The following is a 144,179-nucleotide window of genomic DNA, read 5'->3' as shown; positions in this document are numbered from 1 at the left end:
CAGATTTCCATAACAGTGCCATCCACAGATCCCACATAACAGTGCCATCCACAGATACTTCATAACAGTGCCATCCATAGATCCTACATAACAGTGCCATCCACAGATCCCCTCCATTACAGTGCCATCCACAGATCCCCATTACAGTACCATCCACAGATCCTCCATAACAGTGCCATCCACAGATCCCCCATAACAGTGCCATCCACAGATCCCCTCCATAACAGTGTCATCCACAGATCCTCCATAACAGTGCCATCCACAGAAGATCCCCTAAATAACAGTGTCATCCACAGATCCCCTCCAAACCAGTGCCATCCACAGATCCCCCATAACAGTGCCATCCACAGAACCTTCATAACAGTGCTATCCACAGATCCTTCATAACAGTGCCATCCACAGATCCCACATAACAGTGCCATCCACAGATCCTTCATAACAGTGCCATCCACAGATCCCCCATAACAGTGCCATCCACAGATCCCCATAACAGTGCTATCCACAGATCCCCCATAACAGTGCTATCCACAGATCCCCCATAACAGTGCTATCCACAGATCCCCCATAACAGTGCTATCCACAGATCCCCCATAACAGTGCTATCCACAGATCCCCCATAACAGTGCTATCCACAGATCCCCCATAACAGTGCTATCCACAGATCCCACATAACAGTGCTATCCACAGATCCCCATAACAGTGCTATCCACAGATCCCCCATAACAGTGCTATCCACAGATCCCCCATAACAGTGCTATCCACAGATCCCCCATAACAGTGCTATCCACAGATCCCCCATAACAGTGCTATCCACAGATCCCCCCATAACAGTGCCATCCACAGATCCTTCATAACAGTGCCATCCACAGATACTTCATAACAGTGCCATCCACAGATCTCCATAACAGTGCCATCCACAGATCCCCCATAACAGTGCCATCCACAGATCCCCCATAACAGTGCCATCCACAGATCCCCATAACAGTGCTATCCACAGATCCCCCATAACAGTGCCATCCACAGATCCCCCATAACAGTGCCATCCACAGATCCCCCATAACAGTGCCATCCACAGATCCCCATAACAGTGCTATCCACAGATCCCCCATAACAGTGCTATCCACAGATCCTCCATAAAAGTGCTATCCACAGATCCCCACATAACAGTGCCATCCACAGATCCCCACATAACAGTGCCATCCACAGATTTCCATAACAGTGCCATCCACAGATCCCACATAACAGTGCCATCCACAGATACTTCATAACAGTGCCATCCACAGATCCTTCATAACAGTGCCATCCATAGATCCTACATAACAGTGCCATCCACAGATCCCCTCCATTACAGTGCCATCCACAGATCCCCATTACAGTACCATCCACAGATCCTCCATAACAGTGCCATCCACAGATCCCCCATAACAGTGCCATCCACAGATCCCCTCCATTACAGTGCCATCCACAGATCCCCATTATAGTGCCATCCACAGATCCTCCATAACAGTGCCATCCACAGATCCCCCATAACAGTGCCATCCACAGAACCCCATAACAGTGCCATCCACAGAACCCCATAACAGTGCCATCCACAGATCCCCCATAACAGTGCCATCCACAGATCCCCCATAACAGTGCCATCCACAGATCCCCATAACAGTGCTATCCACAGATCCCCATAACAGTGCTATCCACAGATCCCCCATAACAGTGCCATCCACAGATCCCCCATAACAGTGCTATCCACAGATCCCCCATAACAGTGCCATCCACAGATCCCCATAACAGTGCTATCCACAGATCCCCCATAACAGTGCCATCCACAGATCCCCCATAACAGTGCTATCCACAGATCCCCCATAACAGTGCCATCCACAGATCCCCCATAACAGTGCATCCACATATCCCCCATAACAGTGCCATCCACAGATCCCCCATAACAGTGCCATCCACAGATCCCCCATAACAGTGCCATCCACAGATCCCACATAACAGTGCCATCCACAGATCCCACATAATAGTGCCATCCACAGATCCTTCATAACAGTGCCATCCACAGATCCTTCATAACAGTGCCATCCACAGATCCTTCATAACAGTGCCATCCACAGATCCTTCATAACAGTGCCATCCACAGATCTCCATAACAGTGCTATCCACAGATCCCCCATAACAGTGCCATCCACAGATCCTTCATAACAGTGCCATCCACAGATCCTTCATAACAGTGCCATCCACAGATCTCCATAACAGTGCCATCCACAGATCCCACATAACAGTGCCATCCACAGATCCCCCATAACAGTGTCATCTACAGATCTCCATAACAGTGCCATCCACAGATCCCCCATAACAGTGCCATCCACAGATCCCCATAACAGTGCCATCCACAGATCCCACATAACAGTGCCATCCACAGATCCTTCATAACAGTGCCATCCACAGATCCTTCATAACAGTGCCATCCACAGATCCTTCATAACAGTGCCATCCACAGATCCTTCATAACAGTGCCATCCACAGATCCCCATAACAGTGCCATCCACAGATCCTTCATAACAGTGCCATCCACAGATTCTTCATAACAGTGCCATCCACAGATCCCACATAACAGTGCCATCCACAGACACTTCATAACAGTGCCATCCACAGATCCTCCATAACAGTGCCATCCACAGATCTCCATAACAGTGTCATCCACATATCCTCCATAACAGTGCCATCCACAGATCCCCATAACAGTGCCATCCACAGATCTCCTCCATAACAGTGTCATCCACAGATCCCCTCAATAACGGTGTCATCCACAGATCCCCTCCATACCAGTGCCATCCACAGAACCTTCATAACAGTGCTATCCACAGATCCTTCATAACAGTGCCATCCACAGATCCCACATAACAGTGCCATCCACAGATCCTTCATAACAGTGCCATCCACAGATCCTACATAACAGTGCCATCCACAGATCCCCTCCATAACAGTGCCATCCACAAATCCCCATTACAGTACCATCCACAGATCCTCCATAACAGTGCCATCCACAGATCTCCATAACAGTGTCATCCACATATCCTCCATAACAGTGCCATCCACAGATCCCCCATAACAGTGCCATCCACAGATCCCCTCCATAACAGTGCCATCCACAGATCCCCTCAATAACAGTGCCATCCACAGATCCCCTCAATAACAGTGTCATCCACAGATCCCCTCAATAACAGTGTCATCCACAGATCCCCTCCATACCAGTGCCATCCACAGATCCTTCATAACAGTGCCATCCACAGATCCCCCATAACAGTGCCATCCACAGATCCCCTCCATAACAGTGCCATCCACAGATCCCCATTACAGTACCATCCACAGATCCTCCATAACAGTGCCATCCACAGATCTCCATAACAGTGTCATCCACATATCCTCCATAACAGTGCCATCCACAGATCCCCCATAACAGTGCCATCCACAGATCCCCTCCATAACAGTGTCATCCACAGATCCCCTCCATAACAGTGCCATCCACAGATCCCCTGAATAACAGTGTCATCCACAGATCCCCTCCATACCAGTGCCATCCACAGATCCCCCATAACAGTGCCATCCACAGAACCTTCATAACAGTGTCATCCACAGGTCCCCTCCATAACAGTGCCATTTATATATAAACAAGTAAATAAGGACACAATGCTGTGGGGCTGGTGTGCAACTTTTTCCAGGGCTGATTTTTATCCCCAGTCCGGCCCTGCACTGATACAAGTCTTGAGAGGCATATTACACATATACAGCTTGGTTGTATACACATACAGCTCAACTACACAGACATTACACACATACAGCTTATCTACATAAACGTTACAGGTTTACAGCTCTGCTACATACAGACTGGAGATACAAGCAGTACAGCAGAGACCTGTGTACAGGGAGCAGATAATCCTGGTCATGTGATCTTCATGACTCCTCCCAAACACGATCACATGGTCATGACATCACAGGTCCTGTACCTTCTCCTGCAGCACAGCCTGGAGCCTGACTCCTCCCACACATGATCACATGCGTATGACATCGCCACAGGTCCTTTACTTCCTCCCGCAGCGCAGCCTTAAGCCTGACTCCTCCCACACATGATCACATGGTTATGACATCATCACAGGTCCTGTACCTTCTCCTGCAGCACAGCCTGACTCCTCCCACACACGATCACATGGTCATTACATCATCACAGGTCCTGTACCTTCTCCTGCAGCACAGCCTGACTCCTCCCACACACGATCACATGGTTATGACATCATCACAGGTCCTGTACCTTCTCCTGCAGCACAGCCTGACTCCTCCCACACATAATCACATGGTTATCTCCTGTACCTTCTCCAGCAGCACAGCCTGGAGCCCGACTCCTGCACGTGGTGGTAGAAATTACAGCCCAGGAGGCTCCATAGTGAAGGGTTGTCAGAGGAGGACACGCCTGCCCCCAGGTAAGTGGAACACTCATCACATCCACACATATAAGGCTCCACAGCCAGAAGGATCCATAGATCTGTCTGCTGGTAATCAACAGATTCCTGAGAACATAAATGAGGAAGTAAGCGCGCAGGCTTCTGGGGCAGGACACCAGCTTAAAGATATTAAAATAAGAAACAAATGACAAGAGTTCACTTCTAACGTATAACGCGTTTCGCGGACCGGCCTTCCCCTCCTTCAGGTACAACATAAGCCTGGAGGAGGGGGCGTTATATAGAAGACATATCCAGGAGATCTCAGAGACGTGGACTGGAGCAGGGGGCGTTATATAGAAGACATATCCAGGAGATCTTAGAGACGTGGACTGGAGCAGGGGGCGTTATATAGAAGACATATCCAGTAGATCTCAGAGACGTGGACTGGAGGAGGGGGCGTTATATAGAAGACATATCCAGGAGATCTTAGAGACGTGGACTGGAGCAGGGGGCGTTATATAGAAGACATATCCAGTAGATCTCAGAGACGTGGACTGGAGGAGGGGGCGTTATATAGAAGACATATCCAGGAGATCTCAGAGAGGTGGGCTGGAGCAGGGGGTGTTATATAGAAGACATATCCAGGAGATCTCAGAGATGTGGACTGGAGGAGGGGGCGTTATATAGAAGACATATCCAGGAGATCTCAGAGACGTGGACTGGAGCAGGGGGGCGTTATATAGAAGACATATCCAGGAGATCTCAGAAATGTGGACTGGAGCAGGGGCGTTATATAGAAGACATATCCAGGAGATCTCAGAGACGTGGACTGGAGCAGGGGGTGTTATATAGAAGACATAACCAGGAGATCTCAGAGACGTGGACTGGAGGAGGGGGCGTTATATAGAAGACATATCCAGGAGATCTCAGAGATGTGGACTGGAGGAGGGGGCGTTATATAGAAGACATATCCAGGAGATCTCAGAGAGGTGGGCTGGAGCAGGGGGTGTTATATAGAAGACATATCCAGGAGATCTCAGAGATGTGGACTGGAGGAGGGGGCGTTATATAGAAGACATATCCAGGAGATCTCAGAGACGTGGACTGGAGCAGGGGGGCGTTATATAGAAGACATATCCAGGAGATCTCAGAAATGTGGACTGGAGCAGGGGCGTTATATAGAAGACATATCCAGGAGATCTCAGAGACGTGGACTGGAGCAGGGGGTGTTATATAGAAGACATAACCAGGAGATCTCAGAGACGTGGACTGGAGGAGGGGGCGTTATATAGAAGACATATCCAGGAGATCTCTGAGACGTGGAATGGAGGAGGGGGTGTTATATAGAAGACATATCCCGGAGATCTCAGAGATGTGGACTGGAGCAGGGGGCGTTATATAGAAGACATATCCAGGAGATCTCAGAGATGTGGACTGGAGGAGGGGGCGTTATATAGAAGACATATCCAGGAGATCTCAGAGACGTGGACTGGAGTAGGGGGTGTTATATAGAAGACATATCCAGGAGATCTCCGAGACGTGGACTGGAGGAGAGGGCGTTATATAGAAGACGTGTCCAGAAGACCTCATTGGTCCCGGGTCGGTTAGCTGACATCGCTGGCTTTGTGTAACAGCCATGATCTCAGCACTGTCACCATGTACATAGACAAGGTGACAGTTTGCAGCCATGATTAATCTGTACATCACGGAGGCTTAAAGGATTCATATTCCATCTCTGTCTGCGGAGTCTTTTTTCCATCGGCTGTGCAGTGCGGCGGAGGTACTGCAGAGTGCAGGGCAGGGCATCGGGTAAGGCCACGTTCACACCAGAGAATGCCAGGAATCGGCCGGACAGAATATTCTGCGTGCAGCGGTATTAGTTGTGTAGAGGCCGGATCTCTGCCGGACCCCATTATACTGAGCGGGTGCAGGCGGCAGTATCCAGCAGGGTGCACCATGTGACGGTAGGTGCACTGCCCATCATGTTATAGATACATTTCTTTAGATACGTGGCTTTATACGGATATAACACGTATTTTTATTGGAGCGCTGATAACGTGGTGGGATTTTATTGTTGTGCAGTTTCTGTTCCAACGAGGCGTTCGTTTAAAAACTTTAAACATTAAAAATGTTTTGGCTTCATGTAGGAAAAAGTAGTTTCGGCAGAAGTTGCGCAAGACTTTGGTGAATTACTGTGTCTTTAAAAACATTTTCAAATAGGAATCAGAAGTCTGTTTCGATACCGAGGTACCAGCCAGTACCAAACCCGACTTCGGATTCTTTTTTTTTAATGTTTAAAACCCCTTAGTGACCAAGCACATTTTTTTTAAAATTGCATTCCAAGATCTAGAACTTTTTTGTTTTTTCATCAATGTACTTGTATGAGGTCTTATTTTTTGCAGGACAAGTTATAGTTTTTAATGCACCATTTTAAGTACATGTAATGATTGATTAAAGCCAGCCGTTTAGCTAAAAAAAACTTTTTTTACGGCAGTAAAAACACTTATGGGTGGTCACTAAGGGGTTAAAGATGCAGATAGGAATACCGAAGTAATTCATCAAAGTTTCGTGCGACTTCGGCTGATAATAATTTTGCCAATACATTTTAATGCTGTACATAAACAGCTAGTGATGGACGAACATCGGCCGGGACGTTTTGCGAACGCGCATTCGCAATCAAATGTTCGTGAACCGCGCATTCGCGGCGGGCCTCATTCACTTTAATGGCAGGCGAACCTGAAAAACATTCAGGTCATATTTGCAGCCACTAAATACTTACTAGAAGTGCACAAATAGTCCCACAACATGGACAGTGACATACCAGAGGGGGATCGACGGGAAAAATTCCCACAAGAAATATGTATTTTAATCCGGGGCCCTTTTTTTGCGTCTTAAAGGGAAACTCAATAATGTGCCCTACTGGAGCCTAGACATTTTTCTATTTTATTTAGGCCACGGGAGTAGAGGCCCCAAAAATTAGGCATTCACTTAACAGAAAAGAACTTGCGATTATGTTGCTAGAGGTACATTCGGCGGTCACTGGATAAAATATTTACTCTAGGCCACTGGAGCAGAGGCACCAAACATTAGGCATTCTTCTGACAGGGCCTTTTATGCCACTATATATACATTAGAGTTGTTGCGATACCAAATTTTTGATTCGGTTTCGATACCATGAAAAAGTATTGCGATGCTCGATACCATGCGAAAAAAATAAACCAAAAAAGCCACGTGCATTCCGCATTTTTTAAAATGCCGAATCGCGCAGTTTTTATTTATTTTTTTCTGTTCCGGGATTCACCACCTAGATTGTTTGTTTGTTTTTTTATATTTTAATAGTTTGGACTTTTCTGACGTGGCGATATGTAATATGTTTATTATTTATATATTTTATATGTGAAATTGGGAAAAGGGGTGATTTATACTTCATATTTTGTTTTTTTGTTTGTTTTTTTTTTACACTTTTTATTTAATAACTATTCCCCCCCCTTAGGGGCTAGAACCTGGGATCTTTCATCCCTTGTCCTATTCAGCCTGATAGATCTCTATCAGGGTGAATAGGACTTCACACTGTCCCTGCTGCTCTGTGCTTTGTGCACACAGCATCAGGGATGTTACCATGGCAGCCAGGGCTTCTGTAGCGTCCTGGCTGCCATGGTAACCGATCGGAGCCCCAGGCTTACACTGCTGGGGCTTCGATCAGAAGCTGCCACTGCACCACCAATGAGGGGGGGGGGGAGAGGACCCTGTGGCCACTGCCACCAATGATTTTAATACTGGGGGGTTGAGAGGGGCCGGCGCACTGTGCCACCAATGATTTTAATGATAATTACCCCTTTATACAGGAGGCGGGTACTGGCAGATCAGCGTCAGTTAACCCCTTAGGTGCCGCACCTGAGGGGTTAACTGCCGATGATCGCAGCTCCCTGTCAGGGGCAGGGTGCCGGCAATGTGATTCTGCTGCCGGCACCCACCTCCTGTATTGTGCTAAAGACTGACTATATGGGACTCCAGACTTCGACTATTAGGTTACACAGAGCGGCGCCTAGCGATGTCCCAGCACTCACCATTAGTCCTGGGCGCCGCTCTGTTCGCCCGCAGTGGCCCATTACTGTCTCCTCTCCTGCTCCACATGCTGCTGATTACTATCGGAGCGATGGGAGGAGACATCAGCTTCACTAGTGGGCATTCCTTCTCCCTGGCTGTAGCGCTGTCCAATCGCAGCGCAGGGAGAAGGAACGCCCACTAGTGAAGCTGATGTCTCCTCCCATCGCTCCGATAGTAATCAGCAGCATGTGGAGCAGGAGAGGAGACAGTAATGGGGCACTGCGGGCGAACGGAGCGGCGCCCAGGAATAATGGTGAGTGCTGGGACATCGCTGGACGCCACTCTGTGTGGGAATAGTCCCATCATTGGTGGCGCAGTGCGCCCGCCCCTCCTCCGCCCCTCTCTTCTCATTGGTGGCAGCGGCAGCACAATGGGGAGGGAGAGACAGCTTCCTTCTCCCCGTGCTGCTGAGAGAACATTCCTCTTGCTATACACCCAAGCATTCTGCTAGCATTTCCTGCTGCTCTATGGCATTGTCTGCCTACCTTTAAGTCTTCTGAAATAATGACCCATGAATCCCTTTCCTCAGATACTGAGGTTAGGACTGTATCACTGATTTTATATTCTGCTCTTGGGTTTTTACGTCCCAGGTGCATTATCTTGCACTTATCAACATTAAATTTTAGTTGCCAGATTTTTGACCATTCCTCTAGTTTTCCTAAGTCCTTTTCCATTTGGTGTATCCCTCCAGGAACATCAACCCTGTTACAAATCTTTGTATCATCAGCAAAAAGACACACCTTACCATTGAGGCCTTCTGCAATTTCACTGATAAAGATTTTAAACAATATGGGTCCCAGAACAGATCCCTGAGGTACCCCACTGGTAACAAGACCTTGGTCTGAATATACTCCATTGACTACAACCCTCTGTTGCCTGTCCCTCAGCCACTGCCTAATCCATTCAACAATATGGGAGTCCAAGCCCAAAGACTGCACTTTATTGATAAGCCTTCTATGTGGGACAGTATCAAAAGCCTTACTAAAGTCTGGATAAGCTATGTCTACTGCACCTCCGCCATCTATTATTTTAGTCACCCAATCAAAAAAATCAATAAGATTAGTTTGACATGATCTCCCTGAAGTAAACCCATGCTGTTTTTCATCTTTCAATCCATGGGATTTAAGATGTTCCACAATCCTCTCCTTAAGTATGGTTTCCATTAATTTCCCCACTATTGATGTCAGGCTTACTGGCCTATAGTTGCCCGATTCCTCCCTATTACCTTTCTTGTGAATGGGCACAACATTTGCTAATTTCCCATCTTCTGGGATGACTCCTGTTGCCAGTGATTGGTTAAATAAATCTGTTAATGGTTTTGCTAGTTCACCGCTAAGCTCTTTTAATAGCTTTGGGTGTATCCCATCAGGCCCCTGTGACTTATTTGTATTAATTTTAGACAGCTGACTTAGAACCTCTTCCTCTGTAAAGACACATGCGTCAAAAGATTCATTAGTCTTCTTTCCTAACTGAGGTCCTTCTCCTTCATTTTCCTTTGTAAAAACTGAACAGAAGTATTCATTGAGGCAGGCAGCTAGTTCATTATCTTCTTCCATATACCTTCCTTCTTTTGTTTTTAATTTGGTAATTCCTTGTTTTAGTTTCCTTTTTTCATTCATGTATCTGAAGAATGTCTTATCGCCTTTTTTCACTGAGCTAATTTCTCTTCTGCCTTTGCTTTAGAAGCTCCTATAACTTGTTTGGCCTCTCTCTGCCTAATCTTATAAATTTGTCTGTCATCCTCATTTTGTTTTGTTTTTATAATTCCTAAATGCTATCTTTTTGTTTTTAATGATTTTGGCCACTTCTGCTGAGTACCACAGTTGTCTCTTCCTTTTTTTGCTTTTACTGACAAGCCTAATGCAATTTTCTGTTGCCTTCAATAGTGCCACTTTTAAGTAGTCCCATTTCTCCTGGACTCCAATGAAACTGTTCCAGTCTGATAGGGACTCGTGTACCACTAATCTAATTTTCGAAAAGTCAGTTTTTCTAAAATCTAAAACTTTTGTTTTTGTGTGGTGTGACTCAGTCACTGTACTTATAGTAAACCACACTGACTGGTGATCACTAGATCTCAAGCTTTCCCCTACAGTAATATCCGATACCAAATTCCCATTTGTGAATACTAAATCTAAAATGGCCTCCTTCCGGGTTGGCTCCTCAACTACTTGCTGTAGAGATAATCCCAGTAGGGAATTTAGAATATCTGTACTCCTGACAGAACTAGCTATTTTGGTTTTCCAGTTTACATCAGGAAGATTGAAGTCTCCCATAATGATAACTTCCCCCTTCAATGTCATTTTAGCTATTTCCTCAACTAGTAGATCATCTAATTCTTTGACTTGGCTAGGTGGTCTATATATCACACCTACACGAGTTACCTTATGATTATCAAGCTGCAAGGTAACCCAAACTGACTCCAAATTGTTCTCGCTAACTTGTATCAAATTTGATTTTATGCTATCTTTCACATACAGGCCACCCCTCCCCCCCTTCTTGCCTACTCTGTCTTTCCTGTATAGAGAGAACCCTGGTATTGATGTATCCCAGTCATTACTCCCCTTGAACCACGTCTAAGTAACAGCCACTACATCTATATTCTCAGATGCCATTATAGCCTCAAGTTCATTGATCTTATTCCCTAGACTGCGAGCATTTGTAGACAAGACTCTGAGCTTGTCATTTCTTAACCTTTGTGCTACTGGCCTCTTCTGGCATTGTTCTGGGGGGCAGTCGGACTGCTGGATTATCACTCTTTTGCCCCCCTTTCCTAGTTTAAATGCTTCTTAGCAAATACTTGGAACTGTTCACCGAGGACATTCGTTCCCTTGAGAGAAAGATGCAAACCATCTTTCTTGTACAGTTCTTTTCTTTTCCATTCCAACAAGAGCTAACATGAGACACAAAGCCAAACCCTTGGTTCAGACACTATTCACCAAGCCATACATTGAATTCCTTAATGCGCATCTTCCTGTCATGCTGAAGGTTCTGCACAGGCAAAACTGCAGAGAATGAAACAGTTAATGCAACCTCCCGTATATCCTTTCCAAGTGTGTGAAAAGCTTCCTTCACCTTTGAAACCTCATTGCATGCCAGATCGTTTGTCCCAAGATGGAGAATAACATCAACTTCCCTTTCCTGCTTTGCTTGCCTAACAATATTTAGGATCCGTCGTCTATCCCTGCTAGCGGTAGCACCAGGGAGACATCTCACAACACCATTCTCCTCAAACTTCACACCTCTTATGATGGAATCGCCCACCAACAGCTGCTTACTATCAATCCTCACCTTCTCCTTTTTGTCTTTGGTTGCAGTCTTACATACTTTAGGCATGGGAGATGATTGTTTCTCACCCACTTGAGCCATCCTCCATGTTGCTCTTGCACTCTGAAAGTGCTGCAAATGAATTATGGAGAGCCACAGACTGTGGGACATGCCTTCTATCCACAACTCTCAGTCTACCAGAACCTACAGTAACCCATCTTCCATTTCTAGGGGGTCTCTGTGGCAGTGGCATTGCAATGTTCTCAGCCTGAGTTTGTTTAGTGGTTAATTTAAAAATCTCATATTTCAAAAAGGTAATTTCCTGCTGCATTATGGAGAGCTGTCTACAGATCAGACAGTATCCAAACCTCTGAAGAGTGGAACCTGAAATAAAAGCATAACAATTCCTGCACAGAACCAGGTCTGCCATTGTAAAGAGGGGAAAGATTTTAAATAGGTTCTGTGGAGCTTGGGGGGTGCAGCGGAAGAGGCGGTAGCAGTGGAAAAGGAGGAGTCAGCCAATGAGGAGATAGAGGATGGAGAAGGAGAAGAAAAGGAGGCCTGCATGCAATCTGTGACGGTAACACCAAATCCACACGGGAGCCACGGGTTACATGCTTGACGGCCGTCAGAAGGTCCACCCAGTGGGGAGTAAAAGTTTTATGTACCTTCCCTGCTCGTGTTTGCTAGACCACGTGTCTGTTGTCAGATGTATCTTGGCACTGACACTGTGTGCCAGAGATATATTCACTTGCCGCTGAATGTGGGCATATAGCTCTGGGAGAAATATTTCCTTCCGGGGACCTTTCATTGCGGTGTCCAAATGGCCACAAATTTTCTAAAGGCCTCTGAGTCCACCCGTTTATATGGCAGTAGTCGGTGGGCTAGCAGTTCAGAGAAGCTAGCGGTCAGCCGTTGGGCAAGAGGGTTACCAGGCATCATTATCTTTTTACGCTCGAACATTTTGGGCAATGGAAGCCTGCCTTCTGCCAGATAAATGAGACAACGGCACAGTGAAAGGTGGAGTGGAGGACAAATGGGCGGAGAGAGGAGAATGAGAAGAGGCAGGACGTGGAGCGTCAGGAGTGTGGCTTTGTGGGTTCTGACGGCGTTGGTCCCACTGGGCTCGGTGATGGGAGGCCAGGTGCCTTAAGGCGGTCGTCCCTAGGTGAGTGTTGGGCTTACCGCGACTTATGTGTTGACAGCACAGGTTGCAGATGGCAACACTATTGTCAGCAGCTGACACGTAAAAAAAAAAAAGCCCACACTGTGCAGTCATGTGCCGGCGTCCTGCGAGCACAAGATGTGACCGTGCATGGTGAATGGCTCGCTCCAGATACATTTGCAGTCTGCTTTTTGCCTCCTGTGCACTGCAAGTTCTGCCTGCTTCTCTTCCTTCTCCTCTCTATCTGCTGCTCCGTCTCTCCCTCTGAACTCCCTGTGGCAGGCGCAGCACTATGAAGTGCCTTTTGCGCTGTGGCATTAGAAGAATTTTGATATCTCTGACTTTTTAGTCTAACCAGACTATTACTCTGTAATTTTTCTAGTGCCGTTTTATGGAAACAGTAGGTTTAAAGAGCACACCAAATGCTTGAAATAACTTCTTTATTAACTTCAACTTTTCTTCATACTTATAACACTGCCGCTTCCGCAGCAGATAGTCCATGTGCAAAACACGTGTTGAATAAAGTATCACTTTTTTAGATTGGTTATTAACTTTCTCTGTATGTGCTTCTTCACTGATGCCTTTCATGAATTTCAAATAATCATTCTTGAGTTTGGGATCTCTTCCCATCCTTTTCTTCAAACGTTTCAATCTTGCTAGGGCAAGATTTCTGTTATTTGGCAGACGAGGTCGCTCTCTAAAAGGTGAGAGCATTTCAAGATGACCTTGTTGATTCTGCTGAATACTTTCTTCTAGAGTGTGTACGAACTGTATGTCTTCTTGGGATACACTCTTTTCTTTAGAACTTATGTCTGCAAAGTCGGAATCTAGAATCTTGAGTACTTTTGCTGGACTTACAGTTGGTAACTCTTGGACAGATATTCGATGACACAATCCTGTCACCTGTCTTGAGTTTGCTATCTGCTGTTTTCCTCCAACAACTCCCCATCCAAGATCAGTTTGAACAGCGTTGGGTTCACCCTTTCCTCCTGTGATTTTACCTTTCGTGGTACCAAGGCTTATGGACAATCATAGCCTAACACCAAACTCCTTCAGCAGGGACATTTCATGAGATATGACAAGTGCTCCCATTCTTTGGCTGTTTCACAGGTAGGTATACGATCTACGGGTATATTGTCTTTTGTATAAGCTGGAGGTAGATCTAATGTTAAGTTTGAATGAAGTCCTCTAACTTTGTCCTTTGACTGTTCACTAATGTGTCTCTTCCCGTCATTGTGGTGAGTTTGAGATTCACAGATTCTGTCGCCACTTGTAATTTCTTGCAGGTTCCTTGATCAATGAAGGTGACGTCACTCTGGGCATCTAGTAGCTCATAGGCGTATACCTTCTTGTTCCTCCTTTTAGGATTTGAAATGCAAACTGGTACAACCATTGATGTGCCGTTGCTTTCTCCTTCCCTCAATCTTCAAGAGAATGCCAATACTTTCTTTTCTTCCTAAGTATCTAGGTATTGAGGATTTATCTTTCTTTGGAAGTTCTTCATGTAGTGGTGTAGGATGGCATCCTTTGCAAAAGCTGCATGTGGCCTTTTTCTTACACTCCTTAGTAACATGGCCTTTTCTTAGACATCCAAAATAGTTTTCAAGTACAATTTTTTTTTTCTTTTTATCTGGGGCCTTCACCTTCAATTGTTGGCACTTGAAGGTAGTCTGAAGATTTGTTGGTTCTGTCTCTCTACTGATCCCAGTAGTAACTTTGAACTTGCTCTCGTAGGTATCTGGACCTTTAGCTGCTGTGTTGGTAGCAAAACTAGTTGCTCTTGCACGTCTTATCTCTCTTGCAGGCCTTTCTTCTAAGGATTTTAAGATGTAAGATGATGTTACTGGATTACATGCTATCCGTGCTTCCTTATTGACGAACTCAGAGAATAGTAGTGGGTTCTAGTGGCTCACTCCTTAGTAGTTACAGGGTGGTGCTGCAAGCTCATATAGAGGGAATCACTCCACCCTCTGTTAAAAAGTGAATGTAACCATGGAAAAATGAGCGAGCACTCATACACTTGGCAACCAAATTGACATATGCAGAAAATATTTATTATTAAATCCCCATAAAATTCAAGTAATAAAAACAGTGTATTATAGCAATGACATACAAAAACTACAATCACATAAACTATGGTAGATATAATAGTATAGTTGATATTGTATTGAATGATAAAATATGATAATAAAATATTCGATACTAATCTATAGTCGATAAATTCACTGATATAAATCACACACCAAAACTTCAAGTATTTTCCAGGTCTTATATATGCTGTTATCGTGAAGGGGGAGGTATTTCCTCAGTGAATCTATCTCAGATTGGGAAAATGAGTGTCACTTTAAATATTGTAGGTGTATTTCCCCTGGGAACGTAATGTATTCATAAAATGTCCACAGGAATCCTGATAATGTTGGAATAAAAAGTCTCTTATGGTATTTCCTTTTAAAGTCGAGGTAAACTTTAAATCGGTATTTGGCTTACCGTCTGGTGTCTGCTGTCTCTCTGTTGCTTAAGTGGAGCTTTAAATGTCTGCCGGCTTATATGATCGCTCCTTCCAGCAAGCTGGTTCAAATTTCGCGGGAGTTCCAAAGATCGCGGGAGTTGACACTCTGTTCCGCAATTTCCTTCGGTACAGCTTTTCGACGATAAAAGTAGTTGTTCCTTTACTGTAAAAATTTTTTCTTTCTCTGTATGGCCATACAGTTTTATCGGAGGCTTCTCAATACAGGTACATCACTTGTTTCACCATACGCGTTTCGGGTAGATTCGCTGTCCCTTCCTCAGTAGTCAGAAGGGAGAGCGAATCTACCCGAAACGCGTATGGTGAAACAAGTGATGTACCTGTATTGAGAAGCCTCCGATAAAACTGTATGGCCATACAGAGAAAGAAAACATTTTTACAGTAAAGGAACAGCTACTTTTATCGTCGAAAAGCTGTACCGAAGGAAATTGCGGAACAGAGTGTCAACTCCCGCGATCTTTGGAACTCCCGCGAAATTTGAACCAGCTTGCTGGAAGGAGCGATCATATAAGCCGGCAGACATTTAAAGCTCCACTTAAGCAACAGGGAGACAGCAGAAACCAGACGGTAAGCCAAATACCGATTTAAAGTTTACTTAGACTTTAAAAGGAAATACCATAAGAGACTTTTTATTCCAACATTATCAGGATTCCTGTGGACATTTTATGAATACATTACGTTCCCAGGGGAAATACACCTACAATATTTAAAGTGACACTCATTTTCCCAATCTGAGATAGATTCACAGAGGAAATACCTCCCCCTTCACAATAACAGCATATATAAGACCTGGACAATACTTGAAGTTTTTGGTGTGTGATTTATATCAGTGAATTTATCGACTATTTTATTATCATATATTTTATCATTCAATACAATATCGACTATACTATTATATCTGCCATAGTTTATGTGATTGTAGTTTTTGTATGTCATTGCTATAATACACAGTTTTTAGTACTTGAATTTTATTGCGATTTAATAATAAATATTTTCTGCATATGTCAATTTGGTTGCCAAGTGTATGAGTGCTGGCTCATTTTTCCATTGTTACTTGAACTCAGAGAACGCTTTAAAACTTGGGAAGTTCTTGCCTAGATATAGAGATTCCATCTAGAAGCCACTTCTTCAGGTAGCTTGGCTATCATCATGTGGTTTTCTAGATAGTCTTTCAGTACTTCTAGTCCTTGAACATGTAGGATGGCATTGCTGCATGCTTGCAGGAAGTCACCATACTCTTGGAGTCTGAAGTGTTCTTTAGGACCTATTTTAGGCCAGTTATTTAATTTCTCTACTAAGAAAGGATGACCATAACTTGCATAAACATTTTCCCAAGCTTGCTTGTAGGCTTTTTTTGTCTTTTCTATAGAAGTTACCTTCAAGAGCTCTCTTTGCTTCCCCACCAACATATCTCTGAAGGTAGAATAGCTTGTCGACTGGACTGAAGCAATGATGCTCAATGATATTTTCAAAACTTGCCTTCGACTCTATGAACTTTAGTACGTCTGCTGAAAATACAGTGGGTTCCGGAACGGGAAGTCTAGCTAGGACTGTTCTCTTTTGTCTTGCTGGTACAAAGGTTGTAACACTCTCCTCATCATTGCCATGGCATCTAGGAATAGAATCATCCGGTTCTATTTCCTTACTTGGTTCTGAATTAGGTGAGTCCCTTTCTTTATCTTTTCTGGTAGAGATAGAGGGTAAATTCACACACCTTTTTCCTAACCCTGGACTAGGCCTCTTTTTCTCTTCCATTCTCCTGGGCATATGAAGAAAAGTAGGAGTCTGTTTCTTCGCTTAGTACAGAACTTTTTCTCTTTTAATGCTGCTTCTTGCTCCATATTTTCCAGCATCTTTGGGGTCTGTTTTCTGGCACGTGATGAACAACGTCTTAGTTCATTTGTTTGGACTCTATTTGTTTGAGGCAAAACTAATGCTGCATTAGACTCTGCTTACTCAGACAGGTTCTTTTGCTGTTCGCCTTCTATCCTATCTATCTTTTTAACCTCTTTAACAATGGCATGGTAATACTGGGCTCAGACATTTTTACTTTAAATGCTATAGCAATCAATATGAATATTAAAGGACCTTTCACTTTAAGTGCTATTTTGACAAAAGCAGAAATCAATTACTTTCACTCTAAATGTAACAGTGATAAATGCAGGCAATAAATGACTTTCACGTTAAATACTTTAGAGTCCGTGTAATACAAACTGTCCTTTTGTCTTACTTTAAAGTCTCTTATTTCTGAACACGAAAATGTCTCTTTATGCCAAAACCTATATGCAATGATAAGTAATAAAAGGAAAGCTCGGACCTTATTATGAAGACCAGGAACAAATGTCAATCTTATAGTAGACGTGTCTTTTCTTGCTGTAATGCGATGCTCTGCGCAGACGTAGGATGCTCTGCGCAGACGTGGGATGCGCTGGCTTGGATAAGCTGCTGCAGGCTTTGGGCCTAGTGGCGGGAAACTAGCTGGCTGCAGTACGTGATCTCTCTGTGAATAGCGACGTGGGGACTTTGCCTCCCACCATGCGTCTCTTTCTCTCTCTAGGGATCGCAGGAGGTTTGGCGCTCTTTCTCTGACAATTTTGCCCTTGCCGTTCTGCCACTTTAAGAGTCGGCTGGAGTTTGACTAATGCACACGTTCTATAGCCTCTATGGTAGCTCTGCTGAGGTGTCTTTGCTTGCTCACTCAGGGAACAGTTGCTGTGCGGCGGTATATACTGACGCCCTGCTGTTCTAATGCACTCTCTTATTTGCAAGTTGAGGAGCGCTATCGCTTTGCCCTCCGAGGGTAATAGTTCCACTGTGGCAGGCGCAGCACTGTGAAGTGCCTTTTGCGCTGTGGCATTCAAATTTTTTTTGATATCTCGGACTTTTTAGTCTAACCAGACTGTCTATTACTCTGTAATTCCTCTAGCGCAGTTCTATGGAAGCAATAGGTTTAAAGAGAACACCAAATGCTTGAAATAACTTATTTATTAACTTCAACTTTCCTTCATCTATAACACTGCCGCCTCCGCAGCAGATAGTCCATGTACAAAACACATGTTGAATAAAATGTCATAAAATGGCGGTATGCATAAGATGGTGGTTCAACTGTTCAATCTTGTCATTCAACATAAAATGGTGGACATATTTCTCTCATGAGTATCTGTACTCTCACTTTTTAAGTTATTTACGCACTTTATGATCTCTCTGAGAGGTATATCTGAGGTTAACCAATAGTTCACTTGCTCTTCTTGGTTTGAAGTTTGCTCTATAAAATTGCTTATGATCTGGTATGAGCAGTTCACATTTATATGCAATTTGTTTGGATTGTATGAATGTATGGCTTAGTAGTTTGTTTGTATGGTGGAACTGTATTTAAACATACATATAACCAGTTCAGTATACAGTTCTAATCACTGTATTAACAGTAGGAACATTATATAACTGTTTTAAATACCTATTTTTGCCTCTCTGCTTCCATAAAACACAGCTCTTAGTGAGTGAATGTCTGTTCAGCTTCTCCTCTCTGGTGTAATGATTCTAGAAGCTCCTGCTAGGGCAAACATAAAAACTATATTAGCAATATAGGACAGGTCTTAGCTGGCCAGCTACACTCCACTCCTCTTCCTCTTTTGTGGGCACCCACGTGATGTCTATCGACACGTCCTCATCGTCATCTTCACCAACACTGACATTAGAGATCTCGGAGTAGGCAGAAACAGCGGGGACCACCCTCCTTGAGCTGATCTGGGTACTGTTGTCAGACCGCTGGGTGGGGGTGCACACAGCAGAGTGAGGAGGGTTCAGATACAGATGATGAGGATGCTGCTCCTTCTCCAACTTCCCACTTAGGCTCCGGCCTGGTGCACCTGCCCGACCCCTACCACCCCTGCGGAACGGCCTGCCTCTTCCTCTGCCTGTTATTTTGAAAATGACCCTGTGCCAAAGTCCCTAGAGAAGAGCAATATTTGTGGAAGCAGGTATATCGCAGGCCTCAATCTGTATTTTGTGAAAGCAGGTGTATCGCACCCCTCAATCAATACTTGGTGGAAGCTGGTATATAGAACCCCTTAATCAACATTTTGTGGAAGCAGGTATACCATACTCCTCATTCAGTATTTTGTGGAAGCAGGTATATCTCATCTCATCCCTCAATCAGTATTTTGTGGAAGCGGGTATCTCGCAGGCCTCAATCAATTTTTGGTGGAAGCATGTATATTAATCCCCTTAATCAATATTTTGTGGAAGCCGGTATATAGAACCCCTTAATCAATATTTGGTGGAAGCAGGTATATCGTACTCCTCATTCAGTATTTTGTGGAAGCACTTATACTGCACGCCTCAATCAGTATTTTGTGGAGGTAGGTATATCAAACCCCTTAAACAGTATTTTGTGGAAGCAGGTGTATTGCAGGCCTCAATTTAATATTTGGTGGAAGCAGATATATCCATCCCCTTAATCAGTATTTTGTGGAAGCAGGTATATAAAAATCCCATAATCGATATTTTGTGGAAGCAGGTATATCGCACCCCTGAGATTTTGCAAGTTCTCCCACTTGAAAATCATGGAGGGGTCTGAAATTCACATTGTAGGTGCATTACCACTCTGAGAGACAGAATTTATTTGTTTTGCACTGCTGAACATAATTATTTGGACACCTGAGAAACAGCAAGAATTCTGGCTCTCAAAGACCTGTTACTGTGCCTTTTAAAAAGTCCACCTCTGCTCCACTCATTAATTTAACTTAGTAGCACCTGTCTGAGTTCTTTAAAGACCCCTGTCCACCCACAGTCAGTCAGACGCCAGCTACTACCATAGGCAAGACCAAAGACCTGTCAAAAGACACCAGAGACAAAATTGTGGACGTCCACAAGGCTGGAAAGGGCTACGGGGAAATTGCCAAACAGCTTGGTGAAAATAAATCAATTGTTGGAGCAATTGCTAGAAAATGGAAGAGGCTAAAGATGATTCGGTCTCCCTCGGACTGGGGCTCCATGCAAGATTTCACCTCGATGATAAGAAAGTTGAGGAATCAGCCCAGAACTTCAAGGGAGGAGCTAATCAATGACATGAAGAGAACTGGGACCACAGTTTCAAAGGTCACTGTTGGTAGAACACTACACCGTCATGGTTTCAAATCATAGATTGCACGGAAGGTTCCCCTGCTCAAGTCATCACATGTCCAGGCCCGACTGAAGTTTGTCAATGACAATCTGGATGATCCAGATGAGGCATGGGAGAAAGTCATGTGGTCAGATGAGACCAAAGTAGAACTTTTTGGTCAGAACTTCACTCGTCGTGTTTGGAGGAAAAAGGATGAGTTGCATCCCAAGAACACCATCCCTACTGTGAAGCATGGGGTGGTAACATCATGCTTTGGGGGTGCTTTTCTGCGAAGGGGACAGGACGACTGCACTGTATTAAGGAGAGCATGAATGGGGCCATTTATTGTGAGATTTTGAGCAACAACCTCCTTCTCTCAGTCAGAGCATTGAAGATGGGTCCAATATGACAACGACCTGAAGCACACAGCCAGGATAACCAAGGAGTGGCTCCGTAAGAAGCATATCAAGGTTCTGGAGTGGCCTAGCCAGTCTCCAGACCTAAATCCAATAGAACATCTTTGGAGGGAGCTTAAACTCTGTGTTGCTCAGCGACAGCCCCAAAACCTGACAGATCTAGAGGAGATCTGTGTGGAAGAGTGGGTCAAAATCCCTGTTGTAGTGTGTGCAAACCTGGTCAATAACTACAGGAAACGTTTGACCTCTGTAACTGCAAACAAAGGCTTCTGTGCCAAATATTAACACTGATTTTCTCCGGTGTACTTATGTTCATCAGTGCAAGACAAATACATTCTTAAAAAATCATACAATGTGATTTCCTGTAGGGAATGCACCTACAATGTGAATTTCAGACCCTTCATGATTTCTAAGTTGGAGAACTTGCAAAATCGCAGGGTGTTCAAATACTTCTGTTCCTCACTGTAGCTGCGGTATCGCAGCAGAACCGCACACAACTGCTGCACAATACAAATGCACTATAATATACTTTCTATGTTAGAAAGTATATTATAAGTATATCACACCCCTCAGTATATCACACCTATCGATAGCACACCTATGTCAGTCCTTAAAAGGACTTTTGTGGCCCTATTAGCTACGGTTTGGTGTCCCTAACAGTCTGTCCCTGCTCCACAAAGCAAACTCTCCCTACACTGGCAAAACACAGAATGTAAAATTGCTGCCAGATCAGGTTCTGTTATATGGTGGGGGTATGTCCATGTGCTGAAGCGTCTCAATTGGATGTCCTGTCCTCCTGTCCCACCTGATGTGTGTGTCATGGGTCAAAGTTGGGCGTAATGCAAAAGAATATGGGCCGGTGGGCATCACCATATGTTCACATGTTCGGCAAATCGCGAACGCGCAAAGTTCACAGCGAAACGACCGCTGGGCGAACCGCCAGGCCATCACTAGAAACATCATTAAAAACTACGTTTTTAAACTAATCGACTTCGGATCTACGATCTGAAGGTAAATTTTTCTCATGCCCCTAGTTGCAGCTGCAGTCATTGCTGAGCGATCCTTAGAGACTTGTTCAGACTAGAACTGTATTTGACGCTGTTTGCTGCGCGAGGTGCACATTGTATGCTTGTAGCTGAAGGACACTGAGATCAGTGACCGCCATAACCCACGAAGGTGCAGAGCGGTTCCTTATGCAGTGCCTAGTGCAACGCAGTGGTGGTGGAGGGTAGTCATAAATACTTACTGTACTTTCACACAATGGTGTAAATAACAAATGTATTTATCATTTCATTTTTTTTTAAATCTCCCTTCATCCACCTGAAGAAAGCCGTCCACTGCCTGTTGTCAGACAAAATATGGCCCTAGTAACATAGACTCACAAGAGCTAGCTGAGATCCTGATCCTGAGAACCTGCTTCTACGCTTTTGAAGATTGTAAGAGACCCCTACCTTTCTATGTTTGTGATCCTTATCTTTTTCTGTGCGCTCCGAAGCTGAAAACAAACATAGTGTGGAGTAAGGAAAAGTACAGTGATGGGAGGTTTTACAGACTTGAAACGCCCCCTGCTTCTGAGTGAATTGCATCTAGGTGTGCAGCTGAAAAAGGGAATATGTCTGAAAAAACATTAGGGAAGCCCCAAAAAGACCTGTTCCTTCACAGTTATCATTGTACAAAGAAGCACAGCGATTATACAAACTTTTCTATGATAACTCAGGTACATTTTTCATGTGTTGTCCCATTAAAAATATTCAACATTTTTCAAACCAGAACCTGGATCAGAATACTTTCATATTGGCATGTAATTAAACATTTACAGTATCTGTATAAGCGCCACCTGCTGTTTGTTTAAGATTGTTGGGACGGCCAGCGTCCTTCACTTACTGCGCCTGCGCCGAATACTGAACAGGACAGCGCAGGCGCAAGATTTGTACAGGAGACAGGGCCGGCAAGCGGAGACCAACGCTGCCTGGCCCTGTCAATCAAGTGCAGCAGGGCGCGGCCAGAGGTGGGAGAACGAAGCCTCTAGGAGCAGGAGCAACGCCCTCCTAGAGGATCATTTGCATATTATAAAAAAATAAAAATCTCACTAATGTCAGCCAGGTTAATAACCATTTTCCTGCTGACAGAAACCCTTTAAAGATAAATCTATTAAACTGCAACATCTGTGTTGCCGTGAGGAGCTCTAAAAAAACAAATTTGCCAGCCCAACGTCTGTCTAGATAACAATAATAATCTTTATGTATCGCCAACATATTCAGCAGCGTTTTACAATTACCTGGATAACACAGAACCTGTAGAATCCTCCACTGCTCCAGCACTGAGGCTCCTGTGGTCTCCTTCAGTCTGTTTACATCACTGCAGGGACAATATTGCTCGGAGCTCCTATGGCAGTATGTATATCATCTGACCATTGAGGTCTATGATGGTCAATAGCGGTCTCATGCTTTTCATACTGACATCACTAATGACGTCTTCTATTGGCTGTAGGGTCGTGTGAAGATGTGACATACCATGAAACTGCCTTGACCTTACACATGTTTCAATCTATATAAAAAGAGAGAACACAACATCTACACTTTATTGTCTCCTCTTATAGTACATAAGTAACATAGTACATAAGGCCGAAAAAAGACATTTGTCCATCCAGTTCGGCCTGTCATCCTGCAAGTTTATCCAGAGGAAGGCAAAAAAAAAACTGTGAGGTAGAAGCCAATTTTCATCACTTTAGGGGGAATTGTATTTTACTTGGGATTTTGTAGGATTTTCCATTGTCTAATCATCTTTCCATTCAGGTTCCTACAATATAGGACCCGCTCAGTGGAGATCTTCTATATAAGAACCTTCTCCTGATTGACCCAACAAGAATGGACAGGGACAAGATGGCGGAGAGTATAATAAATCTCACCCTAGAGATCCTCTTCCGGCTTACTGGAGAGGTGAGAGATGCTGTCACATTACATCATCTTATCTATGTTACTAACAGATGGACATGACTGGAGAGGTGAGGGACTCTGGACATATATGGAGTGATATTTATTACTGTGTCTCTCCATAACCAGGACTACACAGTAGTGAAGAAGACCTCTAGTGAGCGCTGTCAGGCCCCTGTGTCTGAAGGATGGGGAAGAACCCTGAGTCCAATCACGGGGCCTCCACCCCACCCCCTGATACATGAGGAAATCAACAGAGAGAAGATCCTAGAACTCGCCAACAAGATGATTGAGCTGCTGACTGGAGAGGTAACACTGCTGGGAATGCTAGGACATTATACAGGAACGCTATGAAGGTTTCTAGGTGATGACTGTATCATTGTGTTGTCAGGTTCCTGTAAGGTGTCAGGATGTCATAGTCTATTTCTCCATGGAGGAGTGGGAGTATGTAAAAGGACACCAAGATCTGTACAAGGACATCATGATGGTGGATCACTGGCCTCTCATATCACCAGGTAATAGACATGACTAAATACACATGTCCTCTCATTATCTGTATGTGAGCAATTCATTCAGTCACTGGATGTCTTTCCTACTGTTGGAAATTGGCAACATAAACCTTTTGTAGCAACTTCTTCCTCAGAAGATTCTTTCGTTTAAGCCTCATTCACACGTCGGTGATTTCCATCAGTGATTGTGAGCCAAAACCAGGATTTTATCCCCCCACACACATAAGTTATGTAACAGCGGCTGCTATGAGCCAATGTCCCCTTGCTTATCGCCGCAAGCTCCCTGTTCAGCGCTGATCTGCTGCCGGTGTTTCCCCATTCATCACTGCAGTCCTTGGCTCTTTCCTTACAGGCATAGTCTGTCCTGGGATCCGCTCCACAGTTTCCTTCCAGCCCTGAGCACAGCATGATTACAGCTTGCTGTCTGTAGCACTTCCTTTAGCGCGCGTCACTTTATGGGATTTATGGGTTGGCTCATATGACCTTGCTGACCAATCCTAGCCCTCCTGCACATATACAAGTGGCTCAGCCCCCTTCCCAGGTGCCTGAGCGTCAAGGTCCTTGTGTCCTGTAAAGGTTGCTGATATCTCTGCTAGTCTTCCTGTGTATCTGACCCACGCTTGTGTTTCTGGACTCCGTTACCTGTTTGATCCTTGCCAGCTTGCCTTGATTCTCCTGTTGCCAAACCGGATTGCCTGACCTATACCTGTGCCACCTGCCCAGAACTACTGCTTGTTTGACTTTGCCTCTGCCTCATCCTTTGGTCCTGCACTGTTGCTCATGGTTATGGCTTGGCCTTGATCAGGTACCCCTTGGTCCATCTGGACCAGCTGCCTCGTGTGTCAATCCTTCTCAAGAGGTCGCGACTTGGTGTTCCTCTCGGGAAAGTCTATCCCCACTATTAGGGGTACTGTAAATAATGCGGGGCTCACTTGGAGGAGGTAGGACACCTGGCACAGTGGGTTCATGACAAGGAATAGGGGAAAGATCTGTACCTGTTCTGTGTTTAGCGCCTCATCTGGTTTTGCCTCAAAATCTCGGCTGGAAATCACTGACCGAACACTGACGTGTGAATGAGGCCTTATTCTGGGACAAGAGCAGCAAGACAGCATTGAAGTCAATGTAAAATTTAGGCAGATTATGGCATAAGAGGTAAATGGAAGTGAATTACAGCCATGGTAAAAGGCAGCGCTTTGTTATAAGTCCTGGACACCGTCCTTTATACCTCATAATTCATATTTTAATTAAAGTTTTCCGCAGTGTGTCGCTGTACGTAGACTTCAGTGTTTTACACAGAGATTACATCATTCCATCTTCATTTTTATGTAACCATAGATCTACACAAGTTACACCGACAACAAAAATTTCCTTATCACAATCTTCTTGCATAAATAATTTATTCCTGGGGTCTTCCATTAATCCTCTCCATTTCAAGTACCAATCTTCATTTTTCTTTCCAAAGAGCCCCATGGTCCATAAAACCAAGATGGGCTCTTTGATTTATCACCGGTCCAACAGCAAGGATCGATCATGATCATAAACATGCAAATGGTTACTTTTAATAGACAAATACATTTATCTTGGCCAAGGCTTCAACTTCTAGTGCAAATATTATCTGCTTTCTAAAGGTAACCATTCTATCATAACATATTTTTTATTACTTAAAGGCCTTTTTTTTCTCAGCAGAAGTAGTTAGTATTAAAAGTACTCCGTATTCACTTCAAAATGGTGATTAACTCTTTTAGCTTAGCTCCTTTTTGAGGTGTAAACACAAGGGGGGTCCTTTACTATTCTGAAATAAGCCTAAATTAGACGTATTTCAAGGGGCAGATGTCGATGCAACAGATACTAGCGCCACTATCTGCAACTTCACCCTCATGCCAGGTCTACAATTGTGGGTGTGGCGTGGACGGCGAAGGGAACGGGCCTGCGCCTCTTCATAACTTCGGCGGAACCCCCGCCAACTTAGGGCTTTAAGACCAGCATTTAAAACACTGGTCTTAATAAATGTGCCCCAAGATGTATAACTAAGACAAGATGGCTGACCATCCAATCTAATCCTAATTCTGATAAACCTACAGTTAAGGAAGAGAGGGAGAGAACAAAACCTGAGAGATGTCCCAGTCCACATCTTCCACAGGATAATTCAGAAGAACATCACTATGTCCCACAGGATGATCAGGTAGATGGATATAAGGACATCATGATGGAGGATCACCGGCCCTTCATATCACCAGGTAGTAGACATGACTAAATACACACGTCCTCTCATTATCTGTATGTAAGGAATGAATTCAGTCACTGGATGTGTTTCCTACAGTTATGGAAGAGATAAGAACACCGGAGAGATGTGCCAGTCCTCTTCTTCTACAGGTTGGTTCAGAAGAACATCACAATGTCCCACAGGATGAGCAGGTAGATGGCGATAAGGTCTCATGAAATGTCCCCTCTGATCTGTAGAAGACTGTGAAGATCTTGTGTTCAGTCTTGTTTTATCCTTCAGTATTACATGATTTATCCTTGTATTAATGAGAAAGACGGAGATGGCAGGATTACAGCTGACCATAGACGTTACATGTTGTCAGGATCTTCTCACTATTTTCTCCCTGTAGAGACTTTTTAGATGGCCTTCTCTGTCAACTGCTGCAGATCTTTTGTGGTTGCACAAGGCCTGGACCATGCTCTACTACAAATGGTCAACCAAAGTTGTGCTCGGATTGTCAGCTTGAAAATGAACATCAGGAGATAAATGCATCATTATCTTCAAAGGTTTTGTAGTCTAGGGTGCAGTCTCCTGGTGTCTCCTTGATATAAGAATGGCAGTACCAAGATCATACCATGGATTCTATTCTAGCACATGTAGATGCATGTCATCCTTCTTACTTGCATGGAGTATAATATAATATTCAGGGGCGTAGCTAAAGGCTCATGTGCCCTAGTGCAAGAGTTCAGCTTGGGACCCTTCCCTCAGTGCTTTGTGGCCAGGGGCAGGGAAGCACATAGCCTTTGTGCTGTTTGAGGCAAAAATTGAAACTGCATTCCCTGCTCCATGCCAAATTCTTGACCTTACCCCTTCCCTCCAGCCAGAGATGTAACTTGACCTGCATGAACTTTGTATAGTACCGGTGTCTTCTTATTTGGCACAAGGGTCTTTGGGCCCCCTCAGGCTCCTAGGCCCAGTAGCGACTGCAGCCCTTACAGCAGGGGTGGGGAACCTTTTTGCTGCCAAGGGCCATTTGGATATTTGTAACATCGTTCGGGGGCCAAACAAAATTCTCAACTTAAAATGTTTTTCCGGCTATATTTGTAAGTTACAGAAATTGCTCTTCAATTAAAAAAATCTAGAGCGCTATATTTTTGCAGCACAAAATGGCGCCTGCGCTATATATTACAAATAGTACAGGCGCCATTTTGACCACATATAGCAGTCTAATTTTTAAGTTGAAAATGTTATATATTTAGTTCTTATTTGACATTAATGGCAGCCAAGCTAAACCCAGAGGGGTCGAAAGAGGGGTTCACCCAGCTTTCGCTCTCCCTGTCACTGTCCCTGCCTTTGTCCCTTTCTCAGCCTCAGATCTGCCCCCTCCTCCATTAGCCTCAAATCACCCTCCTATCAGACCCCCTAGCCTACATCAGCCTCAGATCAGACCCTCCCCAGCCTTAGATCAGACCCTCCCGAGCCTCTGATCAGAACCTCATCAGACCCCGCAGCCTAAGATCAGACCCCCAGCCTCAGATCAGACCCCCAATAGGCCCCCCAGCCTCAGTGCACAGCGTCAGGTCATAGTGCACATCTACATGCACTACGTCCTGGAACTGTACGTGTCAGAACACAGTGTGGGGCTGGAAGAAGATCGGGGAAGGTGAGTACAGGTAGCAATGCGCTGTTCTCACCTTCCTGTGCCTTCCGCATGCTAATGACCGCTTCTATAATGGAAGCTGTCATTAGCATTTTTACAATATGTTCTGTCAGTGGGCCGGGGGCCACGTGAAATGGTCCCGCGGGCCAGAGGTTCCCCACCCCTGCCTTACAGCTACGCCCCTGATAATATTGGAAGTTGATTATTGGAAAAGCTATACAGGATTATTTTCATCAGCACAATTTTCTAGCTGCTCAGATGCATCCATCCATTTTGAACCTTTGATTATGGACACCTGGTCATGTGATCTCTAGTCTGACCTCCAGTCTGAGGCTTGCTGTCTCTCTCCTGTGTGGCTGACATCCTGTGATCTACAAGATTACAGCATCATTTATCAGATCCCTCTGGAGAGCTCCCTCCCCACCAGCTGCTCCTCCTTGTCTTCTGTATGTCCCTAAACATATCATGCTGCTGAAGATCTCATCTCTACATTATCCATTACACTAGAAGAGCAAAGGTTTAGACTCTAAGGCCCCTTTCACACGGGCGAGAATTCCGTGCGGGTGCATTGCGTGAGGTGAACGCATTGCTCCCGCACTGAATCCGGACCCATTCACTTCAATGGGGCTGTTCAGATAAGCAGTGATTTTTCACGCATCTCTTGTGCGTTGCGTGAAAATTGCAGCATGTTCTATATTCTGCGTTTTTCACGCAATGCAGGCCCCATAGAAATGAATGGGTCTGTGTGAAAATCGCAAGCATCCGCAAACAAGTGCGGATTCGGTGCGATTTTCACGCATGGTTGCTAGGAGATGATGGAAGTAAATTGATTAAAGTCAATTTACTGTATTATTATCCCTTATAACATGGTTATAAGGGAAAATAATAGCATTATTAATACAGAATGCTTACTAAAATGTGGCTTTAGGGGTTACAAAATAAAATAAAAATCAACTCACCTCATCCACTTGATCGCGCAGCCGGCATCTTCTTCTTTCTTCTTCTTTCAGGACCTGCAAAAGGATCTTTGATGACGTAATCGCGCTCACTACGTGGTGAGTGCAGTGACGTCAGCTCAGGTCCTTCTGAATGAAGATAGACATCTTCTATCTTCATTCAGCAGGACCTGCGCTGACGTCACCACGCTCACCACGTAGTGAGCGCGATTACGTCATCATAGGTCTTTTGGCAGGTCTTGAAAGAAGAAGATGCCAGCTGCGCTAACAACAGGATAAGGTGAGTTAATTTTTTTTATTTTTTAACCCCTAAAGCCACATTTTAGTAAGTATTCTGTGTTAAGAATGCTATTATTTTCCCTTTATAACCATGTTATAAGTGAAAATAATAAAATATACAGAACACCTAACCCAAACCCGAACTTCAGTCAAGAAATCTGAGATCGGGTCTGGGTACCACAGTCAGTTTTTTATCACGTGCAGGTCAAAACGCATTGCACCCGCGTGATAAAAACTGAACATCGGAACGCAGTCGCAGTCAAAACCGACTGCAATTGCATAACTACTCGCATGATTTACCCTGATCCGGTCCTAATCCGGACACGCTTGTCTGCAAGGGGCCAAAGAGATGTCATCTTCTGCAGCATGATATGTTTAGGGACATACAGACCAGACATCTTTGTTTTTGTATGGTAGACCAATTTTTGCAACATTCTTACTGAATCCATTTAGTTTAGATTCAATTTGCTCATCTTTACTCTGAAGGTATTAATTTCAGGGACTCATTGTCTAAACTTTAGACAACGAGTCCCTGAAACTAATACGTAATTGGTCTGCCATACAAAAGCAAAGCTTATGCGATTAGTTTCAGATCAATCACTTGAAAGCAGTGCCCAGTGTGTTTAATGTCAGTATTAGCAGGAAAACCATGAAGAAGGTAGAGGACTGTGGATAACATGACGTTGGGAGGAAGTGGGGAGGGGGCGGAGTCTGACAAAGAACGATTATAGACACAAGTCACTAACATAGTGTGATAGGAACACTACAGAGAGGGAATTCGACTAGGGAAAGTATTAAGGGAGTGAGCGGATCCTGAAACTGTGCTTAAAGTGGTTGTCCCACCTCACTTGTTCAGCTTGTCTGGCAGCCTGCTCTCAGTTTCATTTTCTGATTTCATGCCTCCAAGGCTGGGCCCCCACCCCAGCTTTTCGTGACATCACATCTGCTCTTCAGCCATGTATGCTTACTTCCGATGCTTGTCTGATTCGGGGGGCGAGGCGGGCTATCATTCAGACAGCCTGAGCGCACCCAGCCTTAGAGTTGGTAAACCAGGTTTATTTGGTCTCCTTGATAAGGTGTGGTGGCTCAGTTGGTAGAGTGCTTCCATCTTCCCACTACATTGTGTGCAATTTTAAATGGAGGAATTGGAAAGTGCAACTTTTCCTACAAAAACAAGCCCTCTTAAGGCTATGTGAATGGAAAAATAAAAAAGTTATTGCCCTAGGAAGGCAGGGAATGAAAAATGAAAGCAGAAAAACTGAAAATCACAAGGTCCTCAAAGGGTTAAACACGTTGCATTATAGCACAAACATGTTACAGCAACAACACCAATTTTATATCCATATTACTAAACACATAGTTCAAAGACAATTTACAACAAACGCTGCATTGTTATATTGTGTTAGTGGACATATTAGTACATCAGACTGTGCGTTTCAAAGACATTTTAGTACACAGTTTTCATTGTTTTACCACTGATATTAAAAGCATAGTTTCAAGACATTTCACAGCATTTTTCAGAAAGTAAATTGTCAATACCAGTGTGGAGTGTGTTTCTAGAAGTGGAGAGACATTTAATTGTGCCACTCTCTTCAAATTACAAAAAACACACTTGCCATTTTGTTTGTACTGTTAAATAATCTGTCTGTACCAAACCCCTGACTTTTCATTCATAGGCCTCATAATAAAATGTCTGAGAAATGGAAGAGAGACCCATGTCTCTTCCTCCCAGAGTCAGAATGTATGTAGTACCAGCAGTATCTGTACCTGCCAGGAGTAGTAGTAGTTGGCCACAGTTCTCCCTGACTTAATATTATTGAGGACACACAGGATGGAATTGTGGACTGGATGGCTCAGCGTTTAGACTACCATGAGGAGAAGATTCGGAGGAGGAGGGGCACCCCATGCATAGCTGTGTTTGTGGTGGTAGGAGTAGAGTCACCTGTAGCTGCACTGGTGGTGGTAGGGGCAGTGGTAGTGTCACAGCCTCGGTGTTGTGCGCTGTGACACATTCCCGTGCATGCTGGTTGCCACGGGCAACTCCTTGTTGTCGCAGCATGTATGTGTTTTGCTCCCCTTCTCCTAGTTCCTCCCCTGTCTGGTGCTGGAGGGGTTAACGTCCTGGCTGGTTGTGGCCACTTATTGTTTATCATCTGTGGCTTCCAGGCTGGAGTCAGTTGTACTCCAGCCTTTGTTGGTGCTGGAGCTTGCTCCTGTCCCCTGGGTGTTTTATCTGCCCAGTCCTTGAGGGCCACCTAGTGGGACATCGATGTCTCCCCTATGTTTTCCTATTGTTTTCCTTCCTCTCACTACCCTTGCATATGTTTGGTGATGTTTATGTATGGGTGGCTGTTGTCTTGTCTAGTTGTTCTTGTTATATGTCTGGTCTGTTGGTGTCTGTAGCCCAGCATGTTTGCTAGACATGTCACCCGTGTTGTGTACCTCCGGAAGGGGGTCTCAGGGTTCCCCGGAGGGGGAGCTACAAGTCAGTGTGCAGCTCTGCCGGGGGCCGCCATGCATCCTGTTTACATGGCGGTCCAGTTGCCGTTGTTGTCGCGGCAGGTAAGTGCGTGTTGTCTGTTGGCTCTTGCCTAACGATTTAGTAGCGGTGCACTATCTGTCCCTTCTCTGGCAGCTAGGCTAGTGAGACTCCTGTTCATCCGTGTCTGGGATGAACAGGTTGTCTCAGCCCCTTTCTCTATTTGAGGGATTATCAGGGCGACTCAGGGTCCTAGGTTTCCTGGGTATGAGCCGTCCTACCATCCAGGTCAGCTCATACAGTTAGGAGTTACGACGAGGATTAGGGACGCTATAGGAGGTGACCTGCTCCCTGATCCTGGCATCCAGGCCTAGTTGCTATCCTATCTGTTCCCCATTGTACGGTGGGCAGTTTCCCTCACTTCGCACCGTGACAGGTAGCAGCAGTGGAACTCAAGGCAAGTATAAAGCAGGTAATCTGAAGGGGGCTAGGAAGCCTATGATGACATATCACAGATTTTATGGCAGAGAGGTTGAGAACTATTAGGCCCCTTGCACACGACCATATGGCTTATTCAGTATTTTGCGGTCCGAAACAGCTGGCCTCTGATAGAACAGTACTATCCTTGTCCGTTATGCGGACCATAATAGGACATGTTCTATCTTTGAACAGAAATACGGACACGAAAGGCATACGGAGTACCTTCCCTATTTTTTTGCGGATCCATTGAAATGAATGGTTCCGTAAACGGTTTGTAAAAAATGGAACGTAAACAGAAAAAAAAAATGTTCGTGTGTAAGAGGCCTTACAATGATTGTGTGTTGGACAGGATTTGGGAGCTAGATAAGGGTGCTGAGAAGAAGGTAACATCAGAGGAAGAGGATGGTGGCAGTGTCAGCAATACAGAGTGAAGGCAACATACAGTTAGAACCTCCCAAAACCTGCCAGGGCCAGATCTGCTTCTAGTATTGTCAGCTTGGGAACTGGTGATGCTGATGATACTGTGGTCACAGGCTGAAAACGTGCCAGACCTAAAACAAGCCTGGCTGCAGCTAGCTCTGTGTGGAGTGTGCAAGTATCTCCTGTCTGGCAGTTCTTCTCCACGGTGCTGGAAAACAAAAGCAATGCCCTGTGCAAGATCTGCCAGATTACAATAAGCCATGGGAGTGAGAGAGGTGTCTGCCAGCTGCCACAACAAGAGATTCCTCCTTCTCCTGGTCTCCTTTGTGGCAGCCAGGCGGCATCCACGTGCAGTACTGTGTCCAAGTCATCATGAGTTACTGCTTCTCCTGCTCAGACTATGCCTCCTCCTATTCTGTCCCACCATCAGCCATCGATAATGGAATGTGTGGCCAAGAAACAACTCTGCTTGCACAAGTTGCTGGTGGTGCAGTCTCTGTGGTATCACTTTGTGGATTCTGTTGCTATTAGGGGGCTAATGGCATGTGCTCAGCCTCACTAGAAGTTATCTAGCTGGCATTTAAAAAAAAAAAAAAAGCCATCCCTGCTTTGTACTCTCAAGTGGCGGTGAATGTAGGCCACTCCTTGCAATTCTAGCTGTGCAGCAAGGTGCACACAATGGACACCTGGAGCAACGGTTACGGACTGGAACAGTTCATGCCTTTCATAGCCCATTAGATCATTACATTAGCACTGTAACAAGAAGGCCAGGTCCTATTGACACCTCCACGTTTGTTCCGACACCAGTTACTTATCGGCCTCCTCCATGACTATCCTCCTGTCTGTCCCAAACAGAAGCAGGGCAGAACATCGCTCCCACTCCCCCTTCTTCCTATCATGTGAAGTGTTGCCATGCCGTTTTAGAGCTGATCTCCCTGGGTGATAGTAGCCACATAGCCAAATACTTTCTAAAGTGCATCAAGCAGCAAACAACCGCGCTGGCTGTGTCCTCACCTAACTCCAACTGGGCAAGGTGGTCAGAGACAATTGCAGGAACATTGTGGCTGCTTTGGAGAAATAACACCTGCTCCCTGAATGATGCATGCGATAAGTCTAGTCGTGCAGCGTTTGTTAAAAAAAAGTACAGTGGCTTTTGGAAGGTACTATTAATAGTAATAATAATAATCATATAATCGTAATTAGTTTGCACCTCTCCTGTGTTTTGTCCTGTCCTTTTACGATAAGCAGTGTGTTCTAGTGGTGATAGATAATCAGTTCTCGCCTCTCCTGTCCCTGATACTATATACAGTGATAAGCAGGGTGTTCTAGTGGTGATAGATAATCAGTCCTCGCCTCTCCTGTGTTCTCCGCTGTCCTTATACTATAAACAGTGATAATCAGGGTGTTCTAGTGGTGATAGATAATCAGTTCTCACCTCTCCTGTGTTCTCCGCTGTCCCTTATACGAGGTACAGTATCTTCATGCCTGCAGTCATCCCAAAACTTCTAGATAGAACAGGCAGACAGCATTAAAGAGTTTGTTCAGGAATAAGTAACTTTTTACATGTGCCCGCAGCCTGTACTATGGAAAGAGTCATACGTACCTGCTACCCTCAGCTCTGGTTATGTGTGCCAGCTCCTGTGTGCCCATCTTCCAGTAAATGTTGTTTGCTCCCTCGCCAGCACAGGCATGGTCACCTGCTTTACTGCAGCCAATGACTGGCTTTAGTGGGGATGTTTTTCTTGTGGACATGTTACCCCTGAATCCAGTCATTGGCTGCAGCAGAGCAGATGATTATGCCCATTCCGAGGAGGTAAATAAGCCACGGACCGAGAGAACTTTAGCTTACCGGCTTCACAGCCTTGGGGCGGCCAGCAAGGGCAACAGGTGCACACACAATGTAATGTTAGGGATGGAATATAAGGGCTACTCTCCCTGCATTGTAAACTGGTTGGAATAATGAAGCAATCAGATTGGATTTATACAGGAGACCTGCAGATATTTGGGTCAGATAACTCCTGCTGTCCGGTCATTTTTGGTCCTCATTCTAATTACTGATCTTTTCAGGTCATATAAAACCTTCTTCACGACTTCTCCAACCGTCTGATGACTTCTACAATATTTCTTTCACAGCTTGTGAATCCGGGTGAAGATCTGAACAATATTAATCCTACAGAGACCTATGTGAGGGGTGATGAGCAGAGTACAGAGGACATTCCTGCAGATAACCGCCCAGGTGAGTAGTGACCACTAAGTAAAGCAGAGAGATCTCTAAGATTCTGCTTATACAAATACAAAAAATAGATATATTGTGCAATGTGGGAATAATGATATTACAATTATTATTATTATTGATGAGTATATATGAAAGTATAAAGGAACAAACATAATATCACATACGGAGAGACTTGTACACAATAACAATTACTAATAATTACTACTAATAATAAAGTTACTCCCAAGACCATTTGATAACTAAACCACAAATTCCTATCCCTCTACAGTACAGTGTAGATACTATACAGAGGTCTTCTCATGTCTCTCCAGTCCCGGTCTTTGCTCTGGCCCCTCCAGGTTTCCTCTTCTGTAGCGCTTTTCTTTTCTCTTCTCCTTCTCTCTTCTGCCTCTTCGCTTCTTCCTTCCTTCCTAACAGCCAGTCCTAGCATTGTCTAGACTATGGCTTGGACACATCTTTTTGGTTGTTCCTCATGGTTTTCTAGCAATTTCCTGCCCCACTAGCCATGTACCACCTACTGGACAATTGTCAGCCATTCTTTAGATAATTAACAGCTACAGTACCTTTGATGCTAATGGCCGGTTGTCCAGACAGACAGTACTCACTCACACTGGCTTTGAGAGGACAAGTATAGGCACTAATTACCAGGAAGTTGCTGAGAACAGGATACCAATACAATATATGGCTTATATTATTTTTCAAAAAATTCGTAAAAATCTGTATTAATCTGTGTTTCTTACATGTGCATAAATAAATTCACCTACATGCCTTGACATGCTATCAATGGGGTTATTAACCCCTTAGTGACCACCCATACACCTTTTTACAGCGGTCACTAAGGGGCCTTAGGCTAAGCCGCCGTTTTTTTACGGCTGCCCAGTCTAAGCGCTGCATGGGTCCCCCGTTCAGAGGGGAGTGGGATCCCTGCTCTCGCAAGAGAGCCGCGGCCCTGTTCTAACAGCTCGGACTGGCAGTAGTGTTAATCCAGGCTGTTTAACACTTTACATGCTGTGGGCAGTGGCGCCTGCCGCATGTAAAGTGCTGACAGAGGGAGCGGACTCCCTCTGTCTCCCATGCCGATGTGTGTGAAGGCTGGCTGGGGTCTCGTGTAGGCCCCAGACTAGGCTGGAGTAATTTCTAGCAGGCTGCTCCTCTCTGGCGCAGCTTGGTGGTCAATGTCAGAATAGCACTGACATTAAAATGCAATGCACTGTAGAGATAATGCATTGCATTTTAAAATAATTTAAAAAGCTGTCTGTTATAGTCCCCTTGTGGAACTATTAAATGGTTAAAAAAATCACTTTTTCAATTAAAAAAATCCCATAAAAAATTTGGCTTTTTTTTACCCCATTGAAAATACGCTTTTCAATGGAAAAAAATAGCAAAAAATAAATAAAATCTCCTCCATATGTTTGGTATTTCCGTGTCCATAACGACCCATACTACATAAATATTACATAAACCAAACAAACCGAATTGCTAATTATTCTTAGTTGCCGCGGAAAAAAACGTAATAACAAGCGATCAAAAAGCGTCATTTGCTCTAAAATAATACCAATAAAAAATACAAGTTGTCCCGCAAAAATCCCACACACAACTCCATAGAATGAAAAATAAAAAAGTTATAGCTCTTGGACCGCGACAATTAAAAAAGGAAGAAAAACGCTTGGTCACTAAAGCCCAAAACAGGCTGGTCACTAAGGGGTTAATGATTGTCGGAGGAATGTTCTGCCATGCTGAATGCATTTGGGCGAGCAAATCATCAAGATCTGCTGTTTATATCTAAAGATGCATTTACACCAACAGATTATCTGACAGATTTTATGAGCAATCATTGGTCAGATGGCCGTTGGTATCTGGTGGGACCTTCCATCGCCCTTTTGTATCAGTATAAATGGTGTCAGTGTGCAGTATAATAAATCTTCTACATTAAACACCAAGTAATACTGGATCACATATTATTTACCATTCCCTAATTGACTCTTCTGATTGAGTCATCAGAATTACACCTGAAATAAATTTCAAGAAATAGTTCATCTGTAGTGATAGAATTTTCATTATCATTGGATGGTGTTTATATCTGAATCGCAGGCCCTTAATATTAATCCACAAAAAAAAAGATGATTTTATGGAGCGTGCCATCCAGTTTGTTTACTTGAGAGTGACAGGACTGTGCTTCCTACTGTCCATTCTACTCTCCTCCCTCCGAGTCCAGCTGCTGTATCTGTCATCCATTATAGCCCAGGTCTCATTCCCCGGCCTGCACTCTCCCCAGCAGCAGGTGTGATACAGTGATGTCATTGTACCTGCTGGGCTGAGAGGGAGAGCGCACAGACCTGAGATAATCCCCCGGCCTGTGCGCTCTCCTCAGCTCAGCAGGAGAGATGACGTCATCACATCATGTCTGCTGCTGGGAAGAGCATGATGTGCTCGTTATTACTTTATTAATTTTATTCATAGTACAGGAGCTTCACTAAGGGACAGTACTACTGTAGAAGGGGACACAAAGGGAGCATAGTTGTGGGGCCACTAAATGGAAGTATTATAAGGGGCATAAGTACTGTTTGGGGCCACTAAGGGGGCATAAGTACCTTTTGGAGACATCAAGGGGGCATTCTTCTGAGTACACTAAACAGGAATTCTACTGTGAAAGGGACTCTTAGGGTAGATACCTATGGTGGGGGGAACTAAGGGGACATTCAGCCCCTTTTGTCCAACGCTAGGAAATGTTTTATTTATATGTATTTAAAATGACTGATTGGGTGAAGGTTGAAGGGAATTTGTATTTTGTGCTATACCTTTCTGTGAATTCTTTTTTTTATACTGAAATGTAATAAAATTTCATTGGAATATTTTGGTATATTATTCATCAATAATAAAATGTATTTTGTTATTGGCAGATGACTTTACCAGGAACTTAGAGAAACATCTGGTATCTTTGGATTTTAAAGTAGATGATTGTGGTATCACACGAGATACATATGAAGAGCATGCCAATATGAAAGATATATATCCATCCAATCACAGCCACAATGCATCATTTGATTCTTTTAAACAGGTCCGATCTTCTGATTTATCACAGACTGTAACACAGAATGAAAGTCACAGAAGAGGTGCTAAACATCCAATAGCACACGTAAATGAGAAGCCATTGTCCTGTTCAGAATGTGGTAAAGGTTTCAACCATAAATCATCTCTTGTTATACACAAGAGAGTTCACACCGGGGAGAAGCCATTTTCATGTTCAGAATGTGGGAAATGTTTTAGCCAGAAATCGGCTCTTGTTTTACATAAAAAAACTCACAGAGAAGAGAGGCCATTTTCATGTTCAGAATGTGGAAAATGTTTTAAGAAGAAATCAATTCTTGATAAACATCAAGACACTCACAGAGAAGAGAAGCCATTTTCATGTTCAGAATGTGAAAAATGTTTTAAGCAGAAATCTGCTCTTGTTGTGCATCAGAGAAATCACACAGGGGAGATGCCATTTTCATGTTTAGAATGTGGTAAATGTTTTAGCAATAAATCAGCTCTTATTTTACATCAAACAACTCACAGAGAAGAGAGGCCATTTTCATGTTCAGAATGTGGAAAATGTTTTAAGTCTAAACAAGGTCTTGTTACGCATCAGAGAATTCACACAGGAGAGAAGCCATATTCATGTTCAGAATGCGGTGAATGTTTTAAGCAGCATGCGGCACTTGTTTTCCATCAGAAATTTCACACAGGGGAGAAGCCATTTTCATGCTCAGAGTGTGGAAAATGTTTTCAGCAGAAATCAGCTCTTGTTGTACATCAGAGAAATCACACCGGAGAGAAGCCATTTTCATGCTCAGAATGTGGGAAATGTTTTAAGCAGAAAATAACTCTTATTACACATAAACAAACTCACAGAGAAGAGAGGCCATTTTCATGTTCACAATGTGGAAAATGTTTTAAGCAGAGACCGGTTCTTGCTGCACATCAGAGAAATCACACCGGGGAGAAGCCATTTTCATGTTCAGAATGTGGGAAATGTTTTAACAATAATTCACTTCTTGTTGTACATCAGAGAAATCACACAGGAGAGAAGCCATTTTCATGTTCAGAATGTGGGAAATGTTTTAAGAAGAAAATGGCTCTTGTTGTACATCAGAGAGATCACATCGGGAAGAAGCCATTTTCATGTTCAGAATGTGGGAAATGTTTTAACGGTAATTCAAATCTTGTTGTACATCAGAGAAATCACACAGGAGAGAAGCCATTTTCATGCTCAGAATGCGGGAAATGTTTTAAGTATAAACAAGCTCTTGTTTCGCATCAGAGAATTCACACAGGAGAGAAGCCATATTTATGTTCAGAATGCGGTGAATGTTTTAGGCACCAATCAGCACTTGCTTACCATCAGAGAGTTCACACCAGGGAGAAGCCATTTTCATGCTCAGAATGTGGAAAATGTTTTCTGCAGAAATCAGCTCTTGTTGTACATCAGAGAATTCACACCGGTGAGAAGCCATTTTCATGCTCAGAATGTGGAAAATGTTTTAGTCAGAAAATAACTCTTGTTACACATCAAAAAACTCACAGAGAAAAGCCATCTCTATTCTTAGCCCTTTAGTGACCTCTCTTATGTATTTAGTTTTTTTATTCTTTTTATTGAAACATTAAAAAATTTGAAAAAAGGGGAGGGAAATATACCAAGATTTCTGGAATTATACATTGTTTGAAATAGTCCATCTATATCATGAAGCAACTGATAAAGATGGGTTTTCAGCAATCAGCATATTAGAATATATAGTAACATAGTACGCAAGGCCGAAAAAAAACATCCGTCCATCCAGTTCGGCCTGCCATCTTGCAAGTTGATCCAGAGGAAGGCAAAAAAAAAAACTGTCAGGTAGAAGCAAATTTTCCCCACTTTAGGCGAATAAAAAAATCTTTCCCGACCCCTCTCTAGTAGCTATAGCCTGTAATATTATTACACTCCAGAAATACATCCAGGCCCCTCTTGAACTCACCATCACCACCTCCTCAGGCAGAGTGCTTCATAGTCTCACCGCTCTTACAGTAAAGAATCCTCCTCTATGTTTGTGTACAAACCTTCTTTCCTCCAGACGCAGAGGATGTCCCCTCGTCACAGTTACAGTCCTGGGGATAAATAGATGATGGGATAGATCTCCTCTTAGTCGTCTTTTTTCTAAAGTGAATAACCCTAATTTTGATAATCTTTCAGGGTACTTTAGTTGCCCCATTCCAGTTATTACTTTAGTTGCTGCCTTGTTTACAGGAGCCCAGAACTGTACACAGTACTCCATGTGTGGTCTGACTAATGATTTGTAAAGTGGTAGGACTATGTTCTTATCACGGGCATCTATGCCCGTTCTGATGCAGCCCATTATCTTATTGGCCTTGGCAGCAGCTGCCTGGCACTGGCTTTTGCAGCTTAGTTTGCTGTTTATTAAAATTCCTAGATCCTTTTCCATGTCAGTGTTACCGAGTGTTTTACCATTTAGTATGTACGGGTGACTTGCATTATTCCTTCCCATGTGCATAACTTTACATTTGTCTGTGTTAAACCTAATCTGCCACGTATCTGCCCAAGCCTCCAATCTATCCAGATCCCTCTGTAGTAGTATACTGTCCTCTTCAGTGTTGATTACTTTACACAGTTTAGTGTCATCTGCGAAAATTGGAAAAAACATAAAAAGGGGAGGGAAAGGGAAGGTTAAGTTGGAATAGCACCCAAAGTCCCTTTTTTAAAGAGGAGATTAGGTACGAGGAGGTATGCTGGAATGGTTTGACTATCTCTGAGATTTCAGAGGGGATGAAATGTGTGGTCAGAAAAGTCTTCCATTTTCAGAAGAATTTAGTAGCAGAGCTCTTTGTGCCTTTTTGCCTCGATCTGATCATACCTGAACAGTATCTTCAGTTGTGAAATCACTGTCTATGTCTGGCATTAAGCTGGAGAGCCAGTGGTGTAATACTACTATTTTGGCCACCAGGAATATCGAGTGGAGGAAGAGAGGAACATTTTGTGGGCGAGTAGCTTGGTGTGTTGGAAGGTGCCTGATCGACCATGTCCGTGCGGTCCACGGTTGCGATCCTTCGAGTCTCTCTTTTGCTGGCATTGAGGCCATGGGACCCTTACCTAGGGGTGGTGATCGCCACCGCTTCTTGCTGCAACGGGAGGCACGGTGGATCATGAGAACCAGCGCCATGGGTCCGCACGGCTTCAATTATTTAAATGACATGGCAGTATTTTTATGAATAACCTGCTGATTTATCCACTTCCATATCTATTTATACCCGTTTTATGCATTTGTAACTTTTTGCCATGATGTTGACACTATGTTACTTTGTTGCTCATATACTTTGTTGCGCTGTGTGTAAGTGCACACACTGGTCCTGTCTGCATTGCTTGATTTTAATTGCACACGTTGCGCACCTGTGGGAGCACCTCCCTGTTACCTGAGTGCTGGTCGGGTGGATGCCTATATATACAGGTCCTTCTCAAAAAATTAGCATATTGTGATAAAGTTCATTATTTTCTGTAATGTACTGATAAACATTAGACTTTCATATATTTTAGATTCATTACACACCAACTGAAGTAGTTCAAGCCTTTTATTGTTTTAATATTGATGATTTTGGCATACAGCTCATGAAAACCCAAATTTCCTATCTAAAAAAATTAGCATATTTCATCCGACCAATAAAAGAAAAGTGTTTTTAATACAAAAAAAGTCAACCTTCAAATAATTATGTTCAGTTATGCACTCAATACTTGGTCGGGAATCCTTTTGCAGAAATGACTGCTTCAATGCGGCGTGGCATGGAGGCAATCAGCCTGTGGCACTGCTGAGGTGTTATGGAGGCCCAGGATGCTTTGATAGCGGCCTTAAGCTCATCCAGAGTGTTGGGTCTTGCGTCTCTCAACTTTCTCTTCCCAATATCCCACAGATTCTCTATGGGGTTCAGGTCAGGAGAGTTGGCAGGCCAATTGAGCCCAGTAATACCATGGTCAGTAAACCATTTACCAGTGGTTTTGGCACTTTGAGCAGGTGCCAGGTCGTGCTGAAAAATGAAATCTTCATCTCCATAAAGCTTTTCAGCAGATGGAAGCATGAAGTGCTCCAAAATCTCCTGATAGCTAGCTGCATTGACCCTGCCCTTGATAAAACACAGTGGACCAACACCAGCAGCTGACATGGCACCCCAGACCATCACTGACTGTGGGTACTTGACACTGGACTTCAGGCATTTTGGCATTTCCCTCTCCCTAGTCTTCCCCCAGACTCTGGCACCTTAATTTCCGAATGACATGCAACAGTCCAGTGCTGCTTCTCTGTAGCCCAGGTCAGGCGCTTCTGCCGCTGTTTCTGCTTCAAAAGTGGCTTGACCTGGGGAATGCGGCACCTGTAGCCCATTTCCTGCACACGCCTGTACACGGTGGCTCTGGATGTTTCTACTCCAGACTCAGTCCACTGCTTCCGCAGGTCCCCCAAGGTCTGGAATCGGTCCTTCTCCACAATCTTCCTCAGGGTCCGGTCACCTCTTCTCGTTGTGCAGCGTTTTCTGCCACACTTTTTCCTTCCCACAGACTTCCCACTGAGGTGCCTTGATACAGCACTCTGGGAACAGCCTATTCCTTCAGAAATTTCTTTCTGTGTCTTACCCTCTTGCTTGAGGGTGACAATGATGGCCTTCTGGACAGCAGTCAGGTCGGCAGTCTTACCCATGATTGCGGTTTGGAGTAATGAACCAGGCTGGGAGTTTTTAAAAGCCTCAGGAATCTTTTGCAGGTGTTTAGAGTTAATTAGTTGATTCAGATGATTAGGTTAATAGCTCGTTTAGAGAACCTTTTCATGATATGCTAATTTTTTTAGATAGGAATTTTGGGTTTTCATGAGCTGTATGCCAAAATCATCAATATTAAAACAATAAAAGGCTTGAACTACTTCAGTTGGTGTGTAATGAATCTAAAATATATGAAAGTCTAATGTTTATCAGTACATTACAGAAAATAATGAACTTTATCACAATATGCTAATTTTTTTAGAAGGACCTGTATATCACGGCTGTGCATGTGTGTGTCATAGCGGTCCAATGAAGCGCAAATTATGAGCGAAACGGCCGTCAACACTGAAGGGCTATTCCGCTCCCCAGCCTGCAAACTTTTCCATGTATGCATTAAATAAAGCATTGAAGTAATTTCAAGACAGTGGTGAGTGCCGCAAATCTTTTCATCTACCATTACATTTATACCATGTGTCTGCTTTGAATCAGCCTTTGCTGAGCACCACATGAATCTGTCTGCATCTACTGAGCCGTGGTTGTTGCATCTGGCTAAACGGAGTGTTTGTGGGGCGAGCAACAGCAGTGCCGCTGATTTCTTTTCTGTGCCTTGTATAATATACACTAATATAGTAAAACAGCAATGTTTGCGGTTTGAGGGGGAGGTTTCCCAAATTTTGAGACCTGAGGGCATGACCAAATGCATGCCAAAAATCTGAGGCTGGCTTTTTACATTTGGAGAAAGAGTAAAGAGCGAGGGTAAATCGGATCCTAGGGAATGATTTATCTGAAAGAAAAGAAGAACTTGAGGTGCCAGTGGAGTAGAAGTGTTACTGGTGGGTATACCACTTGGTACATAGTATATAAGGCCGAAAAAATACATTTGTCCATCCAGATCGGCCTGTTATCCTGCAAGTTGATCCAGAGGAAGGCAAAAAACACCTGTGAGGTAGGTAGAAGCAAATTTTCCCCACTTAAGAGGAAAATAAAAATTCCTTCCCGACTCCAATCAGAATAACTCCCTGGATCAATGACCCATCTCTAGTAGCTATAGCCTGTAATATTATTACACTCCAGAAATACATCCAGGCACCTCTTGAATTCCTTTATTGTACTCACCATCACCACCTCCTCAGGCAGAGAGTTCCATAGTCTCACTGCTCTTACCGTAAAGAATCCTCTGCTATGTTTGTGTACAAACCTACTTTCCCTCAGACGCAGAGGATGTCCCCTCGTCACAGTCCTGGGGATAAATAGATGATGGGAGAGATCTCTGTACTGACCCCTGATATATTTATACATAGTTATTTCAGTCGTCTTTTTTCAAAAGTAAATAACCCTAATTTTGATCATCTTTCAGGGTACTGTAGTTGCCCTATTCCAGTTACTACTTTAGATGCCCTCCTCTGGACCCTCTCCAGCTCTGCTACGTGTGCCTTGTTCACAGGAGCCCAGAACTGTACACAGTACTCCATGTGTGGTCTGATTTGTATAGTGGTAGAACTATGTTCTCATCATGGGCATTTATGCCCCTTTTGATGCAACCCATTATCTTATTGGCCTTGGCAGCAGTTGCCTGACACTAGTTTTTACAGCTTAGTTTGCTGTTCACTAAAACTCCTAGGTCCTTTTAGCCAAAATAGTAGGTGAAATTTGGGAGAATGAATGATGTGATCTGGGAACCTGGAAAAGGCTGGAAAGTTAAAGCCATATATGGCATTATGCTTCATTTTGAAGTAAGATTCCCGCCATCTCTCATTTATGACACAGGAGCGAACTTTTGCGCACCCTTCAAGGATTTTGTCACTGATCTTAGCATCCATCGTTATTTGTTCCCATTTGTAGAAAAGCTTGGATGGTAAAACTTTCGTGAAATTGTCGGACATGGCTCTGTAAAGGTCCAAATGTGATACTATTCGCGGAGAGCTTCCCACAATATTATCAAAGGTGTTTGTGGGTGCTTTTTTGGATAAGTCACAAACTTTGTGCCTCCAAAATCCTAGCACTTGCATTAGAAAGCAAGAGTCTGGTAGTTAGTATTTTTCCTTCAGTTCCCGTGGAGACAACCTTTGTTTCTCCTCCACGTGCATCAGATGTACCGCCCTAACTATCCCTCTGGATTTCCAGTTCTCAGATAATCTTACATGTTTTCCCTGAGGAAACTCAGGATGATTCCAAAGCAGCATTTTTTTTTTTTAGATTGAGTGGGGAAGTCTGAATGCTTTCCTGATGACTTTCCATGATACCACTGTATCTCTTATCAGTACTGAGTTCTTGACCTCTGGGGGAGAGCAGCCAAGTTGGAATGTGGGCAAGACACCAGGCCCCAAGGAGCCACTAGGTTTTGTTCCAGATCTTTGTTGGAGATGTGATCTGTGTCATGAAACCAGTCCATTATCTGTCTCATGAGGCAAGCGATGTATCCCTGTACGTTTTGGAAACCTCACTCCTCCCTCAGGCTTCCATAGCATCAGTTTTTGTAGGGATATCCGTGACCGCTTCCCCGACCATATGAATTTAGTGACGGCTTTATTGAGGATGTTTACATCTGTATGTTTTAACAGTATTGGGAGAGTTTGAAGAGGATATAGCAATTTGGAGAAACTCATCATTTTGATCAAATGGCATCGTCCTAGAATTGATAAAGGAAGCGTGTGCCATTGCTTTAGTTCCGCCACTATTTTCCCTATGAGTGGCGGATAGTTTAAATTGTACAATGAGCTAGAAAGTTTGCCTATTTTTAGTCCCAGGTATGTTATATGTTGTTTGACTGATATGGGGGTAACCCCGTTCATCTGCCACAGATGGAGGGGGGGTTTTGGATGGTCAAAATCTTTTAGTCGTCCTCCTCCCTGGATTGGCCCCTTCTGGGTCAGGGCCCCAAAGCAGCCGCTTCCCCTATAAGTTACGCCCCTGGGACCAAGTTATCCTGGACATTAAGGAGGGGTACACACGGCAATACTTGCATTGCCCGCTGACCTTTAGTTGACCATCACTGGGCTAGAAAGGTTTTCTGCCCAGTGATGGTAAGGCTATTTTTATCCTGTGATTTTGGAGTTAAAAGTTTTCCCGCTTCTGTCAGGATCACTGGGCAGAAGTTTCATTCTGCCTAGTGATTTCCCTTTTAATTGGTCAGATTGATTGACCTATTGTAACCCAGGGTACTGGGTAGGGTTACCAGGACCCTGGTAACAATGGTCTGATTGGTGGAAAGGGCCGGTTAATAGGCTATAGGTGTCTGTGCTTCGCGGGCCGGGTTGCCTTTTATCTGCACCTGCCCATGGAGCCGGATCCTTCGTGCCCCGCCCACCCGTATTTTGTTGAATGTTGGCCATGGTTCTAAGGAGGGTGGTTTTGTATATTCATCCTGTGATGGGATGGACTCTGATGCATGGTTATGGTTTGGTTGAGTCTGAGTTTAGGACTAGGCTCAGGAATGGATGCAGACAGCACACAGTGTGCTTCAATAGGAAAACAGAATCGGCACTCCTTGCGATGCAATAGTGAATTCTTTATTCACCACTCTTAAGAAAAAGTGACGTGCAAGTGCCTTTGTCAAACACAATTGAGCAGCAAGTTGAATAGAAATGAACATAGGCATGTATTTAAATGGCCCACCATCGATCACATGATAGAAGCTTTCAAGTCATGCGATTCTGACATCATGTTGGCAAGGTAAATAAAATGCTTTATTAACCTCTAATCTCATACAAAGATACAATTAATAGTTACGATCCTTCTGTTTCATCGATGATCGCCCATCCCGCTGCATTTTCAATGTGTCTCAACTTCGCTTTCCAATTATCGAAGAAGTATTGCCACCTCGAAGGGGAGGTAATAGAAATGAGCTGTTACTAAAACATGAGGCTTACTGGATCCACCGCCTTCAAACTATGTCACCTAAAGGGTTAAATCGAGAGTATGCGGTGACCAGTTTTCTGCAATGTTTCACATTCTAATATAGGAGTCTTATTGTTTGATACATTTATCTTCTTTGCTCGCTTTATGTAACTTATATTCTGTAACGTGTCTCCGCAGTGTAGTTGCTTTACTTATCGCGATCATCGATGAAACAGAAGGATCGTAACTATTAATTGTATCTTTGTATGAGATTAGATGTTTGTAAACCATTTTACTTACCTTGCCAACATGATGTCAGAATCACATGACTTGAATGCTTCTATCATGTGATCAAGGGCGGGCCATTTAAATACATGCCTATGTTCATTTCTATGCAACTTACTGCTCAATTGTGTTTGACAAAGGCACTTGCACGTGCTGAAACGCGTGTCACTTTTTCTTAAGAGTGGCGAATAAATAATTCACTATTGCATCGCAAGGAGTGCCGGTTCTGTTTTTCTATTGAAGTATCTGGGGCGACACCCGCTGACCGTGCACCCATACCTCTACGCCGTGCTGCCCGATAAATACAACAAGCACACAGTGTGCTGTCCGCATGGGCATTTCCGGAGCGTGGCGCGAACCTCCAGCTGCAGCTCCGGAAGAATGTACTGCTTCGGGAACGAAAATACTACAGGAATTAGACTGCCAGGGAGGTTAAGTTGAAATTTTGGTTTTAATAAACAGGCCATGGCCATTTTTACCTCCACTCTCTAGTCGGTGTATTTATTTATCTATGTAATGTTATTTATTAATGGTTCGGGTAGATTGGTGTAAGTAATGGGCACATACCCCATGTAATGCCATGAGCCAAGCCTGGACTCAGGAGGATTTTCACATTCTTCTGGCTGTCTCTGATGAATACATCTGGCCTTGCTGGTGGTGCTCCACTGTTATAGGGGTCTCACGTTCTGAATGACTGCTGCTGCCACCCGCATAATGTCACTGCTGTCTGTCTATCTTCACATTCTGCCATGTCACTAATGCCACTTTTCCACCATCACATTCTGTACGGCTGCTCCTGCTGCCACCTCAGTTATGCAACTACTGTGACCTGCTGACTAGAGATGAGGAAATTTCTAAAATATTTAATTCTGCTGGTTCGCTGAATTTTCAGAAAAAATTTGCTTTGGATCAAATTAATTTGCGACGAAACGCGTAAAAAAAATGCTATTTCCGAGCTGCTGAGAGCCTTGATAGTGGTGTACTGTGGTAGTGAAAGAATACTGTGAGTCCGTATGACATGCAGATGACAGGCGTCGCTCTTAGAATCACTGCACACTTCACTTTCTGGGCAGTCACGGGGCCAAAACTGACCAAATAACGCAAGTATGAACTCAGCCTTACAGGTCCATGTTAGTGTCCAGAAGAAGCGCACTCCTTTTACTCGTCAGCTTATTCCACATAGATGTCTACAGAACCTGTTCTATTAAACTCTTATACAAGTAGAGCCCCCCCGACAGAGTGGAGAGGATGTCAGCAGTAAGTTTGTGTTGACGTCACTGATTATTTTGCCCTTCCTTTTATCCGTCATAACAATAACACCCAAAAAACGGATCCTGTCTGTGGAGCATCCGCCTTCACTCGGTCAGCATTTGCTCAATAATCCATCAGTATTGCTATTGCCCAAAAAATACAGGAGTGGATGTAAAACAGAGATGACACGTGAATGGAATACTTGCATGTCTTCTGTGTTTTGTACCCACTCCTGCTTTTGGCTACCAAATCCTAAGCCAATTCTCATGGGAACATACAGGCCTTACAGCTGCTACACAGACAGGATCCGCTGGGCGTCTCATTTTTCCCTCCTTCTGACAGATCAGAAGAAAGGTCAAATAAATGATGTCAGCCAGGCCGAAAGGCAAAATAGTGGCCCAGTCATGAAGTGGGGAGGGTAGGAACAGCATGAGAAGACCACAGAGTGGCCCAATGACAGAGTCTGGAGTTGGCGACAGCATCAGGAGGCTACAGAGTGGCACAATGACAGCGTATGGAGTTGGCAGCAGTATGAGTAGGCTACAGAGTGGCACAATGACAGCGTATGGAGTTGGCAGCAGTATGAGTAGGCCAGCAAGTGGCACAATGACTGTCGGGATTTAAACCCGTGACCAGCCACATCCCAGGCGGTAGCCCTGCTTACTAGGCTACCGTCCTCTCTGGACATTCCTCCCTGAAACCTATTATATAACCTCAGTCTTGCCAAGCCTTGCTCATCACCCTTGATTCCCCACACCTGGTACTTCCCTATATAAGTCCAGCCCCTTGCACTCTAGCTTGCTGATTATTGAGCTCCTGAGCCTTGATCAAGCTTCCCCTCATCTGCTGCTCTTGCTACTACTGGAAGTCCACTGCTGACCAGGAATTGCCTACCGACTACTCTTCTGCTTTGCCCCTACCTACTGAACTGCTACCACTGTTGCCATCCGGATTGTCTGACCACGCTTACTGCCACCTGCCCTGACCCACCGCCTGCCTACTGACTACTCTTCTGCTTTGTCCCTACCTACTGAACTGCTACCACCGTTGCCATCCGGATTGTCTGACCACGCTTACTGCCGCCTGCCTACCGACTACGCCTTTGCCAGACTTCCTGCACCTACTACCTGCCTGCGGTCCTTGCCACTGGGCTCCACTCCTACCTCCAGCCAGCTGTCCTCTGACTCAGGTGAGCCTGTAGGACTGTTACAATGACAGCGTATGGAGTTGGCAGCGGTATGAGGAGGCCACAGAGTGGCACAATGACAGAGTGTGTAGTTCGCAGTTGTCCGTGAATTTCCCTCGAAGATTGGGGTAATATATTGGCGAATTTAAGTTTACTTATAATTTTAATCAAAATTAAGTGTTGCCTAAGACAGGAGAGAATCCTCCAGTCTTCAGTTTATTTGACCACGTGGTTGCGATGGAGAAAGTATTCCCCCCAAAAAATTATCTACACCTGGAGACGAATCCTGTCAAGATTGATGGAAGTGCGTTATCGGCTGCTTATCGATCCAGATACTTCAGGGTGAACCTGCCTTGCATGAATAGGCCGCTAGTAGCTACAGAGAATGAGAAGACAAACCTTCAAAATAGCTTTGAGCCCAGAAGAGTCGCAAAGTTCATCAAGATACGTCAATAAAGAATTTACCGTATATAACCGCAGCGCTGAAAGCTTATTAAAATATATTTTCTCCACTGAAATACAGTACAGACCAAAAGTTTGGACACACCTTTTCATTCAAAGAGTTTTCTTTATTTTCATGACTATGAAGGCATCAAAACTATAAATTAACACATGTGGAATTATATACATAACAAAAAAGTGTGAAACAACTGAAAATATGTCATATTCTAGGTTCTTCAAAGTAGCCACCTTTTGCTTTGATTACTGCTTTGCACACTCTTGGCATTCTCTTGATGAGCTTCAAGAGGTAGTCCCCTGAAATAGTCTTCCAACAGTCTTGAAGGAGTTCCCAGAGATGCTTAGCACTTGTTGGCCCTTTTGCCTTCACTCTGCGGTCCAGCTCACTCCAAACCATCTCGATTGGGTTCAGGTCCAGTGACTGTGGAGGCCAGGTCATCTGGCGCAGCACCCCATCACTCTCCTTCATGGTCAAATAGCCCTTACTTTCAAAGTTTTCAAAAATTTTCGGACTGACTGACCTTGATTTCTTAAAGTGATGATGGCCACTCATTTTTCTTTACTTAGCTGCTTTTTTCTTGCCATAATACAAATTCTAACAGTCTATTCAGTAGGACTATCAGCTGTGTATCCACCTGACTTCTCCACAACGCAACTGATGGTCCCAACCCCATTTATAAGGCAAGAAATCCCACTTATTAAACCTGACAGGGCACACCTGTGAAGTGAAAACCATTTCAGGTGACTACCTCTTGAAGCTCATCAAGAGAATGCCAAGAGTGTGCAAAGCAGTAATCAAAGCAAAAGGTGGCTACTTTGAAGAACCTAGAATATGACATATTTTCAGTTGTTTCAAACTTTTTTGTTATGTATATAATTCCACATGTGTTAATTCATCGTTTTGATGCCTTCAGTGTAAATCTACAATTTTCATAGTCATGAAAATAAAGAAAACTCTTTGAATGAGAAGGTGTGTCCAAACTTTTGGTCTGTACTGTAGGTCAATAAAGATTTTACTGCATATAACCGCAGCTCTGAACGCTTAATACTTTTTTTGGGTACTGAAATAAGTCACTACAGGCTTGGAACTCTCCACCTCGCCTCGCCACAAGCCATAAGTTCTCTGAAAGGTGCAGAGTCCACCACAATGCAGAGTCGACCACTTGGAAAGGCTGGGCAGTAGCTGCTGACTGTCCTCTAGTAGTTTGTCCTCGCTGTATAGTGGAGCTGAGCCCACAGCATACATGACTTCTCTGGCTGAGGGAACAGCAAGGAACAGAGGCAGGTTGAGGACAGGTGAGCGCCACCGAACCCACTGACTGTTGTCTGGAGGTGTCTGATGTCACTTGGGATGAACTGGATGACAGAGTTAACCAATCAAGAACTGCTGGGTTGCTGGTCAGGACTCGGCCGCTAGATGACGCCGAGAGCTCAGGCCTCTGGCTGCGACTCCTGCTGCCACGGCCCCTTACTCTGCTGCGACCTGTGCCAGCGCCAGAAACATTTAGGCCTCTGCCCCTCCCCTGTGCATGGCCTGGCACTTCTCTGCCTGACATACTTGTAGCTGAACTAAATAAATTAAAAGCAAATTAAAACACCCCTAAAAGCCCCAAATATATTTCTCTTTTTGGACTGAAATATGCCACTTTTAGCACAAATAACAGCAAAAGTGACCGGCGTATACATTTATCTTTTCCCACAGCTATAAGCCACTAAAGGCTTTTCCACACAGCACTTGCACCCCAATAACTGATTGCTGGAATGCCAGAGCTGTGTAATGGCTATATGGATCCCCAAATAATGTTTCCCTGCACTTGGAAATCGCTTTTTCTCACAATGACGTCCCTAGCGCCTGCAGACATGTCTCTTCCTGCACTAAGTGCACTGGTGAATGCCAGAATCAAAGATGGCCGCCGTATCTATAGGGCTGCGACATAGCAGGACTGGCTGGCTGAAGATTGGCTGCATGCATGGCATTATGGGTCATCCCTCCATCTTAGAGTTCCTTGCCCTATTGTTGCCCAAGTATTTGTTACCACGAAGCGGGGGGAAATTTCGATTCGTTGCGAATTAAATCTTCGTCAGCTTCGATTTTCTCATCTCTACTGCTGACCGTCATCTCCCGTAAGGCTGCTGCTGCCTCCATTATGCTGCGGCCTTTCTGCCAACATGTACCGTATGGCTGCTGCTTCATCTGCCTCAGCTGCTGCTCCTCACTGGTACTCTCCTACTGTCACCACCAGTAACACAAAGCATCTGCTGCCACTATCACTACTACCCCCAGCACTACTACTACCACCATTATCACAAAGCATCAGCCACCACTATCACTACTACCCCCAGCACTACTACTACTACCACCATTATCACAAAGCATCTGCCACCACTATCACTACTACCCCCACCACTACTACTACCACCACTATTATCACAAATCATCTGCCACCACTACTACCCCCACTATCACCACTACTACCACCCATAGACAGCCCTGTATGTCCCACGCTGTACCGCTCCTGCCACTATCACCACTACTACCCCCACTATCACCACTACTACCACCCATAGACAGCCCTGTATGTCCCACGCTGTACCGCTCCTGCTGCTGCCACTATCACCACTACTACCCCCACTATCACCACTACTACCACCCATAGACAGCCCTGTATGTCCCACGCTGTACCGCTCCTGCTGCTGCCACTATCACCACTACTACCCCCACTATCACCACTACTACCACCCATAGACAGCCCTGTATGTCCCACGCTGTACCGCTCCTGCTGCTGCCACTATCACCACTACTACCCCCACTATCCCCACTACTACTACCCATAGACAGCCCTGTATGTCCCGTGCTGTACCGCTCCTGCTGCTGCCACTTTATCAGTCCCGTCCCCTTCCCACATCCGCACCGCTGCTGCTGCTGCTGCTCCCAATTAGAAGGGAGATGTTTTTTAGGCTCGTTCACAACAAGCCCCTTCTTCTCCTGTGGTTTTTCGTACAGGCGGGCATTCCGACCCGGTCAAGGCATCATTTTTGGACACTTGGTCACCCAAGCCCCTTGGTAATATTTTCTACCCCATAACACCGTGTGTTTAATCGTCTTCTGCCTCCGATAAGGGGCAATTATTGGAAGCAGAACAGGTAACCGGGGCGGTGCGGTATTACACGCGCTGTATGATAGCGCCTTTCCCCACCGCTATGTATGTCGGGGTCAGACATCAGTTACTATTGCCGTCATTGGGGTCCGGAGCTTGTGGGGGGAAGGAAAATCATAACAAATAAATGAGAGAACAGGTTTTCCTAAAAGTGATGACTCCTAGGAGGCTGGAGGGGGCAAATACCAGCTTTTAGGGCAAGTGGAGCAACGTCGGTTTGGCCTGAATCGTGTCCGAGCCAAACTTTTTCAAAAATTGAGTGAATCAGACCCAAAACGAATCTCAAGTGTTTTTTTTCTCTGTTTTTTCTCATCTCCGTCGACTAAAATCTCATCTTTGAAATTCGGCCAATGACGCAAGGCGGGGCTATTAAAGCGGGCGGGGCTATTAAAGTGGGCGGGGCTGTCCCAGGAATTGTAGGGATCGGATCGCTGGGGGCCCCTGCCAATCATGAGAACGGGGCCCATGTTCCCCCATTGGAGCAGCAGAGAAGCTCAAATCAACTACAAAGAAAATCCTTTGCTAAAACTAAAAAATAACAACAACATTTCCCCCACAGCGGAAATCCTACATCTGCCCCGACATAAGGTATCGCTGACATCATTTCTAATAACTGATATGGAGGAAAGGGACAGAGTTACCACTAAACATCTCCTGAGCACAGACAGAGCCCCGATACCAGCAGATTACATCGCCGGCTCTGCTACATGGACATGACAGAGACTCCGCTGTAGTAACTGCACATTACACATACACAGCTCTGCTACATGGACATGACAGAGACTCCGCTGTAGTAACTGCACATTACACATACACAGCTCTGCTACATGGACATGACAGAGACTCAGCTGTAGTAACTGAACATTACACATACACAGCTCTGCTACATGGACATGACAGAGACTCAGCTGTAGTAACTGAACACTACACATACACAGCTCTGCTACATGGACATGACAGAGACTCCGCTGTAGTAACTGAACATTACACATACACAGCTCTGCTACATGGACATGACAGAGACTCAGCTGTAGTAACTGAACATTACACATACACAGCTCTGCTACATGGACATGACAGAGACTCAGCTGTAGTAACTGAACATTACACATACACAGCTCTGCTACATGGACATGACAGAGACTCAGCTGTAGTAACTGAACATTACACATACACAGCTCTGCTACATGGACATGACAGAGACTCAGCTGTAGTAACTGAACATCACACATACACAGCTCTGCTACATGGACATGACAGAGACTCTGCTGTAGTAACTGAACATTACACATACACAGCTCTGCAACATGGACATGACAAAGACTCTTCTGTAGTAACTGAACATTACACATACACAGCTCTACTACATGGACATGACAAAGACTCCGCTGTAGTAACTGAACATTACACATACACAGCTCTGCTACATGGACATGACAGAGACTCAGCTGTAGTAACTGAACATTACACATACACAGCTCTGCTACATGGACATGACAGAGACTCCGCTGTAGTAACTGAACATCACACATACACAGCTCTGCTACATGGACATGACAGAGACTCCGCTGTAGTAACTGAACATTACACATACACAGCTCTAGTACATGGGCATGACAGAGACTCAGCTGTAGTAACTGAACATTACACATACACAGCTCTGCTACATGGACATGACAGAGACTCCGCTGTAGTAACTGCACATTACACATACACAGCTCTGCTACATGGACATGACAGAGACTCAGCTGTAGTAACTGAACATTACACATACACAGCTCTGCTACATGGACATGACAGAGACTCAGCTGTAGTAACTGAACACTACACATACACAGCTCTACTACATGGACATGACAAAGACTCCGCTGTAGTAACTGAACATTACACATACACAGCTCTGCTACATGGACATGACAGAGACTCAGCTGTAGTAACTGAACATTACACATACACAGCTCTGCTACATGGACATGACAGAGACTCCGCTGTAGTAACTGAACATCACACATACACAGCTCTGCTACATGGACATGACAGAGACTCCGCTGTAGTAACTGAACATTACACATACACAGCTCTGCTACATGGACATGACAGAGACTCAGCTGTAGTAACTGAGCATTACACATACACAGCTCTGCTACATGGACATGACAGAGACTCCGCTGTAGTAACTGAACATTACACATACACAGCTCTGCTACATGGACATGACAGAGACTCAGCTGTAGTAACTGAACATTACACATACACAGCTCTGCTACATGGACATGACAAAGACTCCGCTGTAGTAACTGAACATTACACATACACAGCTCTGCTACATGGACATGACAGAGACTCAGCTGCAGTAACTGAACATTACACATACACAGCACTGCTACATGGACATGACAGAGACTATGCTGTAGTAACTGCACATTACACATACACAGCTCTACTACATGGACATGACAGAGACTCAGCTGTAGTAACTGTACATTACACATACACAGCTCTGCTACATGGACATGACAGAGACTCCGCTGTAGTAACTGAACATTACACATACACAGCTCTGCTACATGGACATGACAAAGACTCCGCTGTAGTAACTGAACATTACACATACACAGCTCTGCTACATGGACATGACAGAGACTCAGCTGTAGTAATTGAACATTACACATACACAGCTCTGCTACATGGACATGACAGAGACTCAGCTGTAGTAACAGAACATTACACATACACAGCTCTGCTACATGGACATGACAGAGACTCAGCTGTAGTAACTGAACATTACACATACACAGCTCTGCTACATGGACATGACAGAGACTCAGCTGTAGTAACTGAACATTACACATACACAGCTCTGCTGCACACACTGATACAAGTCTTCAGAGGCATATTACACATAAACAGCTCGGTTGTATACACATACAGCTCAACTACATAAACGTTACAGGCTTACAGCTCTGCTACATACAGACTGGAGATACAAGCAGTGCAGCAGAGACCTGTGTATAGGGAGCGGTTAAGCCTGGTCATGTGATCTGCATAACTCCTCCTACACACGATCACATGGGTATGACATCATCACAGGTCCTTTGCCTCCTCCTGCAGCAAAGCCTGTCGCTTGACTCCTCCCACACGATCACATGGTCATGACATCATCACAGGTCCTGTACCTTCTCCTACTGCACAGCCGGGAGCCTGACTCCTCCCACACCTGATCACATGGTTATGACATCACACAGGTCCTGTAACTTCTTCTGCAGCACAGCCTGACTCCTCCCACACATGATCACATGGTTATGACATCATCACAGGTCCTGTACCTTCTCCTGCAGAACAGCCTGGAGCCTGACTCCTCCCACACACGATCACATGGTTATGACATCACACAGGTCCTGTACCTTCTCCTGCAGCACAGCCTGACTCCTCCCACACACGATCACATTGTTATGACATCACAGGTCCTGTACCTTCTCCCGCAGCACAGCCTGGAGCCCGACTCCTGTACATGGTGGTAAAATTACAGCCCAGGAGGCTCCATAGTGAAGGGTTGTCAGAGGAGGACACGCCTGCCCCCAGGTAAGTGGAACACTCATCACATCCACAAGGATCCGTAGATCTGTCTGCTGGTAATCAACAGATTCCTGAGAACATAAATGAAGTAAGCGCGCAGGCTTCTGGGGCAGGACACCAGCTTAAAGATATTAAAATAGGAAACAATTGACAAGAGTTCACTTCTAACGTATAACGCGTTTCGCGGACCGGCCTTCCCCTCCTTCAGGTACAACATAAGCCTGGAGCAGGGGGCGTTATATAGAAGACATATCCAGGAGATCTCAGAGACGTGGACTGGAGTAGGGGGCGTTATATAGAAGACATATCCAGGAGATCTCAGAGACGTGGACTGGAGTAGGGGGCGTTATATAGAAGACATATCCAGGAGATCTCAGAGATGTGGATTGGAGGAGGGGGCGTTATATAGAAGACATATCCAGGAGATCTCAGAGACGTGGACTGGAGCAGGGGGCGTTATATAGAAGACATATCCAGGAGATCTCAGAGATGTGGACTGGAGCAGGGGGAGTTATATAGAAGACATATCCAGGAGATCTCAGAGACGTGGACTGGAGCAGGGGGCGTTATATAGAAGACATATCCAGGAGATCTCAGAGACGTGGACTGGAGGAGGGGGCGTTATATAGAAGACATATCCAGGAGATCTCAGCGACGTGGACTGGAGGAGGGGGCGTTATATAGAAGACATATCCAGGAGATCTCAGCGATGTGGACTGGAGGAGGGGGCGTTATATAGAAGACATATCCAGGACATCTCAGAGACTTGGACTGGAGTAGGGGCATTATATAGAAGACATATCCAGGAGATATCTTAGATGTGGACTGGAGCAGGGGGCGTTATATAGAAGACATATCCAGGAGATCTCAAAGACGTGGACTGGAGGAGGGGGCATTATATAGAAGACATATCCAGGAGATCTCAGAGACGTGGACTGGAGGAGGGGGCGTTATATAGAAGACATATCCAGGAGATCTCAGAGATGTGGACTGGAGCAGGGAGCGTTATATAGAAGACATATCCAGGAGATCTCAGAGACGTGGACTGGAGGAGGGGGCGTTATATAGTAGACATATCCAGGAGATCTCAGAGACGTGGACTGGAGCAGGGGGCGTTATATAGAAGATATATCCAGGAGATCTCAGAGATGTGGACTGGAGGAGGGGGCGTTATATAGAAGACATATCCAGGAGATCTCAGAGACGTGGACTGGAGGAGGGGGCGTTATATAGAAGACATCCAGGAGATCTCAGAGACGTGGACTGGAGGAGGGGCCGTTATATAGAAGACATATCCAGGAGATCTCAGAGATGTGGACTGGAGGAGGGGGTGTTATATAGAAGAAATATCCAGGAGATCTCATAGACGTGGACTGGAGGAGGGGGTGTTATATAGAAGACATATCCAGGAGATCTCAGAGATTTGGACTGGAGCAGGGGGCGTTATATAGAAGACATATCCAGGAGATCTCAGAGACATGGACTGGAGGAGGGGGCGTTACATAGAAGACATATCCAGGAGATCTCAGAGACGTGGACTGGAGGAGGGGGCGTTATATAGAAGACATATCCAGGAGATCTCAGAGACGTGGACTGGAGGAGGGGCCGTTATATAGAAGACATATCCAGGAGATCTCAGAGATGTGGACTGGAGGAGGGGGCGTTATATAGAAGACATATCCAGGAGATCTCAGAGATGTGGACTGGAGCAGGTGACGTTATATAGAAGACATATCCAGGAGATCTCAGAGACGTGGACTGGAGCAGGGGGCGTTATATAGAAGACATATCCAGGAGATCTCAGAGACTTGGACTGGAGGAGGGGGCGTTATATAGAAGACATATCCAGGAGATCTCAGAGACGTGGACTGGAGCAGGTGGTGTTTTATAGAAGACATATCCAGGAGATCTCAGAGACGTGGACTGGAGCAGTGGGGCGTTATATAGAAGACTTATCCAGGAGATCTCAGAGACCTGGACTGGAGGAGGGGACGTTATATAGAAGACATATCCAGGAGATCTCAGAGATTTGGACTGGAGCAGGGGGCGTTATATAGAAGACATATCCAGGAGATCTCAGAGACATGGACTGGAGGAGGGGGCGTTATATAGAAGACGTGTCCAGAAGATCTCAGAGACGTGGACTGGAGGAGGAGGCATTATATAGAAGACATATCCAGGAGATCTCAGAGACATGGACTGGAGGAGGGGGTGTTATATAGAAGACATATCCAGGAGATCTCAGAGACGTGGACTGGAGCAGGGGGCGTTATATAGAGGACATATCCAGGAGATTTCAGCGACGTGGACTGGAGGAGGGGGCGTTATATAGAAGACATATCCAGGAGATATCTTAGATGTGGACTGGAGCAGGGGGCGTTATATAGAAGACATATCCAGGAGATCTCAGAGACGTGGACTGGAGGAGGGGGCGTTATATAGAAGACATATCCAAGAGATCTCAGGGACGTGGACTGGAGGAGGGGGCGTTATATAGAAGACATATCCAGGAGATCTCAGAGACGTGGACTGGAGGAGGGGGCGTTATATAGAAGACATATCCAGGAGACCTCAGAGACGTGGACTGGAGCAGGGGGCGTTATATAGAAGACATATCCAGGAGATCTCAGACACGTGGACTGGAGCAGGGGGCGCTATATAGAAGACATATCCAGGAGATCTTAGAGACGTGGACTGGAGCAGGGGACGTTATATAGAAGACATATCCAGGATATCTCAGAGACGTGGACTGGAGCAAGGGGCGTTATATAGAAGACATATCCAGGAGATCTCAGAGACGTGGACTGGAGGAGGGGGCGTTATATAGAAGACGTGTCCAGAAGACCTCATTGGTCCCAGGTCGGTTAGCTGACATCGCTGGCTGTGTGTAACAGCCATGATCTCAGCACTGTCAGCCATGATTAATCTGTACATCAATGAAGGCTTAAAGGGTTCATATTCCATCTCTGTCTGTGGAGTCTTTTTTCCATCGGCTGCGCAGTGCGGCGGAGGTACTGCAGAGTGCAGGGCAGGGCATCGGGTAAGGCCACGTTCACACCAGAGAATGCCAGGGATCGACCGGACAGAATATTCTGCGTGCAGCGGTATTAGTTGTGTAGAGGCCGGATCTCTGCCGGACCCCATTATACTGAGCGGGAGCAGGCGGCAGTATCCAGCAGGGTGCACCATGTGACGGTAGGTGCACTGCCCATCATGTTATAGATACATTTCTTTAGATACGTGGGTTTATACGGATATAACACGTATTTTTGGAGCGCTGATAAAGTGGTGGGATTTTATTGTGCAGTTTCTGTTCCAACTAGGCGTTCGTTTAAAAACTTTAAACATTAAAATGTATTGGCTTCATGTAGGAAAAAGTAGTTTCGGTAGAAGTCGCGCAAGACTTTGGTGAATTACTGTGTCTTTAAAAACATTTTCAAATAGGAATCAGAAGTCTTTTTCGATACCGAGGTACCAACCAGTACCAAACCCGACTTCGGATTCTTTTTATGTTTTTAAAGATGCAGATAGGAATACCGAAGTAATTCATCAAAGTTTTGTGCGACTTCGGCTGATAATAATTTTGCCCATGCGGAGCCAATACATTTTAATGCTGTACATAAACAGCTAGTGATGGACGAACATCGGCCGGGACTATTTGCGAATGCGCATTCGCAATCAAATGTTTGCAAACCGCGCGTTCACGGTGGGCCTCATTCACTTTATTGGCAAGCGAACCTGAAAAACCTTCAGGTCATATTTGCAGCCACTAAATACTTACTAGAAGTGCACAAATAGTCCCACAACATGGACAGTGACATACCAGAGGGGGATCGACGGGAAAAATTCCCACAAAAAATATGTATTTTAATCGGGGGCCCTTTTTATGCGTCTTAAAGGGAAACTCTCAATAATTGGAGCCTAGAATTATTTTTTTTTTTTTTTTTAGGCCATGGGAGTACAGGCCCAAAAAATTAGGCATTCACTTAACAAAAAAGAACTTGCGATTATGTGGCTGGAGGTACATTCGGCGTTCACTGGATAAAATTTTTACTCTAGGCCACTGGAGCAGAGGCCCCAAAAATTAGGCATTGATTCCCGCACCTGTTTCGCTGTGGGTGGAAATTCCTCTGCCAGCACCTACAACAGCAGAATGCAGCATATCTCGAAATATTTCCTTCCGGGGATCTTCCATTGCGGTGTGCCAGTGGGCACAAATTTTCCATAGGCCTCTGAGTCCACCAGTTTATATGGCAGTAGTCGGCGGGCTAGCAGTTCTGACAAGCCAGCGGTCAGCCATTGGGCAAGAGGGTTATCCGGCGTCATTATCTTTTTACGCTCAAACATTTGGGCCACGGAAGCCTGCCTTCTGCCAGATGAACGAGATGACGGCACAGTGGAAGGTGGAGTGGAGGTCAAATGAGAAGAGGCAGGATGTGGAGCGTTGCGAGTGTGGCGTTGCTCCCACTGGGGTCGGTGATGGGAGGCCAGGTGCCTTCTTAAGTCGGTCAACCATACATGAGTGTTGGGCTTACCACTACGTATGCTTTGACAGCACAGGCTGCAGATGGCAACACTATTTTCAGCAGTGTCCCAACTTTTTGGGAATCCGGTTTGTATTTGAACACCTGAGAAATAGCCATGGGCAAGACCAAAGAGCTGTCAAAAGACACCAGAGACAAAATTGTGGACGTCCACAAGGCTGGAAAGGGCTACGGGGCAATTGACAAACAGCTTGGTGAAAATAAATCAACTGTTAGAAAATGGAAGAGGCTAAAGACGACTGTCAATCTCCCTCAGACTGGGGGTCCATGCAAGATTTCACATCGATGATAAGAAAGGTGAGGAATCAGCCAGAACTTCAAGGGAGGAGCTGGTCAATGACATGAAGAGAGCTGGGACCACAGTTTCAAAGGTCACTGTTGGTAGAACACTGCGCCGTCATGGTTTCAAATCATATATTGCACGGAAGGTTCCCCTGCTCAAGTCATGACATATCCAGGCCCGACTGAAGCTTACCAATGACCATCTGGATGATCCAGAGGAGGCATGGGAGAAAGTCATGTGGTCAGATGAGACCAAAGTAGAACTTTTTGGTCTGAACTTCACTCGTCGTGTTTGGAGGAAAAAGAAGGATGAGTTGCATCCCAAGAACACCATCCCTACTGTGAAGCATGGGGGTGGTAACATCATGCTTTGGGGGGGCTTTTCTGCGAAGGGGACAGGACGACTGCACTGTATTAAGGAAAGGATGAATGGGGCCATTTATTGTGAGATTTTAAGCAACAACCTCCTTCCCTCAGTCAGAGCATTGAAGATGGGTCAAATATAACAACGACCTGAAGCACACAGCCAGGATAACCAAGGAGTGGCTCCGTAAGAAGCATATGAAGGTTATGGAGTTGCCTAGCCAGTCTCCAGACCTAAATCCAATAGAACATCTTTGGAGGGAGCTGAAACTCTGTGTTGCTCAGCGACAGCCCCGAAACCTGACAGATCTAGAGGAGATCTGTGTGGAGGAGTGGGTCAAAATCCCTGTTGTAGTGTGTGCAAACCTGGTCAATAACTACAGGAAACGTTTGACCTCTGTAACTGCAAACAAAGGCTTCTGTGCCAAATATTAACACTGATTTTCTCAGGTGTTCAAATGCTTATGTTCAGCAGTGCAAGACAAATACATTGTTTAAAAAAAATCATACAATGTGATTTCCTGAATTTTTATTTTATTTTGTCTCTGAGTGGGAATGCACCTATGTGAATGTGAATTTCGGACCCCTCCATGATTTCTAAGTGGGAGAACTTGCAAAATTAGGGGTATTCAAATACTTCTGTCCTCACTGTAGCTGCGGTATCGCAGCAGAACCGCACACAACTGCTGCACAATACAAATGCACTATAATATACTTTCTATGTTAGATAGTATATCATAAGTATATCACACCCCTCAGTATATCACACTTATCGATAGCACACCAATGCCAGTCCTTAAAGGGTGGTGTGTATAAGGAACAGTTCTGCACCTTCGTGGGTTATGGCGGTCACTGATCTCAGTGTCCTTCAGCTACAAGCATACAATGTGCACCTTGCGCAGCAAACAGCGTCAAATACAGTTCTAGTCTGAACACGTCTCTAAGGATCCCCAAAAAAAATTGCAGCTGCAACTAGGGGCATGAGAAAATCGACCTTCAGATCATATATCCGCAGTCGATTCATTTAAAAACGTAGTTTTTAATTCTGTTTCTAGTGATGGCCTTGCGGTTCACCCTGCTACCAGCAAGTAGGGCGGTTACTTGCTGGTAGCCGCCGCATCCTCCTTTCAAAATAACGCCCCCTCCTCCTGTTAATTGACAGGGCCAGCGAGCGCTCTCCTCCTCCGGCTTGCCCTGTCTGCAATTCAAATCCTGCGCCTTACCTGTCTTCATTCGGCGCAGGCGCTCTGAGAGAAGGACGCTCGCTTCCTCAGCACTTCCTCAGTGCGCCTGCGCCGATGACTTCTTCTCTTTCAGGTTAAGAGGTGACATCATCGCCGCAGGCGCACTGAGGGAGTGCTGAGGAAGCGAGCGTCCTTCTCTCAGAGCGCCTGCGCCGAATGAAGACACGTAAGGCGCAGGCGCAGGATTTGAATTGCAGACAGGGCCAGCCGGAGGAGGAGAGCGCTCGCTGGCCCTGTCAATCAACAGGAGGAGGGGGCGTTTTTTTTTTAAAGGAGGATGCGGCGGCTACCAGCAAGTAACCGCCCTACTTGCTGGTTGCAATGTAATTAACATATTATAAAAGTGCCGTTTTTAAAGAAACTAAGCAACAGAAAAAAGTAAGAGCCCTCTATATTAAATAATCACACTATAAGGATTTAAATTAGCCCAAAAATGAAAAATGACTTTTGGGGGGTGACAGAAGCCCTTTAAAAGGACTTTTGTGGCCCTATTAGCTAGCGTTTGGTGTCCCTAACAGTCTGTCCCTGGTCCACAAAGCAAACTCTCCCTACACTGGCAAAACACAGGATGTAAAATGGCTGCCAGATCGGGTTCTGTTATATGGTGGGGGTGTGTCCATGTGCTGAAGCCTCTCAATTGGCTGTCCTGTCCCACCTGATGTGTGTGTCATGGGTCAAAGTTGGGTGCAATGCAAAAGAATATGGCACCGGCGGACATCGCCATATGTTCGCATGCGAATCGCGAACGTGCAAAGTTTGCCGCGAAACGGCCGCTGGGCGAACCGCAAGGCCATCACTAGAAACAGCATTAAAAACTAAGTTTTTAAATGAATCTACTTTGGATCTACGATCTGAAGGTCGATTTTCTCATGCCCCTAGTTGCAGCTGCAGTTATTTCTGAGCGATCCTTAGAGACGTGTTCAGACTAGAACTGTATTTGACGCTGTTTGCTGCGCAGGGTGCACATTGTATGCTTGTAGCTGAAGGACGCTGAGATCAGTGACCGCCATAACCCACGAAGGTGCAGAGCGGTTCCTTATACAGTACCTAGTGCAACGCAGTGGTGGTGGAGGGTAGTCATAAACACTTGCTGTACTTTCACACAATGGTGCAAATAACAAATTTGATTATTTAATTTTTTTAAAGTCTGCCTTCATCCACCTGAAAAAAGCTGTATATCATGGACACTGGGTTCTCACTTCCACCTAAGTTGCCGTCCACTGCCTGTTGTCAGACAAGATCCATCCCCAGTAACATAGACTCACAAGACCGCAAACAGGAAATGGGTGTGTGTCAGAGCTAGCTGAGATCCTGATCCTGAGAACCTGCTTCTACGCTTTTGAAGATTGTAGGAGACCCCTACCTTTCTGTAATTGTGATTTTTCTCCTCCTTATTTTTTTCTGTGAGCTTCGAAGTTGAAAACAAACATAGTGTGAAGTAATGAAAAGTACAGTGATGGCAGGTTTTACAGACTTGAAATTCCCCCCGCTTCTTAGTGAATTGCATCTAGGTGTGCAGCTGAAACAGGGAACATGTCTGAAAAAGACATTAGGGAAGCCCCAAAAAGACCTGTTCCTTCACAGTTATGATTGTACAGAGAAGCACAGCGATTATACAAACTTTTCTATGATAACTCAGGTACATTTTTCAGGTGTTGTCCCATTAAAATTATTCTACATTTTTTTCAAACCAGAACCTGGATCTGAAAACTTTCATATTGGCATGTAATGAAAAATGTACAGTATCTGTCTAAGCGCCACCTGCTGTTTGTTTAAGGGTGTTGGGATGGCCAGCGTCCTTCACTTACTGCGCCTGTGCTGAATACTGAACAGGACAGCGCAGGAGCGAGATTTCCACAAGAGACAGGGCCGGCAAGCGGAGACCAACTCTGCCTGGCCCTGTCAATCAAGTGTAGCAGGGCGCGGCCAGAGGTGGGAGAACGGAGCCTCTAGGAGCAGGAGCAATGCCCCCCCCTGCTCCTAGAGGCTCATTTGCATATTATAAAAGTTATTTTTTCTCAATAACGGCGGCACTCAGTGAGATGGCACTAATATAGTTATGCTCAGCTGACATTAGTACATCACTAATGTCAGCCAGGTTACTAACCATTTTCCTGCTGACAGAAACCCTTTAAAGATAAATCTATTAAACTGCAACATCTGTGTGGCCATGAGGAGCTCCAAAAAACAAATTTGCCAACCCAACATCTGTCAAGATAACAATAATAATCTTTATGTATCGCCAACATATTCTGCTGCGTTTTACATTTACCCGGATAACACAGAACCTGTAGAATCCTCCACTGCTCCAGCACTGAGGGTCCTGTGGTCTCCTTCAGTCTGTTTACATCACTGCAGGGACAATATTGGTCGGAGCTCCTCCCATGTCTCCTCTTATCTCCAGTTATTGTATTTTATTTGGGATTTTGTAGGATTTTCCATTGTCTAATATTCTTTCCATTCAGGTTCCTACAATATAGGATCTGCTCAGTGGATATCTTCTATATAAGATCCTTCTCCTGATTGAACCTTCAAGGATGGACAGGGACAAGATGGTGGAGAGTATAATAAATCTCACCCTAGAGATCCTCTTCCGGCTTACTGGAGAGGTGAGAGATGCTGATGATGTCACATTACATCATCTTATCTATGTTACTAACAGATGAACATGACTGGAGAGGTGAGGGACTCTGGAGATGTATGGAGTGATAGTTATTACTGTGTCTCTCCATAACCAGGACTACACAGTAGTGAAGAAGACCTCTAGTGAGCGCTGTCAGGCCCCTGTGTCTGAAGGATGGGGAAGAACCCTGAGCCCAATCGCGGGGCCTCCACCTCACCCCCTGATACATGAGGAAATCAATGGAGAGAAGATCCTAGAACTCACCAACAAGATGATTGAGCTGCTGACTGGAGAGGTGACACTGCTGGGAATGCTGGGATATTATATGCAGATGTAGCAGGGTTAGCACTCCAGCTCTTATCTTGAGACAAAAGCCATTGAAAAGCAGTTGAAGGTGTTTGCTTAGATTAACATAAATCAGAAATCTCAGAAAACAGGAGTGTTAACTCTACTCCATCCGTAGGAACGCTATGAAGGGATCTACGTGATGACTGTATCATTGTGTTGTCAGGTTCCTATAAGGTGTCAGGATGTCACTGTCTATTTCTCCATGGAGGAGTGGGAGTATTTAGAAGGACACAAAGATCTGTACAAGGATATAATGATGGAGGATCACTGGCCTCTCCTATCACCAGGTAATAGACATGACTAAATACACACGTCCTCTCATTATCTGTATGTAAGCAATTAATTCAGTCACTGGATGGGTTTCATACTTTATTGGCAACACAAATCTTTTGAAGCAACTTCTTCCTCAGAAGATTCTTTTGTTTAAGCCTCATTCACACGTCAGTGATTTCCATCAGTGATTGTGAGCCAAAACCAGGATTTGAGCCTCCACACACATAAGGTATGTAATAGCGGCTGCTATCAGCCAATGTTTCCCTGCTTATTGTCGCAAGCTCCATGTTCAGCAGTGATCTGCTGCTGGTGTTTCCTCATTCACTTCTGCAGTCCTGGGCTCTGTCCTTGCAGGCATTGTCTGTCCTGGGATCCGCTCCGCAGTTTCCTTCCAGCCCTGAGCACAGCATGCTTACAGCTTGTCGTCTGTAGCACTTCCTTTAGCGCACGTCACTTCCTGTGATTTATGGGTTAGCTCATATGACCTTGCTGACCAATCCTAGCCCTCCTGCACATACAGTCAGGTCCATAAATATTGGGACATCAACACAATTGTAACACTTTTTGGCTCTATACACCACCACAATGGATTTGAAATGAAACAAACAAGATGTGCTTTAACTGCAGACTGTCAGCTTTAATTTGAGGGTATTTACATCCAAATCAGGTGAACGGTGCAGGAATTACAACAGTTTGCATATGTGCCTCCCACTTGTTAAGGAACCAAAAGTAATGGGACAGAATAATAATCATAAATCAAACTTTCGCTTTTCAATACTTGGTTGCAAATCCGTTGCAGTCAATTACAGCCTGAAGTCTGGAACGCATAGACATCACCAGACGTTGGGCTTCATCCCTGGTGATGCTCTGCCAGGCCTCTACTGCAACTGTCTTCAGTTCCTGCTTGTTCTTGGGGCATTTTCCCTTCAGTTTCGTCTTCAGCAAGTGAAATGCATGCTCAATCGGATTCAGCTCAGGTGATTGACTTGGCCATTGCATAACATTCCACTTCTTTCCCTTAAAAAACTCTTTGCTTGCTTTTGCAGTATGCGTTGGGTCATTGTCCATCTGCACTGTGAAGCGCCGTCCAATGAGTTCTGAAGCATTTGGCTGAATATGAGCAGATAATATTTCACAAAACACTTCAGAATTTATCCTGCTGCTTTTGTTAGCAGTCAAATCATCAATAAATACAAGAGAACCCGTTCCATTGGCAGCCATACATGCCCACGCCATGACACTACCACCACCATGCTTCACTGATGAGGCGGTATGCTTAGGATCATGAGCAGTTCCTTTCCTTCTCCATACTCTCCCATCACTCCGGTACAAGTTGATCTTGGTCTCTTCTGTCCATAGGATGTTGTTCCTGAACTGTGAAGGCTTTTTTAGATGTCTTTGGCAAACTCTAATCTGGCCTTCCAGTTTTTGAGGCTCACCAATGGTTTACATCTTGTGGTGAACCCTCTGTATTCACTGTGGTGAAGTCTTCTCTTGATTGTTGACTTTGACACACATACACCTACCTCCTTGAGAGTGTTCTTGATCTGGCCAACTGTTGTGAAGCGTGTTTTCTTCACCAGGGAAAGAATTCTTCGGTCATCCACCACAGTTGTTTTTCATGGTCTTTCGGGTCTTTTGGTGTTGCTGAGCTCACCGGTGTGTTACTTTTTAAGAATGTTCCAAACAGTTGTTTTGGCCACGCCTAATGTTTTTGCTATCTCTCTGATGGGTTTGTTTTGTCTGCCTAATGATGGCTTGCTTCACTGATAGTGGCAGCTCTTTGGATCTCATCTTGAGAGTTAACAGCAACAGATTCCAAATGCAAATATCACACTTGAAATGAACTCTGGACCTTTTATCTGCTCATTGTAATTGGGATAATGAGGAAATAACACACACATGGCCATCAAACAGCTGAGAAGCCAATTGTCCCATTACTTTTGGTTACTTAACAAGTGGGAGGCACATATGCAAACTGTTGTAATTCCTACACCGTTCACCTGATTTGGATGTAAATACCCTCAAATTAAAGCTGACAGTCTGCAGTTAAAGCACATCTTGTTTGTTTCATTTCAAATCCATTGTGGTGGTGTATAGAGCCAAAAATTTGGGAATTGGGTAGATGTCCCAATATTTATGGACCTGACTGTATATAAGGGGTTCAGCCCCCTTCCAAGGTCCTTGTGTCTTGCAAAGGTTGCTGATATCTCTGCTCGTCTTCCTGTGTATATGACCCGTGCTTGTGTTTCTGGACTCCGCTACTGTCACGGCGGACAGGATATCAGATACACAGAAAAATAAACAAACAAGTATCTAGGCAAGAAGGCTGGGGATCAGGGTCACCTCCTGCCAAATCCCTACCAGCTCTCCCTATACTGCTATGCCCACGTTCAGACCCTTAAGGTGGGAATAACGTGTCCTCATGCCTGGGCTGAAAATACCCTAAAATCCCTTAGATGGTGAAGGGGAATAGAGTCATCCTGCTCCCTCAGAACCTGGAGGGGACAGGTGTCTCTCTAACAGCCTAGACAGCAAACAACTAGAAAACAACAACCAACTTATCTTTTCTGAGCAGGAACAGCCAATCCTTCCTTCTTTACTTCCACAGAGCCAGACAGAAGCTATAACCCGCACGGAACACTGGGAGTGGGTGTAATTTAAACCAACGACCCCACCCAGTGCACCTGAAGGGAGGCGGATTTAGCTCGACTCCAAAACAAAAGACTAGACACGTGCTGCTAATCTGGCAGACCTCACCACGTATCCCGAGCAGGGCATAACAGTACCCCCCTTCTACGGGTGGCCTCCGGACACCCTGGACCAACCTTATCCGGGTGGGATCTGTGAAAAGCCCTCACCAGTCGGCTGGCACTGACATCCAGCGCCGAAACCCACATCCTTTCCTCAGGGCCGTATCCCCTCCAGTGTACCAGGTACTGAAGGGAACCCCGAAGAACTCTATAGTCAAGAACCCTGGAGATCTCGAACTCAAAATTTCCATCAGCCAGAACAGGAGGAGGAGGCAATGGCGATGGTTCCACCGGTCTCACATATTTTTTTAGTAAAGACCTGTGGAACACATCATGGATCCTCCAAGTCTGCGGAAGATCCAGCCGAAACGCTACTGGATTGACGACCGCAGATATTTTGTACGGTCCAATAAATCTTGGACCCAGTTTCCAAGATGGCACTCTCAGTTTAATATTTTTAGTGGACAACCACACCAGATCACCCACACACAGGTCTGGACCAGTCACACGTCTCTTGTCAGCCATTCGCTTATACCTCTCACCCATCTTCTCCAAATTCACTTGGATCCTCCGCCAGATAGAAGACAAGGCAGAAGAAAATCTCTCCTCCTCTGGCATCCCAGAGCAACTAGTACCAGAAAAGGTACCAAACTGAGGATGAAAACCGTATGCGCCAAAAAATGGCGACTTAGCCGTGGACTCCTGCCTACGGTTATTCAAAGCAAACTCTGCTAGGGACAAGAATGAGGACCAGTCCTCTTGATTCTCAGCCACAAAGCACCTCAAGTAGGTCTCCAGGTTTTGATTGGTACGCTCTGTCTGCCCATTCGACTGCGGATGAAAAGCCGAAGAGAATGAAAGTTGAATACCAAGCCGAGAACAGAACGCCCTCCAAAACCTGGAGACAAACTGCGTGCCCCTGTCAGAAACCACATCCGAAGGAATGCCATGCAATTTCACAATATTATCAACAAAAATCTGTTCAAGAGTCTTGGCATTGGGCAGACTAGCTAACGATATAAAGTGAGCCATTTTACCGTATATACTGTAACGGGGTGAGACGCCCCCTCCAACCAGTGACGCCATTCCTCCCAGTGACGCCATTCCTCAAAGGCCAATTTAATGGCCAGCAATTCTCTATCTCCTACATCATAGTTCCTCTCAGCGACCGAGAGCTTCTTGGAAAAAAAAGCAAACGGAACCCATTTGCCAGGAGTTGAACCCTGCGACAGCACTGCTCCAACTCCCACTTCTGATGCATCAACCTCCACCACGAATGGCTGAGACACGTCGGGCTGCACCAGAATGGAAGCAGACGTAAATCATTTCTTAATAGTCAAAAAGGCCTGCAATGCCTCATCCGACAAGACAGAGACGTTGGCGTCCTTCTTAGTCATATCGGTCAGAGGTCTTACAATGGTAGAATAGTTTTGAAATAAATTTATTATAATAATTAGTAAACCCCAAAAACCGCATCAAAGCTTTCTGATTCTCTGGTCGGTCCCATTCCAGAACCGCCCGAACCTTTTCGGGGTCCATACGAAAACCGGAGTCAGAAAGAAGATATCGCAGAAACAGAAGCTCCTGCACAGAAAACACACATTTCTCTAATTTGGCATATAATTTATTCTCCCGAAGGATCGTCAAAACCTGTCTCACGTGATCCTGATGGGTCTTTAGATCAGGAGAGTAAATTAAAATGTCATCCAAGTAAACTACCATGAACCTCCCCACAAAATGATGGAAAATGTCATTGACGAATCGCTGAAATACCGCTGGCGCGTTCGTCAACCCAAAAGGCATAACCAGATTCTCGAAATGACCCTCGTGCGCGTTGAAGGCCGTTTTCCACTCATCCCCTTACTTGATTCTGATCAAATTGTAGGCCCCTCTCAAATCCAACTTGGAGAACACCTTTAAGCAGAGAAATGATTATACCAACCCTCTGACTTTCATCGCCTGACGAAGATGGACGCAGCCAAAAATACATTTTGCATGACTCTTTAAAGCGGATAAAGTCATCCACACCCCCTGAAAACCAATCCGGAAGAGCAACCTTAGGTTCAAGGTTGGACTGACTCCCACCAGCGGAGCCATGAAGCAGAAGATTCTGACAAAGTGCAACAGTATTGCGGAGGTCAGCTACCTCCCAAGTTAGTTCCTGCATGCGATCAACCAATGACTCAATGGACTCCTTCTCAAGGCTGCTGCGAAATGGCAGTCTAGGTTTAGGCGGGTTATAATGTCACGGCGGACAGGATATCAGATACACAGAAAAATAAACAAGTATCTAGGCAAGAAGCTGGGGATCAGGGTCACCTCCTGACAAATCCCTACCAGCTCTCCCTATACTGCTAAGCCCACGTTCAGACCCTTAAGGTGGGAATAACGTGTCCTCGTGCCTGGGCTGAAAATACCCTAAACTCCCTTAGATGGTGAAGGGGAATAGTCAGCCTGCTCCCTCAGAACCTGGAGGGGACAGGTGTCTCTCTAATAGCCTAGACAGCAAGCAAACAACTAGAAAACAACAACCAACTTATCTTTTCTGAGCAGGAACAGCCAATCCTTCCTTCCTTACTTACTTCCACAGAGCCAGACAGAAGCTATAACCCACACGGAACACTGGGAGTGGGTGTAATTTAAACCAACGACCCCACCCAGTGCACCTGAGCGGATCTAGCTCGACTCCAAAACAAAAGACTAGACACGTGCTGCTAATCTGGCAGACCTCCGCACGTAGCCCGAGCAGGGCAAGACAGCTACCTGTTTGATCCCTGCCTGCTTGCCTTGATTCTTCTTTTGCCAATCCGGAATGCCTGACCTGTACCTGTGCTGCCTGCCGTGATCTATTGCTTAATAAAAGTTAGATACGGGGACCGCGCTATATCTTTGGCAGTTTATATCAGTAGTTTGAATGAAGAACCAAAAACCTGGAGAACTGAGTTCATATCCTGCTGTCGGAGGTGGCAATCGCAAGTCCGTACTTCACATGCACTGAGCCTGCTATCACAGGTCTATACTTCGCATGCAGTGAACCTGTTTTTCACCTCCAGCCTGTAGTCAGATCTCGCTTTGAGCCGCCGACCGCCCACTCCAGACCGGATACAAGATTGCCTTCACAAAAGGACAGAAAAGATGGTGCAATACCCTCAAAAATCAGAGGTAATAAAGTTTTATTTTACTCACATATTCCACAGTTTTCACATGCGTATAGAAATGCCCGACCCGGGTTTCGCAATAAGCTTCGTCAGAGGCTGCGGTACAAACGCCGCTATAGTCCACAGGTATATAACAACCCTTTACCCCGGAACACCTCCAACCCTTTACCCCTTGCGATTGCCACCTCCGACAGCAGGATATGAACTCAGTTCTCCAGGTTTTTGGTTCTTTATTCAAACTACTGATATAAACTGCCAAAGATATAGCGTGGTCCCTGTATCTAACTTTTATTTTGCATTTAGGATACTGAACCTATCCCGTTAAGGGTACCGCTGCTCTTTGTCTAGTACTTCACACCAAACTTCACTTGTGATCTATTGCTTGTTTGACTTCGCCTCTACCTCATCCTTTGGTCCTGCACTGTTGCTCATGGTTACGGCTTGGCCTGCTGACTACATCTGTACTTCTGGTACCTTAATCTGGTCTGTCTGGACCAGCTGCCTCGTGTGCCAATCCTTCTCAAGAGGTCGCGACTTGGTGTTTCTCTCGGGAAAGTCTATCCCCACCATTAGGGGTACTGTAAAGAACGAGGGGCTCACTTGAGGAGGTAGGACACGTGGCACAGTGGGTTCACACCCGCTGGTTCATAACAAGGTATAGGGGAAAGATCTGTACCTGTTCTGTGTTTAGAGCCTCACCTGGTTTTGGCTCAAAATCTCTGACTGAAATCGCTGACCGAACACTGACATGTGAATGAGGCCTTATTCAGAGATAATATCAGCAACACAGCATTGAAGTCAATGTAAAATTTAGGCAGATGGTGGCATAAGACGTAAATGGAAGTGAATTACAGCCGTGGTAAAAGGCAGCGCTTTGTTATAAGTCCTTTATACCTCAGAGAACAAAGGAATAATTCATACTTTAATTCAAGTTTTCTGCAGTGTGTCACTGTACGTAGACTTCAATGTTTTACACAGAGATTACCTCATTCCATCATCATTATACATAACAATAGATCTACACAAGTTACACCGACAACAACTTCTAATTGGATAAAATTTCCTTATTACAATCTCTTCTTGCATAAATAATTTGTTTCTGGGGCCTTCCATTAATCCTCTCCAATTCAAGTACCAATCTCCATTTTTCTTTCCAAAGAGCCCCATGGTCCATAAAGCCAAGATAGGCTTCATTTATCACCGGTCCATCACCAAGGATCAATCATGATCATAAACATGCAAATGGTTAGTTTTAATAGGCAAATACATTTATCTTGGCCAAGGCTTCCACTTCTAGTGCAAATATTATCTACTTTCTAAAGGTAACCATTTCATCAAACCATTTTTGATTACATAAAGGGCTCTTTTTTTCTCAGCAAAAGTAGTTAGTACTAAAAGTACATCAGTACTTTTTTGCAGAATGGCTACAAAGACCTGGCGGGTTATTAGGAGTTGGTGTGGAGTTAAGGCATCACTTATTTGTACCCCATTGTGGCATAATCCAAAGCTTTTGAATCTGAGGGATTTGAATTGCTGCCAGTATTGGAGGACTAAGAATGTTCAGTACCTACATCAGGTGGTTAGTGGTGGACAAATTTTGCCCCCGATGGAGCTAGGGCAAAGGGTAAATTTGGGCGAGGTGGCTTGGTATGCATATTTTCAATTGAGGTCAGCACTCTCTAGCACTTTGAATAGTCACCTTCTTTTTATAGATACTCCGGAATTCTTACATGATTTAATCACTAAGAAAGTTAAAATATCACATTGCTATAGACACTTAATGAAAAAAAAAATTATGGGTCTTCTTTCTCCAGGGCAGAAATCCTGGTCCTCGATACTCTCAGAGGTGGGTCCCCCAGAATGGGAGAACATAGGGGAAAGTTTAAAACTTGTTTCACAGAATTTTAATCACACTGTTGTACAATTCAATATTTTGCACAAAATATATGTGACACCCATGTGGTTATATAGGAGAGGACTTAGAGCCTCCTCTGACTGCCCACGCTGTGGCGACTCCGAGGCAGATCATCTACATCTGTTTTGGGGCTGCCCAATGGTGGGTAGCTATTGGAGATCGGTCCAAATTACCTTGGCTCGTAAACTTAATATTGATGTTCCTTTGTCTCCCAGGATATGGGTCCTGGGAGACCTATCGGAGGTTAATTACCAGCCCATAAAACGCGAATTATTGATTAAGGTTATGTTCTTGGCCAGGCTTCTGGTCTCTAGACTATGGTTTTGTTCTTCCGCTCCAGATTGTAGTAACTGGTTGGCCCTGGTTGAGAAAGTGAAAACTACGAGAGGATTTTGTATAAACAAAGAGGATCCTATTCAAAGTGGGGTAAACTGTGGGAAGATTGGGACATGGTTAATTAATCAATTTGGAACTGCCCTTTTTTACTATATATATCTTTCTCTTTTTTTTTTTTTTTTTTTCTCTTTTCTTTTCCCTGCAAGGTGGGGGGGTGGAGGGGGCGGGTTGGGGATGATCTTATTAGTCCGGCTTTTTTTGTATGCATTGTAATTGTTTTTTTTGTTTTTTTCTATCTTAAAAAAAAAGTACATCAGTATTTACTTCAAAATGGTGATTAGCTCCTTTTTGAGGTGTAAACACAATACAATTAGGTGTATTTCATGGGGCAGATGTCGGTGCAACGGTTAGTAGCACCGCGATCTGCAACTTCGCCCTGTTAATGCCAGGTCTACAATTGTGGGTGTGGCGTGGACAGCGAAGGGGACGGGCCTGTGCCTCTTCATAACTTTGGCGGAACCCCCGCCAGCTTAGGACTTTAAGACCTGCATTTAAAACACTGGGCTTAATAAATGTGGCCCAAGATGTATACCTAAGACAAGATGGCTGTCATGCCCCACTCTAACCATGTGCGGAGGTCAGCCAGGATAGCAGCATGAGTTTAGTGATTGCTTTGGAGCGGTGCTGGATCCGCCTCTCTCAGGTGCACTGAATGGGGTCTTTAGGTTAAATAGCACACTGCCCAGTGCCCTGAGCGGATTATACTGTTCATTCTGTCTGGGAAGTTTGGAGAGAAGGTTGGCTGTCTGTTCCTGCTCTCAGAGATAAGTGTCATTGCTTGTTCGGTTGTTTGTGTCTTCTTGTCCATCCAGGTTCTGTGCGAGCAGACTGCTCCTATCTCCCCACTTCACCATCTTAGGGAGTTCAGGGTTTTTGTTAGGACACTAGTACACCTACCTTCAAGGTCTACTGTGGGCTGAGCAGTGCAGGGAAAGAGGTCAGGGATAAGCTAGGAGGTGACCCTTCCCCTGTCTCTCGTACAGAGCCTGGTTGGTGTGTTGTCTTTGATACTGGGTGTACGTCCGCCGTGACAATGGCTGACCATCCAATCTAATCCTGATTCTGAAACACCTACAGTTATGGAAGAGGGAACAACACCTGAGAGATGTCCCAGTTCTCTTCTTCCACAGGATAATTCAGAAGAACATCACTATGTCCCACAGGATGATCAAGTAGATGGATATAAGGACATCATGATGGAGGATCACCGGCCCCTCATATCACCAGGTAGTAGACATGACTAAATGCACACCTCTCATTATCTGTATGTAAGTAATGAATTCAGTCACTGGATGTGTTTCCTACAGTTAAGGAAGAGATAAGAACACCAGAAAGATGTCCCAGTCCATTTCTTCTACAGGATGGTTCAGAAGAACATCACAATGTCCCACAGGATGATCAGGTAGATAGAGATAAAGGTCTCATGAAATGTTCCCTCTGATCTGTAGAAGACTGTGAAGATCTTGTGTTCAGTCTTGTTTTATCCTTCAGTATTATATGATTTATCCTTGTATTAATGAGAAAGATGGAGATGGCAGGATTACAGCTGACCATAGACGTTACATGTCTGGATCTTCTCACTATTTTCTCCCTGTAGAGACTTTTTAGATGGCCTTCTCTGTCAACTGCTGCAGATCTTTTGTGGTTGCACAAGGCCGGGACCATGCAGTACTACAAATGGTCAACCAAAGTTGTGCTCGGATTGTCAGCTTGAACATCAGCAGATAAATGCATTATTATCTTCAAATGTTTTGTAGTCTAGGGTGCAGTCTCCTGGTGTCTCCTTGATATATGAATGGCAGTACCAAGATCATACTACAAATTCTATTCTAGCACATGTAGATGCAAGTCATCCTTCTTACTTGCAAGGAGTACAATATAATATTCAGGGGCTTAGCTAAAGGCTCATGTGCCCTAGTGCAAGAGTTCAGCTTGAGACCCTTCCCTCAGTGCTTTGTGGTCAGGGTCAGGGAAGCACATAGCCTTTGGTGAAAATTGAAACTGCATTCCCTGCCCCAAGCCAAATTCTTCCTTCCAGCCAGAGATGTAACTTGACCTGCATAAACTTTGTATAGTACCGGTGTCTTCTTATCTGGCACAAGGGTCCCCTCAGACTCCTAGCCCAGTAGCGACAGCAGCCCTTACAGCAGGGGTGGGGAACCTTTTTGCTGCCATGGGCCATTTGGATATTTGTTACATTGTTCGGGGGCCAAAGAAAATTCTCAACTTAAAAATTCTACGGCTATATTTGTAAGTTACAGAAATTGCTCTTCAATTTAAAAAAATCTAGAGCGAATTTTTTTTGCAGCACTATATATTACAAATAATACATGTGCCATTTTGACCACATATAGTATTCTAATTTTTTAGTTGAGAATGTTATATATTTAGTTCTTATTTTGCATTAATGGCAGCCAAGCTAAACCCATAGGGGTCCAAAGAAGGGTTCACCAAGCTTTCGCTCTCCCTGCCACTGCCCCTGCCTCTTTCTTCGCAAATGTCCCTTTCTCAGCCTCAGATCTGCCCCCCACCTCCATCAGCCTCAAATCGCCCTCCTATCAGACCTCCAGCCTACATCAGCCTCAGATAAGACCCTCCCCAGCCTTAGATCAGACCTCCCAACCTCAGATCAGACCCTCCCGAGCCTCTGATCAGAACCTCATCAGACCCCCCCCAGCCTGAGATCAGACCCCCAGCCTCAGATCAGACCCCCAATAGGCCTCCCAGCCTCAGCGCACAGCATCAGGTCATAGTGCGCATCTACATGCACTACGTCCTGACACTGTATGTGTCAGAACACAGCGTGGGGCCGGAAGAAGACCAGGGAAGTTGAGTACAGCTAGCAATGCGCTGTTCTCACCTTCCTGTGCCTCCCGCATGCTAATGACTGCTTCCATTATGGAAGCGGTCATTAGCATTTTCACAATATGTTCTGTCAAGGGGCCGGGGGCCACATGAAATGGTCCCGCAGGCTGCATACAGCCCGCGGGACAGAGGTTCCCCACCCCTGCCTTACAGCTACGTCCCTGATAATATTGGAAGTTGATTATTGGAAAAGCTATATAGGATTATTTTTAAAGATGGGACGACGAATCCGTCAAATCCACGAATCCCTCGAATCTTGTTGGATTCGAGGGATTCGTGGACTCGAATCCTGACCTCATTTACTAAATTCGAATCCATGACAGCGGGGATCGGTGCACTCGCTGTATTCTAATGCAGCGGCCCCGCTCACTGTAGTATAATCTTATGATCTAACCTGCATTGTTCAGATATAATAATCCATCTGTTTTACTTGCATTACAACGTTAAGTTCCGTAGCAGGGAGGAGGCAGGCTGGGAGGACGGGCTGGCGGCGCGTCACTCACTACGTCACGTGCCTTCGCCGCCCACCTTATAAATGAAGCAGGTGGCACGGGCGCTTGACGTAGGGAGTGACGTTCCTCCCGGCCTGCCTCCTCCCTCCTCTCTGCTACGGAACTTAATGTTGTAAGGTGAGTAATACAGATGGATTATTATATCTTAACAATGCAGGTTAGATCATAAGATTATACTACAGTGAGCGGGGCTGATGCATTTGAATACAGGGACTACACCGGTCCCTGCTGTCATTTCTAATCCAGATGCCTGACCCCAGCCCCTGTATTGGGAGTCATTCACACTGCAGGGACACTGTTATGGGGGGGGGGGGGGGGATCTGTGGATGGCACATAGCATAAGATGTTATATCTGTGTCATCCACAGATCCCCCCATCACAGTGTCATCCTGGGATCCCCCATAACAGTGCCATCCAGAGATCCCCCATAACAGTGCCACCCACAGATGCCCCCCATAACAGTGCCACCCACAGATGCCCCCCATAACAGTGCCACCCACAGATGCCCCCCATAACAGTGCCACCCACAGATGCCCCCCATAACAGTGCCACCCACAGATGCCCCCCATAACAGTGCCACCCACAGATGCCCCCCATAACAGTGCCACCCACAGATGCCCCCCATAACAGTGCCACCCACAGATGCCCCCCATAACAGTGCCACCCACAGATGCCCCCATAACAGTGCCACCCACAGATGCCCCCCCATAGCAGTGTCATCCACAGATCCCCCCAATAAGTGTTTGGATCACTTTGTTTCTTACACCGTTCACACAATTCTGATGTAAAGGATTCGAGATTCGATAGATTCAAGAACCTTTTCGCATTCGAAAAAAATTTGATTCGTTCCACCTCTAATTATTTTCATCAGCACAATTTTCTAGCTGCTCAGATGCATCCATCCATTTTGAACCTTTGATTATGGACACCTGGTCATGTGATCTCTAGTCTGACCTCCAGTCTGAGGCTTGCGGTCTCTCTCCTGTGTGGCTGACATCCTGTGATCTACAAGATTACAGCATCATTTATCAGATCCCTCTGGAGAGCTCCCTCCCCACCAGCTACTCCTCCTTGTCTTCTGTCTGTCCCTAAACATATCATGCTGCTGAAGATCTCATCTCTACATTATCCATTACACTAGAAGAGCAAAGGTTTAGACTCTAAGGCCCCTTTCACACGGGTGAGAATTCCATGCGGGTGCATTGCATTGAGGTTAACGCATTGCTCCCGCACTGAATCCGGACTCATTCACTTCAATGGGGCTGTTCAGATGAGTGGTGATTTTCACGCATCACTTGTGCGTTGCTTGAAAATTGCAGCATGTTCTATATTCTGCGTTTTTCACACAATGCAGGCCCCCATAGAAATGAATGGCTCTCCTTGAAAGTCGCAAGCATCCGCAAGCAAGTGTGGTTGCAGTGCGATTTTCAGGCATGGTTGCTAGGAGATGATGTAAGTAAATTGATAAATGTCAATTAACTGTATTATTTTCCCTTATAACATGGTTAATACAGAATGCTTAGTAAAATGTGGCTTTAGGGGTTAAAAATAAATAAACAACTCACCTCATCCTGTTGTTCACGCAGCCGGCATCTTCTTCTTTCCTATTCTTTCAGGACCTGCAAAAGGACCTTTGATGACGTAATCGCACTCGGTGAGTGTGGTGACGTCAGCGCAGGTCCTGCTGAATGAAGATAGAAGATTTATATGTTCATTCAGCAGGACCTGCGCTGACGTCACCGCGCTCACCACGTAGTGAGCGTGATTACATCATCAAAGGTTCTTTGGCTGCTCCTGAAAGAAGAAAAAAAGAAGATGCCAGCTGCGCGAACAACAGGATGAGGTGAGTTAATATATTTTTTTTAACCCCTAAAGCCACATTTTTCTAAGCATTCTGCATTAAGAATGCTATTATTTTCCCTTATAACCATGTTATAATGGAAAATAATAAAATATACAGAACACCTAACCCAAACCTGTCACGGAAGGTGTACAGGAAACAAGACAATACAAAATGAACTTATGACTCATTGGATCCAAAACTAAGGAACAAAAAGGGAGACCCCTGCATAAGACCTGGCACTCTCCCTGACTGCTCAGCCTATGCGAACATCCCAATGGTAGAAGATCGCATATCCTCGTACCTCGATTGTATAACACCTGAACACCCTATAATAGTGAGAGGACACGACCACCGGCTCCCTACACTAAACACGGAGGGAGTCAGGGTCACCTGGGATCCAGCAAACATAAAATCACAAATTAATGTACAACACTTATCTTGTAGAAGATTGGGAAATAGGATCAGCATGCACACACACTCCAGGAAGTTGTATAAACCGCACACTAATGCATTATGGGAAGGAATTTAAAGGGATGCAATCAGTCCAACTACAAGACAGCTGAGAGAGGCTAACAAGATGAGGAACTGAAAAACAAAACCAAGAAAGCTCAAGGAGGAGGTTCTGAAAGGCATCTGTCAGAGCTTCTCAGATGTCTGGTTGTGACAGTACCCCTCCCTCTACGAGTGGACTCCGGACACTCAGAGCCCACCTTCTCAGGATGGGACCTATGGAAAGCCCTGATGAGACGAGTGGCCTTAATGTCCGTCACTGGGAGCCACATCCTCTCCTCAGGACCATAACCCTCCCAATGAACGAGGTACTAGAGAGAACCCCGGACAACACGAGAATCCACAATCCTCGAGACCTGAAATTCAAGATTACCATCAACCATAATCGGAGGAGGAGGCAAAGGCGAGGGTACAATGGGTTGAACATAAGGTTTTAATAAGGACTTATGAAAAACATTATGGATCTTCCAAGTCTGAGGAAGATCAAGACGGTAGACAACAGGATTGATGACAGACAGGATTTTGTAAGGCCCAATAAACTTAGGATCCCAACTTCCAGGAGGGAACCTTCAATTTGATATTCTTGGTAGACAACCACACCAGATCACCAACATTCAGGTCCGGACCAGGCACACGTCTCTTATCTGCCACACGCTTATATCTCTCACTCATGCTCTTTAGATTATCCTGAATCTTTTGCCAAATAGATGACAAAGACTAGGAGAATCTGTCCTCATCAGGTAAACCAGAAGACCCCTCTCCCGAGAATGTCCCAAACTGCGGATGAAACCCATATGCACCAAAAAATGGTGACTTATCAGAGGACTCCTGACGACGGTTATTTAAAGCAAACTCAGCAAGGGACAAAAAAGAACACCAATCCTCCTGATTCTCCGCCACAAAACAGCGCAGATATGTCTCCAGATTCTGATTGACGCGCTCTGTCTGGCCATTCGACTGCGGGTGGAAAGCAGAAGAGAATGACAACCGAACCCCCAAGCGAGAACAGAAAGCCTTCCAGAATCTGGAAACAAACTGCGTGCCCCTATCAGAGACTATGTCTGAAGGAATACCATGCAATTTGACAATGTGATCAATAAATGCCTGCGCCAGCGTCTTGGCATTGGGTAAACCAGGAAAAGGGATGAAATGCACCATTTTGCTAAAACGGTCCACCACCACCAGAATCACAGTCTTCCCCGAGGAACGAGGCAGGTCCGTTATGAAGTCCATGGACAGATGTGTCCAAGGACGGGAAGGAATGGGTAAGGCAAGGAGAGGACCTGATGGCCGTGAATGAGGGACTTTGGCACGAGCGCAAGTCTTGCAGGCAGCCACAAAACCCTCAACCGACTTACGAAGCGCAGGCCACCAGAATCTCCGAGCGATGAGATCCACTGTGGCTCTTGCCCCCGGGTGCCCAGCAAGGACAGTATTGTGGTGTTCCTTAAAAATGTTGTGTCTTAAAGCGAGAGGCTCAAACAACCTCCCAGGAGGACAAAGATCAGGAGCCTCTGACTGGGCTATCTGCACCTCTGCCTCCAATTCAGGAAAAAGAGCAGAGACCACCACACCTTCAGCCAAAATGGGACCCGGGTCTTCAAAATTCCCACCTCCCGGAAAACAACGTGACAGGGCATCTGCCTTCACATTCTTAACCCCAGGGCGGAACGTGACAACAAAATTAAACCTTGAAAAGAACAAAGACCATCTGGCCTGTCTCGGGTTCAGACTCTTGGCTGACTCCAAGTAGGCCAGATTTTTATGGTCAGTAAACACGGTAATAGGGTGTCTGGCTCCTTCTAGCCAATGGCGCCATTCCTCAAAAGCCAATTTGATGGCCAACAACTCCCTATCTCCCACATCGTAATTTCTCTCTGCGGAGGAGAGTTTCTTCGAGAAAAAGGCACACGGTCGCCATTTGGCAGGAGAGGAACCCTGAGACAAGACCGCACCCACACCCACCTCAGAAGCATCAACCTCAACTATGAAGGGTAGAGAAATATCAGGTTGTACCAAGATGGGAGCGGAAGCAAAACTCTCCTTGATATTAGAAAAGGCCTTACGCGCCTCTACCGACCAGGAAGAAAAATCTACCCCCTTTCTGGTCATATCAGTGAGTGGTTTAACAACAGAGGAATAATTTGAAATAAACTTCCTGTAATAATTGGCAAAGCCCAAAAAACGCATCAGCGCCTTCTGATTCTCAGGAAGCTCCCACTCTCGGGGTCCATGCGAAAACCAGAAGCGGAGAGAAGAAACCCCAGAAATTGAATTTCTGGAACCGCAAACACACATTTTTCCAGTTTCGCGTATAATTTATTCTCCCGCAGGATGAGCAAGACCTGACGTAAGTGTTCCTTATGAGTTTTGAAATCAGGAGAAAAAATCAAAATGTCATCCAAATACACTAATACAAATTTTCCCATTAAATGATAAAAAATGTTGTTCACGAAATGCTGAAAAACGGCTGGGGCATTCATCAAACCAAAAGGCATAACCAAATTCTCAAAAAGGCCCTCAGGGGTATTGAAGGCCGTCTTCCATTCGTCTCCTTCTCTGACCCTGACCAGGTTGTATGCCCCTCTTAGATCTAATTTGGAAAAGACTTCAGCCCCAACAATCTGGTTAAACAGGTCTGGGATCAGAGGAAGCGGATAAGGGTCACGAATAGTGATACTGTTCAGCTCCCTGAAATCCAGACAAGGTCTTAAAGAACCATATTTTTTCTTAACAAAGAAAAAACCAGCGGCAGCAGGTGACTTCGAGGGTCGTATGTGTCCTTTTCTCAGACTCTCAGAGATATAAGCACGCATAGCGACCCTTTCAGGTTGGGAGAGGTTGTATAAACGAGATTTAGGCAGCTTGGCGCCTGGGATGAGATTAATAGGGCAATCGTACTCCCTGTGCGGGGGCAAATCCTGAACTCCACTCTCAGAGAAGACATCTGAAAATTCAGAGAGAAAAGGTGGTACAATCTTAGTAGAAACCTCAGAAACAGATGTCGTGAGGCAATTCTCCATGCAAAAGTCACTCCAACCATTTATTTGCCTTGCTTGCCAATCAATGGTGGGGTTATGTTTAGTGAGCCAGGGTAGCCCCAACACAAGAGGAGTAGGTAATCCGCTAAAGACGAAACATGACACATCCTCAACATGAGCATCACTCACAATTAAACGGATATTGTGAACTATGCCCTTTAATGATTTCTAAGAAAGTGGAGCGGAATCAATAGCAAAAACAGGAATATCCTTTCCCAAAGTGCATACCTGGAAACCATGAGTTATCGCAAATTGATTATCAATGAGATTGACAGCTGCTCCACTATCTACAAAAATCTCTCAAAAAATGTTCTTGCTCTCTAGCGCCACCTTGGCAGGCAGGACAAAACGGGAACTACAAGCAAACGGAAAACCTTCAATTTCCGCCTCAACCCTGCCAATAGTAACAGATGGAACATTTTTAAAAGATTTTTTCCTCTTTGTTTCTTTATTACTCTCAGAAAACTGCCTGAATCTGCTAGAGGGACAAACATTTGCCAAATGATTTATACCTCCACAACAAAAACAAACCTTCCCATGCGGGCTGAATCTTCTATTGTCAGAGGCAATCAACCCCAGCTGCATGGGCTCCTGCTCAGAAGGGGTTGACAGCGACTGAGACCCCTGCGCACAGAATGAGACCGCTGCACTGTCTTGGGATTGAGTATGACAGGAAGGAGTGATCTCTCCTCTCTCTAAGACGCCTGTCAATACGAACGGCCTGAGACATAGCAGAGTCCAAGGAGATAGGCCTCTCATGAAAGGCAAAAGCATCTTTCAATCCCTCTGAAAGACCATGGCAAAATTGACTTCGGAGTGCAGCATCATTCCAACCAGTATCAGCTGCCCATCTCCGAAATTCTGAGCAGTATATCTCTGCGGATTGTTTACCCTGGCATAAGAGACGTAGTCTAGAATTCTCACTACCCCCGGAAAACGTATCCGGGCGCGAGATCTTAGGCTCAGAACAAACTCCATGAATGCACCGGTCACTAGAAACTGAGAAAGAGTCTTACGGAGATCAGCTACCTCCAATGAAAGACCCTGAAAGCGTTCAGTCAAAAGTGAAACCGGATCCATGCTTGAGACGATTTTGGCGGTTTATAATGTCACGGAAGGTGTACAGGAAACAAGACAATACAAAATGAACATATGACTTACTGGATCCAAAACTAAGGAACAAAAAGGGAGACCCCTGCATAAGACCTGGCACTCTCCCTGACTGCTCAGCCTATGCGAACATCCCAATGGTAGATGATCGCATATCCTCGTACCTCGACTGTATAACACCTGAAGACCCTATAATAGTGAGGGGACACGACCACCGGCTCCCTACACTAAACACGGAGGGAGTCAGGGTCACCTGGGATCCAGCAAACATAAAATCACAAATTAATGTACAACACTTATCTTGTAGAAGACTGGGAAATAGGATCAGCATGCACACACACTCCAGGAAGTTGTATAAACCGCACACTAATGCATTATGGGAAGGAATTTAAAGGGATGCAATCAGTCCAACTACAAGACAGCTGAGAGAGGCTAACGAGATGAGGAACTGAAAACCAAAACAAAGAAAGCTCAAGGAGGAGATTCTGAAAGGCATCTGTCAGAGCTTCTCAGATGTCTGGTTGTGACAAAACCCAAACTTCAGTCAAGAAGTCCGGGTTCGGGTCTGGGTACCCCAGTCAGTTTTTTTATCACGCCCTGCAAAACGCATTGCACCCGCGTGATAAAAACTGACTGCAATTGTGTACCTACTCGCACAATTTTCCCTGATCGCAGACGCAACGCATCCGGACCTAATCCGGACACGCTCGTCTGCAAGGGGCCAAAGAGATAATATCTTCAGCAGCATGATATGTTTATGGACATACAGAAAGCAAGAAGAGCAGGAAATTCGACAGAGAGGAAATTTGACTAGGGAAAGTATTAAGGGGGTGAGGGGATGCTCAAACTGTGCTTAACGTGGTTGTCCCACCTCACTTGTTCAGCTCGTCTGGCAGCCTGCTCTGCGCTTCATTTTCTGGTTTCCTGCCTCCAAGGCTGGGCCCCCACCCCGGCTTTCCGTGACATCACATCTACTCTTCAACCATGTATGCTCACTTCCGATGCTTGTCTGATTAGGGGGCGAGGCGGGCTATCATTCAGACAGCCTGAGCCCACCCATCTTTAGAGTTGGTAAACCAGGTTTATTTGGTCTCCTTGCTAAGAAGGTGTGGTAGCTCAGTAGGTAGAGCGCATGGGTTTATCTATTCGATTCTACAGTGCAGGCAAGCGTTTTTTTTTTTGTTTCGTTTTTTGAATTTCTGCCCATTTGGAATTTTTTTTCCAGCCCCCCACTACATTGTGTGCAATTTTAAACGGTGGAATTGGAAAGCACAACTTTTCCTACAAAAAAACAAGCCCTCTTAATGCTATATGAATGGAAAAATAAAAAAGTTATGGCCCTAGGAAGGCAGGGAATGAAAAATTAAAGCAGAAAAACCGAAAATCACAAGGTCCTCAAAGAGTTAAACACATTGCATTATAGCACAAACATGTTACAGCAACAACATCAATTTTATACACACTTGCCATTTTGCTTGTACTGTTAAATAATCTGTACCAAACCCCTGACTTTTAATTTATAAGTCTCATAATAAAATCTCTGAGAAATGTAAGAGTGCAAAACGAAAGACCCATGTCTCTTCCTCCCAGAGTCAGAATGTATGTAGTACCAGCAGTATCCGTACCTGCCAGGAGTAGTAGTAGTTGGCCACGGTTCTCTGTTGCCTTTAGGGGGCTAATAGCATGTGCTCAGCCTCACTAGAAGTTATCCAACTAGCATTTTTTCAAAAAAGCCATCCCTGCTTTATACTCTCAAGTGGCGGCGAATGTAGGCCACTCCTTGCAATTCTAGATGTGTAGCAAGGTGCACAAAATGGACACCTGGAGTAACGGTTACGGACTGGAACAGTTCATGCCTTTCACAGCTCATTAGATCAATGTTTTTTGCAGAGAGGCAGCACTGTAGCAAGAAGGCCAGGTCCTATTGACACCTCCATGTTTGTTCCGACACCAGGCACTTATCGGCCTCCTCCATAGATATCCTCCTGTCCCAAACAAAAGCAGGGCAGAACATCGCTCCCACTCTCCCTTCTTCCTATCATGTGAAGCGGTGCCATGCTGTTTTAGAGCTGATGTCCCTGGGTGATAGTAGCCACATAGCCAAATACTTTCTAAAGTGCATCAAGCAGCAAACAACCGCGCTGGCTGTCTCCTCACCTAACTCCAACTGGGCAAGGTGGTCAGAGACAATTGCAGGAACATTGTGGCTGCTTTGTGTTTGGAGAAATAACACATGCTCCCTGAATGATGCATGCGATAAGTCTAGTCGTGCAGCGTTTGTTACAAAAAAGTACAGTGACTTTTGGAAGGTACTAATAATAGTAATAATAATCATATAATATAATCGTAATCGGTTCACACGTCTCCTGTTCTTTTACTATAAGCAGTGATAAGCAGGGTGTTCTAGTGGTGATAGATAATCAGTCCTCACCTCTCCTGTGTTCTCCGCTGTCCTTATACTATAAGCAGTGATAAGCAGGGGGTTCTAGTGGTGATAGATAATCAGTTCTCACCTCTCCTGTGTTCTCCCCTGTCCTTATACGAGGTACAGTATCTTCATGCCTGCAGTCATCTCAAAACTTCTAGATAGAACAGGAAGACAGCATTAAAGGGTTTGTTCAGGAATAAGTAACTTTTTACATGTGCCTGCAGCCTCTACTATGGAAAGAGTCATAGGTATCTGCTACCCTTAGCTCTGGTTATGTGTGCCAGCTTCTGTGTGTCCATCTTCCAGTAAATGTTGTTTGCTTCCTCGCCGGCACAGGCATGGTCACCTGCTTTACTGCAGCCAATGACTGGCTTTAGTGGTTATGTGTTTCTTGTGGATATGTTACCCCTGAATCCAGTCATTGGCTGCAGCAGAGCAGATGATTATGCCCATTCCAAGGAGGTAAATAAGCTACGGACCGAAAGAACTTTGGCTTACCGGCTTCACAGCCCTGGGGCGGCCAGCAAGGGCAACAGGTGCAAATAATGTAATGTTATATACACACAATGTAATGTTATACACACAATGTAATGTTAGGGATGGAATATAAGGGCTACTCTCCCTGCATTGTAAACTGGTTGGAATAATAAAGCATACAGATATTTGGGTCAGATAGCTCCTGCTGTCCGATCGTTTTTGGTCATCATTCTAATTACTGATCTTTTCAGGTCATATAAAACCTTCCACTCGACTTCTCCAACCGTCTGATGACTTCTACAATATTTCTTTCACAGCTTGTGAATCCGGGTGAAGATCTGAACAATATTAATCCTACAGAGACATATGTGAGGGGTGATGAGCAGAGTACAGAGGACATTCCTACAGATAACCGCCCAGGTGAGTAGTGACCACTAAGTAAAGCAGAGAGGTCTCTAAGATTCTGCTTATACAAATAAAGAAAAATAGATATATTGTGCAATGTGGGAATAATGGTATTATTATTATTATTGATGAGTATATATGAAAGTATAAAGGAAGAAACATAAATCTCACATACGGAGAGACTTGTACACAATAACAATTACTAATAATTACTACTAATAATAAAGTTACTCCCAAGACCATTTGGTAACTAAACCACAAATTCCTATCCCTCTACAGTACAGTGTTGTTACTATACAGAGGTCTTCTCATGTCTCTCCAGTCCCGGGCTTTGCTCTGGCCCCTCCAGGTTTCCTCTTCTGTAGCACTTTTCTTTTCTCTTCTTCTTCTCTCTTCTGCCTCTTCGCTTCTTCCTTCCTTCCTTCCTTCCTAACAGCCAGTCCTAGCATTGTCTAGAATATGGCTTGGACACATCTTTTTGGTTCTTCCTTATGGTTTTCTAGCAATTTTCAATTAACTCTTGAAGACTTATAGAAGCAACTGAAATGTTGGGATTTTCCAGCATTTTCCTGCCCTACTGGCCATGGACCACCTACTCAGGGCCGGTGCAACCATATAGGTGAACTAGGCGTTCGCCTAGGGCGCGGGCCTGCTGGGGGCACCCTAGTGGTCTCCCCCTGACTGGGCTGCAGCCCTGGGCAAGCAGCTCTTGAGCCGCCCCCAGCGCCGTTACAGGGGGGCCAGGAGGTGGAGGTCCTTCTTAAATATGGCAGAGCAGGCATCTGCTTACCCTGATGGCAGGTGCCTGCTCTGCCAGTTAATTACCCAAGATGAGGAGGCAGGCGGCAAGGGAGGCTGTTCTAGCACCTCCCCACTCCTCCCTCGCGCGCCCTCTGTGATTTCGGAATATGACGTCATTCCGACCCTGGCATACTAAACGGCGCTCTGGAGGACTGAGGAGCTGCACCACACTGGACCCCAGGGAGGTGAGTGTTTAACTGTTTGACTGAGTGAGTGTCTGCCTTTGTATTTATGTCAGTGAGTGAGTGTGTGTATGTCTGTCTTTCTGTCAGTAAATGTATGTGTTGCTGTCATTGAGTGTCTGTGTGTGTATGTCAGTGAGTGAGTGTATGTCAGTGAGTGTGGATGTCTGTCGGTCAGTAAGTGTCTGTGTGTTTGTCAGTGAGTATATGTGTGTGTTTGTCTGCAAGTGAGTGAGTGTCTGTCAGTGAATTTCTTTGTGTGTGTGTGTGTGTGTTTCAGTGGGTAGGTGTATGTCTGTGAGTGAGTGAGTGTGTGTCTGTCTGTCAGTGAGTGTATGTGTGTCTGTCAGTGAGTGTATGTGTAGGTCATTCAGTGAGTGTCTGAGTGTGTGTCTGTCTGCCAGTGTGTGTGTGTGTGTGTCTGTCAGTGAGTGAGTGACATGAGGGGGCGTCAAAATGGATCTTTGCCTAGGGCGACAAAAATCCTTGCATCGGCCTTGCACCTACTGGACAATTGTTAGACATTCTTTAGATAATTACACTACCTTTTGATGCTAATGGACCCTTGTCCAGATAGACAGTACTCGCTCACACTGGCTTTGAGAGGACACATATAGGCACTAATTCCCTGGAAGTTGCTGAAAACAGGATACCAATACAATATATGGCTTACATTATTCTCCTAACAATTCTTAAAAATCTGTATTAATTTGTATTTCTTACACGTGCATAAATAAATTGACCTACATGCCTTAACATGCTATCAACCCCTTAGTGACCACCCATACACCTTTTTACAGAGGTCACTAAGGGGCCTTAGACTAAGCCGCCGCTTTTTTACAGCTGCCCAGTCTAAGCGCTGCACGGGCCCTGCTCTAACAGCCAAGACTGGCAGTAGTGCAAATACAGGCTGTTTAACACTTTAGATGCTGTGGGCAATTGCGCCTGTTGCATGTAAAGTGCTGACAGGGAGCGGACTCCCTCTGTCTCCCATCGGCACCCCGTAAATGCCGATGTGTGTGTGTGAAGGCTGGCTGGGGTCTCGTGTAGGCCCCAGACCTGGCTTGAGTAATTTCCAGCAGGCTGCGCCCCTCTGGCACAGCTTGCTGGTGAATGTCAGAATTACACTGATATTAAAATGCAATGCGCTATAGGGATAATGCATTGCATTTTAAAATCAATCAAATCTATTATAATCCATTTATTTTTCACTTAATTTTTTGTCCCACTTTGGGACTTCAACTTTTGGGGGTCTAATCCTTTGCAATGCATTCCAATACTTCTGTATTGGAAGTATTTTTTTTTTCCATTAAAAATATGCTTTTCAATGAAAAAAATTGCAATAAAAAAAATCTCCCCCGTATGTTTGGTATTTCCGTGTCCGTAACGACCCATACTACATAAATATCACATAAATTCTCCCCTACGGTGAACGCTGTAAAAAAAAATATAATATAAAAAATAAAAATTAATTTCTAATTATTCTTAGTTGCCACGGAAAAAAAACGTAATAACAAGCGATCAAAAAGCACCATTTACTCTAAAATAATATAAATAAAAAATAAATAAAAATCAAGCCCACACACCACTCCATAGAAAGAAAAATAAAAAAGTTATAGTTCTTGGAACAAGGATGAAAAAAGGAAGAAAAATGCTTGGTCAGTAAGGCCCAAAACAGGCTGGTCACTAAGGGGTTAATGATTGTCTGAGTAATGTTCTGCCATGATGGATATGTGAAGAATATGGATTAATATTTATTGTCAGCCATGTTCCCACAGCCACCATTTGCTTAAAGATAGCAGAGGTAGTGAACTCCACAGGAGGGCCCTGATTCAAAGCCCCAGCCATATGGCAGGGAAATTTCTTGTAGGCCACCTTTGTTTACAATTTCAAACCTCATTCAGACAGCCCCCTGCAGGGGGTCTAAGCCATTCCCCAGTTCAATCAAATCTAGCAGAAAGCATGGAACCGGCGATTTATAAAAATTAACATGAATCTCCCGGCCATCACAGGCACAAACCGGATACATATTTGTGTCCCGGTGACCACGATGAACATGCCCATGGTCTTAGTTTGGTGGTGGGATGCCATATCTCCCAACAGAAACCAAATAACGGTACCATGTTTGGACTCTACTTGTAGCCAGAACCCATGCAGATCTGTTGGTCCCAGAACCATCCCCCTGTGATGTTCTGGTCTGGAGCTATGGGCCCTAATGGGTGTTGTGGGTCCTTGGCTGCCAGCCCAGAAGAGGAGGAGGGGATCCAGTTTAAAAGACTTGTGCCAGCAAGTGGGTGTGTCTTTTCTCTGAAGGAGGGTCACATTGTGTCATGTGTTTAGAGGGACCTGCAACCTGCTGACATCGCTGCCCTCCATGTGAATACAGCAAAGGACTAATCATAACCCAACAGAACATTCATCTACTCGGTAACTGACTTGTGCGCTGCGTAATCCTGTTTGTACCATATTACCTGTATTTGTAATCTCAGACCACTGTATATATTCTTTGTGTATATTGCGTTATCTAGTGAGCCCTTAAGGCGATTAAATATATAATTTAACCCCTTAAGGACCTATTTCACCTTAAGGACTTGGCCATTTTTTGCAAATTTGACCAGTGTCACTTTAAGTGCTGATAACTTTAAAACGCTTTGACTTACCCAGGCCGTTTGAGATTGTTTTTTCATCACATATTGTACTTCATGACACTGCTAAAATTGGGTCCAAAAAGTAAAAAAAAATCATAAAAAAAATACCATATTTACCAAAAATTTTGGAAAATTTTCAAATTTCCAAGTTTCAATTTATCTACTTCTATAATACATAGTAATGCCTCCAAAAATAGTTATTGCTTTACATTCCCCATATGTCTACTTCATGTTTGGATCATTTTGGGAATTATATTTTATTTTTTTGTTATGTTACAAGGCTTAGAAATTTAGCAAATCAAGCAAATCTTGATATTTTTCAGAAATTTAAAAAAAAAAAATTTTTAGGGACCAGTTCAGGTCTGAAGTCACTTTGCGATGTTTACATAATAGAAACCACCCAAAAATGACCCCATTCTATAAACTACACCCCTCAAGGTATTCAAAACTGATTTTACAAACTTTGTACCCTTTAGGTGTTCCACAAGAATTAATGGAAAATAGAGATACAATTTCAAAATTTTCCATTTTAATAATATTTTTTTTCCAGTTACAAAGCAAGGGTTAACAGCCAAACTAAACTCAATATTTATGGCCCTGATTCTGTAGTTTACAGAAACACCCCATATGTGGTCGTAAACTACTGTACGGGCACACGGCAGGGCGCAGTAGGAAAGGAATGCCATATGGTTTTTGGAAGGCAGATTTTGCTGGACTGTTTTTTTTTTTTACACCATGTCCCATTTGAAGCTCCCCTGATGCACCCCTAGAGTAGAAACTCCCAAAAAATTGCCCCATTTTAGAAACTACGGGATAGGGTGGCAGTACTGTTAGTACTAGTTTAGGTTACATATGATTTTTGGTTGCTCTATATTACAATTTTTGTGAGGCAAGATAATATCTGTTTATAATATAACAAGAAATAGCTGTTTTGGCACGGTTTTTATTTTTTGTTATTTACAACATTCATCTAACAGGTTAGATCATGTGATATTTTTATAGACCAGGTTGTAACGGATGCGGCGATACCTACTATTTTTTTTATTTATGTAAGTTTTACACAATGATTTCTTTTTTGAAGCAAAAATAAAAACATGTTTGAGTGTTTCCATAGTCTGAGAGCCATATTTTTTTCATTTTTTGGGCGATTACCTTGGGTAGGGTATGATTTTTGCGGGATGAGATGGCACTATTTTGGGGTGCGTGTGACTTTTTGATCGCTTGCTATTACACTTTTTGTGATCTAAGGTGACAAAAAATTGTTTATTTAGCACAGTTTTTATTTTACATTTTTTACGGTGTTCATCTGAGGGGTTAGGTCATTTGATATTTTTATAGAGCCGGTCGATACGGATGCTGGGCTGGATCTCACAGGCTCTTCACCGGAAGGCAGCGCAATGCCTTCCTTAGGCATCGCGCTGCCTTCCATGCCATCGGGTCCCCCCACAGCCCCATGGGGACCCGATGGCACCGCCGCAAACCGCAGGTCTAAATTGACCTGCTGTTTGCGGCGATCGCCAACATGGGGGGGTCACGGGACCCCCCCGTGCATTTAGCCGTTGTGCCTGCTCAATGATTTGGGCGGCGGTGATCGGAAAAACTCATGACGTATCAGTACGTCATGGGTCCTTAAGGACTCGGGAAACATGCCGTACTGGTACGTCCTGCGTCCCTAAGGCGTTAATCTTGTACTGTCTTGTATCTCGATCATGAATCTCCACGTCCGTGTTTCGGCCTAGTTATCAGCTACGGCGGGTTGGTTTCTCACCCTATATAATCCCATTAGCGGACCGGGCTTATATCAAACGAGAAGCTGGTGGCAGACTACCCGGGCTGAGAAAGCGCTGTTTCACTGCAGCAGTGAAAAGGCTCTTTCTGCTTGTTGCCTCTCTGTGCCCGCGTGGACAGGAGGTGTCTGTTTAAACTGTACCACGCTGACCTTACCTGCTCCTCTGAGAGAGCGTAACATGACGCCATGGTAACCAGGTACCATACCATGTTTTTCCCAAACAGGATGCGATAACGATATGCGATATGATATTGTAAGGGAATTGTGCTATAGGTCTATTTCCAGTGTTATCTATCCATGCATCAATTTATCTATCCATTCATCTTATGTCTGTTTTGTATTGGATTTTACTCATTTATAAATAAACTAGACATTAAGCCCGTTACAATAACGGGCGCTAGAACAGTAGTGCTGGCACTGTTATGGGGGGTACCTGTGGATGACACTGTTATGGGGGGTACCTGTGGATGACACTGTTATGGGGGGGTACCTGTGGATGGCACTGTTATGGGGGGATCTGTGGATGGCAATGTTATGGGGTATCTGTGGATGGCACTGTTATGGGGGATCTGTGGATGACACTGTTATGGAGGGGATCTGTGGATGGCACTGTTATGGGGGATCTGTGGATGACACTGTTATGGAGGGGATCTGTGGATGGCACTGTTATGGGGGATCTGTGGTTGGCACTGTTATGAAGGATCTGTGGATGGCACTGTTATGAAGTATCTGTGGATGGCACTGTTATGGGGGATCTGTGGATGGCACTGTTATGAAGGATCTGTGGATGGCACTGTTATGGGGGATCTGTGGATGGCACTGTTATGAAGGATCTGTGGATGGCACTGTTATGGGGGATCTGTGGATGGCACTGTTATGGGGGATCTGTGGATGGCACTGTTATGGGGGATCTGTGGATGGCACTGTTATGGGGGATCTGTGGATGGCACTGTTATGGGGAATCTGTGGATGGCACTGTTATGGGGGATCTGTGGATGGCACTGTTATGGGGGATCTGTGGATGGCACTGTTATGGGGGATCTGTGGATGGCACTGTTATGGGGGATCTGTGGATGGCACTGTTATGGGGGATCTGTGGATGGCACTGTTATGGGGGATCTGTGGATGGCACTGTTATGGGGGATCTGTGGATGGCACTGTTATGGGGGATCTGTGGATGGCACTGTTATGGGGGACCTATGGATGGCACTGTTATGGGGGACCTATGGATGATGCACTGTTATGGGGGATGTGTGCTATGACACATAGGGCCATGAGGGGGGCCTGCATAAGATGCTATATATGTGAATGTCCCCTCATGTGTCCTAAACCACACACATAACTGTCTTTGTATGCAAAGTCTTTCTTTACTGCTGAAACAATCGCTCTTCCATTGAAACTCCTATTGATATTGAAAATCAGCAGCATCTCTGTACTCAGCCTCCTACCTGACACACAGCCCTGAACAGCCGGATGACAGCTCTGCACAAGCTAGCAGGCTAAAGGACCTTCTGTGATGTCATGATCATGTGATCAGTCACATCTATGGGAGGAGTCAGGCTCCGGGCAATGTCCGTGCTGGAGCCTGCTGTTGGGGGTGGGGCCGGGAGATGGGCTCCTCTCTCTCTGTCAGTCACTCTGTGTAATATACTGCACCAGCCAAGGAGCCTCCTCGCTGTCGGCGCGGCCGGCCGTGCGGCAGTCAAGGCTACCGGCCTAACCGGGATTTTCCTGGTATACCGGTAGGCCAGCACGGCCCTGATTGATTCTTCTGATTGATTCATCAGAATTACACCTGAAATTAATCTTAAGACATAGTACCTGCTGGGCTGAGAGGGAGAGCGCACAGACCTGAGATAATCCCCCGGCCTGTGCGCTCTCCTCAGCTCAGCAGGAGAGATGACGTCATCACATCACGTCTGCTGCTGGGAAGAGCATGATGTGCTCGGTATTACTTTTTAACTTCACAGGAACCTCACTGATGTAAAGGGTACACTAAGGGACAGTACTACTGCAGGGGGAACACAAAGGGGGCATAGCTGTCGGGACACTAAGGAGAAGCATTATTGTAAGGGGCATAACTATTGTGTGGGGGCACTAAGGGGGCATAAGTACTGATGAACGAACATCGGCGGGGACAGTTCGCGAACAGGATCAAATGTTCGTGAACCGCAAGTTCGCGGCAGGCCCCATTCACTTTAATGGCAGGAAAAACTGTGAAAAACCTTCAGCTCATATTTGCAGCCACCAAATACTTAGTAGAAGTGTACAAATAGTCCCACAACATGGACAGTGACATACTAGAGGGGGATCAATGACAAATTCCCACAAAATATGTACAATATGTATTTTAGTCAAGGGCCATTTGTATGCATCTTAAAGGGAAATTTTCTGAAATGTGCCCTGTTGGAGTCTAGAAATTTTTTATTTTAGGCCACAGGAGTACGGGCCTTAAAAATTAGGCATATTCACCTGAAATTGTGATTATGTGGCTCGAGGTGCATTACGCGGTCACTGAATAACACTTTTACTGTAGCCCACTTTTTTTTCACTTTTTTTGGGGGGGAAACTGGTAAATCACACCAGTAGAAATTATTGGTTCCAATAGTGTTTGTCACTCTGTGTAGATGCGGTAACTCAGCAAACCCGCAAACAAATGCTGCACTACCTAAATGCACCATATAGAAAGTATATTATTGGTATATAACACCCCTGCTTCAATCAGTTCCAATAGTGTTTGGCACTCTGTGTAGCTGCGTTATCGCAGCAGAACCGCACACAACTGCTGCACAATACAAATGCACTATAATATACTTTCTATGTTAGAAAGTATATTATAAGTAGATCACACCCCTCAGTAAGTCACACCTATCGATAGCGCACCTATACCAGTCCTTAAAAGGACTTTTGTGGTCCCGTTAACTAGCTTTTGGTGTCCCTAACTGTCTGTCCCTGCTCCACACAGCAACCTCCCCCTACACTTTCAAAATACTGAATGTAAAATGGCGGCCAGATCAGGTTTATTTATAGGGTAAGGGGTATGTCCATGTGTTGAAACGTCTCAATTGGCTGTCCTGTACCACCTGATGTGTCATGGGTCAAAGTTCTTCACAATGTAAAAGAATATGGCAGGCGCGAATATCACCATATTTTCTCTTGTTCGGCAAATCGCGAACGCGCAAAGTTTGCTGCAAAGCGACTACCGGGCGAACCGCAAGGCCATCTCTAGGCATAAATACTGTTTGAAGACCTCAAGGGGGCATTCTAGGACACTAAACAGGAATTGTACTGTGAAAGGGACTCTTAGGGTAGATTACTATTGTGTGGGGAACTAAGGGGACATTCAGCGCCTCTTGTCCTGCGCTAGGAAATGTTTTATTTATATGTATTTAAAATGACTGATTGGGTGAAGGTTGCAGGGAATTTGCTCAAGGTGGGGGCTAACCTGGCCTAGTTATGCCCCTCGGTCTACTATTAGATTGTGATCTTTTTGGCCACCACTGTTTTAGTCAGTTAATTCTTGTATTTTGTGCCATGCCTTTATGTGGATTTTTTAATACTGAAATGTAATAAAATTTCATTGGAATATTTTGGTATATTGTTAATCAATAATAAAATGTATTTTGTTATTGGCAGATGACTGTTCCAGGAACTTAATGAAGCATCTGGTATCTTTGGATTTTGAAGTAGATGACTGTGGTATCACACAAGATACAGTTGAAGAGCATGCCAATATCCAAGATATATCTTCATCCAATCACAGCAACAATGCATCATTCGATTCTTTTGAACAGGTCCGATCTCCTGATTCATCACAGACTGTAATACAGAATACAATTCACAGAAGAGGTGCTAAACATCCAACAGCTCACGTAGAAGAAAAGCCATTTTCATGTTCAGAATGTGGAAAATGTTTTACCAATAATTCAGCTCTTGTTACACATCAGAGAATTCACAGAGGAGAGAAGCCATTTTCATGCTCAGAATGTAGTAAATGTTTTACGCAGAAAGTATATCTTGTTGTACATCAGAGAGTTCACACCGGGGAGAAGCCATTTTCATGTTCAGAATGTGGGAAATGTTTTAACCAGAAATCAGCTCTTGTTACACATCGAAAAACTCACAGAGAAGAGAGGCCATTTTCATGTTCAGAATGTGGAAAATGTTTTAAGCATAAATCAATTCTTGATAAACATCAAGAAACTCACAGAGAAGAGAGGCCATTTTTATGTTCAGATTGTGGAAAATGTTTTAAGCAGAACTCAACTCTCTTTTCACATAAAAAAACTCACAGAGAAGAGAGGCCATTTTCATGTTCAGAATGTGGAAAATGTTTTAAGCGGTTATCGGCTCTTGTTGTACATCAGAGAATTCACACCGGGGAGAAGCCATTTTCATGTTCAGAATGTGGAAAATGTTTTAACAATAATTCACATCTTGTTGTACATCAGAGAACTCACACCAGGGAGAAGCCATTTTCATGTTCAGAATGTGGAAAATGTTTTAAGCTGAAATCAGCTCTTGTTGTGCATCAGAGAATTCACACCGGGGAGAAGCCATTTTCATGTTCAGAATGTGGGAAATGTTTTAACAATAATTCACATCTTGCTGTACATCAGAGAACTCACACCAGAGAGAAGTCATTTTCATGTTCAGAATGTGGAAAATGTTTTAGGCAGAAATCATCTCTTGTTGTACATCAGAGAACTCACACAGGAGAGAATCTATTTTCATGCTCAGAATGTGGGAAATGTTTTAATTATAAACAAGCTTTTGTTACGCATCAGAGAATTCACACAGGAGAGAAGCCATATCCATGTTCAGAATGCGGTGAATGTTTTAAGCAGCTATCAGCTCTTGTTTTCCATCATAGAGTTCACACAGGGGAGAAGCCATTTTCATGCTCAGAATGTGGAAAATGTTTTAAGCAGAAATCAGATCTTGTTATACATCACAGAAATCACACCGGGGAGAAGCCATTTTCATGCTCAGAATGTGGAAAATGTTTTACGCAGAAATCAACTCTTGTTACACATCAAAAAACTCACAGAGAAGACGGGCCATTTTCATGCTCAGAATGTGGAATTTTTTTTAATCAGAAATCAGCTCTTGTTACACATCAAGAAACTCACAGAGAGAAGCCATCACAATGCTTAGCCCTTTAGTGACCTCCCTTATGTGTTGGTTTTTTTTATTGAAACATTTTAAATTTTTAAAACGGGGAGGGAAATGAAAAAAGGGGAGGGAAATGTAGCAAGATTTCTGGAATTATACATTGTTTGAAATAGTCCATCTATATTATGAAGCAACTGATGAAAAATTGGTTTCTGGCAATCATCATATTAGAAAATATAATAATAGTATGATAAAGAAAAGACATAAAAAGGGGAGGGAAAGGGAAGAAAGTGAAGGTTACGTTTGAAGAGCGCCCAAAGTACCTTTTAAAGAGGAGATTAGGTACCAGGAGGTATACTGGAATGGTTTGACTATCTCTGAGATTTCAGAGGGGATGAAATGTGTGGTCAGAAAAGTCTTCCATTTTCGGAAGAAATTAGTAGCGGAGCTCTCTTTGTGCCTTTTTGCCTCGATCCAATCATATCTGAACAGTATCTTCAGTTGTGAAATCACTGTTGATATGTCTGGCATTAAGCTGGAGATCCAGTGGTATAATACTACTCTCTTGGCCACCAGCAATATTGAATGGAGGAAGAGAGGAACATTTTGAGGGCGAGTAGCTTGGTGTGTTGGAAGGCAAATATAGTGAAGCAACAATGTTTGAGGTTCGAGGGGGAGGTTGATCGACCAGTATGTCCTAACATATAGTATCATACTTTCCCAAAATATTGAGACCTGAGGGCATGACCATATGCCATGCCAAAAATCTGAGGCCGGCTTTTTACATTTGGAGAAAGGGTAAAGAGTGAGGGTTAATCAGATCTTAGGAAATGATTTATTCGAAAGAAAAGAAGAACTTGAGGTGCCAGTGGAGTAGAAGTATATACCCATCTCTAGTAGCTACAGCCTGTAATATTATTACACTCCAGAAATATATCCAAGCCTCTCTTGAACTCTTTTAGTGAACTCACCATCACCACCTCCTCAGGCAGAGAGTTCCATAGTCTCACTGCTCTTACCATAAAGAATCCTCTTCTATGTTTGTGTACAATCCTTCTTTCCTCCAGACAGTGGCGTACCGCCAATATAGGCAGACCACGCCGTTGCTATGGGGCCCGCAGCTCAGGGGGGCCCGGAGCGCACGGAAGGCCCCGTCCCCTCTGTTTATTTTAGCCAGCAGTAGACTAGTACAGTGGGCGGCGCAGGCCAGCGGCACTTAACTTTGAACAGTCCCATTCATTCTCTGTCTGACCTGAGCCACTGAAGTGAAGCAGGCTGCACACAGCACCGATCCCAGCCTGACTGGGTCGGTGCCGGTCTCGTCGACCTCAGTAAGTAGGAGAGGCTACAGGCCTGGTGCAGCAGTGACTGTTAGTGTACTAATCAGTCTGCAATGTGTAGGGAGCTGTACACTGTGGTCTCCGGGTGGTATATAGATCTATAGTACCTATCATTGGCCTAGTACTGTCAGTACAAGCCACAAAGGCTATTAGTAACGGGACAATGAGAGGCAGAGAATAAAACCCCATTAAATGACCACATTTCCCCCATAGACATATGCTTTAAGCTCAGTCTCTGCCCCTCAGTGCACTATTAAGCTAATAGTCTTTGTGGATTGTACTATATAATATGACAATGAGAGCTTTTACATATATACTGTATATACACATCCAAGAAATAAGACCACAGTATCGCAGGGGTACGTCAAAAATATTAAAAGCTTTATTGAAAAAGGTCCATCCATCACATGAAGCAACGTTTCGACAGCAAAAAAAATACCTTTGACCGCTTTACAAAGGCGTTTTTTATGCTGAAGCGTTGCATCATGTGATGGATGGACCTTTTAATATTTTTGACTTACCCCTGCGATACTGTGGCCTTAACCAAGCTGTTGTTCTGGTGGCCACGTTCACAACGGGAGCAGAAACTGACTGCTGACACTCAATATTTTATACTTGGGGGAGGGGGGGCCCACTTTTTGTTTTTTGCTATGGGGCCCCATGATTTCTATGTACGCCCCTGCCTCCAGACGCAGAGGATGTCCCCTCATCACAGTCACAGTCCTGGGGAAAAGATGATGGGAGAGATCTCTGTACTGACCCCTGATATATTTATACATAGTTATTAGATCTCCCATAGTTGTCTTTTTTCAAATGTGAATAACCCTAATTTTGATAATATTTCAGGGTACTGTAGTTGCCCCATTCCAGTTACTACTTTAGATGCCCTCCTCTGAACCCTCTCCAGCTCTGCTATGTCTGCCTTGTTCACAGGAGCCCAGAACTGTACACAGTACTCCATGTGTGGTCTGATTTGTAAAGTGGTAGGACTATGCTATCATCACGGACATCTATGCCCTTTTTTATGCAACTCATTATCCTATTGGCCTTGGCAACAGCTGCCTGACACTAGTTTTTACAGCTTAGTTTGCTGTTCACTAAAATTCCTAGGTCCTTTTAGCCAAAATAATAGGTGAAATTTGGGACAATGAATGATGCGATCTGGGAACCTGGAAAAGGCTGGAAAGTTAAAGCCATATATGGCATTATGCATCATTTTGAAGTAAGATTCCCGCCATCTATCATTTATGACACAGGAGAAAACTTTTGCGCACCCTTCCAGGATTTTGTTGCTGATCTCATTGTCCATCGTTATTTGTTCCCATTTGTAGAAAAGCTTGGATGGTAAAACTTTCGTGAAGTTGCCAGGCATGGCTCTGTAAAGGTCCAAAAGTGAGTCTATTCACCGAGAGCTTCCCACAATATTATCAAAGATGTTTGTGGGTGCTTCTTTGGATAAGTCACAAACTTTGTGCCTCCAAAATCCTAGCATTTGCATTATATGAAGAAAGTGAGAGTCTGGTAGTTGGTATTTTTCCTTTAGTCCCGCGGAGACAACCTTTGTGTCTCCTCCACATGCATCAGATGTACCGCCCTAACTATCCCTCTGGATTTCCAGTCCCCAGATAATCTTACATATTTCCATTGAGGAAACTCAGGATGATTCCAAAGCGGCATTTTTTTTTTTTTGATTGAGTGGGGAAGTCTGAATGCTTTCCTGATGACTTTCCATGCTACCACTGTATCTCTTATCAGTACTGAGTTATTGACCTCTGGGGGGAGAGCAGCCAAGTTGGAATGTGGGCAAGACACCAGGCCCCAAGGAGCCACTAGGTTTTGTTCCAGATCTTTGTTGGAGAAGTCATCTGTGTCATGAAGCCAGTCCATAATGTGTCTCATGAGGCAAGTGATGTATCCCTGTACGTTTGGAAACTTCACTCCTCCCTCAGGCTTCCATAGCATCAGTTTTTGTAGCGATATCCGTGGACGCTTCCCCGACCATATTCATTTAGTGACGGCTTTATTGAGGGTGTTTACATCTGTATGTTTTAACAGTATTGGGAGAGTTTGAAGAGGATATAGCAATTTGGAGAAACTCATCATTTTGATCAAATGGCATCGTCCTGGAAATGACAAAGGAAGTGTGTGCGATTATTTAGTTCCGCCACTATTTTCCCTATGAGTGGCGGATAGTTTAAATTGTACAATGAGCTAGAAAGTTTGCCTATTTTTAGTCCCAGGTATGTTATATGTTGTTTGACTGATATGGGGGTAATCCCGTTCATCTGCCACAGATGGAGGGGGGTTTTGGATTGTAGTTCAAGAATTCCGCTTTTGGCTGAGTTGATGTTATAACCCGAGATGGAGCCAAAATGTTGGAGCAAATCCATTAAGGGGTGCAGATGTTGTTGAGAAATGGAAATAAATATTAATAGGTCATTAGCGTATAATGCCAATTTGACCTCTTTCTTGCCAACTCTGATGCCTGAATACAGATCAGAGTCCTCCAGAAGTCTGGCTGAAGACTTGATATAAAATATTTTTATTGGATATATAACATTTTTGATCATTTTGTTTCCTATGACTATTTTCAGTCCTATTATTGTATGGTGATACAGAGATGATATGTTTTACTTTGAGGATCTCTAATATTCAGACTGTTCCATGAACTCCATGGGCGCAGTTACAGTTCTACATATACTTCTACAAGTAATGACGATACCTCGGATGGAGGGGGGGGGGGGGGGGGTAGTGATCCTTTACTGTTTCTATGGATGGTTTTGGACGCTGCCCCTTAATATATTCTGTCTGTGATTGCTTGTTTTGTGCACATAGTGGTTTCTACCTTGCCAGGCAGGGCTCTTATGACTTGTCACATTTGGGTGCCCCAGTTACAGTGATGTGTAACTGACCCATCTGCCAAAATATATTTTTAAAATCTCAAAATACATAATGAACTACAAGTGAGAATAAAATTGAAAAAAATGTCTGCATAGGTTCTCTTTTCGCATGAAACAAAAAAAAAACAACTAAAAACTATCAATATGACTAGAGTTGAGCGGACACCTGGATGTTCGAGTTCGGCAGGTTCGGCCGAACTTGCAAAAAAAGTTAAGGTTTGGGACCTGAACTCGACCCGAACCCGATTGAAGTCAATGGGGACCCGAACTTTTGGGCACTAAAATGGCTCTGAAATAGTCCTGGAAAGGGCTAGAGGGCTGCAAAAGGCATCAAAGAGTGCTTAAGAGCATGGCAACTGTTCTGCAAACAAATGTGGATAGGGAAATGACTTAAAATAACATAAAATACAGAAAAATTTAAAATAGCAATCTGGATCTAGGAGTAGGAGGTTGAGGAGGTGGTGGATGGGTAGATGTGGCAGTGTAGGTGGAAGCGGCGGTGAAGGAGGAATAGGTAGCCAACACTGATTTGTGTTATTTTTTATTTTTAAATTGGGGTATCCCCCAAAATATTGGGACATATAACAAAATAAGGCCTCATGCACACAACAGTTTTTTTTCACGGTCCGCAAAAACGGGGTCCGTGGGTCCGTGATCCGTGACCGTTTTTTCGTCCGTGGGTCTTCCTTGATTTTTGGAGGATCCACGGACATGAAAAAAAAGTCGTTTTGGTGTCTGCCTGGCCGTGCGGAGCCAAATGGATCCGTCCTGAATTACAATGCAAGTCAATGGGGACGGATCCGTTTGATGTTGACACAATATGGTGCCATTTCAAACGGATCCGTCCCCATTGACTTTCAATGTAAAGTCTGGAGTTCTTTTATACCATCGGATTGGAGTTTTCTCCAATCCGATGGTATATTTTAACTTGAAGCATCCCCATCACCATGGGAACGCCTCTATGTTAGAATATACTGTCGGATATGAGCTACTTCGTGAACCTCAGATCCGACAGTATATTCTAACACAGAGGCGTTCCCATGGTGATGGGGACGCTTCAGGTTAGAATACACTACAAACTTTGTACAAGACTGCCCCCTGCTGCCTGGCAGCACCCGATCTCTTACTGGGGGATATGATAGCACAATTAACCCCTTTAGGTGCGGCACCTAAAGGGGTTAATTGTACTATCATATTCCCCTGTAAGAGATCAGGGCTGCCAGGCAGCAGGGGGCAGACCCCCCCCCCTCCCCAGTTTGAATATCGTTGGTGGCACAGTGTGCCCCCACCATCGCCCCCCTCCCTCCATTGTATTAAATCGTTGGTGGCACAGTGTGCTAACCACCATCGGCCCCCCTCCCTCCCTCTATTGTATTAAATCGTTGGTGGCACAGTGTGCCAACCACCATCGGCCCCCCTCCCTCTCTCTATTGTATTAAATCGTTGGTGGCACAGTGTGGGCTGCTAGGCAGCAGGGGGCAGCCCCCCCCCTCCCCAGTGTGCCCCCACCATCGCCCCCCCCCCCTCCCTCCCTCTATTGTATTAAATCGTTGGTGGCACAGTGTGCCAACCATCGGCCCCCCTCCCTCCCTCTATTGTATTAAATCGTTGGTGGCACAGTGTGCCAACCATCATTGCCCCCCCTCCCTCCCTCTATTGTATTAAATCGTTGGTAGCACAGTGTGCCAACCACCATCGGCCCCCCTCCCTCCCTCTATTGTATTAAATCGTTGGTGGCACAGTGTGGGCTGCCAGGCAGCAGGGGGCAGCCCCCCCCCCCTCCCCAGTGTGCCCCCACCATCGCCCCCCCCCCCCTCCCTCCCTCTATTGTATTAAATCGTTGGTGGCACAGTGTGCCAACCACCATCGGCCCCCCTCCCTCTATTGTATTAAATCGTTGGTGGCACAGTGTGCCAACCACCATCGGCCCCCCTCCCTCCCTCTATTGTATTAAATCGTTGGTGGCACAGTGTGCCAACCACCATCGCCCCCCCTCCCTCTATAGCAGTAACATTGGTGGCAGTGTGCGGTCTCAACAGTAGAAGATTCATACTTAGAGAGAGGGAGGGGGGCCGATGGTGGTTGGCACACTGTGCCACCAACGATTTAATACAATAGAGGGAGGGAGGGGGGCCGATGGTGGTTGGCACACTGTGCCACCAACGATTTAATACAATGGAGGGAGGGGGGGCGATGGTGGGGGCACACTGTGCCACCAACGATATTCAAACTGGGGAGGGGGGGGGTCTGCCCCCTGCTGCCTGGCAGCCCTGATCTCTTACAGGGGAATATGATAGTACAATTAACCCCTTTAGGTGCCGCACCTGAAGGGGTTAATTGTGCTATCATATCCCCCTGTAAGAGATCGGGTGCTGCCAGGCAGCAGGGGGCAGTCTTGTACAAAGTTTGCAGTGTATTCTAACTAGAAGCGTCCCCATCACCATGGGAACGCTTCTGTGTTAGAATATACTGTCGGAAATGAGTTTTCACGAAGTGAAAACTTAGATCAGAAAAAGCTTTTATGCAGACGGATCTTCGGATCCGTCTGTATGAAAGCAACCTACGGCCACGGATCACGGACACGGATGCCAATCTTGTGTGCATCCGTGTTCTTTCACGGACCCATTGACTTGAATGGGTCCGTGAACCGTTGTCCGTCAAAAAAATAGGACAGGTCATATTTTTTTGACGGACAGGATACACGGATCACGGCCTCGGCTGCAAAACGGTGCATTTTCCGATTTTTCCACGGACCCATTGAAAGTCAATGGGTCCGCGAAAAAAAACGGCACAACGGCCACGGATGCACACAACGGTCGTGTGCATGAGGCCTTAAACTAAGAATAAGTGCACTTGAGTAAAAGAATGGATGGTTGAGGCTGGTATAAATGTCTATTCTGCACAAGGTACGGACAAGTCCTGCGGGATCCAGGCCTGGTTCATTTTAATAAACGTAAGCTTGTCCACGTTGGCTGTGGCCTGTGATAATGCTCTCTGCCGTGCTAAACACACGTTCACACTATACACTGGCTGCAGGGCAGGTCAGCACCTCCAAGGCTGACAAAGCTTTTCCACATTTGTGCCATGCTAACCCTGCCTTCTCAGGTGCTGGCGGTGCCCCAGCTGCATTGGCGACCTCTTCCTCCTCCTCTGACTTCGCCTTGTGCTTCCACTGTGCCCCTCCTGTCAGGTGGGAATGCCACCAGCAGCGTGCGCTTGTAGTCACGCATCTTCTGATCACTAACAGATGTTTCACAAAATCTAGTTCCCTGTCAGCAATGCAGAGCAGGGGTTCATTCACGGCAAAATAGGGTTCATATCACCCAGCAATAGAACAGAGGATTTTGAGAGATTTAGGCCCCTGTCAACAATGCAGAGCAGGGGTTCATTCACGGCAAAAGGGGTTTCATGTCACCCAGCAATACAACAGAGGATTTTGAGAGATTTAGGCCCCTGTCACCCAGGCACAGCAGGGGTTCATTCACGGCAAAAGGGGGTTCATGTCACCCAGCAATACAACAGAGGATTTTGAGAGATTTAGGCCCCTGTCACCCAGGCACAGCAGGGGTTCATTCACGGCAAAAGGGGGTTCATGTCACCCAGCAACAGAACAGGATTTTGAGAGATTTAGGCCCATGTCACCCAGGCACAGCAGGGGTTCATTCACGGCAAAATGGGGTTCATGTCACCCAGCAATAGAACAGAGGATTTTGAGAGATTTAGGCCCCTGTCACCCAGGCACAGCAGGGTTTGTATACGCCAAAAATGGTAAAATGTCACCCGACAATTGAAATTAAGAATTTTTTCAATTTAGGTCACTAAAATTGGCACTTTTTTAAATTACAATGGCTCTAAAATAGTCCTTGAAAAGGCTAGAGGATGTAAAAGGCAGTAAAATGTGCTTAAGAGCATGGCAACTGCTCTGCAAACAAATGTGGATAGGGAAATAACTTAAAATGAAATAAAATAACTAAAAATTACAAATTATTAACCTGCAACTCAGAGAAGGAGGTGGATATGGAGTCGGAGGTTGAGGAGGCGGTGAATGTGGTGTTGTAGGTTGAGGCGGCAATGGAGAAGGAACAGGTAGCCAACAATGTTTTTTTTTTTTTTTTTGTTTTATTGGGTAGGTAGCCCCCAAAATATTGGGCCAAATAAGAAATAAATAAAACAAAGAATCATTGCACTTGACTTGAGTACAAGAATGTATGTTTGATGGTGGTATAAATATCTATTCTGTACAAGGTACAAACAAGTCTTGTGGGATCCAAGCCTGGTTCATTTTAATGAATGTAAGCTTGTCCACGTTGGCTGTGGACAGGCGGCTGCGTCTGTCTGTAAAGACGCCTCCTGTCGTGCTAAATACACGTTCACAGAGTACACTGGCTGCAGGGCAGGCCAGCACCTCCAAGGCATACAGGGCAAGCTCTGGCCATGTGAACAATTTGGAGACCCAGAAGTTGAATGGGGCAGAACCATCAGTCAGTACGTGTAGTCGTGTGCACAGGTACTGTTCCACCATGTTGTTCAAATGTTGCCTCCTGCTAACACGCTCCATATCAGCAGTTGGGGCTGGTTGTTGCGGCGAGGTGACAAAGCTTTTCCACATGTCGGCCATGCTAACCCTGCCTTCTGAGGTGCTGGCGCTGACACAGCTGCGTTGGCGACCTCTTCCTCCTCCCCTGCCTTCGCCTTGTGCTTCCACTTGTCCCACGGCGTCAGTCGGGAATGCTCTCAGGAGCGCGTCAACCAGCGTGCGCCTGTAGTCGCGCATCTTCCGATCACGCTCCAGTGAGGGAATTAAGGACGGCACATTGTCTTTGTAACGGGGATCCAGCAGGGTGGCCAGCCAGTAGTCAGCATACGTTAAAATGTGGGCAACTCTGCAGTCGTTGCGCAGGTACTGCAGCATGTAGTCGCTCATGTGTGCCAGGCTGCTCAAAGTTAAGGACAAGCTGTCCTCTGTGGGAGGCGTTTTGTCTGGGTCTTCCGTATCCCCCCAGCCACGCACCAGTGATGGATGCCACCCAACATGAACATGCTTCATCCCCATCCTCCTCGTCCTCCAGTAATGGGCCCTGGCTGGCCAAATTTGTACCTGGCCTCTGCTGTTGCAAAAATCCTCTTTCTGAGCCACTTCTAAAAGGCTGGCCTGAAAGTGTTAGAGATGACCCCTCTTCCTCCTCCTTGTCCTGGGCCACATCCTCTTCCATCATCGCCCTAAGTGTTTTCTCAAGGAGACATAGAAATGGTATTGTAACGCTGATAACTGCGTCATCGCCACTGGCCATGTTGGTGGAGTACTCGAAACAGCACAACAGGGCACACAGGTCTCGCATGGAGGCCCAGTCATTGGTGGTGAAGTGGTGCTGTTCTGCAGTGCGACTCACCCGTGCGTGCATGCAGATGAAACTCCACTATGGCCTGCTGCTGCTCGCACAGTCTGGCCAGCATGTGCAAGGTGGAGTTCCACCTGGTGGGCACGTTGCATATGAGGCGGCTGGCGGGAAGGCCGAAGTTACGCTGCAGCACTGACAGGCGAGCAGCAGGGTGAAAACGCAGAAAGCGCGCACAGACGGCCCACACTTTATGCAGCAGCTCAGACATGTCGGGGTAGTTGTGAATGAACTTCTGCACCACCAAATTCAGCACATGTGCCAGGCAAGGGATGTGCGTCAAACCGGCTAGTCCCAGAGCTGCAACGAGATTTTGCCCATTATCGCACACCACCAGGCCGGGCTAGAGGCTCACCGGCAGCAACCACTCGTCGGTCTGTTGTTCTATACCCCGCCACAACTCCTGCGTGGTGTGGGGCCTGTCCCCCAAACACATCAGTTTCAGAATGGCCTGCTGACGTTTACCCCTGGCTGTGCTGAAGTTGGTGGTGAAGGTCTGTCGCTGACCGGATGAGGAGGTGGTAGAAGAGGAGGAAGAAGCCGAGTAGGAAGAGGAAGCAACAGGAGGCAAAGAATGATGCCCTGCGATCCTTGGCGGCAGAAGGACGTGCGCCAAAAGGCTCTCCGCCTGGGGCCCAGCCGCCACTACATTTACCCAGTGTGCAGTTAGGGAGATATAGCGTCCCTGGCCGTGCTTACTGGTCCACGTATCTGTGGTTAGGTGGACCTTGCCACAGATGGCGTTGCGCAGTGCACACTTGATTTTATCTGATACTTGGTTGTGCAGGGAGGGCACTGCTCTCCTGGAGAAGTAGTGGCGGCTGGGAACGACGTACTACAAGCAACATGAGCTGTTTTAAGCTGTCCGTCTCCACCAGCCTTAATGACAGCATTTCAAAGGCGAGCAGTTTAGAAATGCTGGCATTCAGGGCCAAGGATTGAGGGTGGCTAGGTGGGAATTTACGCTTTCTCTCAAAGGTTTGTGAGATGGAGAGCTGAACACTTCCGTGTTACATGGTGGAGATGCTTGGTGACGGAGGTGGTGTTGTTGGTGGCACATCCTCTGTTTGCTGGGCGGCAGGTGCCGACGTTCCTCCAGAGGCCGAGGCAGCAGCAGAAGAGGGAGCAGGAGGGGCCTGAGCCCTTTCTTGGTTTTGAAGGTGTTTACTCCACTGCAGTTCATGCTTTGCATGCAGGTGCCTGGTCATGCAGATTGTGCTAAGGTTCAGAACTTTAATGCCTCGCTTCAGGCTCTGATGGCACAGCGTGCAAACCACTCGGGTCTTGTCGTCAGCACATTGTGTGAAGAAGTGCCATGCCAGGTAACTCCTTGAAGCTGCCTTTGGTGTGGTCAGTCCCTGGTGATGGTGGCCAGTAGCAGGCAAACTGTTTTGGCGACGGCTGCTCTGCTTTTGCACCCTGCGCCTGCTTTTTCTACGCTGTTGGCTCGGTCTCACCACTGCCTCTTCCTCTGAACTCTGAAAGTCAGTGCCACCTGTGCGCTATCTGCAGAAGACTGGGTGGGAGATAATGTAAACGTGCTGGATCCACTGTCGGCCGCCCAATAGACTAGAGCCTGTACTTGCTCAGGCCTTACCACCCTTAGAACAGCATTAGGCCCGACCAAATATCGCTGTAGATTCTGGCGACTACTGGGACCTGAGGTAGTAGGTTCAGTAGGACGTGTAGCTGTGGCAGAACGGCCACATCCTCTCCCTGCACCAGAGACTCCATCAACACCATGACCATGACAGCATCCCTTATTAGATGTTTGCCTCATAGTTAGCGTTTACAGAGCAAAGTAAAAAGTGGTTAAGTCTGTTAAAAAAAAAATAACCGCCAATAAAAACCCTGATGTAGGGTATTGCACTAAAAAATATTTTTTTTAACTCTATATGACAGCGGTATTTGTGGCCTAAATGTGACACTCACTTATGCACGTGTAATCACAGATGTGCAGTATATCAGAGGCTTTTTTCACCCCAGTAACCAAAAAGGGGTATTTCTGACCTTAATGTGACAATCACTTATGCATGTGTAATCCAAGATGCGCAATATATTAGAGGCTTTTTTCACCCCAATAACCAAAAAGGCGTATTTCTAGCCTTAATGTGACAATCACTTATGCATGTGTTATCACAGATGTGCAATATATTAGAGGCCTTTTTCACCCCTGTAACCAAAAAGGCATATTTCTGGCCTTAATGTGACAATCACTTATGCACGTGTAATCACAGATGTGCAGTATATGAGAGGCTTTTTTCACCCTAGTATGCCAAAGCTGTATTTCTGTCCTAAATGTGACAGTCGCTTATGCACGTGTAATCCCAGATGTGCAGTATACTAGAGGCTTTTTTCACCCTAACCAAAAAGCTGTATTTCTGTCCTAAATGTGACAGTCACTTATGTTTGTCTAATCCCAGATGTGCAGTATATTAGAGGGTTTTTTCACCCTAACCAAAAAGCTGTATTTCTGTCCTAAATGTTACAGTCACTTATGCATGTGTAATCCCAGATGTGCAGTATATGAGAGGCTTTTTCACCCCAGTATACCAAAGCCATATTTATGGCCTAAATGTGACAGTCACTTATGCACGTGTAATCCCAGATGTGCAGTATGTAACCAAAAAGCTGTATTTCTGTCCTAAATGCGACAGTGACTTATGCACATGTAATCCCAGATGTGCAGTATATGACAGGCTTTTTTCACCCCAGTATGCCAAAGCTGTATTTCTGGACTTGCAGACATGCAGACAGCCTGTGCTGGTGCACTATCGTTGCATAAAGTGGCTGCCGATCAGGTATTGATATTGATGAAATGAAGAAAAAAAGTTCATTTTCAGCAATAGTTGGCTCAGGGCAGGCTTAAAAAAATTGTGCACTGCACCCACAAAACACTTTTTCAGTAGATCGCTGAGTACATAAACCAGTTCTTGATAAGATTTCTCCCTGATCTCTCCCTCACAGCAGCTGCAGCCTCTCCCTACACTAATCCGAGCAGAGTGACGGGCGGCGCTAAGTGACTCCAGCTTAAATAGAGGCTGGGTCACATGCTGCACTGGTCAATCATAGCCATGCCAATAATAGGCATGGCTGTGATGGCCTTTTGGGGCAAGTAGTATGACGCTTGTTGATTGGCTGCTTTGCAGCCTTTCAAAAAGCGGCATAAAAATCGCTGAACACCGAACCCCAACTTTTATGTAAATGTTCGGGTCCGGGTGCCGAAAAACCTAAAGTTCGGTACGAACCCGAACTTTACAGTTCGGGTTCGCTCAACTCTAAATATGACCAAAACAGGAACCAATTTTAACCATTTACTGTATTTTGGTATCAATCTGCATATTTAAAGAATAAGGAGCTTGAGTTTAAATTAAAAAGAAAATAAATATCTGAAAAACATATTAATAAAAAGCCCCATGCGTCATGTAAAAAAAAAGTTTCAAAATTTAGGTAGGCAGCACAATAAATAAAAATTAAAGGGTCTGAATCCGGGCATATCCCCTTTTTCACCCAGGCAGCCCCTCGGAGATGAGCATCAGAGCATTTCATGTTTTGTTTTTTCCCTTTTTGTTTACATTTTTACACTGCTAGGCGGAGGCTTCTCAGTTGTTTTACAGGCTAGGGCAGCGCTAAAGCCTTTCCATTAGTGCCGGTGATGTCACCTGCAAAGCTGCTAGGCAGAAGCCTCCGCCTAGCAGAAACCCTGTAACGTCACCGGATCTGCAGAAAAAGCCCTTATCCTGTGCGATAAATGTTGGATGCTTCCCTCAGAGGGGCTGCCTGGATGAAGAAGGGGATATGTCTGTTCAGCTCTGAACCCAGACAACCTCTTTAAGATTGGTCCATTAAATCACCACATGCTCTAAATAAATGCGTATGTCATTAATGGGGTTTTCTTGATCGCCTATCAGGATTGGCCATAACTATCAGATTGGATGAGATTGAGGGGTCCGATACCTGGCACTGCAGTAGCGCTGCAACTCTGTGTCCCCCAGACTCCGTCGAAGTGTCACCATGTGTTGCTGCTCTCTAGAAGGGATGGTAAGATGCACCCAATCGGAAATAAGTCCATAGAGTCAGGGTCTGCAGTAAACCAGAGTGCTTCTTTACTGGAGAAATTCAGGTGCAAAGAAATATAGGCAAGGCATAGGGCTGTCTTCTCCAGTCTCCTCCCTGACAGAAGGGTTTGAGGGAAGGAAAGACCTGAGCTAGCTGTCCATCTCTCTCAGAAGGCTGGTACCCTGGCTAAAGGCTGGAGTCCCAGGGTCTGTGGCAGAGTATCCCGTCTCAGCGTCTTCCCTAACTGCAGAACACTAGGGGCTCTGATTGCTGTCCTCAATACCCACATGATTGCCCCATGGTTGATCCGTTCAGGAGTATCGCTTTGCACAGAACTGCTATTTTTGGACATAGTCAGAAGTGAACATGTAAATGAAGAGAAAGTTTCGATCGTTGTTTTACTTTATTTTATTTATGAGTGTTTTACATACAGTATATGCATATGAGTATTTAAATGATTGAGCAATACTGAAAACAGGCCCATAATAACGAGGAAATTTTATAAGGGCATTTTTAGCAATGAGATAAAAAATTAGAGGATGTGACGTGGTGATAAATACTGCCGATAACCGAAAGTGAAACTGAAACGGCCGAGATGAAGCAGGAGCGAAACCAGGGTCGGGCCTTATCATATGTTCCATGTGATGTTCAAGATTACGATTTTGCGTGAGTAGCATACCTACTAGCGCTCGTTGGTTCAGAGACTAAGAAGCTGTGAAGAAGGAAGGATAAGGAGGAGATTGGGGGAAGCTGCATAAAAAGAACCAGTGATTATTATTTTTTTGCGTAAGGCTACTTTCACACTAGCATTTTTGCTGGATCCGGCAGGGTTTAGCAAAAATGCTTCCATTACTGATAATGCAACCTTCTGCATCTGTTATGAACGGATCCGGTTGCGTTATCTTTAACATTGCCAAGACGTATCCGTCATGAACTCCATTGAAAATCAATGGAGGACAGATCCGTTTTCTATTGTGGCACATTGTGTCAAAGAAAACTGATCTGTCCCCACTGACTTGTATTGGGAGTCATACCGGATCTGTCTTGCTCCGCATCCCAGGACAGAAAGCAAACTGCAGCATGCTGCGGTGTTCTTTCCTATATGAGAACGGAACGGAATGCATTTTGGAGAGTTCTGTTCAGTTGAGTTTTGTCCCCATTGACAACCCATAGGCGTTCCCATGGTGACGGGGACGCTTGTCGGGAAGGTGTATGCCAAAGTGGAATAAGAGTACACATTGAAAAAAAAAGAGATGAATATTCTAAATAAGGAATTTATTCGCTATATTGCTATAACTTTGTTTTTTAGAATATTTGCCATATTCGCTATATTGCTATAACTTCATTTTTTTGGAATATTCATCATATTCTAAGACAAGAATATATAGCAATATAGCGAATATTCATAAAATACACATATACACTGCAATTTAGCTAATATAGTGCTATAATATTTTTTATAGTGTACATTTTTTTCAAATCTTAAGTTCAGAAGAGACAATATTTTTTTGACTAAAGCACTATATTAGCTACATTACAGTCTATGGCTGAATACATAGATCATAGCAGTGTATTACTGTAGTGCAGCGGCGGCATGAAGCGCATGGTGTCATAGCAACCAATGACGCTGTGCGCTCCTGCTGTCAGCAGGATGCCAGGCCGGGATACCAGGCCGGCTTATATGTGTATTTTGCGACTTTTCGCTATATTGCTATAACTTAGTTTTTTTAAATATTCGTAATATTCTAAAAAACAAAGTTATAGCAATATCGTGAATATTCGTAAAATACACATATTAGCCAATAGCCAACCAATAGGAAAGTTGTCTTATACAGTTAAGAAAAAAAATAAAAATCGCAATACGCGAATAATTAAATTGCATATTATTTACGATAAATATAAATAATTCACGATAAATGACGAATATTCGATTTCGACGAATATTCGCAAAATATCGCGAAATCGAATATGGTACCTCCCGCTCATCACTATCACGCATAGAAAAATAGAATGTGTCGGCAGATAAGAACCATTTGGCCCATCTAGTCTGCCCAATATACTGAACACTATGGATTTCCCCTGGCCCTATCTTATATGAAGGATGGCCTTATGACTATCCCATGCATGCTTAAACTCCTCCACTGTATTTGCAGCTACAACTTCTGCAGGAAGGCTATTCCATGCATCCACTACTCTCTCAGTAAAGTAATACTTCCTGATATTACATTTAAACCTTTGCCCCTCTAATTTAAAACTATGTCCTCTTGTAGCAGTTTTTTTTCTTTTAAATATTCTCTCCTCTTTTACCTTGTTGATTCCCTTTATGTACGCAGGGAGAGAAGAAACACGGCGGCACTGCCTCCACTTTAGTAGCTTTAAGGTATCCAAATCAGCGTGCTTGCGGTATGAAAATATCCAGTCGGTGGTGCTCTGCAGAAGTAGCCAACAAGCAGGAATGCACAAGAGAGAGAGAAGAAAGCAACGAAGTTGCGGCACTCACCAGGATACAAAAAATCTTCTTTATTGAAACTTCCTTAGAAGTGGATACATCGGGGGTCCAGGGGCAGACACAGTGTTGCAGCGGCGACGGCCATTTCGTGCGTAAGATTGCGCTTCCTCAGGCCGCTCAATACGTCATGACGCAAAGGCGTCCTTTTATGGGGGCGGGCAGAGGACGGCCGGCGCCGTTACCCACAGCTGCGCGCTCCTGAATACAGATGACATATTAAAAACATGCGTGCAGCAATGATGAAATACGAATATAATCAACTAAAGGTACAAAAAATTAAAACATACAATAGTTCATACTGTGCATGATCGTGGATAAACAGCATAGACATTATTAGAGAGTAATGTGTATAGTATTCTATAAATGGCACTTTGATACAAAATATGGGACTGCAGCTGGTTCTTGAGTACACAGGGGCATGTTCCGTTAGATCAAAAAACAGTTAGTCTGCCTGAATCGTGATGAGACATAGATAAATAAATAAATCGGCCGCGACTCACGGACACATGCCATCATTCTTGCAGCGCTTAAAATTGCACTCATCAATCACAGGAAGACAGACATGTCGTTCCTGTCATTCATGCCAGCCGGGCCCATGGCGCCCGTCTGCATGATCCACCTTGCCTCCCTCTGCAGGAGTAGGCGATGCCGGTCACCCCCGCGAGCGATGGGACCTACGTGCTCCACCCCGGCAAAGGAGAGGCACCGGGGATGTGCACCGTGGGCATCACGGACATGGTCCATGAGACGCGGACTCCCTCTGCCCGAGCGTATAGAGCCTACATGCTCACGAATACGCTCAAACAGAGGACGTATTGTCTTACCTATATAAAAGCGCCCACAAGGACAGAAGACCACATACACCACATATGATGTTCGGCAGTTGATAAACTCCCGTACTGTGTGTGTCACCCCCCCCCAGGAGTAGATACTTGCTACAAGTATTGAGTGAACAAAAAGAGCAATGACCGCATCTAAAGTTGCCCTTGGGCTTCCCTAACCAGGTCCCGCCCTTCGGTGTCGAATAGACACTCCTTACAAGTTTATTCTTAAGTGTGGGGCATCTCCTAAATGCGATCAGAGGTCTTTCGTCCGTAATACTGTTAAGAGAAGGATCTCCTCTCAGGAGGTCCCAATTTTGGTTAATCACCTGTTTAACGGTGTCTGCGGCAGTACTGTAAAGAAAAGAGAATGCAAACCGTGATTGCATGGTGTTTGTGTCTCTCTCCCTAAGTAGGGAGGTACGGTTAAGTTTGGCGGCTTTGCGGAGTGCCGCTGAAACACCATTAGACGGATAACCCCTATCCAATAGCCTAGGGCAACTTTAGATGCGGTCATTGCTCTTTTTGTTCACTCAATACTTGTAGCAAGTATCTACTCCTGGGGGGGGGTGACACACACAGTACGGGAGTTTATCAACTGCCGAACATCATATGTGGTGTATGTGGTCTTCTGTCCTTGTGGGCGCTTTTATATAGGTAAGACAATACGTCCTCTGTTTGAGCGTATTCGTGAGCATGTAGGCTCTATACGCTCGGGCAGAGGGAGTCCGCGTCTCATGGACCATGTCCGTGACGCCCACGGTGCACATCCCCGGTGCCTCTCCTTTGCCGGGGTGGAGCACGTCGGTCCCATCGCTCGCGGGGGTGACCGGCATCGCCTACTCCTGCAGAGGGAGGCAAGGTGGATCATGCAGACGGGCGCCATGGGCCCGGCTGGCATGAATGACAGGAACGACATGTCTGTCTTCCTGTGATTGATGAGTGCAATTTTAAGCGCTGCAAGAATGATGGCATGTGTCCGTGAGTCGCGGCCGATTTATTTATTTATCTATGTCTCATCACGATTCAGGCAGACTAAGGGCCGCTTCACACGAGCGGATGCCGTGCGTGGCATCCGCTCCGTGAAAGAGTGCCAAGACCCGCTGCAGACTGCAGAGGCACGGAGCAGTAACATGACTGTTAATGCTCCGTGCCTCTCTGTGATCTCTTTACTACGAAATCACAGTGACAACTGTGCTTTCGTAGTAAAGAGATCACAGAGAGGCACGGAGCATTAACAGTCATGTTACTGCTCCGTGCCTCTGCAGTCTGCAGCGGGTCTTGGCACTCTTTCACGGAGCGGATGCCACGCACGGCATCCGCTCATGTGAAGCGGCCCTAACTGTTTTTTGATCTAACGGAACATGCCCCTGTGTACTCAAGAACCAGCTGCAGTCCCATATTTTGTATCAAAGTGCCATTTATAGAATACTATACACATTACCCTCTAATAATGTCTATGCTGTTTATCCACGATCATGCACAGTATGAACTATTGTATGTTTTAATTTTTTGTACCTTTAGTTGATTATATTCGTATTTCATCATTGCTGCACGCATGTTTTTAATATGTCATCTGTATTCAGGAGCGCGCAGCTGTGGGTAACGGCGCCGGCCGTCCTCTGCCCGCCCCCATAAAAGGACGCCTTTGCGTCATGACTAGAGATGAGCGAACTTCTGTTTTAAGTTCGGCGTCTAAAGTTCGGGGGCGGGTTAGCGGAGAATCCCGATCTGGAACCGGATATGGATTCCGACTTCCGTTGTGGTCCGTGGTAGCGGAATCAATAATCGGCCATTATTGATTCCGCTACCACGGACCACAACGGAAGTCGGAATCCATATCCGGTTCCAGATCGGGATTCTCCGCTAACCCGCCCCCGAACTTTAGACGCCGAACTTAAAACAGAAGTTCGCTCATCTCTAGTCATGACGTATTGAGCGGCCTGAGGAAGCGCAATCTTACGCACGAAACGGCCGTCGCCGCTGCAACACTGTGTCTGCCCCTGGACCCCCGATGTATCCACTTCTAAGGAAGTTTCAATAAAGAAGATTTTTTGTATCCTGGTGAGTGCCGCAACTTCGTTGCTTTCTTCTCTCTCTCTTGTGATTCCCTTTATGTATTTAGCAGTTTCTATCATATCCCCTCTGTCTCGTCTTTCTTCCAAGCTATACATGTTAAGGTCCTTTAATCTTTCCTGGTAAGTTTTATCCTGCAATGCATGTACCAGTTTAGTAGCTCTTCTCTGAACTCTCTCCAAAGTATCAATATCCTTCTGGAGATATGGTCTCCAGTACTGAGCACAATACTCCAAATGAGGTCTCACTAGTGCTCTGTAGAGCGGCATGAGCACCTCCCTCTTTCTACTGGTAATGCCTCTCCCTATACACCCGAGCATTCTGCTAGCATTTCCTGCTGCTCTATGACATTGTCTGCCTACCTTTAAGTCTTCTGAAATAATGACCCATGAATCCCTTTCCTCAGATACTGAGGTTAGGACTGTGTCACTGATTTTATATTCTTGAGTTTTTACGCCCCAGGTGCATTATCTTGCACTTATCAACATTCAATTTTAGTTGACAGATTTTTGACCATTCCTCTAGTTTTCCTAAATCCTTTTCCATTTGGTGTATCCCTCCAGGAACATAAACCCTGTTACAAATCTTTGTGTCATCAGCAAAAAGACACACCTTACCATCGAGGCCTTCTGCAATTTCGCTGATAAAGATATTAAACAATATGGGTCCCAGAACAGAACCCTGAGGAGGTACCCCACTGGTAACAAGACCTTGGTCTGAATATACTCCATTGACTACAACCCTCTGTTGTCTGTCACTCTTAATCCATTGCCACTGCCTAATCCATTCAACAATATGGGATTCCAAGCACAAAGACTGCAATTTATGATAAAATGAGTCTTGTATGTGGGACAGTATCAAAAGCCTTTTCTAGTCTAGATAAGCGATGTCTACTGCACCTCCGCCATCTATTATTATAGTCACCGAATAAAAAAAAATCAATACAATTTGACATGATCTCCCTGAAGTAAACCCATGCTGTTTTTCATCTTTAAATCCATGGGATTTTAGATGTTCCCCAATCCTCTCCTTAAGTATGGTTTCCATTAATTTCCCCACTATTGATGTCAGGCTTACTGGCCTATAGTTGCCCGATTCCCCCCTACTACGTTTCTTATGAATGGGCACAACATTTGCTCATTTCCAATCTTCTGGGACGACTCCTGTTACCAGTGATTGGTTAAATAAATCTGTTAATGGTTTTGCTAGTTCACCGCTAAGCTCTTTTAATAGCTTTGGGTGTATCCCATCAGGCCCTTGTGGCTTATTTGTATTAATTTTAGACAGCTGACTTAGAACCTCTTCCTCTGTAAAGACACATGCATCAAAAGATTCATTAGTCTTCCTTCCTAACTGAGGTCCTTTTCCTTCATTTTCCTTAGTAAAAACTGAACAGAAGTATTCATTGAGGCAGTCAGCTAGTTCTTTATCTTCTTCCATATACCTTCCTTCTTTTGTTTTTAATTTGGTAATTCCTTGTTTTAGTTTCCTTTTTTCATTTATGCATCTGAAGAATGTCTAATCGCTTTTTTTCACTGACTGAGCTAATTTCTTTTCTGCCTGTGCTTTAGAAGCTCTTATAACTTGTTTGGCCTCTCTCTGCCTAATCTTATAAATTTACTTGTCATCCTCAGTTTTTTTTTATAATTACTAAATGCTATCTTTTTGTTTTTAATGATTTTGGCCACTTCTGCTGAGTACCACAGTGGTCTCTTCCTTTTTTTTGCTTTTACTGACAAGCCTAATGCAATTATCTGTTGCCTTCAATAGTGACCCTTTTAATTAAGTAGTCCCATTTTTCCTGGACTCCATTGAAACTGTTCCAATCTGATAGGGACTCATATACCACTAATCTAATTTTAGAAAAGTCAGTTTTTCTAAAATCTAAAACTTTTGTTTTTGTGTGGTGTGACTCAGTCACTGTAAGTAAGATTTAAGATGGTCACGCATGCTTTTCTCGTAGCAGTGGTCTCTTAAGGGTGGTTTCATTAAGACTCCAATGGAATTGGCAGGTATATCCCGAACCAGGATCAATTCCAACCACTGGGGCATGATAAGACCAGGTAATTTGACCCATAGTGTCTCCTTTTAGCACACGTAAGGTGGAGATGGTTCAAAAAAAAATTCATTGGTGTGGGTACCATAGGGAGCAGAGTAGAAGGAGAATGACCTATCAGTGGGGTGGTTAAGTTGCCAAAGGTTGTATAAGGAATATCGCCTAATTATTTTGCGAAAGTCCTTAGTTAATTGCCGCTGTGATGAGTTTAAAGGTTTGCCTGGTAGGGCCAACCTGTCCATAGAGTCTGAAAAAAATTTGTTAAATCTCCTCCCAACAGGATTAATGGGTCAGGATGTCAAAAAGCCTTATGGAACACTCTGCTAAGGAAGTGGATTTGAGATGTGTTCGGGGCATATAGATTACAAAGTGTGATTGACTGACCTGCGAGTGTACCTCTCAGAATAATGTAGCTCCCTTGTGGATCTACTATGGTAGAATCTATTCTAATAGGAAAATGGGCTGAAATGAAGATTGCGACTCCCGCCTTCCTACGAGAGTGGGTGGCCGAGTATGCAGTGGGATATAAGTGAATGGCAAAGTGAAAGGAGGAATTTTCATCAAAATGGGTTTCCTGGAAAAACACTATGTCCACCTTAAGGGATTTCAACTCCAAAAGCAAAAGTCTTCTCTTGGCGTTGGAGTTGAGACCCTTGACTTTTAAGGTTACACACTGCATCGTGTATGAGGGAGTGTAGTGCAGGAAAGATACAGGTCACCAATATTCACATGTTGTAGGTCTGCATATTCCTCGATCAAAGGCTGGATAACCTCAGGCCTAGTGAACTCTCGTCCAGTATTGGGTTAAGGGTTCGGAAGGATGTTGGCCTAAGCATGTGAGGCATCTAAGAAAGAAGATGGAAACAAGAGGGAGGGGTAGACAAGACAAAACTCAAAAGCATATACATATAAATGAGTGGCGATTTCCAGGGATGTAAATACCTGCTAGAGGCAGCAACCAGAGGCTCTTCTGGGGTTGTGGTGTCAGTGGTCAACCGACAGATGCTCTTTACGGAGTACGTACTGACTAATAAGACCTTAGAGGTCACCCAGTGCTCAGGTGGGCCCGCACCATAAAAGTAAAACCTTAATATCATTAGATTAGTAGCTGGCTAAATAGCTAATATGAATGGCAAAGAAGAACATAGGTATGCCGGATATCCACAACAATAAGAAAACTGCTACTCATATGGGTAGTGCAGATATCGAATCAGGGTCGTCTCTCTCTTCTGAGGATTGTGGGATCAGTCTGGTGGTCGATGTTCTGATGGAGATAATGTCACCGAAAATATGTCATATTCTAGGTTCTTCAAAGTAGCCACCTTTTGCTTTGATTACTGCTTTGCACACTCTTGGCATTCTCTTGATGAGCTTCAAGAGGTAGTCACCTGAAATGGTTTTCACTTCACAGGTGTGCCCTGTCAGGTTTAATAAGTGGGATTTCTTGCCTTATAAATAGGGTTGGGACCATCAGTTGCGTTGTGGAGAAGTCAGGTGGATACACAGCTGATAGTCCTACTGAATAGACTGTTAGAATTTGTATTATGGCAAGAAAAAAGCAGCTAAGTAAAGAAAAACAAAGAAATGAAGGTCAGTCAGTCCGAAAAATTGGGAAAACTTTGAAAGTGTCCCCAAGTGCAGTCACAAAAACCATCAAGCGCTACAAAGAAACTGGCTCACATGCGGACCGCCCCAGGAAAGGAAGACCAAGAGTCACCTCTGCTGCGGAGGATAAGTTCATCCGAGTCACCAGCCTCAGAAATCGCAGGTTAACAGCAGCTCAGATTAGAGACCAGGTCAATGCCACACAGAGTTCTAGCAGCAGACACATCTCTAGAACAACTGTTAAGAGGAGACTGTGTGAATCAGGCCTTCATGGTAGAATATCTGCTAGGAAACCACTGCTAAGGACAGGCAACAAGCAGAAGAGACTTGTTTGGGCTAAAGAACACAAGGAATGGACATTAGACCAGTGGAAATCTGTGCTTTGGTCTGATGAGTCCAAATTTGAGATCTTTGGTTCCAACCACTGTGTCTTTGTGCGACGCAGAAAAGGTGAACGGATGGACTCTACATGCCTGGTTCCCACCGTGAAGCATGGAGGAGGAGGTGTGATGGTGTGGGGGTGCTTTGCTGGTGACACTGTTGAGGATTTATTCAAAATTGAAGGCATACTGAACCAGCATGGCTACCACTGCATCTTGCAGCTGCATGCTATTCCATCCCTTTTGCGTTTAGTTGGACCATCATTTATTTTTCAACAGGACAATGACCCCAAACACACCTCCCAGGCTGTGTAAGGGATATTTTACCATGAAGGAGAGTGATGGAGTGCTGCGCCAGATGAACCCAATCAAGATGGTTTGGGGTGAGCTGGACCGCTGAGTGAAGGCAAAAGGGCCAACAAGTGCTAAGCATCTCTGGGAACTCCTTCAAGACTGTTGGAAGACCATTTCAGGTGACTACCTCTTGAAGCTCATCAAGAGAATGATAAGAGTGTGCAAAGCAGTAATCAAAGCAAAAGGTGGCTACTTTGAAGAACCTAGAATATGACATATTTTCAGTTGTTTCACACTTTTTTGTTATGTATATAATTCCACATGTGTTAATTCATGGTTTTGATGCCTTCAGTGTGAATCTAAAATTTTCATAGTCATGAAAATAAAGAAAACTCTTTGAATGAGAAGGTGTGTCCAAACTTTTGGTCTGTACTGTACATGGATAATAGTATGTAATTTTTACCAGTATTTCAAGGGTTAAAATGACATAATTGCTATCTGCATACGAATACACCCACTTTGTCTGATTGGATAAGATGGGGTATAAAGTATGCATGTAGGAGGTTAGACAACTAACAACTACAAAAAAAACTACAAGGAAAATTGTCCTCAAGAAGGATTTACCACAAAGAAACTTGGATTCATTTTTGTCTACTGGAAAAGTTTTTGAGAACTGATTACACCCGAAACTCTGCTCATCCTTGACCCGGTAACGTATATTGTGCTTACTGATCGTGGTATTAATAAGATATTCCTCTCAGCATATAGTCAAGAGTTCCCATATTGTGGGAACGTATAGTGTTAATCACCTCCCTAATGCTAGTTGTCCTCTTAGCAAAGATGCATATTGCTAATGGGAGATTAGACATTTTCTGAGTATAGGAAAAACCCTGGGAAAATATATTTACATAGTCTGATTGCCGAGTGGAGTATAATATCATATTAATATCATATATATATTGGATTGGTCATAAGGAGACAGTGGATCAGTTATTGTTCCTGTATAATCCGTGTTTATCCTTTTTTATCTTCAATTTTGTATGATATATATTTCATTGGTTTTCTGTTAATTTTGTGCTGGTGAGAAAGTAATACTGGGTTACATCACCATCTAGTGGTGGTTTGTTGGTAGTGCATCAATTTATCTATCCATTCATCTTATGTCTGTTTTGTATTGGATTTTACTCATTTATAAATAAACTAGACATTAAGCCCGTTACAATAAAGGGCTCTAGAACAGTAGTGCTGGCACTGTTATGGGGGGGGGGGTACCTGTGGATGACACTGTTATGGGGGGGTACCTGTGGATGACACTGTTATGGGGGGGTACCTGTGGATGACACTGTTATGGGGGGGTACCTGTGGATGACACTGTTATGGGGGGGTACCTGTGGATGACACTGTTATGGGGGGGTACCTGTGGATGACACAGTTATGGGGGTATCTGTGGCTGACACAGTTATTGGGGTTTCTGTGGCTGACACTGTTATGTGGGTATCTGTGGCTGACACTGTTATGGGGCTGGTCTGTGGCTGACACTGTTATGGGGCTGGTCTGTGGCTGACACTGTTATGGGGCTGGTCTGTGGATGACACTGTTATGGGGGGTACCTGTGGATGACACTGTTATGGGGGGGTACCTGTGGATGACACAGTTATGGGGGTATCTGTGGCTGACACTGTTATGTGGGTATCTGTGGCTGACACTGTTATGGGGCTGGTCTGTGGCTGACACTGTTATGGGGCTGGTCTGTGGCTGACACTGTTATGGGGGGGTACCTGTGGATGACACTGTTATGGGCGGGTACCTGTGGATGACATTGTTATGGGGGAGTACCTGTGGATGACACTGTTATGGGGGTATCTGTGGATGACACTGTTATGGGGGTATCTGTGGATGACACTGTTATGGGGGTATCTGTGGCTGACACTGTTATTGGGGTATCTGTGGCTGACACTGTTATGGGGCTAGTCTGTGGCTGACACTGTTATGGGGCTGGTCTGTGGCTGACACTGTTATGGGGCTGGTCTGTGGCTGACACTGTTATGGGGCTGGTCTGTGGCTGACACTGTTATGGGGGGGTACCTGTGGATAACACTGTTATGGGGGGGTACCTGTGGATGACACTGTTATGGGCGGGTACCTGTGGATGACACTGTTATGGGGGGGTACCTGTGGATGACACTGTTATGGGCGGGTACCTGTGGATGACACTGTTATGGGGGAGTACCTGTGGATGACACTGTTATGGGGGTATCTGTGGATGACACTGTTATGGGGGTATCTGTGGATGACACTGTTATGGGGGTATCTGTGGCTGACACTGTTATTGGGGTATCTGTGGCTGACACTGTTATGGGGCTAGTCTGTGGCTGACACTGTTATGGGGCTGGTCTGTGGCTGACACGTTTATGGGGCTGGTCTGTGGCTGACACGTTTATGGGGCTGGTCTGTGGCTGACACTGTTATGGGGCTGGTCTGTGGATGACACTGTTATGGGGGGGTACCTGTGGATGACACTGTTATGGGGGGGTACCTGTGGATGACACAGTTATGGGGGTATCTGTGGCTGACACTGTTATGTGGGTATCTGTGGCTGACACTGTTATGGGGCTGGTCTGTGGCTGACACTGTTATGGGGCTGGTCTGTGGCTGACACTGTTATGGGGGGGTACCTGTGGATAACACTGTTATGGGGGGGTACCTGTGGATGACACTGTTATGGGCGGGTACCTGTGGATGACACTGTTATGGGGGTACCTGTGGATGACACTGTTATGGGGGTATCTGTGGATGACACTGTTATGGGGGTATCTGTGGCTGACACTGTTATTGGGGTATCTGTGGCTGACACTGTTATGGGGCTAGTCTGTGGCTGACACTGTTATGGGGCTGGTCTGTGGCTGACACTGTTATGGGGCTGGTCTGTGGCTGACACTGTTATGGGGCTGGTCTGTGGCTGACACTGTTATGGGGCTGGTCTGTGGATGACACTGTTATGGGGGGGTACCTGTGGATGACACTGTTATGGGGGGGTACCTGTGGATGACACAGTTATGGGGGTATCTGTGGCTGACACTGTTATGGGGCTGGTCTGTGGCTGACACTGTTATGGGGCTGGTCTGTGGCTGACACTGTTATGGGGGGGTACCTGTGGATGACACTGTTATGGGGGGGTACCTGTGGATGACACTGTTATGGGGGGGTACCTGTGGATGACACTGTTATGGGCGGGTACCTGTGGATGACACTGTTATGGGGGAGTACCTGTGGATGACACTGTTATGGGGGTATCTGTGGATGACACTGTTATGGGGGTACCTGTGGATGACACTGTTATGGGGGTATCTGTGGATGACACTGTTATGGGGGTATCTGTGGCTGACACTGTTATTGGGGTATCTGTGGCTGACACTGTTATGGGGCTAGTCTGTGGCTGACACTGTTATGGGGCTGGTCTGTGGCTGACACTTATGCGGCTGGTCTGTGGCTAACACTGTTATAGGGCTGGTCTGTGGCTGACACTGTTATAGGGCTGGTCTGTGGCTGACACTGTTATAGGGCTGGTCTGTGGCTGACACTGTTATAGGGCTGGTCTGTGGCTGACACTGTTATAGGGCTGGTCTGTGGCTGACACTGTTATGCGGCTGGTCTGTGGCTGACACATAGCATTGTATGCTATGTGTCATCCACAGATCCCCCCATAACAGTGTCGCTGTTTAGTGTGAATGTAATGGCAGCGGGGCACGGTGCAGTCACTGTATTGCACCGGCCCCGCTCAGAGTAGTAATACTTTGAATAACTGTAATAATAATATTGATCTTCACTTCTTCACTTACTACATGGTGAGGCTGGGCGGGCGGCCAGGCACTGGCAGCGTAACTCACTACGTCATGTGCCTGCGCCGCCTGCTTTATTCATGCAGTGGGCGGAGCAGGGGCGTCACTTAAGTGAGTTACGCTACCAGTGCCTGGCCGCCCGCCCGGCCTCCTGCCTCACCATGTAGTAAGTGAGCAGGGCCGGTGCAATACAGTGACTGCCCCCCGCTGCCATTACAATAGGATGCTGCACATGTAGTGTCCGTGGAGTGTGTGCCGATGGAGCGGCATCTGGCCGCACTGCGCGTGTGGGAAAGCGGGCGCAATGCGCAGTGCGGCATAATGGGTAAGATAGCCGGCTCTCAGTGTGGACGGCTCCCCGGGATCTGTGACGGCTGCCGGAGAATCGGGGAGGACCTGCAAGGTGCGGTTTTATTCCCCATATGTCAGTTTGTGCGGGTGTTGCTAGCCAAGTAGCGGGGGTGCAGGCAGGAGCCAAGCGCTTAGGCAGCCATCTCAGTTGGCGTCCGGACACGCCCCTCCACCTATACATTCTAATACTGTATGGAGATTAATCTCCGTACAGTATTATTCTGAAGTTTTGAACAAAGTGACTTTGGTTGAAGCATCTGAAACTCGCTTCGCTCAATAGTAACTTCTTCATTTAGAAGCCAATGGCTCCTAGGTCATTTTTTTTTATCTGGAGCACTTTTTGTACAAAGTAAACACTGTTTTCAAAATGAATCATTTGTGAAATAAATAAAATTTTCACCTGTTGTAAGAAATTTACCTGTCCGGGCTCCAGCGGTGTGACAGCATCCTTAGTAAAAGGATGCAATGCTCTGTTTCTCCCGCAGCAGGCGTGTGCTGGGGGAGATTAGCGGTGGGCTGATTGCTCAGCTGCTCTATTACTGAGTACTAATGGAGCACTGAGTCAATGGACCTATTAGGTTCTGATCCTGGGACTCGGTGCTCTATTTAAATCCCTTCCTGGCCATATATCAGTGCCAGTGATAGTCTTTGACTCACTAGCTGTGTTCCTGGTTCCTGTGCTTATTTGGATTGTTCATGCTTCTCGCCCTTGCTTGTCTTCTGACCTCTCTCTTTTACTTGTTTGGTTCTGATCTCGGGTTATCTTCTGATTACTCTTTGCTTCTCGTTTGATACTGCATAGACTGACTAGTACTGACCCATTTACGTACTACCCTGTATTGTGTTGGTCTGTCTTTGTCAGTCTGTCTCTGCACTTATATAGCGTAGGGACTGTCAACCAGTTGCCGTCTAGCTATCTAGGGCTTGTACTGCAAGTAGGTAGGGAAAGCAGGCTGTGTACTAGACTTATCATGGTGATAGGCAATCAATATCAAAATCCCAGAGAATCAGTTTAATTCCTGCAAAAAAACATTGGATCAAAATACTCATGACATGTTTGTACATAGTACCCCTTTACATCGCAATAGAGTTGTAAGCCTTTGGAATGCCTATGGAAATGCTTCATTTCAGGCTATTTGAGTTTATCCACATGCATGAGTTCTGGTGCTGGTGAAGAAGGAGGAATCGGAGGTTTCTGAAAAGAAGGTGCCAAATGAAGAAGTCTTCTCTCATGACTGGATTCTCCACCAGGCATAGCCTGTGGAACTATTTTATTAATTGCAGCCTGGGGGCTCTACTCCCCTCCCCCCTACACACTAATTTCAATACAACCAATTAGAAGCATTTATTAAAGTAACCAATCAGCAGTATAATGGAAAAACACATCTAGACTAAGGATGAGTGAACCAGTTAGGACTGAAACGAGTTCAAACTTTGCTATTTTTTGAAAGGCAGACAAACCTGAATCTTTCTGGGTTTATAGAAACATAGAAACATAGAATGTGTCGGCAGATAAGAACCATTTGGCCCATCTAGTCTGCCCAATATACTAAATACTATGGGCAAAAATACTATATTGGACAAAAGCCACTAAAACAGCGTGTAGCACCAATTTAATTCACGTGTTGGGGGGGTGGGGGGATAAAGCTGTGGTAAGGGCTTGCTCTGATTGGCTCTGAGGCTGAAAGACAGCCTGGATGAGCGCATTAATCTTGCAGCAGGCAGGGAGGTGCCCAAGCATAAAACCATTCTGTGCTGGGCTGTGGATAAGCTACTTAAGCTGTACTGTGTCTGCCAGTAATATCTTAGGGAGTCAGGGAGAATCAGAAATCAATCAAGATTGTATTCTACTGCCAGGGAGAGTGAAGGGAAAGGCTAAAATTGCAAAGAAAGAAATGTGTGTGTTGTGTAGAATAGAGAGAAGCAGGGAAGCTGGCAGACAGGGAGAGAGAAGACCCGTGGGTGACTGTGCCTGCTATCAGAAGTCCGGGTGCTGCAGTGCAGACCTCAAAAGCCGCTACATGCAAGCAAATACTTTCATTTTGTTCTCTCTCCCCCCCCCCCCCCTTCAATTTTGACAAGAGTCCTTTTTTTGGTGGGGTTCAATTTATTAAGCAGCATATATACTGTACGTGATTACTGCAGCAATACCCAAGGTATAGCAGCAATCTACCTGTCTGCATTACAGTGACATTTAGTGGTAAACCACAATCGTCTGTTTACATAGATAACTCACAAAAACTTAGGGATATTTGGCTCGTGGGTGAAATTTCAGGATGAACCTAAAATGCACTCTATCCTTTATAGGTGAACTTAATGTGACCTTCTCTAAACTTTTGAATGCATATGTCCAACTGTTCATTGTTTCAGTATTTTTGCACAACTTGCTGTTCTGTAACAGACAGAAGTGGCCACAGAGCTTAGAGTGTCATCAGCAGGTTGCAGCAGAGATAGAGAGAGACTGGAAGAGTCACAGAAAGGCAGAGAAGTGGACGTCCTTTGGCCACATCCCACACTGATGACCACTTCATTGTGAGCAATTCCCTGCAGAACCAGATGATGAATGACACAACTCCAGGCACATTTAAGGGAGGTGAGAGGCACTCAAGTGTCACGTCAGACCATTCAAAACCATTTACATCAGTGTGGTCTGCGTGCTAAACAACCTGCAAGGGTACCTGACCACAGGTGTCATCATCTTGCTTGGGCCAGGGAGCATCTACGCTGGACGAGGGACCAGTGGGCCTCATTGCCGTTCACTGATGAAAGTCGATTCACGCTGAGCAGAAATTATGGCCGCCAACTATGTTGGAGAGCACTATGAATCAGCCAATCTTTGCATTTAGTGGTGGTGGTGTTACAGTGAGGTCAGGTGTGTTTAACCAATACTGAACTGCCCTACACTTTGTGAATAGTACAGTGACAAGCCCATACTACTAGAATAACATCATTAATCCAGTCATCGTGCCTCCGCATGAACAGCACAGGCCTAATTTCATCTTCATGGAAGACAATTTACTAGCTTATCGAGATCGCATCATTAGGGAACGGCTGCTGGAGACTGGGGGACCTCAAATGGAGTGGCCTGCACTTTTCCTGACCTGAATCCCATTGAAAACCTATGGGATCAGTTGAGTCACCGTGTAGAGGCTCTTAACTCTGTACCCCAGAACCTCAATGACCTGAGGGCCGCCCTTCAAGAAGAGTGGGGTGCCATGCCTCAGAAGTAGGGTTTACAAAAAAGAAGCCCGCTGCCTTAGGTGATTTAGATGGTCTAATATGCCCTTTTGTCAAACTCTCGGCAATATACTCCCGCATAGCTACTCTTTCGGGTTGGAAAAGATTAGATAAGATTTTGGCAATTTTGCTCCTGGAATAAGATTGATCAGGAAATCATACTCTCAGTGGGGTGGGGGGCAACTCCTGATCTCCACCCTCCGAGAATACGTCTGAAAAATCAGAAAGAAACAGAGGTAACACCTCAGAAATAGATGCACCAAGACTCCAATTACTGATTTGTCTAGTTTGCCAGTCAATGGTAGGATTATGTTTGGTCCACCATGGTAAACCCAGAACCAGTGGAGCAGGCAAACCTTTAAGAACAAAACAAGAAATGGATTAAACATGAGAATCACCCACTGAATATCCTGCAGAATATGAGTTAGACTTTTTTGCGAGAGAAGAGCGGAATCTATAGCAAACACTGATATCTTTTTCCTAATGTGCTAGGTCTAAAGCCATCACTCTGAACAAATTGATAATCAACAAGATTAACCCCTGCGCCACTGTCAACAAATACTTCTAATTCAATATTTTCTAGCGCCACCATGGCAGGCAGGAGGAATAGGGTACTGCAGGTAGAATACAAATATACCTGTTCTGACTCTTCATTCACCCTACAAAGAATAAGGGAACTTTTATTTTTTTTAAAGAACCCTCCTTTTGTTTTTCGTTAGAACTTTGAGGCTTAATAAAAGGACACACATAAATGAAATGCCCTTCTTTACCACAGAAATAACAGTCTTCTCTGCACTCTAGAGTTCCTATTACCAAGGCAAGACGAGACCTGACCTAACTGCATAGGTTCCTCTCCAGTCCCAGGTTCAAGTGTCACTGTACCCCGAGGGACAGATTCCCCAAATTACAGTGCCTCCTGCCTGACTCTTGCACCTCTCCCTCAGACGTCTATCATTCCTTATGGCTAGAGCCATGGCCGCCTCCAAAGAATTGGGATTTTCATGAAAAGCAAGGGCGTCTTTTAGTTTCTCAGACAGCCCCTGACAGAACTGACTACGGAGTGCAGGGTCATTCCACTCCGAGTCATGTACAGATAAAGATGTAGAGCAGCACAAATGGACCTCATCGACCAATCCCAGAATGCACCAGCCACAATAAGACCACAGATCCACAGCAGTCCAAGGAACAGTAGAGAGAAAGAAGGATCACAGGAGCATGTTCGTTGTGTCTTTTATTAGAAGCCTTGAGTGCGTACAAAAGCAAAATACGACGTTTCGGCGAATGCAGTAGCCTTTATCAAGCATGTATATAATACGTATTATATACATGCTTGATAAAGGCTACTGCATTCGCCGAAACGTCGTATTTTGCTTTTGTACGCACTCAAGGCTTCTAATAAAAGACACAACGAACATGCTCCTGTGATCCTTCTTTGTCTCTTCCACTCCGAGTCATTCAACCATCATCTAAATTCAGCACAATATGACTCAGCCGTATTGTTCTCCCTGTCAGAAGCTACGCAGCTTAAATGCAGCATAAATCAGGCCCATAAATTGTGATAATAGGTACGTGCTTTTTTCAGGGCTGGGGCGAAAAAAGCCTTTCACTATAATCAAGAACCGCCTGAGCGGTGTGCGGCACGACGGCCAATTCGCACTGTCTGTGCTTCTTCCGGCTACCTAGATGACATACACAGGTGTGCCGGCCTATTTAACCCTATGTGGGGTGAATAATCCTCAGTCGCAGATAAAGGCAACACCTGTGTGCGTATACAACTGAACTTCAATCAGAAAACAATTAGTACATTTAAATGAATACACTAAGGTCATTCCGATCGTTTAGCACTTTTTGTTCTTGGTCTTGATGGAATTGAGGTGTTCACGGAACCTCTCCAGCATAGGTCTTACTATCTTTCCTATGTAGAATGCCCCGCATTCGCACTTAACAATATACACGACATATGCGGTTTTGCATGTGCAAAATTATTTCATTCTGTGTGATACATTTCCTATGGACAAAATCCTGTCCCGGAGCATGTAACCACAGGCTTGGAGACTGTTCACACTTCATACGGCTGCTCACTAATTGGTCTTTAAGGGTATGTGTTTTTCTAAAGTTGATGAGGGGTTTTCTAGCCTTGAATTCATCTAGGCATTTCTCACTTTTTAATACCGGTAGATCCCAATTGTTGTGGATGATTTTTCTGATTGCATCAGCCATAGGGCTGTACTTCAAAACCAACACAAATACAAATCTATTTTCCTTCTCAGATTTTTTTCTCTGACGTAATAACTCCCTTTGTGTGTTAGTACCGGCCCTCCTAAGAGCCTCATTTAACATTTTCAATAGATACTTCCTTTTCACTAAGCAATTTTTTTGCTCTATAGCCTGTCTCATATATCCTTCATTACAGCTATTGATGTGTCTTAATCGCGTGAATTGCCCATATGGTATGGCCTCCTTCACGCTCCGTGGATGGAAACTTTCATGGAATTCGAAGCAGTGGGAATTCGAAGCAGTGGGTTTACGAAAACCCCTCAGGGAATCATAGATGCGGTGATTGTTCCTTCTGTGGTTACATGCTCCGGGACAGGATTTTGTCCATAGGAAATGTATCACACAGAATGAAACAATTTTGCACATGCAAAACCGCATATATGTCGTGTCTATTGTTAAGTGCGAATGCGGGCATTCTACATAGGAAAGATAGTAAGACCTATGCTGGAGAGGTTCCGTGAACACCTCAATTCCATCAAGACCAAGAAGGGTTGCCCATGTTTAATAGACCATGTATGGCAAAAACACGGGGGCAACAAAAAGTGCCTGGGTTTTGCTGGAATTGAGGTGGTCCCACAATTGAAACAAGGAGGCGACAGACACCGCCTCCTTTTACAAAAAGAAGCGCAATGCATAATTTGCACGGACCCCATGGGACCCCTAGGTCTAAACGATCGGAATGACCTTAGTGCATTCATTTAAATGTACTACTGTAATTGTTTTCTGATTGAAGTTCAGTTGTATACGCACACAGGTGTTGCCTTTATCTGCGACTGAGGATTATTCACCCCACAGAGGGTTAACCTTCACGCCCCTCTTAAAATAGGTCGGCACACCTGTGTACGTCATCTAGGTAGCCGGAAGAAGCACACACATTGCAAAACGGCCGTCGCTGCCACACACTGCTCAGGCGGTTCTTGATTCTAGTGAAAGGCTTGTTTGCCCCTGCCCTGAAAAAAGCAGGTACCTATTATCACAATAAAGTGATGATATTTTGAAAACTTGCGTTTGGTCAGTGCCGCTGATTTTTTCTTATCTTCTCAAGGATACACGGATATGGGGTAACGCTGACGCCGCTTATGCAGTGGGCCAGGATACGGGTATTTAATAGTCTGTCGTTTGTTTGTGATGCCAATTTCAGCATGCGCAGGGTACTATCACAGGGCCCTTCCAAGGTGTTATAACGCACGTCCCAGATTAGGAATGCCAGAGTGGTGTAGTGGCCTATAATGTCTTTATATGGTGGTGATAATGGTGTCAACGGTGTCTCCTACCTGAGTACGGCTGGACTCCTGGCTCACTTGCAATAAATTTGAGTGTAGTGATAGTAGGGGTAATTAAGGAATTTTGCAGCAGAAATTATGTCCAGACCTTTAGGTGAAGTTTAAACGTTTCTTCACTCAAGATAACTTGTATCCAAGCAGTATACAGCTTTGGTCTCTGGTCCCAGAAGGTTTTGGCAATCATTGGCAGGAATAAATGCTTCTGCTTTATATTTGGGGAGCTTGCAGGATAGGACGTCTGCTTGGTAGCTCTGTAACTGTGGCAGGAATTAATCTTCTTCAGTTTTCTGTAACTACAGTCATGTGAAAAAATTAGGACACCCTTTGAAAGCATGTGGTTTTTTGTAACATTTTTAATAAAAGGTTATTTCATCTCCGTTTCAACAATACAGAGAGATTAAAGTAATCCAACTAAACAAAGAAAACTGAAGAAAAGTCTTTTCAAGATCTTCTGTAAATGTCATTCTACAAAAATGCCTATTCTAACTGAGGAAAAAGATAGGACACCCTCACATGTATTCCCTCTTAAATTGGCTCAGATCTCACACAGGTATATCACACCAGGTGCACATAATTAGTAGATCGTTACTCTGCATGTTGAATGAGGCTTGCCCTATTTAAACCTCAGACATTTAGTTTGGTGTGCTCCTGACTGTTGAAGTGAGAGTGAGCACCATGGTGAGAGCAAAAGAGCTGTCAGAGGACTTCAGAAAAAAGATTGTAGCAGCCTATGAGTCTGGGAAGGGATTTAAAAAGATCTCAAAAGATTTTGAAATCAGCCATTCCACTGTCCGGAAGATAGTCTACAAGTGGAGGGCTTTCAAAACAACCGCCAACATGCCCAGGACTGGTCGCCCCAGCAAGTTCACCCCAAGAGCAGACCGCAAGATGCTAAAAGAGGTCTCCAAAAACCCTAAAGTGTCATCTCGAGAACTACAGCAGGCTCTGGCTACTGTTGATGTAGAAGTACATGCCTCTACAATCAGAAAGAGACTGTACAAGTTTAACTTGCATGGGAGGTGTGCAAGGAGGAAACCTTTGCTTTCCAAGAGAAACATCGAGGCCAGACTGACATTTGCCAGAGATAAAGTTGACAAAGACCAGGACTTCTGGAATAATGTTCTTTGGACAGATGAGTCCAAAATTGAATTATTTAGACACAACAGCAGAGGACATGTTTGGCGTAAACCAAACACAGCATTCCAAGAAAAGAACCTCATACCAACTGTGAAGCATGGAGGTGGAAGTGTCATGGTTTGGGGCTGCTTTGCTGCAGCAGGACCTGGTCAGCTCACCATCATAGAATCCACGATGAATTCTACTGTGTATCAGAAGGTGCTTGAAGAACATGTGAGACCATCAGTTAGAAAATTAAAGCTGAAGCGGAACTGGACCATGCAGCATGACAATGACCCAAAACATACTAGTAAATCAACCAAAGATTGGCTGAAAAAGAAGAAATGGAGAGTCCTGGAATGGCCAAGTCAAAGTCCAGATTTGAATCCCATTGAGATGCTGTGGGGTGACTTGAAAAGGGCTGTACGTGCAAGAAACCCCTCAAACATCTCACAGCTGAAAAAGTTCTGCATTGAGGAGTGGGGTAAAATTTCCTCAGACCGATGTCGAAGACTGGTAGATGGCTACAAGAACCGTCTCACTGCAGTTATTTCAGCCAAAGGAGGTAACACTCGCTATTAGGGGCAAGGGTGTCCTATCTTTTTCCTCAGTTAGAATAGGCATTTTTGTAGAATGACATTTACAGAAGATCTTGAAAAGACTTTTCTTCAGTTTTCTTTGTTTAGTTGGATTACTTTAATCTCTCTGTATTGTTGAAACGGAGATGAAATAACCTTTTATTAAAAATGTTACAAAAAACCACATGCTTTCAAAGGGTGTCCTAATTTTTTCACATGACTGTATGCTGTATGGGGACAGACTAGCTGAGGAGGATATGGCTTCTCCTAGGTCTCTGGACTTACTCACAGATAGTTTCTCAGGGGATGCTTTCTTCCTGCAACTCTGGAGGTTGTCTGTTTTCTTCATCCAGCTGAGGCTGAAGGTTCTCAGACTGAGTATGTGATCAATGTCTCAGCCGAGCAAGATCCTGTCACGGCGGACAGGAACTCAGATACGCAAACAACCAAATACACCAGTGTCTAGGCTAGATGCTGGGGACAGGTCACCTCCTAGCACATCCCTGACTTCTCTCCCTATGCTGCTAAGCCCACTTTCAGACCTTTATGGTAGGTAAGAAGTGTCCTCATGCCTGGGCTGCAAACACCCTAGAATCCCTGAGATGGTGAAAGGGGAGAAAGGGCAGAAGACTAGAACGCAGACAACACAAACAAAATAGAAACTTATCTGAGCTGGAACAGACAATCCTTCCTTCCTGAATCCAAGACCAGAATGAATAATATAACCCGCACGGCCCTCTGGGAGAGAAGGCCATTTAAGCCAATGACCCCACCCAGAGCACCTGAAGGAAGGCGGATCCAGCATGATTCCAAAACAAACAAAAAAGGTTAGACACGTGCTGCCAATCAGACAGACCTCCACACACTGTCCGAGCCGGGCATGACAGATCCTTGCTGTCTTACCTATGCAGGTGATCTCCTGAAGGCTATCACACAACCTTTCCCTAGCAGGGGGGAGGCTACACTAACTCTAACTTCCTTCTCCTCCCATGCTGCAGGATTTGGGAACAGTCCACACCTCCACAGAGAGGGAGCTAAGCTGGAATAATCCATTACAGCCTAGATACACTAACCTGGGACTTGTACCTGGCAAATGCATTGCTTCCACCTGCTGGTAAACCTGGAAAATTTATATTTAACATAGGTTTATGCACATTTGTGGAGGACATAAGCAAAATCACATCTGATGACAATATAAAGGCTCTTCGCAGACAGTAGTGGGGTAGAGGCGTGTAGTAACACAACTCTGGGGTGTTACATTCCCCCTTACTTTGAGTTAAGCCGCCATCGGCTTATGCTTAGGGTGAGAGGAATAAGCTCTGGGGTACCCAAATAAATACAAAGTGCTGCATGTAATACACATAAGACATACAAAGACAAACACATAACGGCTACCCTGAGGTTCCTGCCCGCATGAGTAGTGTGCCGGCATACATACATAATTCCTTTGGGTAGCCATCTTATATGCTTCTGGCCTATGTAAAAAGCTGTGAACTCTCATCTTTCTGAAGCCTGGGTCGCCTATGATATAGATGGACACTTTTATTACCACTACTCTGTAAGGCCAGCAATAAAAGGTCATAAAAGCTACACCAGGCCCAGCTCATCCTGTCCAAGATCAGCTCGCTGTCAAGCCTGGCTGGAGCGTGACGTCATTAATTTCCAGGTCTGGTTTGAGGAGAGCTAATAGCCCCTTAATTAGCTCTGGGGATAAAACCAGTCCACTTTCATATTTCATTTATGAATCAACTTATGCCCTTTCTGACACCAGATCCAGGCTCTACAGAGTATTGTGGTTAATTGGGTATCAAATATGACTAGAGGATGTGATTCTGTAGCTGACCTATGGGTGGTAGAAGAACTACAGGTCCCAGCATTACCGTGTGTGGTCTCATTCTGTAGGTAAATAAATAAGGATCGCAAATTTGTATTCTGTATAAAAATATGCCGATGTATCAAGAAGATACGAGCTTAAGTATAATCCTCATTGTAGGAACTGAACTTTGATGGGGTCATAAAACACTTGGGGGCCAATCCCTAAGCTTCACAGTCACTCTGCTGCCATTGGCTGACAGGAGTAAGTCTCCTGCCCATGGGAGAGTTCATAAAAATCCATGCACAAGGACAGAGGAGAGAGACCCATGGAACATCACCAGACACTTAATTGGACATTGACGGCATATCCCTGTATCAGAAGAACTTTGAGGGTCTCCCCTGATACATACTGAAAAGGGGTTTGCAAGGATTCAAAAAGGACATATGAACGACCATCTGAAACCCTCCAGAGAAACTAAGTATTCTTTCATCTTTTTCCCTTTCATTTGAACTGTCGTGATTATTTATATTGTTATTATTATTCTGTAGATTTATAGTCATTTTCATTAGACTTGTCTGCACTGCTTTTTACCGCTTATTAAAGATTATAAAATCTAAGTGGCCAAGTCTTCCATATTCTAAGCTGCTGAACAACGTACCTTGCCTCTGAAGAGACGTTACCAGGTAGTTAGTTAAATTGCATTTAGGAATTGTAGCTGGGGGTGATTGACTGCGGTTGGTCAGTGTCATGGAACCATGAACCAGACGTACAACAAGAGATAAGTGGAAAACAAGAAGGTTTTATTGAAGAGCAAGCCGTAGCAAAGTCCGAACGGATGGCTAAACCGAAGCAGGGTCTTGCGGAGACAGAGGTCAGGAACCAGAAGGGTAGTCAGACGAAGCCAGGAACAGGAACCAACGGGGTAGTCAGACGAAGCCGGAATCAGGAACCAACGGGGTAGTCAGACGAAGCCGGAATCAGGAACCAACGGGGTAGTCAGACGAGGCCAGGATCAGGAACCAGAAGCAGCAGCAGTCTTGGAAGCATGTGAACACAGGAGGACCAAGCAAGGAACTGAAGCCACAGACCTCCTATATATATGAGCTAGGCATCCAGCTCCTCCCAGTGGGAAGGAGGAGCCGCAGGGTGGGAGGCTACAAGAAAACCCAGAAACCAAGATGGCCGCCAGCACATGTCAAACGAAGGGAACAGCAAGGAGGTAAGACCATGACAGTACCTCCCCCTCAAGGGCCCCTCCTCCGCGGAGTAAGGAACGGTTTCTGAGGGAAGCGTGCGTGGAAGGCTCGGAGCAAGACAGGAGCATGGACATCTGCGGAGGGAACCCAGGAACGCTCCTCTGGACCATAACCACGCCAATGGACCAAAAACTGCACCCGGCCGCGGACCAGGCGTGAGTCCAGGATATTGCTCACCTCATACTCCTCACGATTGCCCACTTGGACCGGACGAGGCCGAGGAATCGAGGAAGTGAAACGATTACACACCAGTGGCTTCAACAGGGAGACATGAAACACGTTGGAGATCCGCATGCCAGGAGGAAGCGCAAGGGCATAGGCTACCGGGTTTACCCTGCGAAGCACTCGGAAGGGACCAACAAAGCGAGGCGCCAGCTTGGGAGTGGGCACTCGAAGGTTGAGGTTGCGGGTGGACAACCATACGCGGTCTCCGACCTGGTAGGAAGGAGCGGGCGCTCGTCTGCGATCAGCCTGGAGTTTCTGGCGCTGCGCAGAGACCTCAAGGGACCTCTGGATCTGTACCCAAGAAGCACGTAGGACGGAAAGGTGATCCTCCACAGCCGGAATATCCTGGGGAGAGAATACCTCCGGTAACACGGCAGGTTGGAACCCATAATTGGCCATGAAGGGAGACGTCCCAGAGGAAGAGTTCACCGCCGTGTTCCTGGCAAACTCAGCCCAAGGCAGGAGGTCAACCCAATTGTCTTGGTGATCGGAGACATAGCAACGAAGGAATTGCTCCAAGGCCTGATTGGATCGTTCTGCGGCCCCATTGGACTGAGGGTGGTAGGCCGAGGAGAAAGAGAGATGAATCCCCAACTGGGAGCAAAAGGCGCGCCAGAACCTGGACACAAACTGACTCCCCCGATCCGACACAATCTCCTTGGGCAAACCGTGCAACCGGAAGACCTCCCTGGCAAAAATCGAGGCCAACTCTTGTGCAGAGGGTAACTTCTTGAGAGGAACACAGTGGCACATTTTGGAAAACCGATCCACAATCATGAGAATGACCGTATGGCCTCGGGATGCAGGGAGGTCCACAATGAAATCCATCCCCAGGTGTGACCATGGACGCTCCCCGGTGGCTATGGGTTGCAAAAGGCCCAACGGAAGGTGCCGAGGGGACTTACTCTGGGCACAAACGGAGCATGCCGCTACATATGCGGCGATGTCGGAACGTAGAGAAGGCCACCAGAACAGACGTGAAACCGCCCAGGACAGCTGATTCTTTCCAGGGTGCCCCGCGGCCTTGGAGTTATGGTAGGTTCGCAACAACCGAGTGCGCAACTCCTCAGGCACAAAACATCTGCCGTTGGGTCTCCCAGAGGGAGCACCAGATTGAGCCGCCAAAATCTGCTCACCCAGAGGAGAAGTCAGGCTGGTGCGAATAGCGGCCAGGATCTGATTCGGGGGTATGACCGTAGTCGGAATCGACTCCTCCCCGGACAGCTCGGAGTACTGCCGTGATAAGGCATCCGCTCTGATGTTCTTGGAGCCGGGTAGGTAGGAGACCACGTAATTAAAACGTGACAAGAACAGAGCCCATCTGGCCTGACGTGGTGTCAATCTCTTGGCCTCAGAGAGGTAGGTCAGATTCTTGTGGTCCGTCAGGATGAGAACCGGAACCACCGAGCCCTCGAGCAAGTGCCTCCATTCTTTAAGGGCCTGCACGATGGCCAATAACTCCCTGTCACCAATCTGATAGTTGCACTCCGCGGAAGACAGTTTCCGGGAGTAAAACCCACAAGGAAGCAGAGGACCCTCTGGTGTTCTACGCTGAGACAGGAGGGCGCCTACTCCCGTCTCAGACGCGTCCACCTCGAGGACAAAAGGCAACCCAGGGTTGGGATGCGACAGAATCGGAGCCGACACAAAGGCGGACTTTAGAGCCTCAAAAGCTCGGATGGCCTCGAGCGGCCAGACCTGAGGATTACTGCCCTTCCTGGTCAGATCCGTGAGAGGCTTGGCTAGCATGGAAAAGTCCCTGATGAACTTCCGATAATAATTGGCGAAGCCCAAAAAGCGCTGCAGGGCACGAAGCCCACTGGGCTGGGGCCACTGTAAGACAGCCGAAACCTTCTCAGGATCCATGGAGAACCCCTCAGCGGAAATGATGTAACCTAAGAAGGTTACCTGGGATCGGTGAAATTCGCATTTCTCAAGCTTACCGAACAGCTTGTTCTCTCGTAAGCGTTGCAACACTCGTCTGACATCCAGAATGTGGGCCTCCATGGATGCAGAATATACCAAGATGTCATCCAAATAGACCACCACACACTGCTGCAACAGGTCACGGAAAACATCGTTGATGAATTCCTGGAAGACTGCGGGCGCATTGCACAACCCAAAGGGCATAACCAAGGATTCATAATGACCGGTCCTGGTGTTAAACGCGGTCTTCCACTCATCGCCCGCCTTGATCCTTACCAGGTTATATGCCGCCCTCAGGTCGAGTTTGGTAAAGACCGTGGCCCCTTTGAGGCGATCGAACAGCTCGGAAATCAAGGGTATCGGGTAAGCGTTCTTGATCGTGATGCGATTGAGACCCCTGTAATCGATGCAAGGCCTCAACTCGCCGCCCTTCTTTTTCACAAAGAAAAATCCAGCCCCTGCCGGGGACGAGGATTTGCGAATGTGTCCGCGTGAAAGCGCCTCCCTCACGTACTCCTCCATGGCCTCATTCTCCGCTACCGACAGTGGATAGACTTTGCCACGAGGAGGAACGGCACCGGATTGTAACTCTATGGCACAATCGTATGGGCGGTGCGGAGGTAGGGCAACCGCGCGCACCTTATCGAATACATCCCGGTACTCTTCGTATTCAGGAGGCAACAGAGAGTCCGAGGAAGTACACAGCAACTTGACAGGCCCATGGATGCAACTAGCCCCACACTGCGGTGACCACGAGAGGATCTCGACCGATCTCCAATCGAAAGTCGGATTATGCTTCTGGAGCCAGGGGTACCCCAAGACCACCGAGTAGTGTGGAGACGAAATAACCTGGAGACAGACCGACTCTCTGTGAACGGCACCAATGGCTATCCCCACTGGAAGGGTCTCATGAGTCACGTGTGGCGGCAGAAGGGGTCTGCCGTCTATCGCCTCAAGAGCCAGTGGGGAACCTCGAGGCTGCAGAGGAATGGAATTGGCGGCAACGAACACTCTATCAATGAACAAACCACCAGCACCAGAGTCCACCAACGCCTGGGTCGTCACCGAGCCCCCGACCCAGGAGAGGACAACCGTGATCAGTGGTTTGTCAACACGGGAAACCGGGGACGAGGAGACTCCACCCAAGATCTGCCCCCGACAGGACCTCAGGTGCGAGCGTTCTCCCGGACGGTTCGGACATGCCAACCGAAAATGCCCACCGAGACCACAGTACATGCATCGGCCCTCGCGTCTCCGGAGTACCCTCTCCCCCTCAGACAGGCGAGCAAACCCCCGCTGCATGGGTTCACCCCCAGACAAGTCATCCCCAGGAGGCGTGGGAGGAGAGGGAGGCACGGGTGGGACAGCAAACGTAGGCGCCAATCTGTTAGGAGACCTCCGCAGGCTCTCCTTAAAGGAAGGTCTCTCCCTGAGTCTGGTGTCAATCAAAATCAGGAAAGAAATAAGAGACTCGAGCTCCACTGGTAGGTCCTTAGCTGCAACCTCATCCTTCAAGGCATCCGAGAGACCATGAGAGAAAGCAGCGACCAGAGCCTCATTATTCCAGCCCACCTCTGCTGCCAGGGTACGAAACTCAATGGCGTATTCAGCTACGGATCGTGAACCCTGTCTGATGGACATAAGGAGCTTCGCAGCAGAGGCAGCACGAGCCGGCACATCGAATACCTTCCGAAGAGAAGCAACAAAACCGGAAAACTCGGCAACCACCGGATTGTTGTTCTCCCATAAAGGGCTGGCCCAGGCCAAGGCCTTGTCCGAGAGCAGCGAGATCAAGAAGCCCACCCTTGATCTCTCAGTAGGAAAGGCATGTGGCAGCAACTCGAAGTAAATGCCCACCTGGTTAAGGAAACCTCGGCACTGAGTTGGCTCTCCCCCAAAGCGCTGTGGAAGGGGGGCAGAACCGGTCATACCCTGAAACACCACAGGCGCAGCAACAGGTGTCAGGGTAGACTCTGGCGCAACAACCGGAGCGGCAGTAGGAGCGGGCCCAGGAGCGACAACCGACCCATCGGCAACGGAAGCTAAATGAGCCGTGCGTTCAAGCAGGGTTTGCAACGCCACAGCGAACCGACCCAACAGGTGATCCTGCTGATCAAGTCTGGCAACCAGCGTAGGTAGCGAGGGTGGCCCTGTACCGTCAGAATTCATGGCTTGGTCCTAATGTCATGGAACCATGAACCAGACGTACAACAAGAGATAAGTGGAAAATAAGAAGGTTTTATTGAAGAGCAAGCCGTAAGCAAAGTCCGAACGGATGGCTAAACCGAAGCAGGGTCTTGCGGAGACAGAGGTCAGGAACCAGAAGGGTAGTCAGACGAAGCCAGGAACAGGAACCAACGGGGTAGTCAGACGAAGCCGGAATCAGGAACCAACGGGGTAGTCAGACGAAGCCGGAATCAGGAACCAACGGGGTAGTCAGACGAGGCCAGGATCAGGAACCAGAAGCAGCAGCAGTCTTGGAAGCATGTGAACACAGGAGGACCAAGCAAGGAACTGAAGCCACAGACCTCCTATATATATGAGCTGGGCATCCAGCTCCTCCCAGTGGGAAGGAGGAGCCGCAGGGTGGGAGGCTACAAGAAAACCCAGAAACCAAGATGGCCGCCAGCACATGTCAAACGAAGGGAACAGCAAGGAGGTAAGACCATGACAATGAAGTAGGGTGCGTGCTCTGAGTCAGGAAGTGTGCGCACCTATCTCACTCACTTCTGTGCTTGCCGCCGGCCGCAGCTCACCCTCCTCCAGGTAGGAAAAAACTTTCCATTTTTGCAGCCACTCGCTTGATCCAGCTCCTCTCTAGTCCTCCTGAAAACTGTGTGCCTTGTAGTGTACACTGCAGCCGAGACCCCTTTACAGTGGTTATGCCCAGATGGGACCCCTTTACAGTGGTTATGCCCAGATGGGACCCCTTTACAGTGGTTATGCCCAGATGGGACCCCTTCACAGTGGTAATGCCCAGATGGGACCCCTTCACAGTGGTAATGCCCAGATGGGACCCCTTCACAGTGGTAATGCCCAGATGGGACCCCTTCACAGTGGTAATGCCCAGATGGGACCCCTTTTCAGTGGTAATGCCCAGATGGGACCCCTTTACAGTGGTTATGCCCAGATGGGACCCCTTTACAGTGGTTATGCCCAGATGGGACCCCTTTACAGTGGTTATGCCTAGATGGGACCCCTTTACAGTGGTTATGCCCAGATGGGACCCCTTTACAGTGGTTATGCCCAGATGGGACCCCTTTACAGTGGTTATGCCTAGATGGGACCCCTTTACAGTGGTTATGCCCAGATGGGACCCCTTTACAGTGGTTATGCCCAGATGGGACCCCTTTACAGTGGTTATGCCCAGATGGGACCCCTTTACAGTGGTTATGCCCAGATGGGACCCCTTCACAGAGGTAATGCCCAGATATTTGCCCCTTTACAATAGTAATGCTCATATGTGCCCCCTCACAGTGTTTGCATTTCTTTCTGGCAAAGCTACCTGGTTCTGGCCCGCGAAATTTATACCATGTCTCGTGCGGCCCTCAGACGAAAAATGGTTGGGCACCACTGGTCTAGATAAAAAAGATATCATCTTCAGGAAAACAAAAAATTTTTTACAATATATTAAAACAAAACCAGGGAGGAAATACAAACAGTATGGTACGCCCTATAATAGATGAAGAAAGAGAAGAATTTTCAGAACCCACTAATGGAATTAGAAATAGAGAATATGACTCACAGCCCACACGGGAAATAATCACAATACCCACTAATAACTGGTATGAATCACTATCTGAACATCATTTTTTAGATTACACTCCCCCCCATCACAAAACAAGGACACAACAAATATCGAGACAGTCACCAATATCACAAACACAAACCCGACAAACACCACCAAGACACAACCCTCCGTACAATCTGAGACAACGCCACTACAATTCAGATCCCTACCACAACACGGAGCAATATCAAAACATTTGAGAAACAGGGAACCCATGGACACAACCCCAACACTACCAAACACTAAGGAGAACTCACCCACCTTACCAACACAGAGGAAAAAGAAATTACGGAGAGGGAGACGACAGAAAATATTGAAAAAATTAGTATCAACAGATAAATCAATAAACTCAACTGTAAATCTGAACTCTAAAGTCCTGACCCCCCACACAAATAAACCTGTTAAATAAAGGTCTCAAATTTGCACCAACTAATAAACTAAATAAGTTTGAAATGTATATTGGCATTAAGAAATTCATTAGAAAGCTGTGTCTTAAAAAATATCATATGAAGAATCCCATCGTCTCAATAGACCCTGTACCAATAAAGGATAATTTCAGACATACAGACCTCAGAACCAAAACGAAAAAGTATCCTAGACACGAAATAAGTACAGAAATGTCAACTTTTTGTCAGTCTGTAGAGAATGATATTAAGAAAATTAAAGACAAATACCAACCATGTAATCTATCAAAAAACGAGATAGCGGCTATTAAACAACTTCAA

The 144,179-nt window shown here is 45.3% G+C and overlaps 3 protein-coding genes and 1 long non-coding RNA gene across 4 annotated transcripts; all 4 read left to right on the top strand.

Moving 5' to 3' along the window:
• Positions 1 to 23,898: 23,898 nt before the first annotated feature.
• LOC122941905 (oocyte zinc finger protein XlCOF7.1-like) lies at positions 23,899 to 27,081 on the top strand. The gene is made up of 5 exons (XM_044299402.1): positions 23,899 to 23,955; positions 24,079 to 24,258; positions 24,341 to 24,464; positions 26,540 to 26,622; positions 26,962 to 27,081. The coding sequence occupies exons 1-5, from the start codon at positions 23,899 to 23,901 to the stop codon at positions 27,079 to 27,081; spliced, it is 564 nt and encodes a 187-aa protein (XP_044155337.1).
• Positions 27,082 to 35,026: 7,945 nt separating this feature from the next.
• LOC122942510 (gastrula zinc finger protein XlCGF26.1-like) lies at positions 35,027 to 40,029 on the top strand. Its single transcript, XM_044300175.1, has 2 exons — positions 35,027 to 35,171; positions 38,072 to 40,029. Exons 1-2 carry the CDS (start codon positions 35,042 to 35,044, stop codon positions 39,766 to 39,768), a joined length of 1,827 nt encoding a protein of 608 aa, XP_044156110.1. The 5' UTR covers positions 35,027 to 35,041; the 3' UTR covers positions 39,769 to 40,029.
• A 16,560-nt stretch (positions 40,030 to 56,589) lies between these two features.
• Positions 56,590 to 65,928, top strand: LOC122942523. Its single transcript, XR_006390572.1, has 3 exons — positions 56,590 to 56,705; positions 65,598 to 65,741; positions 65,871 to 65,928. It is a non-coding gene; the product is annotated as an uncharacterized LOC122942523 (long non-coding RNA).
• Positions 65,929 to 66,271: 343 nt separating this feature from the next.
• Positions 66,272 to 98,395, top strand: LOC122942509 (gastrula zinc finger protein XlCGF26.1-like). The gene is made up of 5 exons (XM_044300173.1): positions 66,272 to 66,390; positions 75,676 to 75,825; positions 75,906 to 76,000; positions 87,702 to 87,804; positions 96,846 to 98,395. Exons 1-5 carry the CDS (start codon positions 66,306 to 66,308, stop codon positions 98,372 to 98,374), a joined length of 1,962 nt encoding a protein of 653 aa, XP_044156108.1. The 5' UTR covers positions 66,272 to 66,305; the 3' UTR covers positions 98,375 to 98,395.
• Positions 98,396 to 144,179: the final 45,784 nt, after the last annotated feature.

Source organism: Bufo gargarizans, chromosome 6 (genome assembly GCF_014858855.1).
Source record: "Bufo gargarizans isolate SCDJY-AF-19 chromosome 6, ASM1485885v1, whole genome shotgun sequence".
Taxonomy (NCBI): domain Eukaryota; kingdom Metazoa; phylum Chordata; class Amphibia; order Anura; family Bufonidae; genus Bufo; species Bufo gargarizans.
This window is presented reverse-complemented; position numbering and strand designations above follow the sequence as displayed.

Coding starts and splice junctions, on each gene's coding strand:
- LOC122941905 (XM_044299402.1), top strand. CDS start 23,899: ATGGCGGAGAGTATAATAAATCTCACCCTAGAGATCCTCTTCCGGCTT. Junction 23,956..24,078: donor TCTTCCGGCTTACTGGAGAG/GTGAGAGATGCT, acceptor CTCCATAACCAG/GACTACACAGTAGTGAAGAA. Junction 24,465..26,539: donor CTGGCCTCTCATATCACCAG/GTAATAGACATG, acceptor ATAAACCTACAG/TTAAGGAAGAGAGGGAGAGA.
- LOC122942510 (XM_044300175.1), top strand. CDS start 35,042: ATGACTTCTACAATATTTCTTTCACAGCTTGTGAATCCGGGTGAAGAT. Junction 35,172..38,071: donor TCCTGCAGATAACCGCCCAG/GTGAGTAGTGAC, acceptor TGTTATTGGCAG/ATGACTTTACCAGGAACTTA.
- LOC122942509 (XM_044300173.1), top strand. CDS start 66,306: ATGGAGGAGTGGGAGTATTTAGAAGGACACAAAGATCTGTACAAGGAT. Junction 75,826..75,905: donor CCGGCCCCTCATATCACCAG/GTAGTAGACATG, acceptor TGTTTCCTACAG/TTAAGGAAGAGATAAGAACA. Junction 76,001..87,701: donor ATGTCCCACAGGATGATCAG/GTAGATAGAGAT, acceptor TTTCTTTCACAG/CTTGTGAATCCGGGTGAAGA.